Raw genomic sequence first — 144179 nt, forward strand, 5'->3', positions numbered from 1 at the left:
TCTGAGCTACATAACCAAGTCACACTGCTCCAGTCTGTGTGTCTGACACTGCTAGGGCTGAGGTAAGAGCATATTTTCATTCTTTGTTAATCATGCCTGCCTTCATCTTTCAACTTCAGTTTTTGTGATTATGTTTTCTTTCTCTTTGTTTCTCTCAAATTCATTTGTAGCCACATTCTCTGCCACTTTTGCTTCTTTTCATTTTTTTGGCTTTTTCAGGTTCTCTCTCATGAGACATGTTATTTGTTGCAGCAGAGATTGCTGCTGAAACAAAACTCTACTACTACAATTACTTACTTTATAAAATGTTAAAAACAAGGCAAGTAAGGCAAGGTAAAAAATTTACACATAAAGTAGCAGGCGATGATGGTCATATAAGAAATGCTGTTTGAATGTGGTGATTTGATCAAAGCTTGTGTTGATGTAGTTTTTAAAAAAAAGTAAAGCAGATGTGTCAGTGAGACAGTCACACACACACAAACACACAGCCTGAAGTGCTTTATCCTTTGTTAGCGTCATAAGGTCCACTCATGAATAATGGATCATGAATGTACGCGTGTGTGTGTGTGTGTGTGTGTGTGTGTGTGTGTGTGTGTGTGTGTGTGTGTGTGTGTGTGTTATGTGATCTGTGTAGAAAGCCCAGAGGGCCTCAGAGATGACGACTGGCTGTATGAGGTCGACCCTGGAGCCTGAACCTCGACTGACGACACAGGAGAGCAAACACTGTAAGCAAAGAGCTCTGCCCTTTATCTTCCTACAGTCCAATATGGAATAATTTCACAAAACAATTTTAAATAATGATGATAGTAATACTTCACCTTAATTAAAACAGAGCTTACATTGTGCTTCAGATAAAGAAAAAATGCACTAAATAGCACAGTAAAGAATAATAAAATAAGGCTATTGAAAAAAAATATTTAAGATTGTTTGTGTCAGTTTCTATTGAAAGATAGAAAGGTTATTTAAAGAGGGCCTATTATTCTCATTTCAGCTCTAAATTTCTATTTTTGGACTCCACTAGATTAGCTCTGCATGATTCACAGTTCAAAAAACTTCTTATTTATGATACTGGCCCTTTATGTAGCCCCTCAATATACAGTTTTTTTTACACTCCGTTTTAGCTCCTGTCTCTTTAAGGCCCTCCTCCCGATGAGCCCACTCTGTTCTGATTGGCCAGCTTTACGTATCAGAGTTGTGTAACTTTACCGTCATTGCAAACCAAACATTTCCTGCTTTACTGCTTCATATTAACAGCTAAATGAATAACTAATGGGAGACTTTTATTGTGAAGAATTTACAGGAGGTAAAAACATTTCCTCACTGAATTAGCGGAGCTTCATTAGAAAACTGGTCGAAACAACAACATATGGAGCTATTTGAGCTAGTTGTTCAGTGGATCAGTTAGAAATAATGCAGGGAGGAACAGTATAAGCAGAAACAGCCACAGTGAGATGTTTTATAAAGAGCTGCAGATGACCAGCACAGCTCCAACAGGTAAAATACTTATTTTACTTTACTGTGCTGTGCAATGGCATCGTGGCTTGGCATAACTACTCCTGGAGCAGAGCAGCAAACTCGCACGCTGTGCACCTAGCAGATCCATATCAAGAAATCCATCACGAACTGACATCAGCTCGGGCTGAAAGTAGAAAAAACCGTTGGAAACAGAGTGTTGAGAGCAGTCTGAAGCTGCTGCTTTTTGCTCACAGGGATTACTGCTACATACATTTATCTTGTTATTTGACAGGTCGGCCACTTTTAACATGAATATCTGACATTGTGACATTATTATATATGTCTGAAAATATGGAAAAGCATAATACGTCCCTTTAAGGAGCACATCAGTTTACATTTATTTATAGCGATGATCATTACTTTGATCAGTTTATTGTTAACAAAATCCTTTGTGTCCTTATGATTTGACAAAGCTATGATTAAGTTCTAGTTAGTAGGGATGTGCAGAGAGCCCAGTATTTGTATTTGTATCTATATTTGTTAAGGCAGCAAAATTATTTGTATTTGTATTCGAATAAAAATGGAAATAGGCTTAAAGTCTTGTTTTTGTTTTTATTATGCCTTTAATTTTAGATAATTAAAGTGTTACAATAAGTGTTCATGAATTAACTATCTTATGAAGGAGGTCCCCACACCGGGTCTCAAACTGGAGTTTCCCAGATCGTAGACGACTGTGCTGACTACTGAGCTAAAACTTAGCTCATTGCCTTGGTGCAGGCAGACCTCTACCTATTTATACACCCATAACACAGAGACAGCATACCGTGTAACATGTAGGGGAGAACTTCAAAGGTGAATTCTAGCTTTGCACTTTTCATTTATCGCCTATTTTTTACCACCTAACTTTGTGGAAAGGAGAAGGGGAACAACAGTTTATGGAGAGTCCCTTAGGAACACTTTGTGTGAGTTGTTCAGCTTTACCTCAACTCCAACTCCAGGAGTGATGTCCAAATTAGGAAATGTGCATCATGTAGCAGGTGGACGTAACTTCACTCATTGAGACCTTCTGATAGGAGGTCTCAATGCCTAACCCTACTGGTTAGGTTAATGCAACTGTCACTGTCACTGTCACTTGTCATGTGTTGTTTTGGGGCACTTGCTGACCTAGCCACAGGGTGCTGACACTCCCCCCACTGCTACAATTCCATGAGCCGTGCCACTCACACCCAGTTCTTTTCCCTGCTCCGCTGTCTTTAAGCACCTGGACCTGTGTTTTAGAACAGCAAAAGAGCAGAAATGCCAGCTCAGTAAATGAAACAGCTTTAGTTGTTCTAGGTCAGGTCATGCCCATATCAAGCCTTCACATGCATCTTCTATGATGACAGTTATGGTGAATTAGGTCAAGAATGTAACAGTTTGTCTGGCTGTATGACAGACCAGGAGGCGCTGGAGAGCCTGGTGGACAGGAAGTCAGAGATGAGGGATGATGAGGAGGAGGAGGGTCTCTGCGCTGAGCACCAGGAGGACAACCAGCTGAAGAAACCTCGGAGGAAGGACACACCTGTCCTCAACTCCCCTCCACATATACCAGGTCAGCATACACATACACACACACAGGGTACAAGGGTAATCACTGTGTTATTATTTGTTAAAATGAGTAGAACTTAAGAATATAAATGTTCTAAGGCTGTCAGAGTCAAATGGTGTGTATTTAAGAATGATAAGTTCATTTTGAATTGTAGATTCAGGTTTTCATGTTTATATTCTAACAGGCATCTGTCCTGGAACTTTGTGGCAAAGGTTATATATTGTCTCCAGGACTGTTTATTCCTCTATGGCAACACTTAAGGTTGTTTTAGTTCACAGTCACAGTGATACTAGATCTAAGCTATTGTGAGTTTATGTTATTATATGTGTTGGAACTCATTGAAGCTATGAAAATAAACCCAAATTGTATAAAACTGTCCTCAGATGTCTTCTGCTACATTCACCTGTAAGATAAGACACCCTTCCAACCCAACATCACTGGGGAATAGTTTCTTGATTTTAAAGCTGACAATCTGTGTTTTCCTTGTCTTTAGGAGTGAGACTGATGAAGACAGAGAAGCAGATGGTCTACTTAGAGGATGAAGAGAAGGATGTGACGGATTAGAAGCCTTAAAACCTTTATTTGACTTTTATTTTAAATTGTTAACAGTTTTCTATTTAATTTTCCCATTTAGCTTGGTGATGATACAGGGACATAACACAAATGAGGATGGATGCACTCATTACAGAGAACATAGACTTCATAATTGAATACTTGCATACAATGTCATAAACAATGCAAACAAGATGTAACAACATCTCCATCCCTGGTCTTTACAATATTGAAATAACAACACAAACAAACAAAAAGCAAACATTGTAACCCAACTTGTTCATGAAGAGGTCTCCATCTCATAACCAGATTTTTTTAGCTGCTATTCCTGCAAACAAGACTCTTTTTGAGTACAAATGGGTTTAGTGTTGATTAATCATTTAGTAACATGATTTGTGGAAGACAGGGTATAGTCCTGTCCAGTATGTCCTTTTCTTGGTGTTTGGGAAAACTTTGAATTGACTTACTGTGCAGTAATTGATTATTATAATTGTGGGAAACATTAATCCATGCTCTCTGACAATCTATATTCTGATTATAATATATAAAATATAAATCAGCATTCCATACAGCAACAGAACCTACAGGTCTTTTCAATTTGTTTTGTAAGTTTTTATAAGGGCAAAATATAAAACAAACAAAACCAAGTTTAGAATTTTCAGTTGTTAAAGAGGACCTATTATTCCAGCTCCGACGCGGTTTTGCTCCATACACTGCACTGGGTCAGAGCGTTTCAGAAGTGAGGTGTCTTGATTGCGGGGAAGCCATTCGCCTTTTAAATTCAGTTGCACTCCTACTATAGCAATCACGGCACCCTAGTCAAAGCTGAAAAAGCGCCTTTAGGCTACTGTATATACTGCAGTAGCAGTGCAACCAAACTGTCCAATTTTGTTAACTTGCTCAGATTTTGTTGATTTGGTAAATTTCTTTGATTTTTGTTCTTCTACAATGGTTAAGTAGGCTATGTAGTTAAATGGTTTCTTTATTTATCTGGGAGTTTGCACAGGGTATTTTATTTTGAAAATTGACCAGATGCTTCATGCTGTTTCTGCATCTGACTTCCTGGCCAGCTCGATCTGCTCTGTGCAGCTTGACGCGGCCTCCATCAAAAATAGAAGGGACGAGTATCTTTAGAGCAGCAGAGCGGAGAGCCACATCTGGGACGCTTCTGAAACGCGCTGCGGCGCACCCGGTGGGATCCCAAGCATTGACTAGAGTGGCTGCGATCAGCTCCAGCAGCCGTGCCCAAGCCGGAACGTGGCACACACACGCTCAGTGGGATCCCAATGTGTTCAGAGCAGTCTAACACCGGTGGTTTTGGTGCACAGGGATTGCTTCTACATATGTTTACCTCGTTGTTTGACACGGTTGCCACTTTTAACATGAACATCCTGTGACATCATATATATGTCTGAAAATAAGGAAAAGCATAATACGTCCCCTTATGCAACAAAGGTCGAAGTGACAGAGGACACCATAGTTACTCATGGTTGTACGTTGTAACATTTTATTCATTTGATTCACAGCTTTCCTCTTGCCAGCTCCGCTTGCTTTCTACATTCACTCTCCAGCTCGCTCGACCACCACTGCAGTCTCTCTTGTCTCTCTCTTTCTTACTAGTTGAGCTGGGGAGGGGGGGCCAACATTAAATGGTGTGTGTTTACAAACACCAACCACCAAATCCTGCATAGTATACCTTTAAAAATGTCAGAAAGAGTGTGGAGTTTGTTTTTGCCACTGATTTGCCACCAATAAGTTGATTGTTCATTTGACTTTTCTTGTCAGTAAATGTTTTATGTGCACAGCCTCATTAAATGTTGCTTTTACCAAACATTTCATTTTCACAGTGTCCCTGCTCATTTTCTACTCTCCTAACAGTGAGAGAAAAAGAAAGAAAACAGGCTATTTTTATGACAACAGCAGGTACTTTAGTTCACTGGTCACACATAATTTACAATTAGCTGCAAAAAACTGAGCCTGTATACTGTGTAGACTGCTTAAAAGGCCGTATGATACCTAGAACATATTTAAGGCATTGTATGACTATAGGCCATACACAAAAATGACATGGATGGATTCACAAAGTTTTAAACACAGGATTTGGTCAGTGCTGTCTATGAAAGTAGTCCATTCTAGACATTGACATGGTAGCAATAATTGACTTGTACCACACTCAACAGTTGTAAACTAAAAAGTGCCCCTGTCCACATCCTTTCGTGTCTTTTTGGTCTGGGTCTGTTTTTCCTGATTTGGGTCCCATGCTCCAGCATACAGTGATATTTTAGACAATAGTGTTCTTCCAACTTTGTGTCAACAGTTTGTGTTATGGTTTAGGCCCCTTTTCTGTTTCAACATGACAATGCCCCTGTGCACAAATCCAGGTCCACAAAGAAATTCTCCTCCTAGTTTGGTGTGGAGGACCTTGACTGGGCTGCTTATAGCCCTGGCCACATCCCCATCCAACACCTTTAGGATGAACTGGAATACCGACCCTGAGCCAGTCCACATCACCCAACATCAGTGTTGGACCTCACTGATCCTCCTGGGAGCAAAAATTTAATGAAAATAACTAACACTGTCTGTGTATGTCCATCTCCTTTTGACTTAGAGAAGTGGACGACAGACAGGAGTACCATTGGGTGCCAGCCTCCTCCACATCAAGTGACCTCTACTTTCTTGTTTCTTCTCTACTATTTTGTGATCTTTAATTAGGGATGGATATCAAAACGTTTTGACATTCGTGCTGATATGATACCTGAGTTTCAGTACAGATACTAAAACTTTTTTTTACTTCAAGAAATATAAACATGCTTTCTTCAAAATCCCTCTTACACTTAACAAAAGAAGCCAAACTTCTGAAACGTTAAGCCACAGAAGTATTTAAATTCCATACCAGCCCTAAATATAACAAATAGGCAAAAACAGACCAGAGAATCAACTGTAAAATAATGAATGCAACTACATGTAAATGGCTGGCCATGAGAGAAGGAGGTCAAGCAGTTGAGGGAATGGGGAGGCCAACAGGCACAATAAAGTATACAACCATAAAATTGCTAAACACTTTTATCAATGTACTTTTACATATTAAACAAATAAGACAATTAAGAAATTATTGATAAAAATGTATTTTTCTAAAAGTTTAAGAGGAGGTTTAAAAGAAGAGTTACCATACAAAGGAAGGTTTGGCAGTGGAACAAGAGGAGTGACATCACCAGTATAGGGTAATGATAATGCAGCAACACTGACATATACAAATTTAACATGAAGCAGAACAAACAAAGACTGGTTACCAAGTAATAGTACATCACACGGATGTCGCATTCTGTACTATGAAGTCACTTCCTGCGACGCAGGGAGATACGCTGCAGTCTCCTGGCTTTCCCCCTAGCGTCAATGGGCCGCATCTCTGTGACCTTTGACCTGACCAGCCGGTAGGAGCTGGCACAGTAACTAGGTCTCTTGCAGTAATGAATTCGAGGGCAGTCAGGCTGAGGGTCTGCAGAGAAAGTAAAATCTGAATTAGCATGGAATCACAATCTCTTAACTGACAGCTTCTTGCAATCTGGTATTAAATTGTGAGACACCTTATTTTCCTCACATGATTCTTGAAAGTTTCTTCTCTTTTGATCGAGCTTGGCTGTTTGAGTATCAGTAGTGGAAAATGTATTCAGATCCTTCACTTATGTAAAAATACCAAGCAGAAGTCTTGCATGAAAAATCCTACTTATGTATTAGTTGTTATCAGCTTGATGTAGTTAAAGTATTGCAGAAAAGTAGTGGTTTATTCACTATGACTGATATATTATTATATATGACATCATTAGATTATTAATATGAAGCATCACTGTGTAAGCAGCATGTTACTGGTTCCCAACATAGGAGTTGGGCCCCTCCGAAGGGTCACCAGATAAATCTGAGGGGTGGTGAGATGATTAATGGGAGAGGAAAGAAGAAAAAACAAAGTTCTGATACACAAATGTTTTTTCAGTTTTTGGACTTTTTTCTCTAATCTCTGATTTTTGGTGAAATATTATGGAGTTACTTTTGTGTCTTTATTATGCAATCAAACAGAAGGCAAACAGGTTTGCAATCAAAAAATAGATGTGAGAGCAAAACTATTGACACTGCAATCAAAAAATGTTTTATTGCGAGCACAATAAATTTGTGATTAAAATGCACATCAAAAACTTTTGTTTGCAAATTCAAAAGTCTTCAAATCTTATTAATGGAGCAATAATTTCCAAAATTACCACCAGCAATGTTTCAATGTTTCAATGTTTGAAACTATAATGACTCATTGAAAAAACTGCCTTAGTATTTCTGGAGAGAAGATGAGACTTTTTGAATAGGAGTCAGTTGGAGCAGCTAGTGGCTGTCACTTTAAGATACTTCCACCATGGCTTCAGTAGTGGTAGTTGCTGCTTGGTTTCAACCATTGACTGTATATAAAGATGGATGACGTGCCTGCACTTCCTACCACTATGCAAAAGTGAAGCCAAAATATCTTGTTTCTGGGAGCTGCCATCTTGCTTGTGTGATATCATTTGGAGCCAGAGTCTGCACAGTAGAGTCAGGAGGCAAGATGACGGCCCAAAGGACATGCCCCCTGAGCCATCCCACCATCAGACGCAGGTTTGAGAGCGACTGTCACAGCTTTCAATCATGACATTACACCCCCTTTTTATATAGTCAATAAGTAATTAATAAAAAAAATTAAATTTTAAAAAAATCAGAAAAATGAGCACTTGGACATACATCAGCGTGATAAAAGCAACCTAAAATGACAGAAAACATCTTTTTGAAAAATTTTATTTGACATGTACTTTAGTATTTTAGTTTGGCGCATGTGCCATCCACTAACATGGAGGGGGCGGAATTTATGTCCTATACTGCAGCCAGCCACCAGGGAGCGATCAAGATGTTTTGGCTTCACTTTTGGGGAGCTGTCACGACGTCCATTTTTATATACAGTGAATGGTTTCAACTGAGGAAAGTGACTGTGAGTATTGATTTATTGTTGCTAATGCTAACTGGTTAGTAACAACTAGTGAAGAATGGAAGAGATCTGGACAACTCGTAAAAGATTTGTACATTACTGTTATTTATGAATTAAGCATTAGAAAGAGCATTTGTGAACTTTTTGTCATCTGCTCCTCTCACATCAAGGCAAACTGGTGAGACTGTTTTAATTTATTAAGTAGGGTTGTGTTTTTAATGGTAGTTTATATGGTAAAATACTTTTGATATATTAAGCAGCTGCTTGCTGATTCATTGTGATTGTTAAAAGGGTTTGTTTCATCAGTGGGCAGAGGTTCAAAAATCTTGTCTGTGTGTGTGATGTTGGCTGATAAATGCTTGATGTCAACTTGTAACATTTAGTTGGTACGAGTTACTGAGCTGCTATCCAGGACTTAACAGATATGGAACAGGGCTACTTACTTACTTACTTGATAGATCAGTCCATATAACGTTAGCAAGAGTCATGTCTTTGTTGCACTGCAAGGACTTCTATCACAGCATTTATGTGGTGTGTGTGTGATATAAAGTTATCATATTATCATTATCTTTATTCATATTATCAGTATGTTTTCTGCTGGCATATATTGGTAATCAGTCACTACTTGGCCTGATTGTGGACTCAATCCTTAAGATAAAGATTAGTTGTTAAATAAGGGTACCCGGTGCACCCCAATCAGCCCATTAAGTTGAAAGGTCACCGAGCTCCACCTCTTCCTGTCAGCTAAGGCAAACCCCACAAAAACTACAAGTAGCTGCAGAGTCTTCAATCACAAAAAGTGATTTAGAAATGAATGACGTCTGTAGCAGTAGTTTCCTCGACCTGGGGCTTGCCATGTTTGTTGACAAGTCTGCCAGGTCAGCCTAGCTAATTTTCATGTTGAGATCCGATCACAATTGAGAAAACAACAATGCATTTTAGTACCAGGTGTAGGGCTGTCACTGTATCAGATTTTCACAACGTGATTATCATGGTAAAAAGGATTCACGATAACTATATTATCGCGATATCTATAGAACATTTTTGAAAAAAGGTTATCAGTCAAATCATCTTTAACTTTGTTTATAGTGTGTTTTGCCTCTTTTCTGGCAAATGAATTACACTCAAAATACGAGTGTAGGGAGGTGGAGAGAGAGTCGGTAACCATAACTGTACAAAGTTTGAAAGAAATTTGAACACAGAAGTATAAAGTTTTTATTTCCGCCTGAATATTTTTTTCAAACAGTTACCTATAGCTGTAACTTATTAGCTGGAAAACACAATCGGACCACAGCATGGAGCCTTACCTAGTCCAAGTTTAAATTAAATAACAATACTACAGAAAATTAATATTATATATGTTCTTCTGAGGGTATGTCTAGGCATTCCAAAAAAAGCCATTTAGAGACACCAATGTGATCCGATGTGTAGACACCGACACTGATCTGAAATCCCTGCTTCAGAGTAACTGAGGCATAAACACATTTTAGTGCTTTGTTCCCCCATTGACACTAAACTTTCTGCATATAAAGCTGTTCGTGGATATTTATTGATGTAATGATGTGTTTTGGAATAAATATTTTACTGGACTGGATCAAATTGACCTTTGCCAGTGTAACAAGACACTTTTGTCACAGTTGTGTCAGTCAGTGGAGTAATATGAGGCTTCATGGGTGAGTAGTGTGAATTTGTAATTGTTTGTTCATTTGTTGGTGGTCTGACAGAGGCATTGATTGAACCTGCTGTTGTGATTGTATCTTGAAATGGTTTGCATCAACGGAATCACAAGAATCTTAGCTTTCCAAAGATGTGTCGCAGGAGTACCCACTTAAAGACAGGAGTTGTGTACATAGCATAGTTGTGCACTTAACAGTGTGATGGCCCACGGATGGGCCATTGGATGTTAAAGGGTTTTAAGAGGCGCTGGATTATTTACACAATATTAACATATGTCTTTTATTGACATGATATCAATATTTCATTTTTTAAATAACATGGTTATTGTCAATACTGGTATATTGCATACCCCCATATAGGGGGTATGACACCATTGACAGGCAGCCAAATGAAACGGACCATATCTTTAATTAAAATTACCGATTTCTTTGAGTTTGCAAATGTTGGAAACATTTGGGATAATGTAAATGCACAACTCAACAAAATATATATCGGTCTAGTTGTTTTTGGACATTTTAATGCAGAATACTTCTACTTATACTCATACTATGGCTTTAACTGCATTTTTCCACAAAATGACTGTGTGGACACAATATGGATTTTGGCCCCCATCACTTACATCTAAAGCACATTTGAAGGGGCTCTTTGAAAAGCTAGTATGAAAAGGAGGAATGATTACAGTGAGGAAAACCTCTTTCAGTGTTCATATGGACACCTGACTGTTGTTTTAAAACAGATTTGAAAAATTGTGAACCTATCCTTTAAAGTTGTTGGGCTGCATACCATTCTGATGCTGCTGCTGCTGTTGTTCATCTGTGTGGTTCTCAGGCTTCTTATTATCAATGAAATTTGGGCCTGAGCCTGCAGCCCCTCCTGGATTATTGTCTCCTTCTTCCTTTTTAGGCTGTTGCTCCACCTGTTGCTGCCTGTTCTCTACCTCCTCCTGTCCCTCCACATCTGTTTTTATCTCCTCCTGTCCTGTGTTGGGGTGGTCATCAGTTCTCCCAGACTCTTTCTTCTCTTTCGCCTCCTTCTCTTCCTGGCCACCCTCCTCTGCCTCTGTCTTGGCCTTTTCCTTAAGGTCTACCAGCACACACACGCCATTTAGAAATACATACAGTGCATTAATAATGCAAATTTACATGGACAATACAACAGTAAAATTCTTTTTAATATTACTTCATTTGACATTTATGACTTGACATAGTACACATTAATGTGTGGGAGAGAATGAATGTGATAAGGGGCTGCTTTTCTGGAAAATAGGTCAGCGATATATCCTGATGCTTTATCCTGATGCTGCCACATGGTGGGCTGAATTTGCCATAGCTAGCCTCAAAGGGCTAATGGCAGCTATGGAGATACCCCAAGAACTGCTTGGTTTAGTTTACATGATTCTGATGCCGGTGGAGAATGTTGATAGTGGTTAATGTGTAACTGTCAGCACCCGCAAGAAAATCAATGATTTTTCTCCGACCGGTCACTTATCCTTTTGTATGCTTGACATGCTTATTTGCAACATCAACATCTTTTCAACTGCTAGCGTCACACTGTAACTATGTTCAACGTACCTCTATGTGTGTGTGAGGCTGGCAACTGTAAGCTCAACATTAAGAATCTATTATGATGCCATAAACAGACTTTTAAAGGTTGACTTATGTGAGTGACATATAGTCAGAGGTCTGTATACCTTTGGCTGCCTGGGCCTTCCACATCTCCCGGTTGTGATGAATCTCTTGGTTCCATGAGACCCTGAAGGTCTTGAAGTCCACTGTGGTCAGAGAGTAGCTGCCCTCTGAACCTGTACTCTTCATACTGGAATGCTTTCCATCACTGCCACTAATACTGTTGACACTGTGTAGACATGCATGTGTACAACACCCCCCCCCCCCCCACCCACACACACACACACACACACACCACACACACACACACACACAAACACACACACACACACACAAATCAGTCATATACATGTACATCAGCTGTTAAACAATTTTGATGATCAAATCCTTGTTTAAGCTATTTTCTTTAAGCAAACTTCACTGGTTCCAATGTACTGAATGTGAATATTTTTTGTTTTCATAGTCCTCATTTTGAGAACCAAATGGATAAATGTTGATAACCATGATGGACATTTTCACAGTTTGCTGGTGTAATAGACCACACAAATAATCTGTAGAGAACAATGCATTGATTTGTTATATTTAATATCTTAATCTGAAAAGTAACCAGTAACTGTGTCAAATAAACATAGTGAAATTAAAAGTACAATATTTCCCCCCAAATAAAGTAGCATGAAATGTAAATAATTAAGTATGACTACAGTAATATACAGTTGTATGCAAAAGTTTGGGCACCCCTTGACATATTTCGGTGACTTTTTAATTGAAAAGATGTAAACACAGCCTCTCTAGGATATGGAAAAATACACAATATTTTCTGCAAACATTAATGCATAGTTACTTTTTACGTCATAAATTGAACCAAAATAAAAAAAATAAAAACATCATTGTGGTATGTGCAAAAGTCTAAGATTCTTTTTACAAGGTCTCAGACCTTAATCAGCCTGTTGGGCCTGAGGCATGTCTACACAATGACGATGAGTCAATAAGTCAGCTCTGGGCCCCAGTGCAAGGTGGTCAGAGTGGGCCATGCCCATCACAATGCATCATAATGTTCTGCTTGCTATTCAGTCTGTGGTCTGCCTTCCTTCTGCCTCTTCTAATCCCCTTTCCCTTCCGTACAGATTGATCCAATACAAAAGCAGCCTCGTTCCTGTATTAAGATTTAGTTAGAATAATTTTGAAAGAATTTCATAAATATGCATCACTTGTGGTCCACAGTGGCAGTTATAGTGTCTGTGTTTCAGATACCTGTGTCTGCACTTTCATAACTTCAGCACCTTGGACAGCACCTGAAGACTCCACTCAGGTGTTTCTACAGGAAAGCAGAGTCCCTAAGCACCTTCCCTCTCAAAAAAGTGAAAGCTTGCAGCTTTAAAACAGCCAGCAACAGCAAAATGCATTGCACAGTTGATGCCTAAATGAAATGCACCATAACAGATGAACCATAACAGATGAAAACATAACTGGTGATGGCGCACCTTGACACAGATGAAAACATAATCGGTGGCGATGCACCTTGACACAGATGAAGACATTATCGGTGATGGCGCACCTTGACGCAGATGAAGACAGTATCGGTGACAGCGCACCCACACATTGACAACATTATTCATGTCTGCACATTGGCCTTACAAACACAAAACACAAGTGTGTCAGTTGATTATTAGTCAAATAAATAATAAATAAGTTCTACTTACATCATAGGCACACTCTCCGGGCTTTCACTGTACAAAGTTGTCTATTAAATCCTTTAGGTCCAGCTGGCAGGCACATACATTTTTGATTGATAGCATGACAAGTCCAGATAAACAGGTCTGTCCATTGAGCTCCTCAAGTAAGATTTAATAGGCTTCAGTTTGGAAAAGGAACGTTCGGCAGATGCTACAGTCACTGGGATTAAGAAAAGCAATGAAATGGTACAGACTTCCCCAAAGCTGGCAGTGATGTAGTTGTTGTCTACAATGAACATCTTGGTTAGTTCTTGGATTGTTTTCACTTTTGAGATACTTTCTCTTAAACACCCATGGAATGACAGGAGTTGCATCGTAAATGCCAAGGTTATGTCATCTTTCTAAATCTGACATAACTTGTGTGCTTGCTCAAAAAGTTCATCTGGTGCAGTGCACAGTATTTCAGGCTGTATAAGTTTGAATGTGTCCACTGTTGTCCTAAAACCTATGAATCTCTGTGTCAGCTGGAAGATCACTATGTCAACACAGTCACGTGAAAATAGGACTCTGCGTTTGCTAAACGTTCATAAGCTCACATGTCTCGAAATATGCTACATCTAGCTTGGGCAAGTAGCATAGCCATGTCCGTGGTATCTCCAATCCAGATTTGGTTTTGCTGGTGTGGTAGGCAGTGGAAAAGCAGCAGTTGCCCTGTGTTGGATCCCGTTGGAAAGAGCCCAGGGGTATGCATAGCCCCTTAGACACAATATAATATTTGACATTTGCGTCTACATTCTCAGGAAAATGTCCCCTGTCCATGGGATACTCATGCAGAGATGAGATGGCGGCAGATGTAGCAATAGGCTCTGGCAGCTCCAGCGGCTGTAGTGGCTCCAGCGGCTCCGACATGTCCTCTTCCACCTTGTTTTCACCATCTCTAGATGGCATGCTGGTGCTAGCATTAGTACTAGAGGTGTCTTCTTCGGCTCTATGCTGCTGTTACTGCTTGATGCTGCAGTTATCTGGTTGTCGTCCTTCTTTCTAAAAAATTGACTATTTTTGGCAGTTTTGCCTTGTCTCTTTTGGCTGCTTCTTTCAGTTTTCTCTTCTTAAACCTGCTTTTCTGTTTGTACTGCACCGTTTCTCAGTTACCGTCTTGCTGTCTTTCTTATTTGTGGATTTTGCCACGCAGTTATATGCATGTCCATGACCCAGAATTCCGTGCGGGCACATTTACACATTTTTGAACTTCAAATCATCCATTAATCCTTAGTTAAACTTAATTTAGATACTCTTGATATGATAGTGGCAAGATAAAATTAACTGATAAACAAGGGCTCATCCGTTACGGGCCCCAATGCAGCTGTATTATATGCATTTATGGTCAGCCTGGTCGCCAGAATAAAACATTGGCACTGTACATTTCTGCAAACCACAGACACGTTGAACATCTACATTTCAACACGTGAAATACGAAGCATATTAACATTTCAACAAAATGTATCATATCAACATTTCTACAAAACGTAGCATATTAACATTTAAACAATACGTATCATCAAAATGTCAACAAAACATATCATCTCAACATTTCAACAAAACGTATTATATCAACATTTCCAAAATACGTATCATCTCAACATTTCTAAAGTGACGTAATTCACATGTGATCTATATGAGTTGATCTTTCCTATATAGGAGAAGGAGGGGTAGGTGGATGGTTAGTAAGTTTCTTGGAAATCAGCAGAGAACGCGGTTCAAGACCACCTTGCAACCGCAACTAATGTCCGCTTCCCATTTCAACCGACAAAAGCAGGTGTTTTTAGCGAGACGTCAGGACATTTGCAGCCGTTTTCTGATGAGAAAACCGGCTTTTTTTAGTGAGACATCGGCAATCATCGTTTTTATTTTTATTTTTATTTTTATTTTAACCCAAACCCTGGTCTTTCCCTAACCCTAACCAAGTGGTCTTTGTGCCTAAACCTAACCAGACCTAAACCACACCATTGTCACACCATAAAACATCATTATTCAATGGGTAGAAATGTTAATACACTACGTAGAAATGTTGATATGATATGTAATTCACGTGTTGAAACGTATATATTCAACATTTCTGTGGTTTGCAGAAATGTTCAATGCCAATGTTTTCCTCTGGCGACTGGGTTGTTATGGTAGTTACACCACTGGTTCTTACATCATTTACAAATCAATGTCTTTGTTGCTGCCTTCAGAAGTTTGGCATGCTTGACATACACTTGCTTTGTCCACCTATGAGTCACAGCTGTTTTTTCAGTCTCTGCTATGCCGATTTTAAGATTATTTGTTCTTGTTCCAGCATATCTCACACTCTCATCTCCTTTAGTATCTGCCATAGTTCTCCTACAATGCTTTGTTTCTTATCAGCACTTAACACTGACTATGAATGTTAAAGGAACCCTTGAGACACACCAGGTCTAAAGGATGCTCACCCCCGATCCACCAGCTTTTATTGTAGGCTGCTTCCTCCTTTATTGTAGGCTACTTCCTGTTCGCCATAAATGAATGATATATCAATGTTCACAACTTGTTTCCACTGTCCCCAAGTGGCCAAAAAAATGTGTTATTGCCGGTTTAAGCATGACAGTTACTATTACACAGAGTAAATATTAAGGTGGCATGTAGGCAACCTACTGATATATTTTACATACAAACACTGAGACATTAATCTGTTGTAGAATGTGTTCTTATGGTTTTCTTAGCGACAGAATGCATTGAGGATTCACTCTGGCCAGTTCAGAGCAAGGAAACTATAAAAGAAGGAAGGGTCATTATGTCATAATACCAACATTCTAATGCTCTGCTTTGTGCCAGACTTTGGTGCCAGTTCTATTGAAGCCTATGGGAGATGCATGGAGAAGCACACCAAAACCCAAAGTATTTACGTTGTATGACCTTTGATGAAGAAACGCCTCTACCAAATGAAAGAGCACACTTCAGAGAATACTTGTGCGCATTCGTTTATTTGCTGTTGGTCTCCAAATAGTATCCAAAGATAATATTTCTTTATCCTAAACATCATTATTTGCCATGGTGAGCATGTTAATTTGACTCACCATGAGCTCTGTAAAGTATGCCTGTGATCATTAACAAAATCTGTACTCTTCATTCATTTTCATTCATTCATTTGGTGTTCCACCAAAATGGAAGAAGAAGAAGTCTGGCAAGATAGTCTTAAAACATATAGGAAGGCCCTCTGTAATGCCAGAGCCGCCTATTACTCAGCATTAATAGAGGAGAATAAAAACAGCCCTAGGCTCCTTTTCAGCACTTTGGCCAGGCTGGCAAAGAGTCATAACTCTATTGATCCATGTATTCCTATAACTCTCAGTAGTAATGACTTGATGAGCTTCTTTAATGACACAATTCTAACTATTAGAGACAAAATTAACCACCTCCTGCCCTCAACAGGCACCGTTCTCTCCCCAAACACAGGCACCTTAGAAACAGCTGTAAATCCTGACATATATTTGGACTGTTTTTCTCCAGTCAACTTTTCTGAACTAACTTCAATGATTTGTTCAGCTAAACCATCAACCTGTCTCTTAGACCCCATCCCAACTAGGTTGCTTAAGGAAGCTTTACCCTTAGTTAGCACTTCTTTACTAGATATGATCAATCTGTCTTCAGTAACAGGCTATGTACCACAGTCCTTTAAAGTAGCTGTAATTAAACCTCTTCTTAAGAAGCCTACTCTTGATTCAGGCATTTTAGCCAAATATAGACCTATATCTAACCTTCCATTTCTCTCTAAGATCCTTCAGAAAGCAGTCTCTAATCAGTTATGTGACTTTCTACAGAACAATAGTTTATTTGAGGATTTTTAGTCAGGATTTAGAGCGCATCATAGCACAGAGACAGCACTGGTGAAAGTCACAAATGACCTCCTTATTGCATCGGACAAAGGATTTGTCTCTATACTTCTTAGTGCCGCATTCGACACAATTGACCATCAAATCCTTTTGCAGAGACTGGAACATTTAATTGGCATTAAAGGAACTGCATTAAGCTGGTTTAAGTCCTATTTATCAGACCAATTTCAGTTTGTACATGTTAATGATGAATCCTCCGTGAAGGCAAGGGTTAGACACGGAGTTCCACAAGGTTCTGTACTTGGACCAATTCTATTCACCTTGTATATGCTTCCTTTAGGTAATATTATTTGGAAATACTCCATAAATTTTCATTGTTATGCAGATGATACCCAATTATATTTATCAATGAAGCCAGATGAAACCAATCACTTAAACAAACTCCAAGCATGCTTTAACGACATAAAGACCTGGATGACCTGCAATTTTCTTCTACTAAACTCAGATAAAACTGAAATTATTGTGCTTGGCCCTAAACACCTTAGAAACACATTATCTAATGATATAGCTACTCTGGATGGCATTACCCTGGCCTCCAGCACCACCATAAGGAGTTATCTTTGATCAGGATAAAGGATCCTTTAACTCCCACATAAATCAAATCTCAAGGACTGCCTTTTTTCACTTATGTAATATCGAAAAAATCAGGCACATCCTGTCCCAAAAAGATGCAGAAAAACTAGTCCACGCATTTGTTACTTCTAGGCTGGATTATTGCAATTCCTTATTATCAGACTCTCCAGCTGGTCCAGAATGCAGCTGCACGTGTACTGACTAAAACTAGAAAAAGAGATCACATTGCTCCCATTTTAGCTTCGCTACATTGGCTGCCTGTAAAATCTAGAATAGAATTTAAAATCCTTCTCCTAACTTACAAAGCCCCTAATGGTCACGCACCATCATATCTTGAAGAGCTCATAGTACCGTATTATCCCACTAGAACACTGCGCTCCCAGAATGCAGGCTTACTGGTGGTTCCTACAGTCTTTAAAAGTAGAATGGGAGGCAGAGCCTTCAGCTATCAGGCTCCTCTCCTGTGGAACCATCTTCCAGATTCGGTCCGGGGTGCAGACACCCTCTCTATGTTTAAGAGTAGGCTTAAAACTTTCCTTTTTGATCAAGCTTATAGTTAGGGCTGACCAGGCTCACCTTGGATCAGCTATTAGTTATGCTGCTATAGGCCTAGACTGCTGGGGGACTTCCCATGATGCACTGAGCTCCTCTCTCCTCCTCCTCCTCTCCATCTGTATGCATTCATGTAACATCAATGCATGTCACTAACTTTGCTTCTTCCCCAAAGTTTTTTTGTGCTTTCTTATCTCACAGGAAACCGCCTTCGTGGTCCTTCACTGTCCTGTTGGCATCCTTCCCTGGCTGCTGCTCTGTCATTGTCATTATTGTTATGATTGTTGTTATGATTGTTGTTATTCTGCCCCCCCCCCCCCCCCCCCCCCCTTACCGCTGTCGCCAAGTGCTTGCTCATGGGGGAATTGTTGGGTCTCTGTAAATCAAGAGTACGGTCTTGACCTGCTGTATGTGAAAAGTGCCCTGAGATGACTTTTGTTTTGATTTGGCGCTATATAAATAAAAATTGATTGATTGATTGATTGATTCCTTCTTTCTTCCTTTTATTTCGATCCGGAGGCTGCTTTGTGGTGGCTGTGGCTCAGGAGGTAGAGCGGGTCGTCCACTAATCGGAAGATCTGTGGTTTGATTCCTGGCTCCTCCAGTCTGCATGTCGATGTGTCCTTGGGCAAGATACTTAACCCCGAATTGCTCCATGAGTGTGTGAATTTGCATGAATGATTATTGATTGCTATGCTGTTGTATGTTTTGATTGTAATGGACTACAGATGCAAATTAGCTTCAAGCTAACTCTGGTGCACTGCATCATTTATGCTTAATACTGCACACTATCCTGTTCAATAAATCAAATCAGTCTTATTAGATTTCCTTTTTGGTTGGGCAGGTTGGGACCTTGCATGGTAGCCCCTGTACCATTCAGCGTATGAATGTGTGTGAATGGGTGAATGTGATTCGTAGTGTAAAAGCTTTGAGTGGTCGGAAGACTGGAAAGGCGCAATACAAGTACAGTCCATTTACCATTCCATTTACCATATTTGGCTGAGTGGCCCAGAGAGTCGCACCGGCCATCTCCACAGAGCACAACTTCCACTTCTCGTGATTTCATGATTGTTAACACTGCACTCTCCTCTTTGGCCCATGTTTTTTCAATAATAGGACACACAAACTTCTTCCTCAGTGCTGTGTATGTGTCTTCGCTTATTGTTTTGAGGTTCATGTTAATACAGAACTGTTCAAATTTAGCAAAATGGATGCCACTGAAGAAAACTGATGCTGCCAAAAGTAACACCTGAGACACCCAGCCTGCGTGAACCTCAGCAGTGCGTGTGCATTGCTGATCTGCTGCGTCTCACAAGCTTGCAGCGTCCACACAGACAGCGTTGCTGCTGAGGTGCTTCTGCTGCCAGCTCTATCTTTCTACATAGAGTTTGGCTTTGATAATGGCCATCAACAATAGCATGTTTCATATCATATAATTATAAATTTCATTTCTATTTAGTTCAGTCAGAAAAAGATTAAGAAGTGTGTGCTCAATTGTTAAAATAAATAAATAATATGTAAGGTGATGTCGGCTTTCTTTCTGACAGGCATGGTGGGGTCTGATTGGGGCTACTTCTGTGTCAGCCATATACACTCCTCACACAAAATGTGTTTTTTCTATTCATTACATTAATCATTTCGCCAGTTTAACCCTGCTGTTACCGCTCCAAGTGAGGCTGACCCACAGTGGTGACACTTCATGTCTGTGACATATTCTACAGATATAGACATTGAAACTACAGTGAAAGGTGTGATGTTGCTGGTGTGATGTCAATATGACTGTCAACTGATCATTTTCTCTGTCTATTTTTGCTAAGAAACGCGCACATCACGCCAAAAAAATAGGTGAGACCTTGAATCTCTAGATGACACGCTGCAGATCTGTCTGATCTAATCTGTTAACATGGGCATCAAAATGAAAAGCAAGAGGTTCCGCGATGCACACAGGCTCCTCATGCAGGCTGTGTGTCCCAGGCGTAAGTTTCCTGCCCCTTTGGTCCCACTCAGAATAGGCTGAGACTGCCATCTGTAACTACAGCCGTTAGCACATGTGAGCTCTAGTGTCAACTGTGATACCTCATTTTGCAGCTCCCTCATATCTTCCATGACAATCATGGAACCACACTTTAAACAATGCTAAAGTAATTGTTTTAACTGTTCCTCAAACACTAGAAAAAAGCCTATGTTTAGGGGTTCAGTTGTTGCTTGTGACTCCTGGGTGCTTTGAGAGAGCTCAGATGAACTTACATTGTATTCCGGATCAGATTGTCTCTACTGTGGCTGACTTTCCTCGCTAAGTTCATCATCAGAGAGGAACAGATCCTGGGACTGACTGCCTCCTCTACTTGTTCATCCAACACAATTTCATATTTACCTGCATAAATATGGACTGTATTCACTGGATAGTGCACATCCACTGGCCACTGTACCACTGCATCAGACATGACTATATCTGTCTGAGTTGCTGTATTGGTCTTACTTGGAGAACACTGTACACTTATGGATTGGTGAGTCAACAGGTGGACTGTCAGGTTCCTCCTTGATGATCAGGGTCGTGTCCGTTGGCTCACCTTCAGAGCCTGTAACTGCAGGAGCGGGTTGTTTAACATTAACGTTACATCCTAACAGGAAAGCATCCAGTGTCTCCTGTCTTTGATGTTTCTTACAGCGGCTTTCACTCGCTATCAGAGGGCATTTAACATAAGACTCCTTGCGGAAGAAAATGGTAGGCACGGCATTTGGCTTTAGTCTTCAGTTCACACCTGCAGCACCTGTTAGCTCTTTTAGCAGCTGTGGTCGACTAAATACAAATCCTCACAGTTGGGGTTCCTTTTAAGCTTTAAGTCCTTTAAAGCAGCAATATGCTTGAAAGTTTCAACAAGCTTCAAGGGAGCAGTGCAGCAGAAACTTTTTGCCATTTATGATTTAGTGTGGACTTACTACTAAAAGTGTTCACATTTTACAAATAAACACTTCTTATTGTTCTTAATTTTGGCCTAGACAGCTTCTCATATTTCAGGCAATTACCATACTAAAGATTCAATTTCCAAACAATGTTTCCATTTGAATGGCAGCCATGCACACACTTCTACATTTATAGAAAAATTAATGTATGTATTACCATGTTGTTACACTTAAGTGTTGCATTCAGTGCCTTTACATGCACTTTAATAGTCTGTTTAAATCCCACAATTTCTGAAATGCCATGTAAATAAGAAATATGATTTCCATTACCAGGTTAAGGGACTAAGATAAAACCAGTTTTGTATGCAAGTGTGTGCAGAAAAAGAGAATGGATAAGGAAACTGACAAAAAAGCACATTTAATGTTTGGGAGAATAAAAACTTAACTAACTGTTCTAAATATTGAAGGATGCTTAATAACTTTACACCAAATTACTGTTGATGAAAAAAAAAAATGCCAGCAATTCAATGAGTGTCCAAATACACAGTGGCTGAAAAACCTTTTCTGCTGCTCACCAAGCTGTCCAACCCAGTTCCGTCGAGAGTGGAAACTCCAGGAAGCTGCCACAAAAGGCTGGTTATTCCATGAGTTTCTCCACTCAAAGGATATGGCTTGGTTTGGTTCCAAGCCGTTTGCTGCATGTCATCCCCTCTGTCTTACCTGCCTTTCCTGTCTCTCTCTGCTATCATTATCAAATAAAGCAGAAATGCCAAAATAATAATTTTTTAAAACACAACTTTTTCAAAACTATTGAAGCATTTAATAAGTCCAGATTTATCCTCACATCACATAAGCCATTACACTCTTGAAACATAACCAGTCTCAGGTTATTGTAAATTTGGCCTGATTTGAAGCTGAGTTAAATTTCCAGCTAAACAGAACCAGCAGTGATTTCCCCACTTTCCTGCTCAAAATGGACAGAAAATTCTTAGGGTGTTTCTAGGGTGTATCAGATGGTTGCCAAGGCATTTCTATGTGGTTGCTAAGGTGTTTGTATGTGATTGCTGGCTGTAGTCAGTGGTTGCTAGGGTGTTCCTAAGTGGTTGCTAGGGTCTACTAAACAGTGGCTGTGGTGAACTAGGTGGTTTCTCGTGTGTATTAGGTGACTACTTCAAAATACAGGTGCTGACTTGGGTTTTCATAAGTAGGTGATAGGGCTGGGCAATTAATCAAATTTTATTTTCAATTACGATTTTGGCTTCCAACAATTATGAAAACAAGATAAACGAGATAAAACAATTATTGTGTCCGTTTCACAATGATGATCTTGTTTTGTCTTGTGTTATAAATCCAGCACACCCCTTTCCTTTACAGCTCCTTGAGCCTTCATCATTCAGTGTTTACTGTTAATAGTTCAAAACACATACAGTGGAATATTGTGTGATTTAAACAGCTGTCTGTGCAGATTACTTCACTAGCTTCACTAAATGCGACAGAAATTGACTGGGAGCTTAAAAAACATGGGAGGTCTCTGTGAGATGCATGTCACTTGCATGTGTCTCAGAGTCTGTGTGGATTGATACATTTAATAAAATGGAAGCATTTCTGTTTCATGAGTCAATGAGTAATTGTGTTAAATAATCATGATATTAATATTGACCAAAATTATTGTGATTATGATTTTTGCCATAATCTCGCAGCCCTAGCAGGTGATGGGTGTTTATTAGGTAATTGCCAAAGTGTCAACATTTGGTAACCACTGTTTCTAGATGGTTGCTACAATGTTTATTTGTGGCTGGAAAACAGCCAGGAATATTAAGTTCAATGTCCATAACAACCACAGTACATCCCATTAAAAAAGTCAGTATCCCACAACAGTGTGTCCTGTGAAGATGTTTACTGTTTTACTGCATTTCTATAGCCTGTTCAGACACAGATGACAGTGCAAAGCAAATCATCACAATAGGAGAAAAAATTAACAGTCAATAACTTCAGAATCAAGAATCAGAATTCAAATCTGCACCTTGGTTTGCTATTGTTTCCAAAACTAACACAGGACACAGGAGCCAGTTTGGGACTGAATGATATATTGATTTATTGCTTGACCGATGACTGCGATCGTTTGGTGGGGGAGTGATCTTACCCTATACTCTTTCCACTCAAAATTGGCAATTTTGGGAATGAGGCTTTAGCGTCTTTTTGTGTGACTTTGGTCCCTTGACCTGGGTTGATTCTGAAGATGCATCGGTTGGAAAAAGAATTGTCCTTTAAGCATAAGATATTCAGAGTGATAACTAATCCTAACATTAAGAAGCCAGTGAAACACTATCTTTAGATACCAAAGTTAACAATTTAAATTTTCTTAAAGTTGCATTAAGTGATTTCTGACCACTAGAGGGTGTTGAGAGCTCAGATTCTGTAAACAAACAGTTGAAAATGTGTTTTTGGGATGGAAATGAGGAATGCATTTCACTTTCACAAGGCTCTTGAATTTTTTGGATTATTTTGTCTTTCAGCTCCAATTTGAAAATGTGGTGAGGCTGCAGACTTTCAGCTAGAAGGTAAGCTGCTTTGAATTAACTTTTTCTGTCACAGCGCCAGGAACTTGCACCACTGATCTGAAATTTGGATACATTGATCTGCAGAATGTAATGTTTCAGAGACACTGAAGTTGAGGTGGCAAAGGAGTGAAGAGGAGGGCAGCGGAGGAACTTGTTTGGGCCCATACAGAAATTTAGAAATCTAAAACCAGGAAATAACAAGGTGGCTGTAAATTGTATGGTGGAAAGAAAACCCACAGTGATGACTCTCACATTGCAAGGGGTCATTTTACTACAACAAAATGCTTTTAATATTGCTTAATGTAGCTTTAAGGAATAAATGTTTTAGAGCTTAACAAGGAAACACAGTGCACACTTTCACAGTAATGTTGCTGTATAATCCTTAATCAGAGTAAAAAAAAATGACACCTGACTTCAGATTGTCATGACTTCAAAAGATAGGAAAACTTATGAAAATAAACTAATGATTAAATATTTGTGACACACACATATCACTCAAGTTGAAAAAATTGGTAAATTAAATAAATCAGAGTCATGTGTGAAAATGAAGAAATAGCTTTGTGGAAAGAAAAAAAAATTGTTTATAACTCCCAAATAAATTAGATACGGCTCATGGCCTCCCCTAGGATGAAAATGATGCAAATATAAAAACAAGATCAAGTTTAACTTTGAGATAAATGAAACAGTTTACTGCCATTCTTAGAGCACCCTTCATAAGCAGTGACCTTAAACTCTGCCATCTCTAAAGCAATGTGTAATGCACATTGAATACATATGTAAAAGGTACATATATTGTGTCTATACTGCAAAACAAAAACTGTGCCATGTAAAAATAAATGTAAAAAGGCCAGCAAAAAATTCTGTTACATAATTTCTTCAGCTCTAAGCATGTTTGTTTTTACAGTGTATGGTGCACTCCTCCTGACCCATTACTTGAGTAAACATAAAAATGTTAAAATAAGTAATTCAGCTGACAGATGAAAATTATATTTAGGCACAACCTACCACAGACCACAATGCAAGGTGTCCATGGTAGCTTGGTTGTGTCAACATCAGTTGCAATGGAAGTGTCATAGAGAGGGACATCTTGTCGTGCTGCTCTTTGAAATGGGCAAAAAGCATCAGTACAGCTTCCATTTTCATCACCTCCCGCCAGGGTTTGGCTCAGAATAGTGCCTGTTCTGCTGGATGGCTCAATTTGAACAAAGTGAAAGCATGCAGGATTCTTCTGAACTTGGTGGCTGTGGACTCTTCAAAGCTGTCATCAAGTTGGACACCAGTTAGTTCCCTAAAATGAAGTCTCATTCCAGTTTCCTGGAAGAGGAAATTAAACTCCTTAAGGATCTTTTCAGTCCTGACAATATGTCTCTTCCCTGTGAGGGAAATGTCTCCACCATCAATCTTTCTATTTATTGACATCTTCATTAGCTCATCTTGTTTTTGCTTTTGCAGTTGTTTTGTTTCACCAGCAGGAAGCTCTGGCTGAGGGTTAATGCAGCCATATGCTTTCTTTGCATTGTCAGTATTTCAGCAACCACAATCCTAATAGCCTCCCCTCTCTCTGCTACAGAAGGGCTCTTCTCAGTATTCAATAACTTTCTTGTACTTGAGGGCATCTCGTCCTAGGGCGTTAATGGTATCGGCTTCAAACTTGAATACATGACTTATGACATCGTGCTGAACAAAAGTTGTTAAAAACTTTGTAATAACCCAAATGGTTTAGATATTGTAAGCCCTGAAAGTTGTAGTGCCACATCACACCTTACAATGTAAACCAGTGGGGAGGCAATCTCTCGGCATGGACTTTGTGTCAAACAAATAATTCTGATGTCTAAAGTATAAGTCTGACCACTTTGAAACCTGTGTCAATGGATTCGTGGCAAAATTTCCTACGACTGAGAGGGAGAGAGAGAGAGAATAGGAGGGTGTGGGGGTTGAATGGAATTGAATTGAGTGAGAGTGACAGTTTAGTGATAAAGTGCTGCAGAAAAATAAAATCAAAACTAAAATTTGTAGCTCTGTACTGCAGTTTTTCCTTTATTAGGGCCCAAGCACCTAGCGGTTCGCTCACACTCTCCGTTCAAATATATGAGTATTTTTCTGTATCCAGCTGCAGTTACTTATTGTCTCTACACACCTGACCGCACACATTTCAATCAAACTTTGACCAGGTCATGTGGGTTAAAAGTCTTTACTTTTCTAAAAATAAACTGATGAAAATTAGGAAATTCGTTTGTTTTACACACAAACTCATCAAGAGTTTGGTTTACTAATTGAAATTCAAGTGAATGGGCCCAAAACTTTCATAATTTTGATGCCACAGGTGTGAGCAAGACAGACATGTCTCACCCTGCAGAAAATTCTCATCCTCGCACCATTGAGATTTGATGCTTCGCCATGACAGAGGAAGTTGCTATAACTTTATTGTACATGCTCCAGTCTGCACCAAACTTTACATGTTTGATAAGAGTTCTGGCCTGAACACGTCTACATGACAATATTCCATCGGTGATGCAAACTGGCTGAATAGCGCCCCCTATGAAATTTCAGTGAAGCAGCCCCAGCAACAGGCAAAACAGTGGACAAAGGAAGTGATGTTTATCTTCTTCTTGCATTGTCTGAAAACAGCCCTGGTCTGAAGACATCTACATGCCCGTGACAGAAGACCTTTGATTGCGTCGTGGCCCGACATGCATGGAGGTGCGAGGGCATTTTGTTTTTAATTTTGTTTTTTTTTTTGTTTGTTTTGTTTTTGGGGGGGGGATTGTTTTGTTTTGTGTTTTTTTTTTTTTGTGGGGGGGGGGTTTGCTTTGTACTGTTTGTTGCTATGCTGTCATAGGTTTTGATTGTGGGGGACTACGGATGCAAATTAGCTTCGAGCTAACTCCGGTGCAGTGCATCTTTAATGTTTAAAACTGCACACTGTCCCAATCAATAAATCAAATGAAATGTGAAAAATGAAATAGTTCAGGTTCTCAGCTGAACAGATTCCAGATTTGATCACCTCCACTACTCACTGTATAAAATCCTTTTGGCTGAACACAGAACTGAAGGATGACGTTAGGTCACTCACCCATCCATCCAAAGGGGCAAATGATGAGTTATTGTTTAGTGGATATCAGATTGTGGATTACACATTACACCATAATTACCATATGTTACCTTGGCTTATATACTTCATTTCTACACTGAAATTCAACTAGTACAAAAATTAATTGTGAACCTCAGCACTGAACAACATTATGCTTTAGATGCATATCCTCAGCTGCTTGTTTGACTTCATTGAGTCTATACTTTGACAAATACTATGAAGTGTGCGTTGTCACCAGAAAGCACACCTCTTTGTCATCTTTAATCGAAACACTCAATCTGACCAAACTTGATCGGATCATCAGACACACATTTTAGGCAGAAAAAAGACAGCTTTTGTAAAGGTTACCCTTAAAGTTTACCTTAGTGGACACAGAATCTGGTTCTGTAAACATGTTTGCTTCAACTACATTGCGCACTTCATCACTGTACAGATGAGCATGATATGGAGTTCAGATTTTTGAACTCAGCACAGGTGCAAAAAAGGAGTTCAAGCTGTTTGTTTGGAGAAGTCGGTGCTGGTTTGCGAGATATTCTTAAAGTTTTGTATCCTTCTCAAAGTAGGAGTGTTAACCTTCACATCTCATTGTCCATAGCCGTATTAGGTGGTCCAGTTTGAGGATCAGTGATTTGAAATGGAGAATACAGTGGTGCTTGGGTTTTAGATGATCAGAAGAAAACACTGCTTTCCTTGTTTCTAGATATTCAACCACAACAATGTTGAGGTAAGCAACCTGGGCAGTGGTGATCGTGAGTGCACACACTAGTTCCACAAGTTCTTTCAAAGTGATCACTAGTTGCCACGCTAGGTCATAAGGACGAAAACTATCACCAGCAATGACAGGCAGGAGTCTAAGGAGACACCAGTTCTCGGCTACTTGTCTACTGATTGTGTTGGCCTTTTTGCTTATTTGACAGGGAGATGAGCTGGAATCTGAGTCCTTGTAGGCAAATTGTGTGATTCGTCTGTTCAGCTGAGAGTATGTGAACCAATGCTCAATCTTTATAAAATAGCACATGTAAATGACTAAGTCATAAGCTACAACTCCCTCAAACCAGTCATGATCAATGCATGGAGGAAGGCCTGAGTGACATACATGGAAATAATTCGGAGAGTTAGAGATTGAGTCACAATATATGCCTTTGACATCATCCACACCACTCTCCTGCAGTAACTGCACTGCTTCTTTGTAGGTATCAACTGTTTGTACAGGACAAGTGCTGACTCACATTCTCAAGTTAACTCTTTGTACCTCAAAATACCTGCCCAAGTACTTGGAAGTGCTGAAATTCTGTGTGTAGCCACCAATGCAGTGTGACCCCAAATTGTCATTTACAATTGATATTATTTTTGCTCAAACCACATGACCAGAAGTGATCACAAGTCCGTGTTCTTCAAGCTGTCTGACAACATTCTAAATAACACGGTGTCCTAACCAAAGCATTTAAAGTCTGTCTCTTTGCACATCAGTACTGCATATTGTCAATACTGGAACAATGGAATGGCTCAGAATCACCAAGTGTGAAGTTTACTCCCACAAGCTTATGTTTTTTTCCTGGCTGACCCAATTGGATTGACGACTTCAAATGCATCCTAATACAAGATTAGTTTTAAAATGATGTCACCTGCTTGCAGAAGCAGCTCATTTTATTTAAAGACTGAGCCATCACAAATATAACTTAAGATGCCATCAGAAACAAGATGATTTTGAGACTTTACATACTCTTGCCACACAACAGGATCTTTTAGAATAGGTCTTCAGGTGTGTTATGTGTGTAGGTTATGTATTGTGCATAACTGATTCTTCTATGTTCATTGGTGCCCATTTTCTTGTCTTCTTTCATGTACATAGGCAAAGTTCTTCTGAAAATACTGTCTTCTGGTATATTCAGTGAGAGACGAGAGCTACATGCAGCATGCAAATCAGTTTCCTGAGGACTCTGAAATTCTCTGGACTCTGGGTATCGGACATGTTAGTATTAATTCTGTCTCTTTAATTTTGTCTTTTGTGTACTGATGACAATGTCATTCAAACCATTGATCTCTTCATCATTTGAATAGTCGATGACAGAACAAGATACTTTACCTGGAGTTGGATGTAAAACAGGCATAGATTTCTCATGTACAAAGACCTAATAATATCTTCTGTAACCTGAGACTGATTTTCACATTCTAGTTTCAGTTTCACTTGGCTTAATCTGAGAGGACACAGATGGCTCAGAGTATGTGACTAGTATTTATGTCAGTCTCATGTTGATGTGATCTTGAAACATGGGATGTAAATGATTACTTCACTTTAAATGCCTTGTTACAGTTGTTGAATGAGCAATATACTAATTCATGCTTACTCAAATGTACCTTGACGTGTGCAAGAGGATCCCTCAGATCTATGCATTGCCTCTTACAATTAACGTCATCACAGACAAATGACCTTTGTGTGTCATCCAACTGTGAAACAGGACTGTTGTGGGAACGATAGATGTGAGCTTTTAAGGCAGTGTACTTAGTAAATTTTTGTTTGCAGTCTGAAAAGCAGCATGGGTAGTAACTATTTGCCTCATGTCTATGCAGGATCTGATGATCAACATAGCTTTTAATACTTTTCAGGATTACACACGAGCAACATGTATACTTTGGCATAACATATGCTATTTTAGCCCACTGTTGGAAAATCTCTCAACCACTCTACCCAGCACAAAACGAAAATACAAGCTTAAATTAAAGCTGCAAGCAGCGATGATCGGGCCCTCACACCCTTGGGCACATCGGGGCTTGGTGAAGTCAAAGGGCTTTTATTGGAGGCATGCAGATGTGTTCAGGACTGGACTCTTATCGAACATTGCACAAAGGAGTTAAATATAATTTCCTGTGTCCACTATGTGGTGCTAGAGAACACTCATTAAGTAAACATCGTGTTGCTGTATATGAACTGTAGACCACACCTTGAGAATTTGAATCAGATGATGTTTGTCATATAAGGCTAACTTTCTGTTGTCAGTAGGTGGCGTAATGTCCGGTCTGGCCTTCTTCGCGTCAACGACGTCACCACATCAGGCCCCGTCGCCATCTTGTTGCCCCCCCCCCCACACACACACACACACACACACACACACACGCATTCCCCTGCATGGGTCCAACCCTGTACATAGCTGTTTGTGTTTTGTTTGGTAGGATTAGATTTTAGGATAGTTGTTTATTGAATGAAGCATTTGTTAACCTTGTTAATTTTGCTAAGTTTAATAAACACTGTTATATCTTTAAAGAGAAGTTCTTTTGTCATTATTGTGTGTAATATTGTGAAAAGTGGCTGATTGAAGGAGTCAGAGCTCGAATTCACCCTTCTTTGTTCACCCTTGAATGTTGTTATCTCTCAGATATTAACATTTTAGGTGAACTCCTTTTATGAGACTACCTGGTTTGGTTATTGGTCCCGGTTTCCGTATTTGTTAATTCATATTAATAATTCTATTAATTGTCATAATTAGTTAATTATCCTTGATAATTGATAATTATTGCAAATAATCAACTGTGTTCCTCATAGATCCAACTGTTGGTGCCCGAATTATTGATTAAGGTTAACAATATCTTATTTTCATAATTCATAATTATCTATGATAATTATGAATTATTGCTAATAACCAAACGCACTACTGCCCGTCCCAACACTGCTGTTTGTTTGCTTTGTCTTAAATGAAACATTAAATTTTGCAGTTAATCCACGGTTCACATGCATGCTGAACCGTGGGGGGTGATCCGTACGGATCACAGATCAACTACGATCCGTTACACCACTATCATTAGCTAATTTTTTCAAACAGCTCAATATACATCCAAATATATCTCTAAAATTAAAAAAAACTGTTTTATGCATTTTTTTGCTGTTTTATTCTAACTGAAGTATCATGAATAGAGAGATGATCATGCACTGGTATAAATTCACTATTGTTAACTCTGTTTTGAAAAAAAAAACTTTACATTTAAATCATTTAAAAATAAAAACAATGGGGATCAGTGAATCAGTGGATCCATTGAACGTGCTGCTGCTTTCTCCCACCCACTGAACAGTCAATCCAGAGAGCCAAATTAACACTCATTCACCGAGAAATACTGGCAACTCCCTTCAAGGAGAGGAGTTAAGGTAGTGTCCAAAAAGTCGCTAGATATGTCACTAGCCACCTTTATGAAAAAAAGTTGCTAAAGGGGTCTGAAAAGTCACTAAATCTAGCAACAGAGTCGCTAAGTTGGCAACACTGCAAGTAAGTCCAATTTATCTAGATTAAAGGGTAGATTTGGCTCTTTCTTTTTCTCAGCTGACCCCAGATGGGCTCCGTAGAATTCTGAACTCTGTAAGTAAAAGCTCCACAGATCCACAGACACACACTCATAAACAGCCTCAAGCTAAGGTTGCATGCGTGAGATGTGACATACCAAAGCATGTGGTCAACCAACTCCCTTGGTCATCGAAAGCAAGACATGTTCTGAAGAGTGGCCCACTGTGTAGTTTATATCATCACCTGTAGCAAATGGGAGAAAAAAACAGCACCTGCAGTTGTAGTCATCTGTATGAACTTGAAATGCAGCAACACAACAAGAAATGCCTAATTATTATGTGAAAAAGTTGTTGATAAACCATAAACTAAGATGTTTACTTTAAACTACTAACACTTAGTGCACATGGTCAAAATGTGCTGATTCCCGATAGTTTACTTAGCTGGTGAGCTAGCTTTCTTAAGCCATTATCGATAAACATTTCTAGTCTTATATGCACTGTAGTTAGACCTATTTCTTACCTTCTTCTTCTTCTCTTGGGGAAGTATCAAAGAATGTGAAAGTAGCGAAAAAGTCTAGGCTGTCGACGGAAAGACAGCGTCCGCCATGTCAGTGACTGTAGCGTAAGCGTAGCCAGTGGAGGGGAACAGCGCAGCAGCAGATTCAATTCCTATTGGTCTGCTTGTTGATGGGTAAAACTTGATTACCAGTGAGCCAATTTAGGATTTGGATGATGCTGAAAAAAAGTTAAGTGGGTTAACATTTATAAACTCCAATGTAGATTAAAATTAATTTATATTTATTGTGTTACATTAAACCTGGAATAGGCCTTTATCTGCTGTTCAGAAAAGTGCTATGAAAAACCATATGATTTCCACATTCCGGAAATTGTTCGAATAAGAAATATAGTTGATACTTTTGATATTTTGCTTAAATCAAGTTGTCAACTTTATTTATATAGTGCTTTAAACACAACACAGTTGATCTAAAGTGCTTTACAGAAAAAACAGTGAACAGAGATGAGAAAAGCACATATCCTTACACACTCAAACTCATCCACATTCACAAACACACTCATATGGCATAACAAAGCCATCTGATCCCCTCACTGTATGGGTCAAGCATTCAGACCTGTACCAGTTTTTCCTTACAAATGTGGCACCATTTAAAAAGGAAATAAACAGGCTTTCAAACGGTATAAGATTTATTGCCAAGAAGCATTGTTACGACAAAGAAAGTATCAACCAAACACAAATTTCCTTACTTTTTGTGCTAAGTTTATATTGTACCGCTTGTGTGTGTAAGCCTATAGGCATTAATAAAACTTTACCACACATTATTAAATTTTTATACACTGCAATGAAAACACCATTTAATCAGTTAATTAAATAAAACAACCTACAAATAAAACAAAATACACATTTGTTTTCGTTCTTTTGAAACAAGTGATCTTTTCCTATAGTTGCTATGTTACCATGCTGAAACAATTGCTGTTGGCTGTCTCACTGTGTTGCTTTGCTGGGCATCCGCACTTCTTTTCAGTCGGTCCACTAGTAATGGCTGTTGCCTGGATTATTACCTGGATTATTTTGCCAGCCAAATTCTTATTTTAAGCAAATTTTAGTTGTGGAATGTCAATGGAGAACAAAAAACTGGAATATGGAATGGACCTAAGTAAAGTTAAAGGTTAAAGGTATGCTATGCAAGATTTTCCTAAAAAACAAAGTATAGACATTTAAGCAATATTACATGAGAGGGTGTGCTTTACCGTCATAGTTGGCATGACGGCATGCGGTCAGGAACGAGGTGCTTGCTTACAGAACTCGGCGCAAGCACCTCGTTCCTGACCGCATCACTGTTGTGCCAACAATGACGGTAAAGCACACCCTCTAGTGTAATATTGCTTAAATCAAACATCGGAATTTGACATGATGGAATAACAACAGTAAGATTCATATGGCTTACATATAGGTTTTCCGGAGGAGTGGCTGCACTGGGAGTGAGCTCCTGATTACATCTCAAACTTGGACCAAAAAAGTGGAACATTTTGCAAATTAACACTCAAAAATCTTCAGAAAGGACACTATAGAAAAAGTAATAGCATTGATCAGCAAGAACAGAAGAGAAAACATCATCTTTGGATATATTTTTCAAATCAAAAAAACTAGCTAACTGTCAACTGCTAACTGCTACCTGCTGTTACCAATATTCCAAAGGAGATACAGCACTAAAGAAGCTAACAGAAGAGTTTGGTTTTTTTTTGAAAACAAGAAGAAAACTTAAAAGATCCTTGCTGGCCACGCATGCTGGAGCCTCTCTATGCACCCTGGACTCAAGAAGTCAGCTCACCCCCCTGCCGACTCTGCTACCAAGCCAGTCCAGGTTTTCAAATGTAAACATCAGACTAAACATCAAGTAAGACCATCTGTACATCTTTCTCAACATCGAAGGGAACGGTTCCGGCCAAATGGATTTTCTGGGGTTCCTAACTGCCTGGATGGCGGCCATTTTCTCCCTGCTGAGGTTGAGAGGAGGTTCTGGGTGCACTGTGCCGGTGCTGATGGGCTTAAGAGGAGCTTCTACCCTCTGGCCACCTTGATCCTGGATGGGATTGCTACATGGGACTGTTGGGACTGTCATCCAAGGCCGTTTATTGTACAACAGAGCATGCCTGTCAAAAACTGTGCAAAGTACAAAGCGTTTCATCGGCAAAAACACCTAGGCTGTGTTTCATGGAGTGCTTTTTGGACTACTGTTGGTACTCATTGCTGTATTGCTGTATGTGTCTGTCTGGCCAAAGCAATCAACACTGATGGAAAACAACTGGGACACCAAGTGATTGAGCTTAGGATAAATGCTAGCTCATGGCCAGTTGACGCTCTTACAGTGAGTTTTCATCACAACTTACTGGGATATTTTGCACTCTATTCCTCTGTCCTGCGGCACGGACGAGCCCAGGTACCAGAGCGAATCACCGATCCAGTGGACCAGTCATCTGCCACCCCATTTCAGAGAATAGCAGGTCTCTTCTTCATGCTGATCCTGCTCTCCGGAGATGTTCAGCTAAATCCTGGACCAGTGACCCCTGGAGTGCTGCAGAACTTCGATGCTGATTTGTGCCCGAGTGTGTCTGCGTCTCCTCTGGTGCCAGTGATGAATGAGCAGCAACTTTCTGAGCCGGGCTTCTCCCTTAGCAGACTAAACTTTGTTAACAGAAGGCATGATGTCTCAATGAATAACTTTTCGCTACTGGGCTGTGGAAACCTTGATAGGTCCAGTGTCTCTCTCACAAAACCAGCTGCTGACACCACTGTGTCAAAACCCTGCAGTGAGGGGGCAGAGGTTATTCAAAACCTTCCAAACTGTCAATCATGCTTCGGGACCCGAAGCTGAAACCGAGGGGGCTATTCAGTGGACATTTTAACATCAGAAGCATTACTGCAAAGAGCAATCAGCTAAGTCATCTTGTGTCTGACTCAAATCTGGACTTTCTCTGTCTGACTGACACATGGTTGAAACAAACAACTCCTGCAAGTGTGTTCATGGTGCGCGGATACCAATGTTTCAGAAGAGACAGACCTAATGGAAGAGGAGGAGAGGTGCTTTTTTATGTGAGAGACAACATCAAATGTGAATGTGTGGTTTATAATGTGGGTAACACGTTAAAATATGTTGGGATAAAAATAATGTTATCCCAGCAAATGTCTTTTAACATCATAAGTATCTATAGGCCCCCTTCTGCAGATGACACTTTCTATGATCAACTCACAGAAGTCTTGAAAGAGTGCAATCTTAACAAAGAATTATTACTTATGGGTGATTTTAATGTGAACTGGGAGGATAAAACTAAGAGGAAAAAACTAAAAATGATCACAGAGAAATTCCAACTAGAAACTAGTAAAAGACCCAACTAGGATTGCAAAATGCTCCAGTACACAAATTGATCTGATATTTACTAACAAACCAGAAAAAATGACTAAAAGTTATAATTTAATCACTGGCTTATCAGATCATAACCTAACACGTGTGCGAGAAAACTGACTAAAAGTAGATTTAAGACCACGGAAACTAAGACAATGATCCTTCAATGCATACCCAGAGCTAAGCAAGAAGAATTTATCAATGAAATTAACAGCTTGAACTGGGATGATGTACTGTCCTCTGATGATCTGGACTATGGCTGTGATACTTTTACTCACAGAATCAACTCTGTGAGAGAAAGATTTAATGTGAGAATACAGATAAAATCTAAAAATAAAAACAATTTACCGTGGTTTAATGAAAATTTGTGTAAACTAATGAAATCTAGAGATGCTGCACTAAAGAAGGCCATTAAAACTAGAAGAAACACTGACATGCTGATTTATAAAGGTTTAAGGAACAAAGTGATCCAAGAGCTAAGGGAAGCTAAATCTCGTTTTTATCTCAATATTTTGAATGAGGCAAAAGGCAACAGTAAATTGATCTGGAAAAACATTGATAATCTCACAAGGAGGGACCAAAAATTTTAAGATTTTAAACTCAAAGTACAGGGAGAGTTAACTGAAGATCATTTTATTGTTGCTTCTGTCTTTAATAATTTTTTTCTTGAGTCTGTATATGAGTTAGGAAAAAAATTTACGAAAATGAATATGGATATTGTTCCTATAGATGCTACAGGTCAGGTTTTTTAACTGGTAGAGACTAATGAGTTACAAGTAAACAAAATCATCAGCTCTTTAAAAAGCTCCAAAAGTAGAGATGCTTTCTTTTTTTACAATATGTTTGTCAAATCACACAAAGATATTTTAACTTCCCCTATTGCTCATTTAATTAACTTGTCTTTTAAACACAGCTCTTTCCCTGATGACTGGAAATGTACCATTGTCACGCCTATTTTTAAATCTGGAGATTGCCTTGAAGCCAGTAACTACAGACCAATAAGTATACTGCCAGTACTCTCAGAGGTTCAAGCGCTCCAGGCGTCTTACCATGTAGCCCACCGTATTGCGAAGGCCAAGAAACCCCACACAACAGCCAAAGAGCTCATTTTACCCGCTGCCATGGACATGGTAAGAGAGGTGCTGGATCAATCAGCAGCAGACAAGCTTAAAACCATACCAATGATACTATAGCTCGGCATATTGAAGACATGTCTGGTAACATAAAACAACAGACCACAGCTCGTGTCCAGGCAAGCCCTTACTACGCATTACAGATGGATTACAGATCCACGGATATAGCTCACCACGCCATTTTACTGGTTTATGTGAGACGTGTGGGACGGCGATTTGCAGGAACAATTTCTCTGCAGCAGAGAACTTCCTACCACTGCCAAAGCAGAGGACATTTTCAACTCTGTGGACTTGTATTTGAGCTCAGTGGGCTGGGAATACTGCGTTGGAATCCCAACTGACGGCGCTGCCTCCGTGACCGGGAAACATTCAGGTGTGGTGAAACAAATTCTGATGAGGGCACCTAATGCGACTTGGATCCACTGCTTTTTGCATCGAGAGGCACTGGCAGCTAAGAATATGGTTCCTGTGCTTGATGAAGCTTTGAAAGATGTCATCAAAGTGGTGAACCACATAAAACGGAGTGCGAAGAACAGCCGCTGCTTTTCAAATCTATGTAAAGATTTGGGCTCTGAACATATGCAGGTGTTGTATCACTCCGAAGTGTGCTGGCTGTTGAGGGATAAGGTCTTGTCACGCTTTTACGAGCTGAAAACAGAAATCGCCACCTTCCTCTCAGAGAATAACTCCTCATATCCTGAACTGTTTGACAATGACACCTGGCTTGCATTTGTTGCATATCTTGCTGATATTTTTGAGCACCTCAACACGTTAAATGTGTCTATGCAGGGGAAAGGACACAGCATTTTTGAACAGTCAGACAAAATTGTTGCGTTCAAGAAAAAGATCACACTGTGGGTAAGTCATTTATCCAAAGACAGACTGGACATCAATCAATCAATCAATCTTTATTTATATAGCGCCATATCACAACAGAAGTCATCTCAAGGCACTTTTCACATAGAGCAGGTCAAGACCGTACTCTTTAATTTACAGAGACATGTTTCCAAACGCTTGCCAGGAAGCACAGCAGCTGAGCACCACAGCCAAAAATGACTTGAAAAAAACGATCAAGGTGCATCTCAATAAAATTTAAGCTCGGTTTGACGACTACTTCCCAGAGAGACACGGAGATAACGTTAATGCCTGGATACGCGACCCTTTCAACGTCAACATGGAAAGCGTCATGTTGCCAAGCAATGAAGAACATCAGCTGGTGGAGCTGTCATGTGACCAGATGCTGAAAAAGAGATTCAGCGACGTAAGCCTTTCCCACTTCTGGTGCAGCGAAGTGATGGCTGAGTATCCATCTCTCGCCACTCTTGCAGTTAAAACGATCCTACCATTCAGCACGACCTATCTTTGTGAAAGTAGCTTTTCTACCTTGGTCCAGCTCAAGTCAAAGCAGAGAAACTGGTTGAACACTGAGCATGATCTGAGAGTAACTCTGTCTACTGTCACCCCAGATTTTGAAACTCTGATCAAAAGTAAAGTACATGCCCAACTGTCTCACTGACTTCCACAAAAGACAGGTTGGGTGAAAGCATCTTGTTTTGTAGCCTTATTTATTTTATGCATTTTATTGATATTTAAATTTATTGTAGTAACTTTTATACATGCAGTTGGCATGGTCCTCCTCAGTTTCTTACTAATGTACTCTGAACAGAGATATGCAGGGAAGTGAAATATCTAATTTTGTGGCCTTATTTATTTTGTGCAGTTTTGATATTTAATTTTATTGCAGTAACTTTTATACATGTAGTTGTCATGTTCCTCATCAATTTCTTAAATTATTGCTCTTAAATTCACTTTGCATGCATATGTATGTTTAAATGTGTTTTTGAAGGTTATTTTTCAAAAATAAATTTGTTTGGTTTGTATTCTATAAAAGTGGGTCGCGACTTAATGACCATGGGAAAATGTGGGTCCCAGGCTGAGACCAGTTGAGAAACCCTGATTTAGCCTATATATTAATGATCTCCCTAAACAGTGTCATGATGTAGAACTAGAAATGTATGCAGATGACACTGTCGTGTACACACATGCAAAAACAGCTGAGTTAGCTGCTGCTAAGCTAACAATTGCATTGGAAAGGAACACACATTGGCTTGATCAATCATGTCTGAGTCTAAATGTAAACAAGACAAAAGGTATGTTTTTCTCTGAAACTATAGTACAACCTCCTAATGCTGATGTTTTCATCAAAGATGAAAAAATTGACATAGTTACTAATTTTAAATATCTTGGTGTGACACTGGATCCAAATTTGAACTTTAAGAAACATGTTAAAAAAAAACGGTTAAAACCATAAAGTACAACTTAGCTAATTTTAGACATATTAGAAACTGTCTCTCTTTGGACGCAGCCAAGATATTTATGCATGCTATGATTCTTTCCCATATGTCTTATTGCATCACATGTTGGGGGCAGGCTGGCAAAACAGCCATAAAACCTCAAGTCCTTATACAAACAAACTCTAAACACTCTGGACGAAAGGCCAATGCATTTGCATCACTGTAGGGTACTGGAGAAATACAATTTTAGATTATTCTCAAATTTGTGCCTAGTTTATAAAATTTTAAATGGTTTGGCCTCTCCTCCACTATGTGACTTTGTGTACACTCGCTCAGTAAGTTCTATTAAATCCTCCAGAATATCCTCTATACAAGATTGTACCATACCATTTCATTGCACTGCATTTGTGCAGTCAGCTTTCTCTGTGAAAGCCACAACTCAGTGGAATGTCCTACCTGATGATATGAAGAACTGTAGTTCTATCAATACATTCAAGGGCAAATTAAAACATCAACTAAAGATGAAATAGCTGTGTGACCACTGAGTGTAGTTTACAATATTATTTTTTAATTGACATTGTGGGTGTATGTGATGTGCTGTTATGTGTAGCTTTGTATTTTGTATGGTGTGGGGTTTTTTTTGGTTTTGTTTTTGTTTGTTTTTTTTGTTATTGTTTTTTTTGCTTTGTACTGTTTGTTGTTGCGCTGTTGTATGTTATGATCATGGGAGACTACGGATGCAAATTAGCTTCAAGCTTTAACTCTGGTGCAGTGCATCTTTAATGTTTAAAACTGCACACTGCCCCAATCAATAAATCAAATCAAATAATCAAATTATTGTTGTTGAAAGTTCAATCAATGAAAATGAGTCAGTGATAGTGAAAACATGATGATGAACAATGGACAGATAAATGAACTAAACAGTTTGCTACAGATGGTAGTTGGCCAGCTAACATTAGCCTTACACTGGGAAAGTTCACATTTAGCCTACAAATTGCAAGTAAATTACACATTATTAAAATAAAATAACATGCAGATAGATGTTTAATTGTGTCCCGTAGGCTGTAGATGTAACTGTTGGCCCGTGCACCCGGCGGATGTATGAACGGGCTATATATACTGTACATAACTACCTACTATATGTATATAAAGTAACAGTTGCCTGTTGTCACACACTCACAGGTGTGTGACAACAAAGTGTGCATGTCACCACAGCTCAAGTCACTCAACAGTGTGAATGACAACAGGAGGATTATCAGGTGTGTGTGTGTGTGTGTGTTTGTTTGTGAAGGTCCTGTGTATGTCACCTAGAACGTCTGAAGCCAGCCAATCCAGAGTGAGATGCCTCCTCAATAAGCGGTGTCACAATCTTCTCGATCATTTCTGTCAGCACTGTGAATGTTGGCTCCACAATGAAGTCAATGAATCCTGCAGGAAACATTAACCCAACCAGATTAACCCTAATTTTGTACCAGGACATCATTAGATGTATTCAGGCTACATTGGTAGTTTGAGAAGAGAGCAAAACAATCTCAGACATCCCATCAACATGCACATCATTCCAGTATTTGTTTTTCATTCCTATGTTAACCTAAGAACTCTAAACATGTATTTTATTACCTTTTAGCTGTTTTAATAAACTAGCTGTTTTAATAAACTAATTATTTGTTGGAGCAATTCTCAAACATTTGCTTAATTATGATGTAAAATAGTTAAGAGACAAATATGAATTGAATGGATTTGTGGTGTTGAATATAAGGTCTAAAACCAAGTGAAATCCTAGTGAATTCCATCAACAGAATCAATTGTGTTTGTGCACCTTACCAATCTGGGACTGGGCCACCATGGTGGATTTGCGGTCACAGAGAGGGGAGAAAGGTAGACCCAACTCTGCTTCTTTATCACCCTGAAAACAAATTCAACATCACAAGGTTGTGTCACGTGTAATTTATGTAATATAAATAATTTAATTATCTTCTTTTAGTTTTAAAAAAGACTAGGTTGAAATCTAGTCCCCGGAGTGGGTTGCACCAACTGGTCTTCCCTGCTGTAAAATCCAGGTAGAACCAGCTTCAAACTGGTCATTAGCTGGTCTTGCTGGATTTACCTGGTTGGCCAGCTTGTTCAAGCTGGATTAACTGGTGATCACCTAGTAGACTGGTTTTGTGTAGCTGGTTGAGAAGTGAGCAGTCAGCTGCTGTAAGTTGATGGCAAACCAGCATGGTCATGCTGGTATAACTAGTCAGATGGTTTAAGACCAGATCAGGTGGTGATGAAAGAATTTTTAGGGACCGAGCCCAAAAGGCAGAGGACTACTGTAAAACAGTAGTCAAGGCAAGGACTACTGTAATAGTCCTTGCCTAAGGGTGAGGACCGTATTGTTTTTCGTGTGTTTGTTTGTTTGTTTCTTTCTTTATTATTACGGGACATCACACCTACATTTGACCCCCTAAACATGCTCAAAAACTCACCAAATTTGGCATGCAAATCAGGTCTGGTGAAAAATTTGATAAAATGTAAAAAAAAACCTAAAGTGCCAAAATGTGCTCTCTAGTGCTGCCTATGTAACTAAAATGGCCACCACGGCCTGTAGGAATGTCGTAGAGAGATCAAACCAAAACTCAATTATTCGTCTCATCAAGACTTACAAATCATACACTGACATCTCTGACCTAAATCCAACAGGAAGTCCACAATCAGACTTTCAAAATAAGACTTTGCTCCAATTTTGGACCCCGAACAAACGCTATCTCCTCCGAGGGTGTTGATGGTATCGGCTTCAATCTTTAATACATGACTTATCACACTGTGCTGAAAAAAAGTTGTTAAAAACTTTGTAATAACTCGAACCATTTGGATTTGATAAGCCCTGAAAGTTGCAGTGCCACATCACACCTTACAATGTAAACCAATGGGGAGGCAATCTATGGGCATGAGCTTTGTGTCAAACAGAGGCTGCTGACGTCTAAACTATAAGTCTGACCACTTTCAAACCTGTATCAATGGATTCGCCACGAAATTTCCGACTAAAATATGATTTTTAATGTTTTGGCCAAAGTAATGGGATTTATGAGGAAATTTCACAATAAGTATTCTCTAAAATCCTCCTCTCCAACTGCTCCTGGTGATGTCACTCCTTCAGGGCTGTGAAACATTCTGCAATACACACTCATAAAATCACAGGAGGAGCAAGAAAAGACTTTAAAAGTCAAACTCTAATATCTCAAAAACAGTAAAAGAGAAAAACATGTAAATTCAAAATTTGTAGGTCAAAGTGTCGTGACTCATTTAAAGTTCAAATGAAGTCTGTATCTAAAACTATGTGGAAGCAGTAAATGTTCAAAAAGGTGTGGGTTCACTCACACTCTCCATTCAAATATATGAGTACTTTTCTGGGTCCAGCTGCAGTTACTTATTGTCTCTACACACCTGACAGTACACATGTCAATCAAACTTTCAAAATAAAAGCACACCACACTTATAAGAAATATCCCTCATGTTAAAAAAGCAAAATGATCTGATCCCGACGGGCCAGAGTGCGAGGTCCTGACCAACGCTTCTTGCAGCTTTAATTGGTTGTTGTTGCTTTGGCAGTTTTAAGAGACTACTAACTTAGATGATTTAAAACCAGGTTAAAGTGTCATCAGATTTCTTTTAATCGTCTTTCTGTCATGTTTGGGAAAGAACAAATTTCATTTGAGAGGTCAATTAGTATACACTTGCTTTTTATGGCAGTAGGGTGCATAGCACACAAACCTGTGTTGTCTTTGGAAGCACACATCTTTATGTGAGCAAGAGATATTCTTGAACCTCCATGTTTCAGTTGCGTATCACACAAACCATGCATCATGTTCAGTAATACAAAACAACAATGCTCAACTCCACCAGTTGAAAAGTTGACAATTATTGACACAACTCCAATAGTCCTATCCAAGAGGAGTATAACAGTGCCATTTGTTCTCTTAGGTCTGATATAGTCCACAGAATGACTCATCTCACTATTTACAATTAATACCTGGTAAACACTGAACACAGTCTCAGCAGGGATGTCCATAACTTGTAGTAACAGCAGTAGTTTCCCTTTCACTCAACCCAGAGACAGTAGCAGCTCCTAACAAATAGATTACCAACTGTCTTGGTATGTTTGTTTGCCTCAGTCATTGTACTGCATAGTTGTAAGGTACTCTCTTGGATATAATTGCAATGAATGATAGTTTTGGACATGATAAACTTATCCACTACTTGTAGAGGCACTCCTTTACAGTTTTTTACAAGCTTGGCAAGTTTTCCATTTCCGTTTTCGAAGCAGAGGACAGAATATGCCCAAAGTGGGCCCCAGTTTTTTACACTTTTAGTTAGGTGACTTAACTGATGGACATCGAAAGTCATGCCCTTTTCTCCATATAAAATCTGTACATGAAAGACAAGATCAAGTAACAATAAATCTGCAGTGCACAAGCCCTCTTTGGAAATGCACTCCCCTGAAAGAATGTAAATGGTTTTTACAAGTAAGCTAAAATGGAACAGGTACTTCATGGGCAAGACATCTTTTAAGCATGGAATGGCATAAAAAAGTAGCCATGCTTGCCATTCTGCTGCCTTCCTGGACTGTCTCTTACTAAGAGACTGTGGCAACCTACTTTTTTATGTATGGGGGGGCGGTATTTACTGTGTAGTGGCCCCCCCAGGTTTTGCAAGCTCTTTATACATATCTCCATCAAATATGTCACTAATGTTATCACTGGTTGTTACCCTTGAATACCTATGGTTTAGCCAATCACTATTCTTTTCTAGCAGACACCTCACCTGTTCACCTAATGGCAATGTGACAAAATAGCCATTATTTAGGGGCGGGTGTGGCTCAGGAGGTAAAGTGGGTCATCCACTAATCGGAAGATTGGCGATTTGATTCCCGACTCCTCCAGTCTGCATGTCCATGTGTCCTTGGGCAAGATACTTAACCCCTAATTGCTCCTGATGGCTGTGCCATCAGTGTGTGAATGTGTGTGAATGATTAGATTTCCTCTGATGGGCAGGTTGGGACCTTGCATGGTAGCCCCTGTACCCATTCAGCGTATAAATGTGTGTGAATGGGTGAATGTGATTCGTAGTGTAAAAGCGCTTTGAGTGGTCGGAAGACTAGAAAGGCACTATACAAGTACAGTCCATTTACATTTTACCATATTTTTTAAAAATCTGTAATAGTGTACGGCTGGTTACAAGTACTACATTTTTGATGTTGGGATGGGTCTAGATCATTTCCAGCAGAATTTGCACACATAGTGTTGTACCGCATCAGTGCTCAAGTGTTTGAAAACATTCTAAACAGATGTTTAGTGCCTGTTATCACTATTACAGAAAATATGTTGTTAACAATTTTAAGCAAGTCTGTGAGAGCAGAGGTTGTCAAATTGTGTTTCCTGTAGACAGGACCACCCACCACTAATCCACCACTAAATCTAGACATTTTGTGCTGAGTATGCTAAAATAATTTTAAATTATTGCCATACAGTGTTCACATACAGAAAATTATCACTGAATAATAATGAATGAGGACTTTTGCATTAAAAAAAACAAAACATAGAAGCGAGATACAATGCAGTCTCCTGTACTGTCGAGGCACTTCCTCAGTCGAGATATGTGTCAGTGAAATGAGCCTAGGCATAAACAACTGTCTAAACACATAACTGATAAGATAACTGAAAACCTGCATATTTGGTCAACTTAGTATTTTTAGCTGCAACTTACTTTAGATGCATGTGGGTGTGCTTACCCAACAGGTGTTACACTGTATTTGGTGACCCATGAGACTCTGTGACCTGCAGTGCAAAAAGTACTCAGACCCTTTACTTAAGTAAAAGTATCAATACCACAGTGTTGAAATACTTCTTTACAAGTAAAAATCCTGCATTTAAAATCCTACTTAAGTAAGAGTATTTAAGTATTACCAGCTAAATTTAATTGAAGTACAATAGTAAAAGTGGCCTACTAATTTTGCAGAACATCGGGCTGTGACTGATATATTAAAATTCTGCATAGGCATTGACTCATCAGTATTAATGTATTTACTATAACTGTCACAGCACGATTTTCTGCAAGATGTGTAGTTTTACTTCAGTACTTTGAGTAAATTTAGCTGGTAATACTTCTATACTTTTACTTGAGTGGGATTTTAAATGCAGGATGTTTACTTGGAATTAGGTATTTTTACAATGTAGTATTGATACTTTTACTTAAGTAAAGAATTTGAGTACTCCTGGCACTACAGGTCATGGAATCTGATGGGTCAGCAAAAACACCTGTTTGGTATTAAATTGTATTTGGTGACCCATCAGATTCTGTGACCTGCAGTTTACTTAATTAAAAATATCAATACCACTATGTAAAAATACTTATTTACAAGTAAAAATCCTGCATTTAAAACCTACTTAAGTAAAATATGGAAGTATTACCAGCTACATGTACTTAAAGTACGTCAGGAAAAGTACTAATTTAGCTGAAAATCGGTTTGTGACTGATATACAAATTTAACAAAGTACATTATCAATACTGATGACTCAATGCATAAACAGCATTTTTTTTTTTTACAACAGCATTGTTGTAGCTGCTCGAAGTGGAACAAGTTTGAACTTTTACTTTTGTACTTTAAGTAAATTTAGCTGGTAATACTTGTATACTTTTACTTATGCAGGATCTGAATTACAGGAGTTTTACTTGTAATGGAGTATTTTTATATTGTGGTATTCAAACTTTTACTTAAGTAAGTAAGTGAGTACTACTTCTTCCAACAGTGCAGGTCACAGAATCTGATGGGTCACCAAATACGGTGTAACACCTGCACATGTCCTTTTGCCAACCTGACGTGACTGCATACATTAACGTAGCAGCCCCTCAACAGGAGCCACCCACCACTAAAACATTTCCAGGGCAAACACTGAATTAAATACATTACATTAAATAAAATTAATATTCAATTAAAAATGTTATAGCTAACTGTATAGCTAGCTAACAATCGGAAGACTAGTTATTAGTCCATAACATACCCTTTTGTATTTTGTCCCTTATTCATCCGTTGTTGTTTCTTCTTGTACCTCCTTTGTCCTTCTTTATTGTGTATTCTCTTATTCTTTTTCTCTTTTCTTTAAGCTATAATTGTTCTCTCCTCTCTCCTTTTTTACTTGATGCACAAGCTCACTCCCATAGGCTCTGTTGGTAGCGCTTTCTTCTTCTGTGATTGGCTGGATTGAAAAAAGGCAGCATGTAACCGTGAAACTGAGAGACAAGCAGTGGACATTTCACAGATTTTTCACTGCGGATATTCAAGTATGTATGCTTATGTCCACTTCGTGGATGACGGCTTTAAAGACATTAAAGGCTTAAATACAGTGGCCTTCAATCCTCATGGACTTTATTGGATCTGTTGGAAGAACTCTCATGAATTTTTCAAGGGACAAATTACCTTGTCCTGCTGGTTATTGTTGGGCCTCAAACCATGAGGCACACAGAGAATGCCCACATGTAATCTGTGAGGCCTAACCACGACATGCTTTTTCTTTTGTTTCCCCCGAGACAAAGGAATAGCGCCAAAATGCTGCTTACAGACAATGGGAGTCCATTGCAACCTCCATTTCCAAGGATGCTTTGCGTTTTTCCCACCTCAGCAGGGAATAGTCAACATACAGTCTCTCATTGGTGGAGACGCTCTTGCACAGCAGAGCGTCCTGATGACGCAGCCATGACATCACCACCCCTTTAAAAACTGAGCACGCCCTGAAACACATGCCTTTCCCATGTGGCTGAGCTAGGGGTAACCTCTGTTCCTCTGTGAGTCAGCTTGACTAATTTTTCCCCTCATCGAAGACTCCCCTCGCCGGACGAGACGAGACTTCGCCCGTGTTTACCCAAACACATTCCTGGATCCGAGAGAGACCTCTGCTGCAACCAGCGCCCTCAAATTCCCTCGAGAAGGAAGAAATGAAGTTTCTTCAGGAAGACGTGGAACTTCTCTGCCCCACTCGTCTTCACTGAGTCGACTCTGCTGTTCTCTCCGCCACGCCACTGAGAGCCAGCCGCTGTGATTTTCACCAACCGTGCGAGAACGGCCACCATCTGCATCTGAGCCAAGGACAAAGCCAGACAGAAAGACGGACTACACACACGCCCTGCTCGCTTTCTGAAGCAACCAAGTAGGAGGCATAAGTCTGGGCAGAGGCAGTGTTAGTTGTGTGTTCCTTTCAGCATCAGTGCTGTTGTTTAGCATTTAGCTTTTAGCTTTATTGCTATTGTTTCTTGTTGTGTGAGTTGACGGACCGCCGAGTCCATTTTCTCTGCTTTACTCTTAGGAGTATTTTAAGTTTGCTGCCTGTTTAGTTGTGTTCACCACGCTAGACTGTTTTGTGTTTGTCCCGCTCAGGACTACTGCTGTGTTTGTGCCATCTTGAGTGAAAAAGTAAGTTGCTTTGTCGATCAGGAACCAGACAACATGCGTCACAGACTGGCACCAAGTTGTTTAGCAGGTCACCAGGTACTACTCTCATGGCCTTGATCACAATACCTTCCCTTTCACGGCGTGATAGGAAGTGGTGTCACACCCAGAGAGAGAGTGCATAGCTAGGATGGAGCAACACTGCTCACCCAGATTCTCTACTGTTGAAGTGATGTTGAGAACAGTGCCATCCCATCTCTGCAGGTGATATGATACCCACCTTCCAGCACCAATAGATCATGAGCACAAACACATCAGTGTCATCGCTCAGAATGCGGACAGCTGTAAGCTCTGTACCTGGCTGCATCTAACATGTATGAGATAACGAAGACATCTGCCTCGTCATGAGTGACAGTACTGTCTGCTCTGCCGACCATCTTGATATGATCTATGCTGAGTGTGCACAGGAGCTAGCCCAGTCTATGCTTGTTTGTCTTGTTCTTCACCACTTTGTCACAGCAAGGTGGAGGGGTTGTCAGTGAGAGTTGGTAATCTTTTAAGCTCTCCCTAGCTCTTCTCTGCCTCTCATGGTCTTTGGCAGAGATTTGCTCATACCGGTCAAAGGTGACAAATGTTTGGGTGATGCAGCGCTTAAGCTGGTGCCCCATACTGGCTGCCAGGTCAGCCACAGTGCCTGATGATGGCCACCAACGTGGTAGATGAGCTGCGATGCATCGACAGGTACAACATCTGGGGGGTGGGGATTGGGGACAAGGATTCCAAGACACTGGATGATCGCAGACTTGTTACCCTTTCTGAGGCATCCATACTCATCAATGATGGATGCAGGGACTGGGCAGAGCTCATAGTCAAAGAGGGCAGAAAGCTCCATTCTTCTCTTGCTCCCCACCACCAGCATCCAAGCAAACAATGCCTCAAGGTCACATATTATCTTCCTATTGACCTTCACTCCTTTTGTCTTGAATTTCATTGTCACCACCTGATTTGAGATGGGTGCATGAAATCCCCTAGGAAGTGATGAACAGACAAGTGTGCTCACATTCTGTCCAATCATCAATGCATCTTGCACATTCACCTTTCCATCCACCACCTGGCCATTTATGATATGGTGGAGGGTAGTAGTATCTGTGGTGAGTGGGTTGGAGTTTTCCCATAGCACTCTCAGGATTTTAGCTTGGTCCTCTACACCCAACTCCCGCCATCCTTTACCCTCTTCTTTGTGTCTGTTGGGCTTCATTGTCTTATCCAGTGCGTCAGCATCATCGTAAATCTCATCACACGGCAACCTGCTCAGGATTGGTGGAGATGCCCTTCATGCCTCCTACTCCCTTCCCTTGCTTGATGCATGTCTTCTCCCCAAACATATCTACACTCACTGCAGCTGCACCATCTTAGTGGTGGCACACATGGCTTCTGGAGAAGGTCATCCTTGGCAGTAACAGAAAGATGCTGCATGTCACGCAGATGCCATGTGATCCATCTTGAGTAGTGGTGATGACTGGAAGCAAAGAAATAGGGCAGCATCTTTTCAAGGCAGGGGTGGCAGTCTCTTTCTGCTCGCCATAACCTGTGAGCTATTAGGGTTGGAGTGATGATGATGTTGGAGTCCTCCAAACCAGTTGAATTCATCAGTTCTCCTGCTGAGCCTACTGAGCCTAATGACATGAGAGTGTGTATCATACCAGGTCTGAGCACCATGGATGTCAATTGCTGTGGATCATTCCACTTGATCAGGCAAGTGATTCTGTACAGCTGCATGTCAAAGTTTATATGACTGTGGCTCATGCTGAGCTGCGATGTAGGCGATGGTACTGAGCACTGTATTAGGGCGGGCAGGGGGCAAGTCAAGCAGCGGTCCAAAGCCACTTATGGTTTTCAGCTTAGGAGCACTGTCATCACTATTGCAATCTTGCACAACATTGTATGTTGACCAGTCCAGGGGTAAAGGGGAAGAGTGGAGCTGACAGAGCCAAGCAGTGTCCTTCTTCTGTGCTCTTGAAACACACTGTTTGACGGCATCTTGGGAAGCATCAGTTCTTGGGACTTCTTTTAGAGCTGGTAGAGTCATCTTCCTGGGGCCTGTATGATGTTCAATGACAAAATTGTTCCTATCTGCTAGACAAAGTTTCCCAGCTTCAAGTGTCGTCAGGCGGGGTATTTTCAGTGACATGACCCCACAACCAGGAGTGGCTTCTCCGGTGAAAAGGATACCTGCTGGATTCTGCACAAACTGAGTGGCCATGGCATGAGTTGTGCAGCAACCATTGGGTTTGAGGACCACATGATCAGAATTATCACCCCAACTGTGGATAGGGCCGATGCACCTCTCCATGTCCTCAGAAGCATATTTGGCAGCTGACTTCTGGAACAGTAGGACTTCATTGTGGGTAGTGACAATGCCATGCTCATTTACATTCTGAACCAGTACTGAGCTACCATGCTAATGGTGGAGTTTTACAGCAAGCCCCAGAGTTGTCTGATTCCAGCTCCTATTGATGTGCTGCTGGATGCATTGAGCGAGGGTAAGTGATGGTTTAGTCACTCTCCCTTCTTTGGACATGAGACTGGAGACAAGTTTGAGGAGGGTTGGACTTGTGTCTTGAACAACATTGTCATGTCGGGAGCTGCCAAGCTCCGTCCATACTCTCCTAACAAGCTTGGTGACATCCTCATCACCAGAGGTTTCAGCTTGTTTTACTAGTTTGAGTGATTTACCAATGCACTGTCTAAAGCCAACAGTAGTCTGGCACCCCTCAGTCCTCAGTACACTACAGTATCACCATAATAATCACAGAAGTTGGATAGCATCTGCCTCTTGCAGAGGTCCCTGTAATTAGCTATATATACACTGTGTAACTCTGACACAGTCCAGGTCACCGACTTCTTTGCATTCATGTGCTCAATGACAGCAGCTAAACAGCTATCTAACTGGTTTATGACTAGCACTTGCACTTGAGTAAATAGGCACCTTCCTAAAGTCATTGTAACACTTGGTGCGATACTGGGCATCAGCTGCTGGCAGGTCAACGATGCAATTCACCCATAGCTTCACAACCCCAGCCCAGTCATCCTGGTGCTCATCATATTTAGACATGACATCTTTGAAGGATGGAATACCTGGTCTCTCCACAGTCTGGCATTGTTTAACTGGCATCCACCTTAAAGGGTGTTTGGGATCTTTAGGTTCACAAATGAGACCACAAAACAGACGGTGTATCGAATATTCAAAGGCAGATACTTGAGAGTGCACAATTTGCTTTCCTGGCTGACTAAGACTTGAGTCTGACTTGCGTTTTGTCACATTTCTAGACGTAGAGATATATATGATTTGTGACATGATACGGAGGCTGATAGAGTGCCATGGAAGTAATGATGTTTGACAAAATCTCATGTATAGCTGTATTGCTGAGCTCTTCACTCCTATTAAACAGAGTAGCTATACCCTTGGATCCAGACATTTTGAAGTCATTGTCCTTGCCATTGCACGGCAAAAATAGGCATTTCTTCCCTGACATGCTAACCTGAAATAAAAAAAACAATGATTAATATAAGGATAAATTAAGATTTCATGATGAATGCATGATCAAACCTTCTTTGTATTGGTTGAATTTTAATAAATCTAGACTCAAATCTTCTCTGTATAGTTAGTAAAGTAAATGATGCATTTCAATAGCTTACAGTGCAGCTGTAGCATGCGCCAGTCAGATGTTGAATGAGAGTGTATGCACCTGATTATGAACACCTAAAATTTAAATAAAATGGGATTAAGATAAGAGCTCCTCAAATCATAATAAAAAAAATGAAAGGCTGGGTTTCACCAACAACAAATAAATTAAATTGAGCTAATTTAGGATTTGTTAATCCTGGTTTTAATTCCAGGTGTGTTGCACCACTTAAATTTTTAACCCTGATTAACAAAATTAGGATTATGTAGCTAACCTGTGATTAGTTTGTTAAATAACCCTAGTTACCAAGGTTAGTCTCTAGTGCTGTTATTCCGCCTGCAGCAGTAACCACAGCAGCAATGACACAGGTCAATGACAGTGTTGCACTGCAAAAAAACACGAGCAGAACTGACGAAATTTGAATAAATATTACGTTTCTACATTCACACCAATGACATTGAGCACTCTTGATTCTAAAATACAGTCCAATGTATTAAGCATATAAATTTCTTCAGTTCTTAAGTTGACTCAAAATTAATCAAAATCATTAATCAAAATCGGGCCCGATTTGAAATATGGCTACTTCTGGTTTAAATGGCTATTTTGAATTTTGAAAATGTCAGAAATGGATTCAGCATCCTCAGTAACTAATGCTAATTATGCTAATATAATAATATGCATGTCAGTATCCAACAGTTTCTAAATGCTGGGGACCCATACTGTACATCTATAATATAAAACTTTGGGGTACTCAGCTTTCCAGGTTAACAATAGGGCTCCATAGGCTGTCAAATAGACTATTTTGCATGTTTTGTATTCTCAGGATTGTGATTCTGTTGCACAAGAAATGGTCAACCAAAACCTCAACATTTAGGAAATGCAGACTTCTACCAAAAGTTGTGCAGCATGTGCCATCCCCAAGGGCTGTGCTGGGCTTCTTCAACCTGACTGACTGAAAACAAGCTGGACAGAGATGCCTTAAGAAAGTTTGCATTAAAAACTGCCACTTGTATAGACAATAAAACTGCTACACCCGCACGAGTCGCACGTTTTACCTGCAAGACGCATGTTTTCATGCTTTTGTTCATTGTTTGTGATGTGAAAATGTCAGAGAAATAAAACCTTTGCCTCCTGGTATTAGTTCAGTTATGAAATCCAAGCGCTGTATGGAGCATCTCGCCTGATTGGCTGCTGACAGTGCTGTCAGCTGATAAGTCGATCACACTGGATGGTAGAGAGGGAAACAGTAGAGACGAGTTGGTTTAAACAGGAGTTTAGCCGACTTTGCTGCATTTAACACGAGAGCTGAGAGCGTCACAGCTCAGAGCAGGAAACACAGTCGCTCTGCACACTGTGTCCTCTGCTCCCATCATTTCACGCCAATTCATTTTGAAAGAGGCAATGGCCAATGGGGAAACTCCAACACTCAGTCGGCCAACCAATGGTGTAACTTTATCACTCAGCTATTCAGTCAGTTATGGACAACTGCAGTTATAGGGCTGGTTCGTAGCCAGTCCAGCCAAAAATAAAATGTCAGTAAGTGTTGCTTATGACCAGAGCTGTTTGAATGCTCATACACAAAGTAATGTGATGATTAGTTGCATTTTAACAACGAAACAGGACATAATTGGAGGTCTATTTCTCTAAGAAATCCAGCACCATTAATATGCAACTGTAGATGTTTTGTGTATGGTTAAATGCCTCTTATACCCCTGCAATATTCATCATGAAAAGCAAAAGGATTAAAGGACAGGTTCACAATTTTTCAAGACTGTCTTAAAACAGGAACCTTGATGAACATCGAAACATGTTCTTGCTGTCATCGTTCATCCTGTTCATACTGACTGAAGAAGATCCCTTCAATGCACTTACAATGTAAGTGATGGAGGATAAAACCCACAGTCCTCTTTCTGTGCAAAAATGTTTAAATGTTGATCTGAAGCTAATATGAAACTTCAGCCATCCAAATGAGTCAAATCAAGGAGATATCTGTCAATGTTACAGTCTTTTTAGTGCCAAAGTCCCTCTTTTTGTTAGTATACTTCCACAGTAGCTCAACAGGGAAACACTGTCTGAAGAAACACAAAGAGGGAATTTAATGCTAAAAAGACTATAAATGTCGCAGATATGTGGCAGACTTAAAGTTGGCTCACTGGTGAAAAGTGCTGATACATAATAGAAAACCTAAGTAATGTCCAAAGAAAGTTTGATTGCTAACTCTCTCATTTAGTCCCAGGCCAGTTAAGCAGGAAGCAGGTGGCATTTCTGGTCACTACCTGTCTGAAGAACTCCTCCAGCAGGGATGTGGTCCAGCGGTGGTGGAGGTCCCAGTGTTTGGCTGGGTGGCTGATGTCAGCGGTGTGCAGCAGCAGAGATAAGGCCTTTGGTTTGTCAATCCTGCAAATACAGTGAAGTCAGTCACACATTCTGTATGTCATCATTGAATCGGCACAGAACTCCAGATCAGAGACAATTTTCACTCAGCTCGTGGAAAAAGTCAGTTCAACTCAAATCAGGCTGTATTCAGCTACAGTAACATCACTGCAAAATCATATACTTGTTAAACCACAAAACATTTGGTAATCTAGTAAATTAAAAGCCAGTAAACATAATAATTACCCAGTAATTCCTCAACTATTAAAAATTAAATAAATTAAATTGCAACCAATTACTGCAAAATAATTTGGAAATTTTCATATACTTATCCAGTACTTTGTCCACTATTGAAGTGAAATTGGAACCATTCGATGTGAAAGAAGTCTGAAATTTTAATTACCTGCTAATTTGTAAACTATTGAAAAAATTCAACCAATTACTGTGAAAAAGTCAGAAAACCTTTATTTTAAAAAAAGTCAACTTACAATTACCCATCAATTTCTATGTAACTTCAACAACCAGAGTGAAAAAACAGAGATTTTTTACACCTTTTATTTAGTATGATTCATTAAGTTACAAATAGAGGATGCTATAAAGTTGGGACTTTGATTAGTAGCCAAGGTGGACCTATAGAACCTGAATTTCAGTAGTTTGACTTTATATTTTAAAGAATAATGCCAAATATCCACATGATTATGTAATGATAACAAAAAACTCAATACTCATGATAGTAAATAGCATTTTATTAACCTGTGCATACAGTAATAGACATACAGTATGTTACAGTAGTAATATCCTGAAGATTTACGTGTGGTGTGGTTACGTCATCAATGTTTCCCCTATAGTTGTAGAGGCCTGGTGGGCTGCCAGACCAATGAGAAACCCTGTCAAGCCAGGGCAAAAAAAAAAAGAATGCCAAAAATATTGCCAAGTATCCATTCATTCGGATATCAATAGCGTACGGGAGCCTCTGTGCAGCGCTGTTCCTAAATGAGAGTTAACTTGTGTCATTGCTTAGCTCTTTTTAATGAATAATGCAGTGCATAATATGTGCAGCGGGTAAGTGAGTGGTTGAGTGAGAGAGCGAGAGCCAGAAAAGTGACAGTGAATGCAAGCGGAGCAGAGGAAAAGGTTAGCAGTAAGTTGTCAGTCTGGCAGTAAATGTACAGCACAGGCTACCGTGTGTCAGGTAAAAAATCTTGCAGCTTGTCAAGACCAAGAGAAGTCATGTCTGTTGTTTCCCCAAGCGCTGGAAGAGTGAATGGGGACCGCTCCAAAGTTAGCAACAATGGGTTAGCGTAACCTGAAGACACTAAACAGAGAAATAGAAAACGGAGAAATATGTGACTGCTGAGTCTCCTGACTTTCCGTCTTTTGATCAGCCCTCCCACCTCACAAGTGTACAGGAATTCCCTCCACACAATTGCAAACAGTATAATACTGTGCAAGTATAACTTAATTATCTAGGCATGGCATCTAAATTCTATAAATAAATTAAATGCACAATATGTAATTTCAGCTGCGAGGGGTCTCTCAATCAAAACAATAACAAAAGACGGGGTGTGAAGTAGTGTGAGATCATCGGAGTTGTTGTCTTCATTGTTAAATGACCAGCTTCTTCTGGTTAGGATTACTCCAGTGTTCATCATTCAGGATGTTTTAACCAGGAGCCAAATTATCCGTAGAGGACTCCTCCACTTCAAAACAAACGGACTTGGTGATTAAAACAGATAAAAACACTGAATAAAACAGTTTCACATAAAAGTGTGAGTGTAGTGAGTGAACCTACCTGTCTGCCTCCAGTGCTCACAGACAGACCTGGAGCTGATCAATCAATAAAGATGCGGCAAATAAGTTCAAAACACGCACAGCAGGATACTCAACACCCCACGTGGGCCGTCGCAAGAAACAGCTGTCTGTGCAGATCACGCTTTGTGATTGGTTGATGCTTTTATTCGCTGTGTGAAAACTCAAAAAAATCGACCTGGGTCCGATAAACAATCACGTCGCTTTTTCGCCTCGTAATATTCTCGTTCTGTGTGAAAGTACTCATGACACAAACAACAGTTCGAAAAAATATATTGACGTGCGAATTAATCGCATGAAAAAATCGTGTCCAGTGTGTAAAGGCCTTTAAACCTGAAGTTACCTTGCTAACTCCAAATCCTGCTTCCTAATACAGGCCTCAGGTCTGCAGATTATTTTATATTAAATCAGTCAGACTGAAGTCCATTGTGGGAAACTGGGGTAACCTATTGGAACACTATAATCCCCACTGTACCCAAAAATTTTATACATTGACTGTTTAGTCTAAAATACAACGTGCAATACACTTCACTCACTATTGTATATTTGAACAGACTGTATATACGACACATAACCAGCTACAGTGGTAATGTAATGAACTGCCTGTTCATACACCCGCCAGGCACGCAGGCTAACAGTTAGGCCTACAGCCTACGGGACACAATTAAATTCAATCAGTAGGGTAAACGTGAACTTGCCAAGTACAAGGCTACGTTAGCTGGCCAGCTACCATCTGCAGCAAACTGTGATCCACCTGTCCATTGTTTGTTAACTCTTTTTCACTAATTGAACATTCAACAACAATAATATGAATCTTACCATTATTATTCTATCATGTGGAATTACAATGTTTGATCCATCACTTGGAACTATAAGCTAAAGTTGAGTGATGCTCTGTGTTAAAATATTCTGCGGCGGTCTGGGTCACACACGCAAACACTGTAAACAACTCCATTGGCTCATGAGTGTGACAATTTGCGAAGAATAACATCTGGTTGGATGCAGCTCTAAAAGTTTTTACACCATCACCAAAAACTTATCAGATCAACACGAATCACACAAGTGACCTATTTTGGATTCAAAACAGCGAATTTCACCAAAAGGTGACAAGTTTGCACCGCTGTAAAGACAACAGAATTGCAGAAATATCATGTTTTAATGTTATTTTAGTGTCAAAGTCAAAGACATATATGTATTGTGTTGCAGGGATATCTACTGAAATTAGAATGCTAACCAGCTACTTGTACTGTCTTGTAATACCACTTTGTACCACAGGGACAATAATGAGTCACTGTAGCATCCAGTCTACCCTCGCTCCAACATAAGCGGAAGTAAAAGTAGCACCAGCAGTAATGGCGGAGCCAGGCTGAATGTGGTTGTAATTTTTGCTGTAGGACTGTTAATATGTCACTTTATAAAGTTTTAATATTGTTTTGGATGAGAAAGTAAATATGTGGACCCTCAATATGTGGTCAGTTTATCCAAATAATGCCTATTTGGAAAGTTGCACTGACATTTTCGGAGCAGCCAGCTGCTGCTGCAGATGCTGGCTGGGGAGACATCAGCTGGTTATGTCAGCTGATCCAACTACCTGCAGTGGCTTGCACTAGCAGCTCTCACACAAATAAAGAAACAACGATTTTAGGAAGGATAATATGAATGCTGAATCAGCTTTCACACTAATAAAAATTATAAGAACAAAAGTGTGAATGCTGACTTTTCAGCATCCACATTAATTAAGATTTGAAGAACAAAAGAGTGTGTGTGAGCATTCACACTAATAATAATCCTAACACACAATAGGGTTCCAGCAGCTTTGCTTTGCTTAGCTTTTCATCAACTGAGAAAGGCCTTGCCAAGTTTAAAGGGCCATTACTCAAAAGTCAAGTTCAACCTGTGTGATGGACTTGATATCGAGATAATACTATATCTTTGGTGGTATCTTACATTTTCTTTCCTTTTGGGTCTTGTTATTTTTTATACAAGGGACATATTGTAGTACTATTGCAACCAGGGATTAAGTTGTTATTAATACCTGTCCAAGGTAATGGTTCAGTTGCTTCTAAATTGCTATAAATATTTCTTTGTGTAAACTTCCTTTGAATACATGTACAGCAGTTAACTCAAAGAGGATAGAGGGTAATTGCACTTGCAGTGTCATAAGGACATGTGTGTTTCAAGCCAGCGATTCACATGTTACAGTGTTTCCCCTATATTAATTCAATTGTGAGTGCTGCTGCTAAAATTTCACATGATCATTAATATCAATGGGCTACCAATGATTTTCACTCGCACAATGTGCGAGCACAATAACACCCCATGTTACTATGGAATTGTTTTGAGTCATCCTCCCTCTCTTCATTCTTCAAAGGACATCTATGTGAAAGATACTGTTATAAGAGTAGCGTATCTCCATTAAAGAATAGGGCAGAGCGTGATTTGTGTGTTTGTAGTGAGTGTGTAAATGAGCGTGTGTAGTTGAGCAAGTGCAGGGCGTGAGTGGCAGAAAAGTGACAGTGAATGCGCGCGGAGCAGAGGAAAAGGTTAGCAGTAAATTGTAAGTCTGGTGGTAAATGTACAATATAGGCTCCAGTAGGCTAGTTAATAAATGCTGCAGCTTCTCAAGACCAAGAAAATACTTGTCTATCGAAGGGGGTTAGCCCTGAAGTTAGAAACAATGCGTTAGCCTAACCTGACCAGGCTCACTTAAGGTGAACTAACCTCTAAGGTGGACCAGCAATTCACATTTAAGTGTCAGTCTCAGGCACTCTTTAACAGAGAATGGAGAAATGTCTGGCTGATAAGTGTCTTGAGTTTTTCATATAGTATTAAAAAATTGGCACTTGTTCAGTGGAAATTACTGTATAATTATGAGGTAAGAGCCACTCCATCAATTTAGAGACAATTTTTTTGTAATATGTAAATTTCCTCCACATCAGAAAATTGACGTTTGTTTAGTGAAGATTATTGTGCAATTGTGAGTTAAGAGCAGTTCCATCTATTTACAGGCCATGCTTTGGTAATTAATATGAAATTCCCACAGTATGGGTAACCTGGTAAGAAAGTAACATGGGATGAACTTAACAAGGCAAATTTCTCTGAGCCCGTACAAGTTTGACATGTCTAATTGCGTCAGCACATACAGCACACAACACTTACTACAGCCTCAAAAAATCACGTGGATATGTCATACTTTCGCAGAGTTTTACCTGAAAAGATGTTTTCAACCACAGTAAGTAAATTCACTCAAGCGGTAATTTTTTTGAATGACAAGATGTGTTTATTTTTCATGTGTTGTAGTCATAATCATTTGACATATTATTTAGTACTTCAAAACATCCAGAAGGTTGCCATGTCAGGAGTCGTTGTCAGAATGATAATAACAACTGTTTCTTTTGTCTTGCTGCTAATGCAGTCACACTGTTTGTGTTACAGCAGGCTCTACTCCAATCAAACCACTGCACCTATAGTTTCCCAGGACAAGGATGAGGAATGTCTTCTGTATAGGGAGAGATTCAGCTCATCCATGCCTGTGGGTGTGTGTGGGTGCAGTGTCTCTTTTGTCTGCACTGGTCCAAGGCATGTACTGAGGGCACAGAGCATTGTATCTGTCACAACTGTGACAATGAATAAAAAAAGAGAATTTAAGTTAGTAATACAGCAAATGAAATATGTTATTTTAACAGTTATACTGTTAAATTTTCTTTAAAAGTTGTACTGTTCATACTGTTGTTGTAAAATGTTTGATGAAATTGAAAATTGAAATAAAAAATGAAATTTAATATCTTTGATTAAGATAAAGGACATAATATGTTTGCAATTACATATTAACAAGGATATTGTCAGATATTCTTAATAAAAACAAGAATAATATAAACAATTCAAGTTCGTACCGTTGCCTTACTTTTGAACCACCCATGTGTTGCTTTCGCCCCGACTAACGGAGTTGAAAGTAACAATGCGCAACTTCCTTTCAAAGTCAAATTTTAACAAAGTCTTTCCACATTTTTACCAGATAGTACCTGGTATTGATAGACCACATGTGAGTTTTTGATCACAATGAAAATTAGTTTCTGTCTGTAATGTTATCTTTTAAAATGACATTTATCTGAAAATCGTTATTTTCATACCGGCTCTTCCCTATTAGAAAATTGGTGCTTCTTTGGTGGAAATAATTGTGAATCATGATGTTACCACACCACACCTAAATCTTCAGGATATTACTACTGTAATATACTGTATGTCTATTACTGTATGCACAGGTTAATAAAATGCTATTTCCTATCATGAGTATTGAGGTTTTTGTTATTACATAGTTATGTGAATATTTGGCACCAAAAATCTCTGCAGTACTCAATTTGACAGATAAATGATATTATCATTATTCTTTAAAATATAAAGTCACCAACCAATGAATTTCAGGTTCTACAGGCCCACCTTAGCTACTAACCAAAGTCCCAACTTGATAGCATCTTATGTTTGTAATTCCATAAATACATATTTTAAATAAAAAGTGTTATTCAAGGAAAATCTCTATGTTCTGTCACTTAGTTAGATACAAATTGATGGGTAATTATTCATAAATTACCTTTTTTAATAGAGAATTTCTGAGTTTTTTCACAGCAATTGGTTTCAGTTTTGTTTTAATAGTGTACAAATTAGCAGGTAATTACTTTAAAAATTCAGACTTACTTCACACGGAATGGTTCCCATTTCATTTTAATAGCGGTAGTATATGTATATAGTATATGTATAAAGTAGTATATGTAGTGTATGAAAATTTCCAAATTCCAAAATAAAATTCCAAATTAAATCCCAAATTTTACCTGTAGTAATATAAAACAATAAATCTGCTTAAACCTAACTTTGCCTCATAATTTAATATTGTCCGTATTGTAGTGAGATGTGTGAAGGACGTGAGGCCTGTTTACAACTTGGGCAAATGTCAAAATTGACACCAACTTAGAAATGAAATCCACTACTCACGCCTCAGGCTGCTGCAGGAGGCTCTTCATGGCTTTGATCTGTTGGAAGTGGCAGGACATGTCAGTGGCCAACACCATCTCCACTACCAAAGTCCGCAGTTCCCTAAAAGAAGTGAGAGAATGAAATATCTAAAAAAAACTATTGGATAGATTGCCATGATCCATCAAGTAGGAATTGAAATAACCTAAGTGATTTTTTTAACTTTTCATCTAATGCCAAATTGTCCAGTACTACAAACAAATGCAATGATATTGCCATCAGCGTCAACTGTTCTTTCTTAAGTGTTATTTGGTATGTCAGGAAATGTTAACATTCTAACAGACTAAACTAAAGTGGTGAACGTGGCAAACATTACTCAGGTACCCATCACTGCAAGCTGGAAGTCAGGGCAGTTCTACACGTGTAGTAAAAAATGGCAATAATTTCTCAGATGCTGATGGCTACAGACAGTAGATTAGCAACTTAATGAGTTTGCTGGCAATGTCTAATGTTGCTCGTCATGACTTATTTAGATTAACATTATTTATTTAAACAATTTTTACTCAATCAGCAAGTTATACAGAGAACATACATAAAATGTTACCTAAAACTAGCCAGCAGCTAAGCAAGTTAGTGCTAGTTAGCTACAACAGATGACAGATGATCATGTTTTTTTTAAAACTTTTACTTTAAGACTTTAAGATTTTAAATTTGGTCTACAAGAAGTCCAAAATTATGCTGTGGTGCATAATTTGGTGTGATACCACAGGGTGGCAAACACAGTGATGGTACTTTGAAATTGTACATCTGGTGAGGTAATCTTGGCTTTTATTGTGAAGGCAACTGTGACCACCAGTGTTTTTCTCAGTGGTTCTTGTTAACTTAGAGTTTAACCACAGCATAAAATAAGCCAGCGTTAATTCTGGTGGGACTCTGGCACAACAATCCAACAGAACCTGCATCATTATAACTTTTGTAGTTAGCTAAATAGTGCTAGCTTAACTTAGCTTAGTAAGCTTTAGTTAACATGTCAGGTATTCTCAATAAAACTAGGGGCCTGATCCAACAAGAATGGATTGCTCCCACTAATAGCACCGTGAATTGCACAGCATTTTGCACCCAGAATCTGCCCCATTTTATGGACCTGTTCACAAAATATTTTGTGCCAATGATATGCCAGCGCAAAAACACCCATAAAGTTTTGCAACTGACTGAGTGAGCAGAGCAGTTTCTGGTGTTATAGGCTTTTCTTCACATTTCAGCACACAGATTGGTCCATAGAGAAAACTGCAGAGAGCACAAAAACCTCAAATTCTATGTCTTTAATTAGCAGAGGTGTGCACACACAGAGTTCTCCACAATCACAAACCAACTTTCATGTATTTTGCTTCTTTTTCTTCTCTTGTATTTCGCATCTATAACAATCTACTGAAATGTCCATCAAAATAGGCTACAGCTATTGTGACTCAAGCAGGTCCGAAACATGTTAGATTAATGTCTGAATCTTACAATAACGTTGAGGTGTCACTGAATGTATCCAGGATTTCACAGAAACATCAGTACTGATGTTCTGTTTGGTGCCCACGTGCCCACAGCTGGCTGTGTGTCACAGCTGGCTGCAGCATCACACAGCCGCTGAACGATAAGTGGCTGTACGCATTTATGCACGCGGCATAGCGGCAGGAACTTCATTAACACTGGATCAGTAGGGCTGTTCTGTGTTCTGCAACACATCTACACAGGTCAGCTGTTACACACTGATTCAGGTTTATACAGTGAAATTGTTTGTAATAAAGCAGCCCTTATAGATGAATCCTGAGCTCCATCAGCACTGTCAGGACATTTTTATTTTTAAGTAGCCGAAAGTCTGGGATAAGCCTTCTCTAAACAACTTCTCTAAGTAAATTCATTTAATTTTAACGTTTTTCGACATCAAATCTTGATCACAAAGCCACGTTATGCCTAACTGTTGAGGTGTTTCGTCGTAGTAGAGGCGTCATCTTGTCAGGTCCAGTGCATAGACTGGAGATCCAGCGTCGTCTGATGCAGCATCACCAGCGGTGTTGAAGTGAAAGAGCCCAGATCAGCTGTAGGCTGTGGCTCATCTTCTTAGGTGTAGAGAATCGAGCTGTGTCAGGCTGGTGTGAAAGAGTCTGTACGCCGGCTTATCTTCTAGTTTGCAGTATTGCTCTCAGAGAGCAGGTAGAGGTTCAGTTTCAAGCGCTCTTTTTCTTCTTATTCCTCTTCTTCTCCCTCTTCATCAGGAGTTCGAGTTGAGGATTCAGGCTTTGGTTGGCTTGCAGTAACTTGAGTTGAATACCGAATAAAAATTAGTCTGGCTACGCTCCAATCTTCAGTGGCGTTTACTTCAAAATAAAATACTGTACGTGGTTACCTCAATATTAAATTACTATACGTGGAAATACGAGACTTAATGTTACTAATAAGACAAAACAACTTAACTTTTTGCAATAAAAGATTAAATACGGATATATTTGATTGAAAAACAAATAAGAGAGACGTCTTCAGAATTTTCTTGAGTTCTTGGAGGCCAACTCAAAGAGGAATCTCTTTGAGGCTGTTTTTATACTGTTTTATACTTGCTTCATAATATAAAAGCATTCAATGTGACTATTGTTTAACAATAAAAGAAAACTTTAAACTCAAATCCTTCAAACATTATATCTTTACATTCCTATTACTTCATAAACTTTCAACACAACTATTTGTCTAATTTAACTATTAAAATATGATTGTCTATGAGGTTAATAGATCAAAAGTTAAACACTTGGGTGATTTAGAAATACAAATACATGGTTACCAAACATTCATTAACTCTTCACATAAGGGAATTTAACTTTTGTCAATAGAGGGCAGTATCGTAACCTGTAATATAATGGTTAATAAAATCTAAGTCTTATATCTCTTTAGTAGATAATCATACACCTATGAAAGTTATACTATTCTTCTTGTATTTACATGACAAATAACATGATATAAGTTGCATAATGATTAGACATTTAATTTATATGAATTTCAGGTTTGCCTCAGATTTGCAGGGAGGCTTCACAAAGTCCTCAGGAATGTGGGTTAGAGTTTATGGCTTTGGTGATAAGAGTCTGTGCTCCATCTACGGTGGGAGTTGTTTTTCTCTGGTCCAAGTGGCCTTTAGGGTCAGTTCATGCTTTTAGTTTGTGTCATAATTCAACTTATCGAAATGATTTCTTAGGAGGTCTTTCTAAGTCTGTTTAGCATCGCTGATCAACCCCCACACAGGGTTACAAAAGTCAGTTCTGCAGGCTGGGGGTGTGCTCTTACAAACTTAGGAATTCAGGGAGTCTGTTTCTTATTTTCCTTAAGAATCAAAGATTGGTTAACAGAATAAAAGAACAAGCAGTTGTCCTCCTACATTACATACATGCAAATGGCACAGGCGCACCATGACGCTATTTGCTTGGCAGCACAGTTTGTGGTGCATTTCACCCTTTGCAAGTGCTTTGTGAATTTCACGCTATCTTTTTGTCTCATTTTGACAGGTTTAGTGGCCGCAAATGCCACGCAATCCTTTTGTGGATTTGGCCCTTAGTTGCTGATTGAGTAAATTGTTTAAATAAATGGGCAACACTTTATAATAACAATCAGTAGTAAGTCATTTAACATCAGTTAATGATGAACTAACACTAAGCTCTAATGAAAATAAGGTCTCAATTCTTATCCTCTTAGACCTAAGCGACCAAGATATCCTAATCAATCATCTGGAAAAGTGGGTTGGTCTCTCTGACTGTGTGTTAAACTGGTTCAAAACATCAAAATACAAAAATATACATCAAAGGGAGAAAGTTTTATGTTAGTCTTGGAGATCATGACAACTGCTTTGGGGTTCCACAAGGGAGCTGCCTTGGTCCGTTATTATTCTTACTTTACATGCTGCCACTTGGTGACATCATCAGAGAGCACAATGTATGTTTCCATAGTTACACACAACTGTACATCTCCACTGAACCAAATGAAGCTATAAACTCCATTACTACCCGTCTTCTGGCAATAAATAAATTGATGAGCAATAATTTCTTAAAGTTAAATGAGGACAAAACTGAGATCCTACTAGTCGGCCCAAAAACAAAAAGAGAAATCTGGGGAAATTAACTCCCTGGATTAAATGGTCTAAAACGGTTACAAGTCTTGCTGTTATCTTAAATTCAGATGTAAGCTCCAGAAGGGTGTACTACGAAGCGAGATTAGTGGGTTAGCAAGGTATGTTGAGCCTAAAGCCAGGGTTTTCAATGTCACGAAGGTGGCTCTCTTTTAACCTGGCTAGATCACCATGGTAACTTAACCCGGCTTAAATTGGCAATAAAAAGCGCTACCCTTTCACTAACTACCTGATTTGCTGCCAAGTCCGTTTAACACTGCTGGTAGTGCAGCTATTCGAACACCGATTAGAAAATTAAAATAAAAAAAATAAAAAAATAAAATTGACTAGTCTAGTGGTATTTATCACAGATAATATTCAATCTATAATATTAATTTCACTTTGATTTGGCCAAAACCTAAAGTGATTTCCACTTAGCCTTCAATATGGGACAGAGTCAGACCTAAATGCACAATCTGCAGCATCAAGTTTAAAGTTTAAGAGCTTTGGATGTGGGAGACATGGAGAGAGCATTGAGTGGTAAAATAAGTATATAAACTAATTACGTAATTAATAAATGAATGAATTAGTGTTTCAGTTAACGACTTTACACAATCAGCAATTTTCTGCCAGCATTCATCTCTCACCTTATTGCAGCAACAGCATTGCTTTTTGCTGTGATAATGTATACCTCTCCGTTATAATGACCTGTTCCTCCTGACTGAAGTAGGCAGCACACGATTTGTCCATTTTGTGCGGAAAAAGAGTCAAATGACGCACCAAACACCCCCTTTTATTGGGACGCGCGCAGAGCCTGAAGCAGAAAGCCTGTGTTAACAAAGAAAGTTCATAACCACCGTTGTGACACCACTTATCTCTGATCGTGAGTTTAGGGTTTGTCGAGCCAGCTCACACAAAGAAAGCCTGGGTATGTTGAACTTGCTTCGCAGTACACCCCTAAGGTCCCAAATTAACAAAGTGACGAAAACATCATTTTCCCACCTTAGAAACATAGCTAAAGTACAACCATTTATAAATCAAAAAGATGCAGAAAAACTGATTCATGCCTTCATTCCAAGCTGACTTGATAACTGTAATGCACTTTTTACTGGCCTCCTGAAAAAAAACACTGAGATACTCATTCAGAACCAAGAGGAGAGAGCATATTAGTCCAGTTTTAGCTGCCCTACACTGGCTTCCTGTGACATTTAGAATTGACTTTAAGGTCCCCCTCCTTACATACAAAGCGCTTAATGGGCTAGGACCTAGCTACATTGCTAACTCCCTTGTGAATTATCTGCCTTCAAGAACACTGCAATCTTCTGTTGCTGGTTTCTTGGAGATTCCCAGTAACGTCTGAAAGAAAATCGGGGATGCAGCCTTTGTCAATTACACCTCAAAACTATAGAACACATTACCGATAGATATCAGGGAAGCCAGCTTGCTAGATATTCTGCAAGTGAGGATGTCAGTCAGAGGGCTAAGTAAAAGTTGGGTTAGTTAACATGTGAGGAGAATTTAGTAAAATACACTTAATTTCTTTGCAAGTATCATTAATTAACTGTCATTGTTAGGAATTCCCCGTCTATCATCAGCAGGTGATAGACTACATAAGGTACAGTCTGGGAATTCGGTCAGGCAGTGAGTAACACAACTAAGGGGGCCTTCTAGGGGTCCTTTGTATGTGTTCTGCTCATGGATGTATAAGAGCTGGATAGGGCGCTGCCGCTCAGCTTTGCAGCCAATTTTTCCCAGTGGCCACTCACAGTATTGCAGCAAAAAATCCCCCTGTGGGCCTGTTGACAGGACAACTCCAACTGCAAACGTCAATTATGATTCTTTCTATTATGAACTTTTGATCCATGGAAGTTTTATATTTGTAAACTTTCCTTGAGCCGAGAAAGCAATTTAAAAATCCATGACGTCATCACAACGTAAAGTCTGTAGGCGGAGCAGGAACTCGTGGGTGGGTCCAGCAGGGGAAACATTACTGTGCATATTCAGTGGGCCACACAATGCGGAAGCAAACCTGAAAGCTAGAAACTTTTTCTTTTATGAGCCAGCCGAGCAATTCCTATAGGACTGAATGGGTGCCATTTTTAGGCTGGTATTCGACTCTTATAATACATCCATGGCTTTGCTCCAGTGTTTTCTTTCTGATCCAATCTGGACTGTCAGTGATTGAGCAGCACATCATGTAGCAGTGTTTGAACCAACCTTAGTCATGGGTTTATTTTAAATACATACATTTTAATATCCTTTTAGCAGTGTCACAAAAGTAGTCATTCCATGCATACATTTATTTAATTATTTGCAAAAATCACCTTTTATGAATTTGGGCCCCTGTCCCTCTAAAATCCTCTGCACGTACCTGAAGTGAAACTATTTTACTGAATCGCAGAGTAGCCAAATCTCTCAGTAGACTGAATAGACTGTAATGACCAAACTGAATTGATGTTTTAAGTCATATTAGATGAGTAATGAATGTTTGTCACTAATGTATTAAAAACTATCACTGAGTATGATGTAGAGACTTGTTTACTCAAAGAGAGAACAAGCTATTTCCGGCTAACTTACCTTAAGACAGTGATGCCTATTATCATAGACCACTAACACAACACACGTATGATCAAGGTTTATGCTTTAATTTTAATTTTAATTTAATTTTTTAAGTTTTTGTCATTTGTAATATTACAGTAACTGTGTGTCACTCTTCTTTCAGACGCTACAGCAGCACCCCTGAATGTTAACTACAGAGTGGCAGATTGATGCAACCTCAGCTGCATTTTTTGAATAAAAACAAAAGTAACAGAGCAAAATCAAAAAAAAAAAACCCTAAATTTAATTATAACTCCTTCGAAAGCCTTGTTCTTAATATCTCTCACCCAACCTGGAAAACTTTACAGTCAACTTTATTTGTTATAGTGTACTGTCCTCCTAGCCCGTACTCTGAATTCTTATCTGAGTTTTTATCAAATTTAGTCCTTAGTGCAGATAAAGTAATTATAGTTGGTGATTTCAATATTCATGCAGATGTCGATAATGATAGTCTTAGCACTGCGTTTATCTCATTATTAGACTCCACTGGCGTCTCTCAGAGTGTAAATAAACCCACTCACTGTCTTAACCACACCCTCAATCTTGTGCTGACTTATGGCATAGAAATTGAACATTTGATAGTTTTTCCACAAAATCCTATTTTATCAGGCCATTACTTGATAACTTTTGAACGTAGCCTGGCAAGATAATCTTAAAACATATAGGAAGGCCCTCTGTAATGCCAGGGCTGCTTATTACTCATGATTAATGGATGAGAATAAAAACAGCCCTAGGTTTGTTTTCAGTACTTTGGCCAAGCTGACAAAGAGTCATAACTCTATTGACCCATGTATTCCAATGGCTCTCAGTAGTAACTGTGTGACCTCATGAGCTTCTTTATAGAATTCTTACTATTAGAGACAAAATTCAACACCTTCTGCCCTCAACAGGCACCGATTTATCCACAGACTCAGGAACCTTAAAAGCAGCTGTGAAACTGGACATATATTTGGACTGTTTTTCTGCAATTGACCTTTCTGAAGTAACGTCAATGATTTCTTCATCCAAAGCATCAACCTGTCTCTTAGACCCCATCCTAACTAGGCTGCTTAAGGAAGTCTTACCCTTAATCAGCACTTCTTTACTATTACCCCACTAGAACACTGCGTTCCTAGAATGCAGGCTTACTTGTGGTTCCTACAGTCTCCAAAAGTGGGAGGCAGACCTTTCTGCTATCAGATCCCTCTCCTGTGGAACCATCTTCCAGATTCGGTCTAGGCGGCAGACACCCTCTCTACGTTTAGGAGTAGGCTTAAAACTTTCTGTATAAATAAAATTGAATTGAATAAAATTGAACTTGTTTTGGCAATGTAACCACATGTTTCCCATGCAAATGAAGCCAATAATGCCCCTTTGAATTGAAGATTGAATTGATAGAGAGGGAATACAGAATTGTGCACAAATGTTTGTTTTTTGGTTTCCAACACAGATTTCCTCTCTTTCCCACAAGAGTACCTTGTAGGTTTAAATTGCTGGGGTCAATCTGACCCCAAACATAAAGGATGTCTGCTTATTTTAACATAATAGGTGGGTTAATTTGATTTTGACAACAGAAGGTGCAGTAAAAGTGTTAAGGGTCACTGTCTTTCATCAGTAATTCACAGGGTCTTCCAGTTGGGCACAGCCTATTCATATTGTTTAGTAAATTGTTTTAAAAAATTGTTTAATAAATTTTGACTTAAACATTGCATAAAACATTTAAAAGAACTGATGACTTTTTAAAGACTTATTATTTTTAAATCTGTACTAATTCCAATCTTCTGCATTTAAAATTATGTCAATTGACTTTTAAAATATATTTCTAATGAATAAACTATGTATATATTTTTAATGTGTGCTACTACTACTACTACTACTACTACTAATAATAATAATAATAATAATAATAATAATAATAATAATAATAATAATAATAATAATAACTTTATTTGTATAGTACCTTCCATACAAAAAAAATGCAGCTCAGAGTGCTTTACAACAAAAGATATTACATGCACCAAGTGCTTCACATCAAAAAGGACATAAAAGACCTAAAATTAACATAAAAACATATAAATGTACATAAGATGGAAAATAAAACCCATTTGATAATGTTATAAGATGTAATGTAATAATAACAATGTACTAAGATAAAATAAAGTGAAAATGCAAAACACAGAATGCATACTTCAGTGGTGGTAATTTGAGACTTAATAAGTGAAAACTTATTAAGAAAAAAAAGTATTTCTCAATGTATTACACAATCTGTAGATTGCCACCTAGGTCTCTGAAATCATAAGAATACCGGAACCTCCCTTTTCTCAATGGACACAGAATCACCACCAGTCTTGATTAATGGAAATAAGCCTCTTTCACCTGACTCCAGAATGTCTTCCCACGGGTTTAACCTTACTGTGGGTTTTATCTGTGTCCGGTGCAATCTGCAGCTGCCCCGGAAAAAAAAACACCCTACGTGGTGCTGTAAGGGTTAAAAACACACACCGCAGTCTTTTTTTTCTAACCTACCAACCACTGACCTCAGCACTCATGTAACATAAGATGGAAAATAAACCCAATAATGAAAATAAGATGAAATAAAGTGAAAATAGAGTACATAGAATGCGTACTTCAATGGTGGTTATTTGACACTTAATAAGCGAAAACTCAGAAAGTATTTTGCCATGTGTACACAATCTATAAATCGGCACCTAGGTCTCTGAAGCCATAAGCATGACAGAACCTCCCTTTTCCCTACAGACACAGACTCACCACCAGTCTTAATTAACCAAAATAAGCCTCTTTCAGCTTACCCCACAATGTCTTCCCACAGGTTTAATCTCACTGTCGGTCTTATCTGTATCTATCACGGGGAAAAAACAAGAAGAAGACCATCTTCCACTGCTAAGGTCACGTGATTTCCTGTCAACTACGGAGGTGGAGGTCCAAGGTGTCTGTCTCTGTGTCAGCCATTTGTCTACAACTAGGTACTCTTGGTAAATGCACACATGTGCATTTTAACACTTATCAATGTGGTGTCACCCCACATTACTGTGTATTAACGTGAGCTACAGTATATCAGTAAGATGAAACAGTACATATGATTTCGGTTTATTAAAGTGACTAAGGAGAGGAATGTTTGTGCTCTTTAGACAGACAAGACCATGAAATTTGATATACTTACTTCTGCAAGATGCCAAAGTGGAGAAAATACCAAAAAAAAAAAAAAAAAAACCCTACCATAAAGAATGGGAAAAGGACCCCTTATCTGAAAGCATGGATAATCTTATAGTTCATGAAAGAAAAAGAAAAATTCAGGAAAATCTGTCAATTAAAATTTAAATTAAATGAAATGTATAAGAAAAAGGCAGTATATGCATTATTTAGACTTAAAACCAATTTTTATGAAAATGATGAAAAGACTGGAAGATTATTGGCAAGACAGCTCAATCACAGTAATCAGAAACAACGATAAACTAATTACATCATCCAAAGATATTAATACAGTTTTCAAAAATGTCTATCAAGACATGTATACATCTACATGTACAACTAGCCCTAAAGAAATTAACACCAACACTTTCCCAAAAGGAAAGAAGATAATCTGTAAATTCCTATATCAGAAGCTGAAGTAAGAACTGCTATTATGTGTATGAAAACTGGGAAGTCACCTAGCATAGATGGCTTCCCAGTAGAATATTTTCAGAATTATATAGATATACTGTACTATGCCCAACACTGACAGAAGTTTTTCAAGAAGCATTGCAATATGGATCATTCCCAGAAAGTTTCAATAAAGCTATAATATCACTTATACCAAAAGAAGACAAAAATCATACTGACCCAGCTAACTATAGACCTATAAGCCTACTAAATGTTTACTGCAAAATACTGTCCAAGATATTAGCACTGAGGCTAGATAAGGTTGTTTTACCACAAATCATTCATAAAGATCAGGTGGGGTTTAAAAAAAAAAAAAGGTCATCAACCAATAACATGAGGAGGCTACTACATCTAATGTGGATGAATACAACTAACCCATACCCTTTGTCAGCCATATCACTTGATGCCCAAAAAGCTTTTGAAAGAGTAGAATGGGCTTTCTCATTTGCTGCACTGTCAAAATTTGGGTTTTGTGAGGGTTTTTGTAAATGGATAAAAGTTCTATACTTATGCCCCAGGGCTCCAGTTTTTACTAATGGGATAATATCTCCATTCTTTAATATATCTAGATCAACTCGCCAAGGATGCAGTCTCAGTCCACTTTTGTTCACAGTTTCCTTTAGCCACTAGCCACATTGATTAGAGAGGAGCCAAGAATTAAAGAAGTTACTGGAGGTGGCAGGGAACACAAATTGTTTCTTTACGGCAATGACATGAGTCGAGACCCTTCCAACTCTGTACCAGTGCTGTTAGAAGTTATTGAAGCATATTCCAAAGTATCTGGTTATAAAATTAATTGACTCAAATCAGAGGATATGCTGGTTTCTCAAACTTGTTCCCCTAACCTGCTATCTGCATTTACTTTTAAATGGTTTTCAAAAGGTATGAAATATCTGGGGTTAGAACTAAATCCAGATATAGGAGAAATTATCGCTAATATGGAAACACTGCTAAATAAAATTCAAGTTAATCTGGATAATCGGAGTAAGCTACACTTGATATTATGGGGTAAAGTAAACACTATAAAGATGGTATTAGTTCTATAGATAAATTACATGGAATGATACTAATATGTAACTAAGATACAACAACATGATAAAACATTTTCTTTGGGATCGAAGAAAGCCCAGAATTCACATGGATAAGCTCTGTAAGCCATAAAAGAGAGGAGGTCTATCATTACCAAACATAAAATATTACAGTGTTTCTTTTGAAATGGCTAAGATTGCCAGTCACTGGGACGGAACAAATTCTGAACTGGATTGGATCCTGATTGCACAGGAACTTACTTCTCCTTTTAAACCTACTGAGGCTCTGGCACAATCAACAAAAAAGGAGAAAAACAATATGGCAAACCCAATTCTATCACATTCAAAGATAGTTTGGCAAGAAGTACATAAATATGTAAGATCTCTCATAATTATCAAAAATATGCATCCATATGGCACAACCCCAAAATAAAAATAGGAAAACAAGCAATTTATTGGGCTCAGTGGTTAAGGAAAGGAATCAGTACACTAAATAACCTATTTGAAGAGGGCAATTGTCTTTCGTATAATAGAATGAGCAAAAAATACAATCTGGAGGGACACACTCACCTTTGGAAATATTTACAGGTTAGACACTGTATTAAAGGGAAAGTTCACCTCCATCAAGAGAGAAAAACCCAATATAGCACTACTTACAACTACTTACTGTTTTTGTTATTGTTGTTTCCTTTTTTTATTGATATGTTCTAGAAAATTGAATAAAAAAACTTTAAATGATAAAAGCATGGATAATGGCAGTTACAGACGAGTCCAAGGCACATTGCAAATTTTGCAATACTGATATCAAGGACATTTACAAAGACTTGAAAGATCATGGCGCAACTAATAAACACAAGTCTCATTGCTTGCCTAGTGTCACGACTTTTGCTATGCCACTGCCGAGCCATGAACTGAGGATAGCAACATATGTTGCTTGCCACACTTAAATAAATGCTGCGAAGGACTTATTGGATATACTGCAAGACGAAACCGGAGCATTTAAAATCCATGTGTAGTCGTTACACAGCTGGGATTACTCTCATCTGTGTGTAACTCTAGATTTTCTGAGTCTAGCAGCAACAGATCTGACTGCAGAAAAAGTTTTCCTCTCCACTCTTCAGGATTTTTTTAAGTTTCCTTACAGTCTAACCACGGTGAAAGTCAGCCTCATACATGTAAATTTTTTGCATACCGCCCAGCACTATTCCCACTTGATGCAATCGAAGCCCAGTGGAGAAATGTGGCATTGGCAGAGACGCACACACCTGTCTGGATTAAAATCTTATAATTATTAATTAATCATTCATAATATCATAATTATTCTGTATGTAAATAATTATGTGTGTTTGTGCTTGTGCAAAGAGGAGCATAGATGTGAATGGATTATATTGTCAATAATGTTACTGAACTAAATATTGATCCAATATTTTGGATCAATATTTAGCAGTTGTGGGTGTGATTTGGTGGTTTTTGAACAGTTTTTGGGCAGGAAGCCACCCACTTTGAGCTTCAAAACTGCTCTTCAGAAACCAGTGGGTGACATTATGGTGGCTATGTCCATATTTTTTACAGTCTGTGCCTCAGACTGAACAGCCAGAGCACTGTGTAGGTCTGCTGCAATGTCCAGCCTGAAATCTACCCACAGCCTGTCCATACCATTCCCATCTACTGCCCATGCTTCAGGTAAAATCTCATAACTCCTGAGTACAAACTGATATTGCACGTGCATTTTATTTTGGTAGCGTACACCAGCAGGTGAAGCAAATATGCTTTCATCAAAAATTGTGACAGTGTATTGTTCTAATAATGTGGTTTATTTATGTGTTTTAGAGGGAACAGCAGAGAGTCATATGAATCATCATCGAGGGAACATCAGTGCTGATTGGTCCTGAAAATGTGGCTGGTGAATGCTGTACTGTAATCCTCCTCATCCTGACTAACACCTTTAGTCCAAGTATAATCTTCAAACTTTTCAAACTCCTCAAGGCTTTCAAAGACTCTTTATGAGACTCAAACCACTGAGGCCAAAACCAGCCTATAAGTACATTATCCTAATTCACATAATCAACTCATCAACTCATTTTCCTCTATTTTTCACTTTGGCTTTACTCGGCTTACTTGTTTGTCACTTTAAATTAAAAAGGCAAAAAGGTTTGTAAAAGCCTTGTGTACATGCATAAATCTAAAAGGAAAGAGTAATCTGGAAGTGAGAGGTTAGATGGAAGTTGGAAGTGAGAGGTATGATGAATTGTTTACACTTCAGATTAGGAGGATGCAAATGCACTTGTAAATTATTCATAAATGATTTAGTCATACATTTACACACCATTTATAACTGATGAGGATGATGAAGGTAGTTGTGGTTGGTATAGAGCTGACACATATGGAGTCCCCAGCCCCTGTTCACTTGCATGAGGAGCTGTACTGCTAGGTCACAATGCACTGGTTCACATTATCCCACTCCAACAGACCCACAAACACCTTCACTTGTGTTTTACGAAGCACCTGGCCAATACTGGAAACAGGAAAACTGGGGATTGAAAATCTCTGTGGTAGTGGGTCTGTGAATTTGCCCCGACTATAAATCATTTGTAAATGCTTATCCACATTAAAACAAATTATTTAAGAATTATTTGACAATGCTTTGTTCATAATGTATTTTCTTATAATTGCTTAGAACAGCTCACAAGTGATTCATAATATATCAACAAATCAGTAATTAACCATCTACTAATGATTTGTTCACAAATAGTTAACTAATTATTTATAGATGACTTATGATGTTAACATAGCATTATTTAATCATTTACAAAGGTATATTAATGTTTTGTTCATGAGTAGTTCATCATTAAATGATATCTTATACGTGACTTAATACTGATGAGCATGATAAGTTACCAAAAAATGTTAATCTAAGTAACTGAAAACACATCAAGTTGTGAATCTGCTGCCATAAAGCCATCTGAACGTCAGAGTATTGATGTCATTTCATTGCTGGGACACTATTTATAAACTTTGTGGGTGGTGGGCAGGGCTACACGTGTAGCCCCTCCCCATGTGAACAACTTGTAGCCCCTCCCTGACTTCCAGCTTCCGCATGTTAACATTGTCACTGTGAGCACATTCACATAAGCATTGCAGGACAGCTGAGGGAAAGACATTTGTTTCATTAGTTACATCAGCCTAGTATGACATCCTCACAGAGCTGCCATTATGGCTGTATACTTCTGTCCTATACTAGACCTGGTGCTTTTAGCAAGTAAAAAATCAAATATGGAAACTGTCTCCTCTCACCTCCAGTCATCTTTGGAAAGATTAGATAGGATGTTCATTTCATCATCCTCCTGTAGAAGGCGATAGGCAGCGCTGACATGATGGTTCTCCAGAACAGCTCGGTCATTGTACAACATGGCTGTGTCTGACCTGCAAGTGCCACACAGCTACAATAATCATGAGGCTGAAATTTCCTCCAGACATGTTTTAAGACATACTAACACTCAGAATAATAATTTGTGTCTACTACTAACTACTGGACACTGGACTTTCTTTACTTAAGTCCATTCTCAGTGTATGTGCACTAGAGGCTTCAAGTTGCCACATAACACTTGTGTGAGTCACAGATTAGACCATGAAAGGCTTCCAAATGAATTGTGACATCACATAAATGTGATGTCCTGCTGCCATAATACGAGCCATAAAGGGTGATTTACAGTAAGGTGAGTAAAGAAACTTTCCCCATTTAGCAGGTGAACATATCTTATAGTGTCAAAGTCTGCACATACAGTACATCCAAGTGAACAAACAAGAAGCAAAACATTTTTGAGTGGAGGGAGACTTTAAAAGCTTTTTTGTTGAAAACAGATTTAATAGAAAAAAAAATAATGCCTTCATGATCAGTGATGCAATAAAATTATGAAAAATATCAAACATCCTCCAGTTTCATAATTTTTGTAAATGGGATTTATTACAAAGATGATTACAAAGATGATTTGCAGCTCTTTAATATTTACCCTCCATATGTCTCTTTGTTTTCTAATCATGGAGGCTTATTCCAAGCTGTCCTCAGTGCCCTAAACAACTGCAGTCATTTCAGTGATACTTGGTCTGCTTTTATGCTGGTGGAAATTACCTAGTCTGAATATGGAAGTTATTGGTGGTCCCTGTATGTTCATAGTCATGGATGGCAGCTGCAAAAATGATGGCAAAGATCTCCAACTCAGTTAGCCAGTGCTGAAAGAGAGAGAGAATTAGACATTTTGGAGAAAAAAACACAAAAGCATGATCACGCCATGGATGAAGTCTATGCTGAAATCTCATTTATGTTGCCAACAATGCCTTAACTCTTACCCCTACTTCAACTCTTCTCTGTTCTTGTTTTCTGTCACAAACCCACAGTGTGAAAATCAAGGGCGTAGACTTGGGTATGGACAGTAGGGACATGTCCCTACCAATGTCAAGGTGTTGCTGAATTGTCCCTACCAATGTTTTTACTGATCTTAAACAATCTTGCCAACTCCGCAAATGAAATGTATGCAGAGTTGCCAAGTTTGTGTGTTTTCCACTTTTAAAAACAAAACAAGACAGGATATGGGGATATCCAACCTGATGATCTGGCAACTCTTAACAACTCTCACTTTACACACTGTTGACTAGCTGTAGCCCAGCAGTAGTAGTAGAGTCTGTGATGAATGAACAGTGGTGAATCTGAAGCAGTTATATGTATTTATATCGGTTTTCATAAAGCAGCACATTACCCTACAAGTTTTTATACATTTATTTTCTTTTAACATTTATTGTGACAATCTATCATATATCCATTTTAAATATTAATTTTAGTCTCAGATTTATATAAAAAATATCATGTTTCAGGCAAGTCAGCAAATACATATTCAATAAAATAAACACTTTGCAGAGTCAGGCTCTTTATGTGTGTGTGTGTGTGTGTGTGTGTGTGTGTGTGTGTGTGTGTGTGTGCGTGCGTGTGTGTGTGCTGTGTGTGCATATGAACAAGAAAAGAGAGATAGAGACCATACACAATGGTTTTCAGCTGGATGTGAAGCGGCAGGGATGAGAGTCAGCACCTCCAAATCTGAGGCCATTGTGCACTGCTGGAAAAAGGTGGACTGCTCCCTCTGGTTTGGGGGGTGAGTTGCTGCCTCGAGTGAAGGAGTTCAAGTATCTCAGGGTCTTATTCACAAGTGAGGGTAAGATGGAGCATGAGGTTGACAGGCAGATTGTTGCAGCATCAGCAGTAATGCAGGCGTTGTACAGGACCGTTGTGGTGAAGAAAGAGCTGAGCCAGAGGGCAAAGCTCTCAATTTACCAGCCGACTGAAAAAATTTGATTAAATGAGTTTCCTCCGGAGGGTGTCTAGGCTCAGCCTTAGAAATATGGTGAGGAGCTTGGACATCCGGGGGAGGCTCAAAGTAGAGCCACTGTTCCTTTGCATCAAAAGGAACCAGCTGAGGCAGTTTTTTTAACCTGATTAGGATCCTCCTGGACACCAAATGGTAGGAGACCCCGGGGCAGATCCAGAACATGCTGGAGGGATTACATATCTCTTCTGGCCTGGGGCACCTTGGAAGCTGAAGGGTGTTGCCTGGGAGAAGGATGTCTGGGTTTCTGTACTCAGTCTGATGCCACTGCGACCTAGTCCCAGATAAGCATGCGTGGTTTTAAAGAGGTAGCCTGGGTGACCAGTGCCACCCCTACAATCTGATTGGCCACCCCAGATGTCACCTCACTGGCTTCCACCTTGCTGTGGGGTGAGTGTTTGGCCAGCACATTTGTTTCTACCGAGACGCTGTGCCTGTATGATTGACGGAGGCATGAGAGGGCCCCTGAGGGCTGTCTCAAAATGTGGGAATCCCCCTCAACTGTAACTGTAACAACCAGTATTAAGAAACTCCCCTTAATGGGGGGGCTTCTCATCAGTGTCTGTGAGCAGTGTCACATCCAGGGACCTGCTGGTAACATTACGCATTCTCATTCGGGGTGTGAAAAGAGAAAGAGAAAGGAAGAGGAGGGAGAAAGAAAGCAGGACAATGGTAAATGGAGCTGATAATGACAAATGATGATAAAAGATGATTGATGATAGCAAGTGGTAAGCCAAAAAGTTAGGTGGCAAAGATACATGATGTCATGTAAGATGTAGCCTAGCTAACATTTTAGGAGTTGGCATTTTTAAATCGTATTGTTAAATTCAATAAAGATCTTAAAAATGCAAGAACTTGACTAATGTTATCGAGCAAGCTAAGAGAATTTAGCTTGCTAGCTATTTATTTTGAGATTATATGAGACTAATTAAAATCTAATGTAAACTAAATAAATAGTTTTAGCTTTGGTAAGGTTTGTGAAACCAGCCTGTGAAACTGATTAAAGTTAAGTAAATCAAATGAGATTCAATAAACAAAGATGATAGGATAATATAAATTAATTAGGCCATAAGGGATATTTAAAGATTAATTTCAGGAATTCATATGAACTCACTTTGAATATACTTTGTGAATATTACTGCTTAGTATCATAGAGTAGCTATTTCTTATCTCTCCATGGGAACATTTCAGTCGCCAAATCACTGTACTACAGCTAACACTACCTAAGCAAACAGACATAGAACAAAAACTGTTACCAGTTAAACTCACATGCAGGCGGATGCGTGTGCAAGTATGTGTGTGTGTGTGTGTAGGTGTGTGTGGATGACAATATGGCGGACGTGATCTGGGATGATGACGTCACATGAGAGTCAAGATGACGGACGTGACTATGGGAGGAAGTCACACCACGCTAGGATTAAATGGCAGATGTGACCACAGTTTTTAGTTGGACTCTGTAATCACCCAAACGTGTGTGTTATAAAATATGTGTCTGGTAGTAAGATGGTGAGGGACAGAGTCCCACATGTCCATGTTATCTACCCACCAGAGGTGTGTAGCATATGTGCATAGGTGCTTGAGCAATGGAGAAAGTGGAGCAAATGCATCCCCATTATTCAATTAGGAGGCACAAAGATATGGTTTTGCTACGCCACTTTTTGTCTTTCTAAAAATTAAGTTATCGTACAGTCACTGCTATCTGGTGATCATGTTTGAGCAGCTTATAACATAATCATTTTACTATTTTCAGCAACTGACAAAAAGAAGTAATAAAAAATAACATTTTTAGACCACCCCTTGAGTTGGTTCAGTTGGACCTTTTGCTGATCGACTGGGGCAGACTGACAGCACAGTGAGAGACACACAGACAGACAGAGAGGAGCTTTACCTCACAGCGTTAAAGTGTCTGAATTAACAAACAGCCAAATGTTCAGCGGAGGAAAGTGACTTATTTAGACTTCTACAGACTACTTTGTTTTAGTCAAAGTTTTAGTCAAACTTTGGATGGAATTACTTTTAAATATGAGGACGCATCACTCCGTGCAATGATCTCTCCTTTCATCCAGCCACTCCATGCTGTGCTCAGATTTAACATTGTTTAATCAGGTTTAAATATCCAAATCATATTGTGATGTGTTGTATGACTATTTAATTTATATAATTTGTTTGCCTTGTTTGACCTTGAAGATTGCCCAGTGGTCTGCAACCTACTAACATTTTAGGCTACTTAATGTTTTTTATGAATATAATGTCAAATATGAAATAGCCATTCTTCTAATAATTTCCTGTCTTGATCCACCCAATTATAAACTTGTCTTGATGCAAGACCAAGTTTGCTCCCCATTTCAAAACATAACCAGGTGCCCATGGTTGTGTGTGTGTGTGTGTGTGTGTGTGTGTGTGTGTGTGTGTGTGTGTGTATGTGTTTGTGCATGTGTGCAGGGTTAGTAGCAAGAAAGAGAGAAAGAAAGAAACACCAGCTCACGGCAGAGCTCTGCGACTGTGGGGAGGAGAGCAGCTGTTGCTTTGTCACACAGACAACGCGCGTACGGACAGCAGTCTGTAACACTCGATCCAGCAGCGTCTGGTTTCTCAATGTGCAGTGAACAAACACAGAGGAGTCAACTCAGTCAGAGGGCAGCAGCGGGGCGTAGGAGTTATTGACGTCTCCGTGAAGAAATCCTTTTCTTCCGTCTGCAGGTGACGGGAGAGCAATGGGTTGCACAACAGTCTCTTTCGGATGTTTGTGCTCAGTTGAACATGGGGAGAAGTGTCAGCTCGTCCAGTTAGGGGAGGATCTTCGAATTCGGTGAGGGGAAAGTACACATGCATGGAGTTACCTCCTTTGGTAGACTGGCTCACAAAGAAAGTGATGTTTCCTGCAGCACGGTTACATGGAAAGGCAATGGGTGTTATGTGCAGCCGGTACTTAGGGCTGCGGTGGCGTCACTGTGGCTTTACCTGATGTTGGAGTGTCTCCAATGAGAGTTAAGAGTTTGGGGTTCTCCTGGATTTCCCACCAAGATGTGAACTGCCAGGGCAGGCTGGGAGATGGAGTCTGTGAGAGCAGCATTATGGGGCTGCTCGTTTGTGTCAGAGGTTAAAGGACAAAGGCAGCCTTGAGGCTTCAGAGTTTACAAGTGGGCCTGTCTTTGTCTGACCACATGGTTGAGGCCCAACATTTAAATGGCTTGTTATAGATCCATGACCACAAATACTTGCACAGTTTTAGTTATAGGTCAGAGCATTGTTTATTATAATAAAGGAACCTGAGGATGGCAATACCGTGTTGCTTTGTCCAAAAATCACATTCACACTAACTCTGTAACAATGCATTTTACTTATCCAGTCATCCAACATTAAACTTGGCCAGAATCTGTTCTTTATTCTTCATCCAAAAACATCCAGGCTAATTGTCTTATTCTATTAGTATATGCTATAATGTATACTATATTGTATCATTAAGATTAGTCATTTTGAGTTAATTTACAGGAAGACAGAAATTTGACTACTTAATAGCCTTAACTTATGTAAATGAGCTCAGAAAATGGTCCTATTCATTTGTCATTGTTGATGTTAGCCTACTTGACTATAAAGGTTGTGCAAAATAGGAGACTGGCCATCAATTCTTGCTATTTATGCTTATATGTGTATGCATTCTGTTTTAGCCTTTTATTGGCAGAATATTAATGCATATAAAATTCTGCCCGCTGTGTGTGCACATTAACTACACATTACGGTCACCAAAAATGATGACATCACTATGACATCATTAGTGTTATTTTCTCAAACTTGACAGAGCTCCTCATTATAGAGACATTATAAAACTGTTTTCACAGGCTGAGGACACGTACCATGAAAAGTAAACAAATGACCTTCATGAATAAAGCTTAAACATTAACCCATTAAACACCATGCCACCTCCCAAAATTAACTTTCAAGTATAAGGAGTAACTGAGAATGGAATTGGTGGAAGAATCAGTGCATCCACTGCAATATGTGAAAAATCATCCTTGACTTTGTACTGAGGGAAGGTTTCACCGACCACTGTTGATTGATGTAAGTAATGCACAGCTGGTACTGCGATTCCACACTGAGACACATTATCCTCAGCCACAGCCAAGATGTCAAGGTGTTGAGGGTGCTTAAGCAACCTCACCTACAGATGGCTGAGGTGTACTGTGTCATGGGTATTGTTTTTGCGTGTTGCATTACACCCCACCTCTCCCTGTCCCTGTCACCTGCAAAATATTCTGTTTTAAATCTAGTGAGCAGTGTGAGATTCTTATGATATTTAATATGGTATCTGGTGGTAATTTGTCTATAGGACTATTGATCTGTTATAGCAGGAAGGTTTGGACATGATTCGTAAAGCTTCTCTGAACAAAATACAGTTCAAATGCAACATTTAAAAAATGTGCTTATATCATGGGTGAGACTCTGTGTTGTCAGTGTAGTTGTCTTGATGACTAAAGTATTTCTTAATTTTGCTGTTTTCATACTGTCATGTTGTTCCAATGACATAGGGTACTGTCAACATATTATTTACTTTGTTGCAAGGCCATTATAAAAGGCTTTGCACATGCATGAAAAAATGTGTAACTGTAATGCTGTGGTTTTATTGGCTAAATTACAAATGCATTGCAAGCATCAGCTAAAATCATGATGCAACAGATGAACCAGCCCCTCACAAAAAATTTAAAAAACCTCCTAAATGATTATACAACTTGTAGGATTCATTAAGAATATCATCATACTTTCAGTTCTGAAAAATGGCATTATATCAGATACAACTCTGTGCTGTCCTTAACCATAGACACACTATCAAAAACAGTTCTCCAGTTTGCACTTTGCATTGGTATTAGACACAAGTCTTACCACCATGCCAGTCTTGAAGAGCAGATAGTGAATGGTCTGTGTGACATCAGCAGCATGCATCAGGTTGTGGTAGGGGTTCTTGTGTTTGCTGTAGCCCACCTCCAATGACTCCACAAATGATATAAGAGCAGAAACAGGGACCTGCCAAAGATGCAACACAACAAAGAAGCATGATGACAAATACTTAACGAAAGTTAAATTGGTTACATCATCATAAAGGATAACTCCATATTATTATAAATTGATTAGTATTTTTGTAAAAAAAAAAAAAAAAAAAAAAAAAAAGACAGAAAGAAAGGAAGAAAGAAAGAAAGAAAGAAAGAAAATAAAGAAAATTCTGACCTTTTCTGAACCTATGAAGTGCGACCTAGAATTTTGTCTTTAGTCTCCACAGTAGTTCCACAAAATGAATGACTGTGTAGGTCGACCTCATGTTCTCTAAATTCATAGTGCAAAAGACCTCTTCAATCGCTTCTCTTCTTTGACTCCACTGAAGAGGAGCTTAATTACCATACTCAAGCTTAATTTTTCACAATTAAAACTGTTACCTGTTGGACATTGCCCCCCTCTGCATGAATGGGAGGATTAATTCAATTAAGAAACTTTTTCTTTCTAAGATTCTATATATTTGTCAAAATATTCTTATTTATCTTCCTGTTCCTTGTTTTAAGCTTTACATTCCATAAGTTTACCATTATTTTATATGGGGATATAAAACTCACAGAATATCAAAGGTACATTTCCGAAACCTACATTAGGTTTATCAGTGACTGAATAAAGCTGCCTAAAGTTTGGAATAGTGGCAGCAAGAAGACAAATGCTCATGAACTTTGAGAGATGATTATCTGAAATAGCTACAGCCAGTACCACTGACACTGTTCCGTGGCATAATAAAGTATGTATGTATGTATGTGTGTATGTATGTATGTATGTATGTATGTATCTATCTATCTATCTATCTATCTATCTATCAAGCTATCTATCTATGTATTAGGGATGTGCAGAGATTCCAGTATTTGTATTTATATCTCTATTTGTTGAGGCAGCAAAATTACTTGTATTTGTATTTGTATTCAAATAAAGCGGAAAGAGGCTTTTATAATCCTGTTCTTGTTTTTATTACGCTTTTTATTTTAGAAAATTAAAGTGTTACAATAAGAGTTCATGAATAAACTGTCTTATGAAGGAGGTCCCGACACCGGGTCTCAAACTGGAGTCTCCCAGATCATAGATGACTGTGCTGACTACTGAGCTAAAACTTTACTCATTGCCTCACTGCAGACAGACCTCTACCTATTAATACACCCATAACACAGAGACAGCACACTGTGTAACGTCTAGGGAAGAACTTCAAAGGCCATTGTTGCTTTGCACTTTTCATTTATTGCGTATTTTTTACAACCTAACTTTGTGGAAAGGAGAAGGATGGGAACAATAGGTTATGGAGAATCCCTTGAGAGCACTTTTCATGTATCAGTAGCTCTGAGGAACACCCCCAACTCCGATAGTAATGTCCAAATAAGAAATGTGCATCATGTAGCAAGTGGATGTGACTCCCCTCATCGAGACCTGCTGATAGACATAACAGCAGAGCAGAGGACAGAGACTGAGACAGTGATGTAACCGACCTGTGCGCTCAGATTTGCCCCATTTTTTCCTCCCTGAAAGCAAATAATTTTTAAAATATTTGTATGAAACAAATATTCGTTAAAATCCACTATTTGTGCTTTGCCGAATAACGTGTTTGTACTCGGGCACACCCCTACTATCTATCTATCTCTCTGTCTCTCTGTCTGTGTGTCTGTCTGTCCACCTATCTATCTATACAGGATTGTATAGTAAATAATGTCCAACATATCTGACTTGATCCGATAAATTAAACATACATATGATGACATACCATCACATATCTGAAGTGACTAATAAAGGCAATGGAAGTGGCAGTGGGATTTGTCTCTGTTGGCATACCTTGAAACGATTGATCAAGTCATATCTGGTAAGCAGCTCATAGAAGACAAATTTCAGTGCATGGTCTCCACTGGCATCATTCAGTGCAAACACATCAAAGGACCACATGTCCACGTGCTACAACAGATACATACAAACAACTTTTATTAGCACATGAATATTAACATACCTGTTCATCTGTTCATTGCTGTGGTTATTCTTTAAAATATCATATATAAAAGAACAATGCAAACAGTTAGATTGTTCCCAGTTCTTCTTTAATTCTACATGAACATGACAAGGTTTCTGTTGAAATCTTGTCATGTCCAGGTAGAATTAACTGGAAACAAGTTTGAAACAGGGTTTTATAATTACAACAGACATAACTGATTGCTAGTTGATAGAAACAGTTGATGTCTCGGTAGCACTTGACACTCTACAGTAATAGTATTATTATTAATATTAATAGTATTATATTTATTAATAGTAATAATGAACAAGGTAATGTTTTGATAATATAGAGGTACAATAATTAATTAACAAGTAATAGCTTTGCATTAACAATGGGTATAATCAGGTAATATTAGACTTAAGTTTTTGTAACAGGGCAATAAGGGGCCGAAAACAAAGGGGTAACTATGCAAAAAAAAAAAAAAAACACATCTAAATAATACTAATAACTACATGTTACCACTTAATTTCATCGTGATATTTAATTAAACCAAGAGGTATAGTGATTACCTGGAAACACACACATCAGTCACACATCAGTGCTGCAAAATGCATACCCATCTATTAATGCCAGATATAAAATGGTGTATTTTCTGAAGCATGAAAATACTATAATAAAAAACATGTTCATAAAAAGCTTTGCTTTGAAGATTGATGAGTAAAATATGTACATAGGCAGCATATAATTCTTGAACTTTTCATCAACAGTACCACATGTTGTGTTTAGTTAAAAGTTACCGCCAAGAACTGTCATTTTATTTGCAAGGTATTATGCTGATAATAGCCCATAATATTTTGAAAATATAATCCATATTACCTAATTATCATAAGATTATTACCCCATTAATGTCAAAATATTACCATTTTAAATAAAAATATAATATAACCTTAATATTAGTAGGTTACCCTATTGTTACCAAAATTTTACTCTGCCATTACTAAATTGTTCTACCTCATTGTTATCTTTAGATTTGTTTCTGACAATTAGCCTGTTGTTTTTGGCCCCTTGTTACCCTATTACAAAAAATTAAGTCTAATATGACCTAGTTATACCCATTGTTAATACCAAGCTGTTACTTGTTAATTACCATTATATTACATTATTATTACCTCTTTATTATCAAAATATTACCCCACTATCACCTTGTTATTATTACCAAGCTGGAATGTAAAGTGCAACCAACATTTCTGCACTGATTTGATTGACCTCTATTAAACTGTAAATGTTTAATGATGCTCAGGTTTCTCCTGCTGTGGCAGGCCATTGTGGTTCCTTTAACCAAGTTACACCATGTCTTATTGACATTCCCTTTCCCCCTCCCTCTCAAACCCCTCTCTTCTCCATCACCCCAGCACTCTTTCATAGCACATTCTACTATCTGCCCTCCAACTGTTCTCATAGCTAACCCCACTGCATACAGCAGTGCACCTTAAACTCCGCTATTTCCTATACTATTCTCGCGTCTTTCATCCTCCCTTAGGTAGTAATAATTTCAAGTAATTTATATTTGATATTATATCTCACTCTGCCCATACTGCCTTCCATCTGTGACACCCAGAGTGGCTCCTAACCACCAGGGACCTCACACTGGTGGAATTCTCCTTTTCTCTCTCATTGAAACCAGATGTCATGTGAGCACCTCCCCACCCTGCACCATGCAGGGTGGGGATGCTGCTTTGTTCTTTCAGACCAGTTCATGCACCCCTCACTTGTTCCTCATAGGAAAAAGGTGAAAATAGAGGAAGGAAGAGCAAGCTACGATGCTCCAAATTAACTAGGACACATAAGTGGCTTGGTCTGGTTAGTAAAATGGTAGGAGAAGTTATTGTGATTTAGGTTCCCTGGGGTCAGGGTTACGATATATTCTGGTGTTTTAATGATATTCCTATACAAATCTTTTACATGCTTTTCATTTCACACACACAAACAGACACACACACATTAATACCTTGAGCGCAGTGATGACATGTGGGGGATAACTGAGGCCAGCCATGTTGGAGGTTCGTCTATACATCCTGCCACAGAGATAAAACACACACATACACACATACCAAGACACAATGTCAAAACAAGCCAACACACATTGAATGCTACACTGACTAGTATGGTATGAAAGGAGTGATCCATATTTTCAGCCAATTAGGACTTCTCTTGGTTCTTCTTTTTATCAATTCTATCAAAAAGGTTAAAAGGGTCTATAACTGGGATAATTACTAGAGGATAGAAAGAGACACCTAGGCACTAGAAACATGCAATGTTGTGAAATAGAAAAAATGTTTATTCTGAACTCATGATGTACTTTAGATTAATTTGATGTACAGTGGGTGATGTATTGAAGTTGATAGTTTCATTCAGTGTCACTTCAATGACTGTAGAAGGTGGGACAGATCAGAGTTTGTGTATGAGTTAACTCTCTCAACAAGATTCTTGAAGTGAGTTCAAGCCAGTATTTCCTCTCATCCATTTCACTATTAATGGTAGGTCATACAGTTGGCAGTAAGTCTTGCTATCACCATAACTTAAAGGGAAACTTCTGTATTTTCAATTTGGACCCTATTTTCCCATCTTTTTGTGTCTAAGTGACTAATGGGAACAACAATTTTTTGAAATTGGTCTAGCATTGAGTGAGAATGCTTCAGCTGGCAGCTGTAAAATAGGCTGCAATGTAATTTAATTTACCACGGGCAGGCTCAGATTGTTATCATAAGTGTCTGACAACATTATGGAAAGGACCATGTACAGAAATAAAACATTTTTCTTTACCTTTCGCTTAATCCGGTCTGTGTCTTATTAAGACAGTTTGTATTATTGACTGTTTTGAAATATTTATTGAGAAACCAAGTGACTTATTTAGTTGCCATTTGCCCACAAATTTCCTTTTGTTTAATTTCCAATGGATAAGGAGGCTGCACAAATGATTAAGTTCATCTTAGAACAAAGTTGTTTTTGGGGGGGGGGGGTTTATCTCATTTGCTCCCAGGGGACCTAGTTTTGGCAGAGGTTTCAATGTCAGAGGGTCCATCTGTTCTTATCAAGCTGAATTAAAGATTCCAGCATACACTCATGGCAAGAAAATCCTGTTGACATTGAAAGAGTCATTGGAGTTCTCTATCAAAAATACACTGTTTTGCAAAGCACTGGCCCCATAGATTTCACTGACATTGACAGTACTAAGGCCTAACAGCATGTATTAACATAAACAATCATCTCACAGACCACAGGCTCTTATGTGGTTCAACATTGTTATAAAACAGTTGAGGTTGAGTGGAATTCGTTGTTTGAATCTGAGATTAGCACACAAGCCCAACTGCTAAAACATGCTCATAAATACCTGTTAGCCTCAGTGGTGAAGCTAGGAGACTGTAAGTAGCATGTTTTTCTTATCAGGGACACTAAGGGCTTTCTGATGTCTGTCTTTGTGGCTGCTCTGAAGGTAGATGCTGTTATCCTACTGCTTCTTTAATCAAACCAGATTTTGGACTTAGATTGTGCTTGAGTCTCCTCCTCTACAGTATCACTCTGAAAATGATTCAAGCTGTTACACAATTACATTTTTAAGTCAGCAAATGCACCTCTGATTTTTACACTGACAGCATACACATGTAGTACATGTTTCACTTTAGATTTGACTATTATCAGCTCTTGGTTTTATTTTAAACAACATTAATCCTAAATAATGATTTACCTGTTCTTTGGTTCAGTTATGTGTTCAAACAGTACTTCTGCTCAGTCTTGTAACTAACTGCTAGGTTGACATCTCTTGCCTGCTTGTCATAAAGATTTGTGAAGGGTTCTGGCAGATCTAGCATGACAGCTTTTGGCACATACTGGATCTTGGATCTTGGACATCATGGATCTTTTTAATGTTTTAAGTAGTTGTAGAAAGTCTTCTTATGTCTCTGGACATATTTCCTCACTGGCATGATGAGCAGGGCGTTTCAGCAGAATCCCAAGCCTCCACACTTGGCTCCAGCCTGCCTGCAGAGCCCACAACATAGCTTTTATTTACAATTTGAATCTGTTTTGGGATCGTTTCTCCCTCTTCAGGACTGACAGAGTCCACCCAAACAAACTGGGCTCACGAATGCTAACTGCTAACATACAGCATGCAGTGCAGTCCTTTCCATATGACTGACCTCACACACCTCCTCCGGAACCTACTTCTTTTTCTACAGGTTCATCTCAGGCCACTGTTTCTAGCCCCACATATTGACCTCCCCTAAAAGTAACATCAGTCCATTTCCCTATTCAAACCATTGTTACACATAGGGCCTCCCCCCTGGTGAGACGTTGCACTACTGTGCGTGGCAATCTGCGTCTTCGTGAAGAAAATCCGTTTCTTCCTTCTGCAGGCGGTGAGAGTGCTGGTTGTAGTGGCGGTCTCTCTTGGATCCAGGGATGGTGTTCGGTTGAACATGGGGCGAGGGGAGAGTCTTCCAGTCAATGAGGGAAAAACACGTGCATGGGGTTACCTCCTTTAGTGAAGCTGGCTCACCGAGGGACAGAACTTCCCCCCCAGCTCAGTTCAAAATGTAAAGGTGTGTTTTTCTGTGTGCCTTCAGTTTTTAAAGGGGCAGTGATGTCCCGGCTGTGTCATTATGACTTCCTCTGTGCTGGAGCATCTCATGAGAGACTGTGGTTGAGACCATTTCCGGTTTAGCACCTCGGTGCAAACTGGCAGTGCATGTTGAGATATGGAGTCTATATTTATGACATCACAACTAGTTTTGAGCCACTAGTTGTCCAGTATGTAACTTCAATACGAGTGATGTGGAAACTTGAAACCTCCAGTGCACATACACTGAAAACAGACTTTTAAGTGAAGTAGGAAACATCTTTTGTGATTTAAAATGAAAAAAAAGATTTGGATTTTCCAATGAAGAAGAAGGAGGAGATGTCATTTCAAGAAATTTAACAAGGTGGTTTTTTAGCCAAGTTTGTGTTTTTACTAGACACATAATTTTTCAAAGCATAGTATTTATATCTTTAAGTACATTTAGCTGATAATACTTTCCTACTTAAACTTTCATCTAAGTAGGATTTTAAATGAAGGACTTTTATTTTTTATATAGTATTGGTATTGGTACTTGTGCACTTTAGATTGAGATGTGTTCTGTATTCTGCATTGAGACTCTTGTTCAAATGATTATTTTATACTACTACAGTCACCTCGTGGCAGAAACAAAAAAATGAAAGCTGCAAGCAGCGATGAATGGGCCCTCACACCTTTCACGCATGGGACGGAGTGGCAGCCATGGTATCACTACTGGAGGTCTGTTGACATGGCTCTGAATTGTCAGGATTATCGAACACTCTGTGAATGGGTAAAATATTATTTCCTGTGTGCAGTATGTGGAGATGACTTATTAGAAAGTGTGTATACATTTGATGAATTATGTGTCATTTAGGCCTTACTTCCTGTAGGCAATACGCACATAGGCAATACAACATAAGTGAAATATGAAGGCAGTAATACATTTACCAAAGGGCAACTGACATGGATATACATTTTCATGAATATTGGACATTACATATAGGAGATAACTATCACTTCCTGTGTCCACTATGTGGTGCTAGAGAACACCCACTAATTATACATCATGTTGCTGTATATCATGTGTAAACCACATCATTGCCTCACTGCATTGGCTGCCAGTGAAGCTCAGGATTGACTTCAAGATTCTTTTAATCACTTATAAGGCCTTAGACGGTTTAGCTCCTGCCTACATTTCCGAGCCACTAAGCCCTACCTATACTACCGAGTGGTCACTTAGGTTTTCCAACCAAAACATGTTGGCAATACCACGTGCCAAACTAAAAACCAAAGGCGACTGTGCTTTTGCTGCCCTGGCACCCAGACTTTGGAACAATCTCCCCACTTCCATCAGATCAGCTGAGTCCGTTGACCGTTTCAAAAAATACTTGAAAACCTATTTTTTAGAATGCCTTTACCATAACATTCACTAAATTCAAGTGTGTGCTCTGGGTGATGACTGTATGCTTGCTGTGTTCGTATGTGTGTGATGTCTGTATGTGTTCTTGAATGTGTCCTTTATCGTTTTCTTGTCCTCTTTTCTTTGTGTGCCAATGTCAATGTAAAGCACTTTGTAACCTGCATTAAAAATGGTGCTATATAAATAAAGTTTTACTTACTTACTTACCATGTAAATTTCACGTAAATTGCATGATGTTTGTCACATAAGGCTGACTTCCTGTTGTCAGTAGGTGGTGCTATCACTATGACTCAATATTGACATGTAGATGTGTTCAGGCTTGGACCCTTATCAAACTAATTAAAGCTGCAAGCAGTGATGAACGGGCAGTTGCACCTTGTGCACATTGGAGAGAGTGGCAGCCATGGCATTACTATTGGAGGTCTGTTGACATGGCTCTAAATTGTCAAAATTATGGGACACTGTGTAAATGGGTAAAATATTATTTCCTGTGTGCAGTATGTGGCGCTAGAGGTGAAATATTAGGAATTGTGTAAACATTTGATGAACTATGTGTCATTAAGGCCTCACTTCCTATTGCATGTAGTAAATACTACATAAGTCAAATATTAATGCAGCAATTTATTTACCAGAGGGCAATTGTCATTTCATGATTACTGGACATTACATGTAGGAGATAGCTATCACTTGTTCTGTCCACTATGTGGTGCTAGAGAACACCCAATAATTATATGTCATGTTGCTGTATACCATGTGTAGACCACCATGTAAATTTCATGTGAATTGGATGTTTGTCATATAAGGTTGACTTGCTGTTTTCAGTGTGGTACCATGGCTATGACTAAATATTGACATAGATGTGCTCAGGATTGGACTCTCATCAAACATGAGAAATTTGGGGCAGATTGGACAATGTAAAGTCAAGTTATAACAACTTTCTCTTTCATGGCAAAACATCAAAATTCACCATGTTGCCACAGCATTCAATAAAAATTCACAAGCTTTATTATATAGCATCATCAAAGCATTAAGGCTTTTTTGACCAAATTTGAGGTAAATCTGGTTAACCTACTGGGCAGAAAATAACATAAAACATAAAAGTACAGCACCTGTAACTTCCTGTTGCCAGTAGGTGGCACTATTGACATGTTGGTGTGTTCAGGCCAGGACTCTTATCAGGCATGAGAAATTTGGGGCTGAGTGGACGATGTGCATTTGAATTATAACAACTTCCTCTTTTATGGCGAAACATCGAAATTTGCTGCATTGTCATGACCACGGTGTTCCATAAAAACTCAAAAGCCTCACAATTCAGCATCAAAAAGGTCTTTAGATGTCACAGACCAAATCTGAAGTTGCTCGTATTAATTCTCTAGAAGGAGTTTGTTAAAGTGCCACAAAAATTGCACAGTAAATTCAAAATGGCTGACTTCCTGTTGATATGGCTCCATGAGGCTTTGTTTAAGTCTGGAGATGTTATATCTGCCTACCAAATGTCATTCATCTACATCAAACTTAAAGGTGGGGGCTTTGATAAACTACTCATTTGATTTTGCATTGCTGTGTGGAGTCATACCTCGGCGTCAGTACCCCCAAAACAATGGAAAAATGACACAATTTCAGCTGAGTGGAGCAGTGTACTGGCGGGCTGTGCGTGGAGCACATGACCATATAAAGAAATCCGTCACAAGCCGATGTCGGCTTGGGCTAAAAGTAGAAAAAAACATTGGAAACCGAGCATTCAGAGCAGTCTAAAGCTACTGCTTTTTGCTCACAGGGATTACTTCTACATACGTTTACCTCATTTGTTGACACGTCATCCACTTTTAACATGAACATCCAACATGATTGAAATTAAGGAAAAGCATAATACGTCCCCTTTAAGTATTTATACTTTATGGACAGCTGCACCATGCGGAAATGCTTAACATATCAAAACATGGTACCTATCGTGCCATCATCTGGTCAGTTACATGCTTTACATTTTGGCTAATAATTCATGAACCGTGAGGTGGGGCAAAACAATATCTGCACAGTGTCTTCCTTGGATGAATCTGGTTAGACTGATATAGTCCATGTCCGTTTGCACCTAGAAAATTTTTCTGCCATTTTGGATTTTTTGTTAAACACGTTTTTTACTTTTTTTTTAGCACATCTTTCATCTAATCATAACCAAACTTGGTACATACTATATTTAGATTACTCCTAAAAAAAACTTGTAAGTTTGTTTTTGAGTATCACTTACCATTAGTCTGTAATTTGTTGCCAAACTTTTGAAGGCGTGGCCAGATGCACTTAACAGGCCCCAACTCTTCAGAACTAAATTGGATTGCAACCACATTTTGGAATGTCACAAGTGTGTATCATTTCATACAGTTCTACTTCTTGTAGTAGAACTACTTCTACAGTTCTACAGAAAACGCAAATATTATAGTTGAAAATATTAAACTAATTTTTCATATCTCATTAGGATAAACAGTATTTTGATAGTGATTGAGTAGATAAATATAAAAAGCATATTAACTTATATAACTAATAATAATAATTCATCATTAAATCACTAGTAAGAGCTTAAAAACATTCTCTATATTACCACCAGACCCAGACCATGGCTTCCACACATCAAGTCCATATTTTGAAGTCCCGGGGGACTGACAGATCAAGTAAACTGAACAACACTTGACCCAGCTAAGCCAAACTAAAGTAATTCAAACAAAGCAAACCTCTCCACAAAGATGCCAGCCTGCACTGCATGGACGATGCTGCGGAAGCGTGGTTTATCTTCATTACGACGCAGCATCAGGCCCCTCTGCCGGGTGAATGTGGAAGCCAGCCAATCACGAACCTCCGACGGCACCGAGTCTGACTGGATGTCACTCAGCTCATCCTCTGGGTCCACCAGCCGCCTGCAGGGAGAGACATATGTACAAAAAGCAAAGACTCATGGAATATACATTTTCTGCAGGCTGCTGTGCCTTGAATGAACATTCAAATGATCATCTGATGCGTTGTTGTACTGTTTATGTATCACACTTTCTCTCCACAGCAGTTTGATGTTCAATATCCTGTAACTACCCCTGAGGCCCTAGTTTAATCATAAAAAACTATTAATACACTATAGGTGGACATGGTTGCAATCTGTTGTTTCCAATTCAAAAATACAAATTGATCCTTTAACTATTTCTCTTGGTGTTCTGTCTGTGTATGTTCTGCCACAGTAGCACATCATGAGGAAAATAACTACAGGTGTTCTGGTCAGTCTGATGTCTTCCATCGACTGCAGGACTAATGGAAACATATGTAGTCAAGAAATTAAAGGGGACCTATTATGCTTTTCCTAATGTTCTGTCATATTAATAATGTTAAAATGTTGAACATTCATGTGGCCAACGTTTCAAATAATGAGGGAAAATGTGTGAACAAGAAATCGTGTAATGTGAGCAAAAAGCACAACAGTTTTTTCTACTTTTAAATTGAGCTGACATCAGCTCATGGTGGATTTCTTTTTTTTCACTGATTGACAAAATCTAATTACTATAGTTTGTTATAGAGCTGGAAATGAGCATAATCAGTCCCCTCTAAAAGTTTTGTGAAACCAGTGAACTGTAAAGTCTATTAATAGTGAAAGTAATCTTGTAAAACAAAAGAAGTTTTGGTCTCATAAAGCATTTTACATAAGCCTTGAAAAATCAAAATCAGATAAACAAAGTAAATAAAACCAATTCAGAACTTAGCTGAGCTGAAAGCTCCTTGCCTGGTTTCCTCAATGTACAGGGATTCAAGGACTGTGGCAGCATACTCCAGGTTTTTCTTTAGGTCAACCACAGATGCCTCCCCCCTCTCCAGCTGCTTTACCAGACATCGCAACCTGCAACACACAATCACCACAACAGCATAAGCATGACCACTTCATTCACACAAGGCCACAGGCTTGAATTGTGATGTGAAATCAGAAGTCCAGGTAAGAAGGAAATGCACAAATTATAACAGAGCATGCAGCTTGTTTTTTGTTTTTTTAAATGATAGTAACAGACCTGGACATAATAGGGGACTGTAGTGACAGTGTGAAAGAAGTACATTCTTTGTGAGCTACCATAAAAGGGGCTGTAGCTGTAAACTTTAAATTAAATCATTTTACTCCTCTTCCCACAACTTGATAGTGTCTAGTAATGCACTGCTTATGGTGCAGTCACACCAAAGTTTGCCAGGCAAAATTTACCTGCAAGTTGCAGCCAAAGCACAGGGGACAGGTAGTAGCATAGGTAGGATTGTAAATATGAACTGCGGAAGCTAGCATAGCTAGCCAACACATTCTCACTCCCAACTCATCACATACAGACGCTTGGTCAGGACCCCTTGGCATCACTTTTTAACAAATTGGGAACCCCATCAGCATCATTTTTCAACATGCAGGGCTGTCCATTTACTCTAATATTAACCCTCCCTGGCGTTATATGATGCTGTGAGCATCAGTTCGGTGGGTCGGCCGGACGACCCACCACCTGGAAGTATTTTCCTCACTGTCAATGTTCATGTTAAGCTTTTCTTTTAATGATATATTTAATATTTCTCAACACAAAAACACTAAGGTGTCCTTGATAACTCAATAATGTGATAAGTTAATGTTAAGGCCATCAGTTTTAATTATTTCTCCTTCGAATCTGATAGTATTTTTGTCAGGTTTTGATAATAACAATGATAACTTTCTTTGTATAGCACCTTTTATACAAAAAAATGCAGCTCAAAGTGCTATACAGCAAAAGAAATTCCATGCACCAAGTGCTTCACATCAAGAAAGACATAAAAGGCATAAAATAAACATAAAAATATATAAATGTACATAAGAGGGAAATTAAAATGTTTTGATATAAGATAAAATAAAGAGAACCTAGAATACATAACAAAATAAAATTAAGATGAAATAAAATAAAATAAAAAACAAAGCTAAAATAGAATACATAGAATGTAAAAAATCAAGTAAAATTCAGTAGTGCAGTAGTGCATAAGTACAAAGCAGACTGAGACAAAAGCTAGCTAAAGGCTACGGCGAAGAAATAAGTTTTTAGCTTTCTTTTAAAAAATATTTCGTGAGCTGGCTTCCCTGATATCTATCGGTGATGTGTTCCATAGTTTTGGGGCATAATTGACAAAGGCTGCATCCCCGATATTCTTCTGGCTGTTGCTGGAAATCTCCAATAAACCAGCAGCAGATGGTCACAGTGTTCTTGAAGGCAGATATATAACAAGGGAGTTAGCAATGTAGTTAGATCCTAGCCCATTAAGGGCTCTGTATGTAAGGAGGACCCTAAAGTCAATTGCAAATGTCACAGGAAGCCAGTGTAGGGCAGCTAAAACTGTGCTCTCTTCTCTTGGTTCTGGTTAATAGCCGAGCTGCAGAGTTTTGAATGAGCTGAAGTCTCTCAGTGTTTTTTTTCAGGAGGCCAGTAAAAAGTGCATTACAGTAATCGATTCGGCTTGAAATGAAGTCATGAATCAGTTGTTCGGCATGTTTTTGATTTATAAATGGTCATACTTAAACTATGTTTCTAAGGTGGAAAAATGAATGTTTTTGTTACCTTGTTAATTTGGACCTGGAGTTTAGATCTGAATCTAAAATAGGATTCGTAACCTACAATTTAATCTAGGGAGTTAATTTTACCATATTTCTCTTTTTGTTTTGGGGCCAACTAGATAGACTTCAGTTTTGTCCTCATTTAACTTTAAGAAAGGATCGCTCATCCATTTATATATAGCCAGAAGGCAGGTAGTAATGGAGTTTATAGCTGCAGCATCATTTAGTTCAGCAGAGATGTACAGTTGTGCCTAACTATGGAAATATACATTGTGCTCTCTGATCATGTCACCAAGTGGCAGCATGTAAAGTGAGAATAATAATAGACCAAGTCAGCTCCCTTGTGGGACCCCAAAGCAGTTGTCATGTTCCTCAGACACATGATCCCCAAGACTAACATAAAACTTTCTCCCTTTGATGTATGTTTTGAACCAGTTTAACACTCAGTCAGAAATACCAACCCACTTTCCCAGATGATTGATTAGGATATCATGGTTAATCGTATCAAATGCTGCACTTAGGTCTAAGAGCATAAGAACTGAGACCTTATTTTCATTAGAGTTTAGTCTGAGGTTTCTGATTATTTTAGTAAGAGCAGTTTCAGTGCTATGGCTATGTTGATAACAGTCGGCTAGGGAAGAGCATTGTGTTGTGGGTGAGCTTGGCGCATTCAACTACTGTTTTGAGTTGTCTGCCATTGGTGCACTTCATTCCATTTCAAATCCAAATGCCACTATCTCTGTTAAGAAAGGGCGTTTTATAGCCTGTGATTGTAAAATGTGAAGATGCTCATTTAATTTTATAATTTTAAGAATATGTGGCTGAGGATATTTAATATTAAATCATCTTTCTTAAAACACAGTCTTCCTTTATATTTAGCCATGTCATCCAATAAAGCTGTGTGTGTATGCACGCATGCGTGTGTGCGCGTGTGTTTGTGCATCAAACCTTGTACCATGGCCATATAAACTAAATCAAGACGGTTTATCAAACTGGACTTTATATTTCACATATATTTCATCAAACTGGACATTAGATTTTGCATTGCATTCAACCTCCACTGTTACATAATTTAATTATTTATGCAAATGTAACATTTAATTTTTGCTTGTCACCTTCATACACTTCATTTCTTTGTCCATAGCACAATCCATATTTCCTTTTCTACAGTCTATATTTAATTTCAATTCATCTCCCATTTCAAAAGTATTACTATTCTATTACCTTACTTTTATCTATTTTATTCTTCTGTGTTGTGTTTTTTGGGGAGCAAACACCAAGACACATTCTTTGTATGTTTGCATTGGCTAATAAAACAGATTCTGATTGTGATTGAATGGGCTGTGTCATGTTGACATAAAATTTCAAAACCACAGATCATAAAGACACAAAAAATCTCCAGGGTTGTGTAAATAGTAGCCTAAGCGTGTGAACAACATAAGCTTCATTTTATATACTGGGCTTTCAAAGTGCTCTAGGACTGGGATGACTGTGTCCATGAAATGAGAAAATTATTTTCATATTATTTGTCGTAGAGTTACACTAAACACATGTCATAACTCCTCTGTGACTCCTGCCTGTGACAGCAGCCTGTTGTGTGTGAGTATGCTTTTGTAATTTTCAGCCTTTGGTTTGAGTGAGATGTGTTTGGTGTGTTTTCGTTTGGTCTGTCTGTTTGCTCATTCCTTTCCCCCTTTGCCCCCTCTCGCTGTACATCTGCCTGTTATCTGCAATCAGCACACCTGTCTGCCATCAAGCCTCTCCTCCTCATTACAAGAACCATGCACCAACAGCGAGTCACAGCTGGATCTTTGTGCCGTACACGGTTTGTCTATGTACCACGCTTCCAGCTCTTAGTAGTGTTTGAAAACCTAAATTATACAACAGGTAGTTCCGACCAAGCAATCTGATTGGTCAACTAGACATTTCGAACATGCTCAAATCAGCATTACAGTGCACCTAGTCATGCTCAGATGAAAAATGCCTCATCAGAAATAATACTACTCCGCAATTCATTAGAACTATAGACCGTCACGATGTCACGCTAGCAACAACAGTCACTTCTGGTTAGACAACTTGTAGTTGATTTGAAATGTGTAGATATGTGAACTTGGCAGACTTTTTTATTTCTGTTGACATTTTCAGTCATAACTGTAACGTTTGAATATATATAGTTAAACACGGCGGTCCAACCTATCTGATGTTTCTGCTGTGCTTATTTTAAGTACTGTGTTGCTTTGCTAGAGTCGTTGTTTTGTTTTGTTTTGTGGGGATCAGCAGTAAAACCCAGAGCGGACTTTTGAGTTGTCTTTCTTTTATGTTTGTGAAACTGGATTGAACTGAACTTGTTTGGGGTTGTGGGGAAAACAAAACAGATCCTTTACCGAATGGATTGAACTCTGAGACTGTGGGATGAGTTACACACGCTCACACTCGCACACACTGAAAAACCTGAACCTTTCTCCACTCTTTATCATTACCCGGCACCCCCATACACAACAAGACTTATTCCCTTCAGTTGAGAGTATATCTTAGCTTCCAATCTGGCATCCTCCATCAGCTCCAAATGTCTGTGAAGTTTGCGGACATAGTAGCTACATCTGTCCATGGAAAAATTATTTTGTTCAGCGGATATCTTGGTTACAACAAGACTGAGTTAGCAGAGCAGTTTTCTGTTGGGGCGGCTGTGGCTCAGGAGGTAGAGCGGGTTGTCCACTAATCAGAAGATTGGCGGTTTGATTCCCAGCTCCTCCAGTCCACATGCTGATGTGTCCTTGGGCAAGACACTTAACCCCATTTTTACCATTTTATGTGTGGTATTTATTGAGTTTGGGAAATCCCACGATCTCTAGAAAGCATTAGTTCAAGTTGGCTGGCTGATTCCATAGGGACTAGAAATTTACTTGCTAGAGTAGTAAACTAGGTTTCATTGCATAGGAGTCTACAGGTGTAAGTGATTGTTTTCCAGGTATTAGTCATACCCATCATGCACTAGCAAAAAGTTTTTTATTTTCAGAGCGAAGTGCCTCACAATATAAAGATTTATGAAGATACATTTTGTACATATCTTTTTTGTTGTCGGTAACTGTTGTATAATCGCAATATTATACTTGAGAGTGTGCTTTACCATCATTGTTGGCATGACAGTGATATGGTCAGGAATGTGGCGCTTGCGCCGAGTTCTATAAGTAGTGATGTGTACAGAACTCGGCTTTACAGCAGTAGTAATATTAGTAATATTGCTTGTTTTTAATTATTTATTCGCCTGAAAATGGAACCTACAGAAAAGTGTGCACTGCTTTCTTAACCCTAATCCTACCGACTGGTGGGGATGGGAATTGATAAGATTTTATTGACACCAATGCCATTATTGATTCTGTTTATCAGTCCAATTCTTTATCGATTCCCTTATCGATTTCTGATCAATTTTTTGTGTGGAAAAAAAGTAGGCCTACACAGGTTTTCAGTGTCAACGCAACTATTTTATTATCTCCACTGTTAAATATATGAAACATAACTTGAAGATAAATGGTCGGCAGCCAAAGGTTAACTGCATAAATTAATGAATTAATTAATATGAAAGCATCTGTATGAGTATGACTAACTGTATGAGAATAACAAAATGAGGGGGAGGCGGAGTGCTGAGCTGTGTTGTTATTTTGACAAAGAAGATGTTGGTTATGTGAGCCCAAGCTTAAGACCTCCTATTATAAGAATCCTTAGGTGTAGTCATTTAAATGAATTTACAGTTACCACAGATAGTCCGGTAAGAACTGAAGAACAAGAAGAAGATATCCTCAACTGGTGTTTTATTCACTAGCACATACCTATAATGCAAGCCACTCTGTATAAGATTGTGAATTGACGTGGTTTCTGCAACATAATAAAGTAGGAATAGCATTCATTAATCATCATACTCACTGTGCAATTTACCACAACTACCACTATTCCATGTACATGAAATTACTATATAACTACACTGAACAGAAAATACAAATTCAACTGATATATCGACAACAGCAACATATCAGGCAAACAGAGCTTACTCAGTTATAAAAGCAAAGTTACTGCTGTAGCTGAAGTGATCCACACATACATTAAATGAAATAAATGAGAATTATATACAGAAAACATTAACTTACCAAAGTCATAGATTTAAAAAGGCAGGAAATAACAACAGTAATATTCTTAAACCTCTAAACTAAATTATTTGTTAAGACTTACAGTCTGGACACACAGAATCTCTCAGTCCGCAATAGTCTCTAAACAAAGGAATCCAGGATGGAATCACCAGAAAGGAGATAAATCTTACAAACGAGGCAACTCACTTTTATGTGGTTGAACTGTCAGCAACACACTGACTGCTACAGAGCACAAAGCTAGAAACTACATACAACCGGTATTGGTGTCCTTCCCTTATTGGCTCAGGCTTTAATTGGTATTTAACACTACATGGTAGCGCAGGAAAGAACCCACTGAGACAGGCTATTTTATTTGTCCACAAGGAGGCGCTGAGGGAATATTTAAAGGCCCTACTGCTGACCTTTTGAACAGTTATTAATGTCATGTCTCTGCACTTCCTTTGCAGTTAAGCTCCGCTTTTTTGATCCGTCAACATCACATGCCTGGGCATCGATAAGAGGAATTCTCAGCTGGGAGGCATACGATTCTGATGGATCGGACAATTTGGAACTGGTTCTCAACTGGAACCGCTTGTCGATTCCCATCCCTACTGATTGGGGTACCCACAGAGCCCAGAGGTATACTACTGGTCATATCTCACAAGTGCTTTATTCTATTATTCCCATTTTTAATGACTTTGTCAATCAGTTGGTTCATAATGACTTCATATCATAACTTCATAATCTTTTAATTAGTGCTTCTTAAAAATACCAATATATCAGGATCCTGGGGGACCCCAGTCAAAAGCACCCAATTCTGCCTATGCAGTTTTAATAGATTGAACTATTTATTGAGTTATGTTTGCCATGGATCCTACCTTTAAGTATCACACACTATCAGGGGGGTAGGGACACTCTGTCAGTCATTTTGACGGAGACAGACGCAGATGCAGCAGACACAGATTTTCCCTTTGCGCTCTGACGACAACCCTAAATTTTGGTTTTTGTTTTTATGCAAATTATCTGTAACTTTCCTAAAATAATAATCAGGTTTTTTTTAGATGACTTAATTACATAACTAATAATGTTTTGAGAAGAAATACATTTTTAAATAAATTTTGCTATGTTGTTTCTTACTTTAGTTTATTCTTGGGGTCCCCAGGGTTCCCAGTCAGTTGTCCTTGTATGTTAAATATGTTGGTAGGATGAGGGTTAATACTGATAAATGCTGATCAAATGTCATCTATAGATTACTCGTCTGGACATTGTAGTATATTTTTACTGAGCATGAATGTGCATCTTACTATACTGTACTGTCCTCTGATGATCTGGACTATGGCTGTGATAGAGCTGAGAGAAGCTAAATCTTGTTTTTATCTCAATATATTGAGTAAGGCAAAAGGAAACAATAAATCATCTTGCATCTTGCTTGTTTTTTTCTTGAGTCTGTATATGAGCTAGGGAAAAAAAAATATGAAAAGGAAACTGGATATTGTTCATATAGATGCAACAGGCCAGGTCCTCAAGCTGGTAGAAACTAATGAGTTACAAATACACAAAATCATAAGCTCCTTAAAAGGCTCCAAAAATAGAGATGCTTTCCAATTTGACACCATGTTTCACACAAAGATATTTTAACTCCCACCATTGCTCATTTAATTAACTTGTCTTTTAAATACATGTCCTTTCCTGATTACTGAAAATGTGCCATTGTCACACCTATTTTTAAATCTAGAGACCGTCTTAAGTCAGTAACTACAGACTGTATACTGCCAGTACTCTCATAGGTTGCATAGAGAGTTATCATTGAACAACTGACAACACTTCTTATTACAAGAAATTTTGGTCTACATTGTATGCAATTTGACTTTAGAGGAAATCATTCCACTGAAATTGCTACCTTGCACTTAATTGAGCAATTTAAATAAGACTTGATAAAGGAGGGGTAGATGGTGCTGTATTTATAGATTTGCGTAAAGCATTCAACACGGTTTATCATGACGTATTAATATTGAAACTCCTAAATTTAACTTCTCATCTAGAGCACTGGCATGGATGTCTTCATATTTATCTAAAATGATACAATATGTTAAAGTTTGTGACGCACTGTCCAGTAACAAAGTGCACAATGGGTTTCCCACAAGGGTCAGTGTTAGGTCCCCTATTACTTAGCCTATACATTAATGATCTCCCTCAAGTGTCATGATATAGAACTGCAAATGTGTGCAGATGACACTGTTGTGTACACACATGCAAAAGCAGCTGAGTTAGCTGCTGCTAAGCTAACAGTTGCTTTGGAAAACATCACACATTGTCTTCATCAATCATGTCTGAGTCTAAATGTAAACAAGATAAAAGGTATGTTTTGTTTAGTTGAAAGGATTGACATAGTCACTGATTTTAAATATCTTGGTGTGACACTGGATTAAAATTTGAACTTTAAAAAACCTTAAAAAAAAAACAGTTAAAACCGTAAAGTACAACTTTGCAAATGTTAGACATATTAGAAACGGTCCTTGTTTGGACACAGCCAAGATATTTATGCATGCTATGATTCTTTCCCATTTGTCTTACTGCGTTACATGCTAGGGAAGGCTGGAGAAATAGTCTCTTGAGTCCTTATATAGTCCTTATACTCTAAAAACTCTGGACAAGAAGCCAGTGCATTTCCATCACTTTAGGGTACTGGAGAAATACAATTTACTGAGCTTTGATAATTCTAGATTGTTTTCAAATGTGTGCCTTGTTTATAACATTTTAAATGGTTTGGCCCTTCCTCCACTATGTGACTTCGTGTACACTTGCCCAGTACGGTCTATTAGATCTTCCAGAATATCCTTTATACAAGATTGTACCAGACCGTTTCGTCACAGCGCATACAAGCAGTCAGCATTCTCTGTAAAAGCCACAACTCAGTGGAATGCCCTACCTGATGATATGAAGAGCTGCAGTTCCATCAGTACATTAAAAATCAAATTAAAAAGTCTGCTAAAAGTTACTCAGCTCTGTAACCACTGACTCTACATTTTATCTCATGGTCTTCTCATGAACGCAAATAATCTTGCTTTTAATTTGACAAGCTTATATTATTAATTTCTAGTTGACACTGAGGGTAACTGTAATGTGCTATTGCGTGTAGCTTTGTATTTTGTGTTTTTTGCTTTGTACTGTTTGTTATTGTTCTATGTTTTAATTGTGACCTGCTGAAGGGACTGCAGATGACAATTAGCTATAAGCTAACTCTGGTACAGTACATCAAACGGTAATATTTATGTTTAACACTATACATGGTCCCAATAACTAAATAAGACAACTGAGTGCTCACTAGAACGGAGTATGTCTTCTCATGCTGTTACTATAGTTACTATCACTGGCTGGTCAGGCAGGTCAGGTCATAAAAAATTACATTCTGATTGATAGCGGACAGGTCACGGGTGGTGAAATAATACATAATTTGTGAGGAAAATATTAATAATATTCTCTAACATGTGAACATAGCACAGAGCAGAGCTGCAGTCCACTGCTGCTCAGCTTCATTTTTCATCAGGCACGAATTATTGACTCGCAACTAAGCAACGGAGAATGGCAATGGAGAATACCAAGAAATATGCAGACACTAATAACAATTATTTCTACAATTATACAAGAGAGATTGGTGGAGAAATTGGTGCACTGAGCATACTACAATTTTCCAGACTACATGAGTTATCAGGAGCAGAAACAGGGCTGCAGTAGGCAGCAGATATGCATAAATATAAAACATTACAATTACTGAAAGTAGCATCTCTAATCTCTTCAGTAAATCGTTGAAGAAAACACTTATTACTAAATCTGCCCCTATGTATGTATATGCCCCAGCCAAACTCTGTCTCCAGCCAAAAGTTAGTCTGGAGCCCTGCTTGATGTTATTCATCATACCATTTAATGTAATATCAGACCTATAGCGCCACTACGTTGTCAACCGTATAGACCTATAGGGATGTGTCCACACCCTTCCACTGTTTCAACAGCTATGTTCATATTCAGCCACATCTGTCTTATGTTATTCATTATGCCATTTAATGTAATCTCAAACATATAGTGAGAACAAAAATTTTATTAGCCCCAGACCCAATAGATGTTATATTGGCTATGGTTAGGCTTTTATAGTTTCAAGGGCAAGGCCTACATTGGCATCGTCTTTCCAAATTAGCTGAACATCTTTTGGAAATAATTTAAAATACACCATCATCCCTATTTGCTGTTTAAATGAAAATTTTGATTGTGGAGTTGTAAACAATGCAAACCATTAAGCTTAAATGCAGCACTAGTGGTAGGCTACATGATTTGGAGGTTATGCAGTGTAACTGAAATTGTGCGCCTTGAAATGTTTAGGCAGATTAAAGAGAAAGTGACAAATTCTGTACCAAAGTGTCACATTCGCCCATTCACACACAAATTCATACACTGAATGGGTGCAGAGGCTACCATGCAAGGTCCCTGCTTTGTCTGCCATCCAGATTGTCATTGCTGCTCAATACCTTCATCTTGTCGGGATGCTGGCAGGCAGTAGGCATCAAATCAAAGGGAACCTAACTGAGGAGAATTCTATTTTATTTTTATTTTATCTGAGATCTCAGATTATTTTTTTCCTCTTGGGCCCAAGACAGACTGAAAACTGACTACAAATGATGTCATAAAGAAATTCAAGATTGACAAACAATGTTAAAGGATCTGAAGCGAAGGAACTCAAGACCAAATAAGACTAATAACCTTAAGGGAACTTCAAAGTTTGCAGGGAAAACAAGGACTATCAGGAACTAACAACTGATAATAAGTGCAACAGAGGATACATTTAATTTGTGTATGAAGCACTGTGAGTTGAACATTTTCTAATTTACTGCAGTTTTGGTTGTACATTCATTTGGATTTAATTTTGTTTCTGTGATAGAATTGCATAATTGCATTTGCATCAAACAAAGAAATTTTGTTTTTTCTAAAGAGATGCTTTGAATATATAAAAACAAGCTATCAGGAAAATTAATGACATAATGTCTTTATAAATATATTTTCTATAAATTTTTCAGCGGTCGTGTGTGTTTTGTGTGGGCTGAAGGTCTTACCTCTCTCTTTGTAGAGTCTGCTACCACCAAACTCCTTGCTGAACCGAGTAAATTTAGTGAACCTAGGAAACTGAGTGAACTTGTAATCAGACTGAACTATAAGATCCTGGGTCTAAGATACTTTAGAGAACCCCAGATTTAGATACTGTAGATACTATACCCAGGATCAGCAGAATCGATTCCCTACCACGAGGGGAAGGTTACACATATGTTATATTTACTTCACATCTTTGATTTGGTGATCATTCCATATAAAGCAAGCATATATTCAAACACACGCACAGGTTATTATAGTTTCGTATTTTGAATTAGCCTGATTGTTATTTCTATACTGTTATTGAATACCATGTCCAATTTAGTTTAGCTTCAGTTTGGTTTTCAGTATTTTGTTTTTATTAGTTTTGTTTTTGTCACAGGGTGTTGGAGAGCATATGGTTGCATCTATTATCAACCACAGGCGACACTTTGTGCAACCACAGAAAGGGTCTCATACACAACACATTGAGAGAGCCTGGCGTTCTTATAAGGAGAACATCTACCGCTTCAGATTCATCGAGTGTAACCACTGGTTGGCCTAAAAACAATGTGATGGAGTGGTTGGACGCCTTTTTAAAGACATCAGAGTGTTATTTAAGGTGTAAAAGTTTTAACACGAATGCTGTGTTTTCATTTCAAAAACTTTGTAAAAGTTACTTTTTTTTCCCTGTTTTTAATTCATTTCTTTATTATTATAATCTCGAAATATAAAGTGACTTTTAACTTGAGTGGTGTGAAGACATTATTATCATATCTGACCTAAATAAGTAGGCAAGGAATGAGACTTTGAAAATGGGCAATTAGTGACTTGATTCTTAATCATTATATTTCTCTGTAATTAGCAATTTATGGCAGCTACAATAAAAAAAATGACATTCATGGAATTTGTTACAAAGTTGGACTGATCTGCTGAAATTATACAGTAATTAGTGAAAATGTAAATGGTTAAAACATGTACTTCAATTTACTGGCCTGCTTAAGTTGGGCATAAACTACTTGAAAATTAAGCTGCAACAGCTCACTTCAATTTGGTGGCCTGCTCAGTAGAAATTAGAAACTACTTGGAAATTAAGCTGCAACAATTCACTTCAGTTTAGTGGCCTGCTCAGCAGAAGTTAGAAACTAGTTGGAAGTTAAACTGGCATGATCCACAGAAGTTAGGCAGAAATTAGTTGGAAATTACTTAATAACTTACTTATAAGTATCACCTACTTTCCATGAAATTACCATGAAATTTACAGACCAGTAAAATGAGGTGTTACCAACTACTGAAGATATATGATTACAGTATCAAACTGTCAGTAACTGTTTACCCACCAGTGGTGAATGCTTCAAAAGAGGAGTCGTTAATAAACACTGAAAAACGTTGTGTGTAGTGTGTGTTATACTGTGCTATGAACCATTTGATAATTGTCTATATACTGCTTACAAATGCTAAATACCCCTTGCATCAAGTATAAATCCAGCTTAAAGAATGCCTGTTTTAGTCAGTGAAGGCTTGTTTTATATGAGAAAGTTCACAGGGGGAAATTGTGTGGAGATGAGCCTTTTCTGTACGCCCTTTTGTGTTTTTATTCCTTTGATTATTTTGATTAGGCTGCAAAATATTTTCCAACTGCGGATGATACATTTACATAGCAGATATAATAAATAATGATATGGAGAAACCATGGGTTGTATTTGTAACTTTGTGTTTCTTTGTTTCTGTGTGTATATGAGTGACCTGACAACAGTCTTCTCCATGGCATCGGGGGCATCAGGGATCGGCAGCTCATCAGCCAGGATCTCCTCGGCGCTGCGCTGATCGATCAGAATTCCTTTCTGTTCAGTGATGCCGACGCTGGCTATGACAGCACTGCACAGTGCATTCTGGGACCGTGAGCCTGAACAGTTTTCATACAAACAAACATCCTTTGCTTGCTTTTACATATCTCTTCGACCACATCACGACATCAAATCTATCTCCATCACACATCTCAGGAGACTTAAACTTAATAATAGAAAACAAGTGAACTTTGGTGAACATACGTGCAAAGCGGGCCAGTGGACGGCGATTGCTTTCCCCCGCCTCATTGGCAACTGTAAAGAAAAGAATTAGAAAATGATTTGAGAAATTCATTCTACTTTATCATTGCTAGTAAAAGTCAGAGACCATTCATAGCCATGGTTCATCTCTAATCTAATCGAATCATCCTATATAAGTGTTTTCACTTAATTAGGAAGATTAGACCTCTTCTCAGGGCATATGAAGTGACATCGCCCACATTCACTAAAAAAACCTGTGTGGGTGTTCAAGGCTGTGTGAGACTGAATGCACAAATTAAAGCTGCAATCTGCAATTTTACAGTTACCGGAAATCATTCACAGTTATAGGTTAATTTGTGATCCTTAGCAGTCTGTGATACTTCACACAAAGGATACCATAGCTCCAACCACCACTGAACCAATTAAGAAACTAAAATCATGTTTTACATGCATACAAAAGATGCAATAAATGTGTTCTATAACAGGACAGAAATTGGAGAATCTATAACTCAGGAAGGCACCTGACACATACAGTACCAGTCGAAGTTTGGACATATTTTCTCAATCGAGGGAATTAGCGTGTGTGTGTGTTTATGTGTGTGTTTGTGTGCGTGCATGCTTGTATCTTTGATAGGAGTAATTGTCATTTGAAAACATCGTAGTGAGGACACATCTGCTTTATGAGGACATTTTGGCTGGTCCTCACCTCCTCAAAAGGAATGTTTGAGAGTTAAGACTTGGTTTTAATGTTAAGGTTAGGGTTAGTGTAGGGAGAGGTATTTAATTATGATGGTTATGGTAGGGTTAGGGGCTAGGAAATGCTATTATTTCAAATGTGTGTGTGTGTGTGTGTGTATAAATAAAACTGATTGGGGGATGAGGAGTACAGGTTGAAGATCTTGAGATATCCCACTATAAAAGAAATCAGGAGAAGGAGTAGATGAAGATTACGCTCAGAGACAGAGGCCACTTAATTAGTGACAATGAGCACTCTAACAACTGACAACACACATACACACACACAATTATTTGCACCAGTCACAATGATGTCACAGTCATTTCCCATCTCTTCAGGTTCCCATAGAGACAGCAGTCAGTAAACATAGACACACACACAGTACAGTTACATGGCCTCCTGTTCTGCTAATGTGAATACAGGCATGTACCTGATTCATGATAATAATTTTGAATATTGTTATCATTATTTCAGCTGTTATAAATTGTACATAAATGTATTCATATGAGACAATAAGCATAGAACAGCTGTCAATCCAAAGGTGTGTAATGAGTGCACCACTACATGATTGCTGCATGAAGGAACACCATGATGACATCATTTGTTGTATGCAGGCACCTTTTTGATCACATATGATCACCATAAGAATTTACTAGCATTGGAGTCACATGTTAATACTAATAGTGGCAGTGCATCAGATTAAAAAATGCTCATGTGGCTCATTTTGGACGGTTACGACAAAGACCCATTTTGTCATTTAGATATGGGGTCATGTTTCATATGTACTAAAGGTTAGTGGCCTTTTCCAAGCTCTAAACAGGCAAATAGCAATGACAACATAACCCAGAGGAAAATGTGTCTGATTTAACATCTGGGAAAAGCAGATTCAAAACTTACAGACTGTTCTGTAGGGCACATGCAGAGGGAGAGAGACAAGCCAGAGAGAAAAAGAGAGATAGACCAGATTTAAATCTATTAGTAACATGCAATTAGCATTTAGATCTGATTATGAAATCTGATCACAGGCCTTTGAATTTAAACCTATCTTAATTCTCCCCTGCACTACGATCAGATCCGGCCAACACAAGATGGCAGTGCTCTGCTGGCAACATGGAAGAGGTATTGTCCAGCAGAACCACGGAACTAAAAGGCCGTGGAGCTTCTGATGGGTTCCAATGCAGACGAGAACTAAAAAACAAGGGGTAAAGAAATTTGTTCTGATTTTAACGACAATAGGTACTGTAATTTGGCCAGTCTTTAAAAGATATATCTGGTTTATTTCAACCTCATGCAATATGCATAAATGTGGCCATTGTGGCTCTATGGGTCAAGCTAAATCTTTACTCATCAGCTCCAATATATAGATTCAGGGAAACGATGTATATCGGGGCAAGCTGCTGAGCCTCCTACAGCTTTCCATATAAACAGGATTTTTACCTGAATCATTTTAACATTTGTTTATGAGTCTGACTAAAAGTAAACTCAGAAAGTAGCCACCTGTAGCAGCCATCATGACTAACTGCATAGAGATATACATCCAGGCAACCTAACCACCCAGCATATTCACACACATGCTGTTTGTTTACTTGACATGCCGATTCACTGAGGTTAGACTGTATTCTCAGGAAACTCAAATAGCTAAATGCAATGACGGATTATCCCTTGGACTATTATGAGATCACAAATCAGTTCACTTTGTTGGCCAACTGTAAGTATTCTAACTGGAGTACACAATGAGGAGCTCAATCAAATGGAAGAAGAAAGACAAAGAATGGAGGCAGAGGCAGAAAGACAACAGGACTATCCTGAGAGACAACGTGCAGTATCTCAGTGAAACTCTTGTCATCAGGGACTGTTAAGTATTTCCAACTGGTCAGCTTCTCCAAAATACTGTACTGCCTCATCAAACTATTGCATCAACAGAAACTGACCAAAACAAGTCTGTTGGAACATCTCCATTGTCAAAACTCCTTGAACAGACATTATTCAACTTGATCTCTCTCTGGTGATCTCCTCCCAGCCCAGCCTGAGAACTGGAGCACTGAAATATGTTAATCAAGTTGCACTTCCTGCTCTAGCAACCATCCTGGAACAGGGCTGTCATCCAGAATCCAACCCTCCAACCCGAAGTGCCACTGGTAGGCCTCCAGCTGAGCTATGCTTGTGTTACATGTACTAATTTAATTACATGGTCAAAAATAAATGGACATGGATAGATTGACCCAGATAATGACAAATTAGACTGAATGCAGCAGAAACATTACTAGGCATAGTCATGTCATGGGCAGCTGTGGCTCAGGAGGTGGAGAGGGTTGTCCACAGGGTTGGTGGTTCAATCCCCACCTCCTCCTGCCTGCATAATGAAGTGTCCCTGGGCAAGAACCCCAAATTGCTTGCTGCTATTGGTGTGTGAGTGTGTGTGTGAATGGGTACATGAGTAGCAAAAACACTGTAAACTGCTTTGGACAAAAGCATTATATAAATGCAGCCATTTACCATGTTAAAGCTGTCAGAATAGAACACAGCAATTCTGTAACATATTGTCAGTTAGGTTTTTTTCTGTTGAAGCAAAGAAGAAGGATATGCTACTGATGGAGGAGAATGTACCAGAAGAGTCAGCATCTACAATGCAAATATAATAAACCTTAAGTAAAGAACACCATCTGGACAGCAACACAATAGCACTAAGCAAAGCCTCTTTCTCTCTCTCACACACACACACACATACACAGTATTACACTGTTACAGTCTCTTACCGATGGTGAAGCTAAAGCCATCAATGCTGAAAGTTGCACTCAAACACTTTTTAAATCCCTGCTTTTTAGACGTTGGTTCTGTCATTGTGCCTCTTGATGTACACTCCTCTGTTCTCTGTCTGTCAGTGGATGGGTGGAGATCAGAGCACTTTTTCCAAGGAGAGGAGTGAACCTAGAGGCTGTTTCCCCCTGAGTGGTTGTAACCCTGGCAGTGCTTGTAGTCCCACTGGAGGTTGGAGGTGCAACAAAGCTTTCAGAAGTCGTGTTCAGGAGGAATACTGATCTCCTCCCCCCTCCTCTCTGCTCTTCATCCTTCAAGGCCACTGTGATCCTGCAAGAGCACTCACAATAACCGCTGTCTCACTCTGTTTCTCTGCTAGTTCTCTATTACCTCCAGTATTCACAGATGTGTCTTTCTCCACTGTGGTCTGCTAAGTGAGGCCCTCCTCACTTCTATGCTAAAGCCAGTTGATTAGTCTCCTCCCCTGCATCCTCCCAGCTCATTCCTCCTGTCTGCCTGCCTCCCCCCCTCTCTTAATCTCTCCATAGAAGTCACCATATTTCCACCTATCTGTCTGCTTTCATTCCCAACACATATCTTTAGAAATGTGTTTCCATGTAGACAGCTCTGGACTGCGTTAATGTTTATGTTCAAAGATCTGATTACAATTCTGATAAGTTTAATATACAATTACATGCATAAATTAATCTGTATATTTAAGTGTCCATCGTGATGTTATCATGTAATGTAACTGGTCATCCACCGGTCTGTATCACATCACTCTCAATCCCTGGTAAATACATCATCGATCTCTATACATTCAGATGGTATTAATATTATATTTCTCTTTGCAATTGAGAGTGACTACACTGTCTGCCCCAGACACCTTCCAACAAGGTAGAGTTTATGGCATTACACTAAATTTCCTGTAGAAAAAACTGTTGGCAAATATGTTTAAAAATATGTGAAATCCTACATTTTGTTGGATTTTTTCGCTCATTGACATCAAAGGAAGTTAATAAGGTTAAGCAGGCTTAGATAATGAATAGATGGATATATGGATGGATGGACAGAAGATGAATGGATGGCCATAATTTAAGGACTACAACAGTCTTCAAGACACACACAACACTGTGTCAATCAAACACAAATGACACACCAGACCATTTTTTGTCCTTTTGATGATTGGAAGAAAATATTCACAATACACTGGCATCAGCTATTACCCATATGCTTCACTGGCTCATTCACAGCTGTGTGGCTAGTAACAGCCAGTCATATTTGTACAGGTGTACAGTATGGACTTCATAATCTCACTGTTTACTCTGATGTTTGCGCTCATGTTAGTGCTGTTTGCTGCCGCAGCTGACCTGTCACAGTCTGTGCTTCTCGTTTGGAGGACCTTATTAAGGAGTAAATAATTGTACAGCATGTGCACAATCAGCATGCTTTGGCTCAGCACAGGCTCATTGGTGTGATGCCCATTGAACTTAAGGGGGGGGGCAGTTAAGGGGGGCCCTTAATTGTGATAAGCATGAATTATTGCCATTTGTGATTTCCCTTGCGTACAGGTGATGTTGTACTGCTGGCTGCTCAGTTTGCTATTGTGCTTTTGAATCTCTGTGTGTTCTTTTGCAGTCTCTGCAAATTCTTTTGCAATATGTATATTCATTTGCAGTGTATGTGTATCCATTTGCATTGGTATTAATGAAAAAATTAGTTTGTGTAGCATTTTAGCTAATTTCTTGCTGTGATTCTTGCTGTGTTGTTGTTAAATAAATAAATAAAACATATGAATAAAATAAATAAATCTGAATACTCCTGTGTTGGCTGAACTGGTTTTGATGACATTTTTTCCTCACAGTTTGGAGTTGTTTTATTCTATTCTATTCTATTTTATTTATATAGTGCCAAATCATAACAAAAGTCATCTCAGGGCATTTTTCACATACAGCAGGTGTAGACCGTACTCTTTAATTTACAGAGACCCAACTATACCCTCCTGAGCAAGCACATGGCAACAGCAGTAAGGAAAAACTACCCTTTAACGGGAGGAAACCTCAAGCAAAATCCAGCTCTAGATGGGCGGCCAACTGCCTTGACAGGTTGGGTTGAGAGAGAAAGAAAGAAGGGGGGGACGGGGGGGGACAGAGAAGCAGATTAACAACAATAATAACAATAGCAATAACAATAATAGATATATGACTAGCAATAACAAGATGGAAGATGGTTCCACAGGAGAGGAGCCTAATAGCTGAAGGCTTTGCCTCCCAGTCTACTTTTGGAGACTGTAGGAACCACAAGTAAGCCTGCATTGTGGTAGTGCATTGTTCTAGTGGGGTAATAGGGTACTATGAGCTCTTTAAGATATGATGGTGCCTGGCCATTAAGAGCTTTGCAGGTGAGGAGAGGGATTTTAAATTCAATTCTTTATTTTATAGGAAGCCAATGCTGCGAAACTAAAATGGGAGAAATATCTCTTTTTTTGTCAGTATATGTGCAGCTACATTCTGGACCAGCTGGAGAGTCTTTAGAGACTTGTTACTGCAGCCTGATAATAAGGAATTGCAATAATCTAGCCTATTATAGTCTATAATCTAGACTATTTTTTCTGCATCTTTTTGAGACAGGATGTGCCTGATTTTTGCAACATTAGTAAGTGAAAAGGCTGTCCTTGAAATTTGTATTACATGGGAGTTAAAGGACATATTCTGATCAAAGATAACTCCCAGATTCCTTACAGTGGTGCTGGAGGCCAGGGTAATGCCATCTAGAGTAACTATATCATTAGATAATGTGTTTCTAAGGTGTTTAGGGCCAAACGCAATAACTTAAATTTTTTCTGAGTGTGGCGGAAAAATTGAAGGTCATCCAGGTCTTTATGTCCTTAAGGCATGCTTGGAGTTGAGTTGACTGATTGGTTTCATCTGGCTTCATTGATAAATATAATTGGGTATCATCTGCATAGCAATGTAAATTTATGGAGTGTTTCCGAATAATATTGCCCAAAGGAAGCATATACAAGGTGAATAGTACTGTTCCAAGCACAGAACCTTATGGAACTTTGTGTCTAACTTTTGCATGCTCAATATGATAAATAACACTTTAACCAGCTTAATGCAGTTCCTGTAATGCCAATTAAATGGTCCAGTCTTCGTAATAGGATGTGATGATCAATTGTGTCAAATGCGGCACTAAGATATAACAAGAAAAGTACAGAGAGAAGTCCTTTGTCTGATGCAGTTAGGAGATTTGTGACTTTCACTAATGCTGTCTCTGTGCTATGATGCACTCTAAATCTAAATGTAAATTATGTAGAAAGTCACACAACTGATTGGCGATTGCTTTCTCAAGGATCTTAGAGAGGAATGGAAGATAAGATATAGGTCTATAGTTGGCTAAAACACCTGAATCAAGAGTAGGCTTCTTAAGAAGAGGTTTAATTACAGCTACTTTAAAGGACTGTGGTACATAGCCTGTTACTAAAGACGGATCGATCATATCTAAAGAAGTGCTAACTAAGTGTAAGACTTCCTTAAGCAGCCTAGTTGGGATGGGGTCTAAGAGACAGGTTGATGGTTTGGATGAAGAAATCACTTAAGTTAATTCAGGAAGGTCAATTGGAGAAAAATGGTCTAAATATATATCAGGTTTTACAGCTATTTCTAACGTCCCCGTGTTTAAGGATAAATCGGTGCCTGTTGAGGGCAGGAGGTGTTGAATTTTGTCTCTAATAGTTAGAATTTTATCATTAAAGAAGCTCATGAAGAGTGTGAGAGAGTGACAATTTAGCTGATCACTAGAGTATACTTTAATGAAATTTAGTCTATGGTCATTGATATCATAAAGGAATCTTTAACTAAACATTGCTTATTTGGTTAGCTTTAAAACTTCTTAAACTCCCCAAGGCTGCTGGTGTCTTTGGCTGACATTACTGTCTTTCAGAGGCTGTAGCGGGCTCAGTTGTGAACCTATAGTGATGATTCTTATGAAACTAAAAGATGTAAGGCATCCATTGGTACCAACCATGTCATGATAGCTTGTCGGAAAGGGGCTTAAATAACACTCCAAAGTTAGGCTAAATTTTGACAAAGGAAAAACTGGCATGGCCATTTTTGAAGGGGTCCCTTAACCTCTCACTGCCTTTTGTTCCAAATAGGTGCAACAAATGGTATCAACCCCAAAATTCCTGCAACAACTCTCTGAGACATAATTGAGCATGGGAATGGCCATCATATACTTTGAAAGCCCTTATACAGACATGACATTCAAAGTTTGAATAGGCGTCTCACCAAAACACAATGTTTATTACAGATTTATTACTAGAGAACCTTGACACACAGTGCTGAGCTGCATCTCAAATTAATCTCAACATATCCAGCTTTCAGATGATGTATATCACTTCTATGTGGTACAGACAGATGACAAATTAAAGGAAAAACCATCATAAAGTGTCTTAGTAAGGTGTAAGCTTCAATACGCCTTGGCATTGATCCCACAAGTCTATGAAACCTCACTGGAGGGATGGAACAACATTCTTCCAAAAGGCATTCCCTCATTTGGTGTTTTGATAATGGTGATGTAGAGCAGCGTTCAATACCTTGGTCCAAAATGTCCCATAGATCTAAATGCAGATGTCACTTTAGTTAGTGCTTTTATTGAAACACCAGCCACTTGAGCAGTCTTTGTGACTGAAGCTCCTGCTATCCGTATCCCAACACTAAACCCTCTGTCAAAGTCGATATTTTCCTCCTCCCATCTTGATACAAAATCAAAATCAACCGGGCCTGCTCAATATTTTTATACATGCCTCAGAGCATGATTGGATGTTAACTGCTTAGCAGTCAAGGAGTATAACTTTTGCACACTTTTGTGCTTTGTGCAAGGGTTTGAGTGAAGAGCCACTTCTCAATGTGATGTTATGAGGTGGGATTTTTTTGATATACTGTCTATTTTAGACTCATATTGAATATATTATTTATTCTAAGACATTTTTGTCATCATTTCCTTACTGGTGTCTTCATATATATGTATATTTTTTTTCTCTAATTGTCTCTTCACCTTTCTTGTCTAGGGACAGATCCTAGGAGAGTTTTTTTTAGCTCTAATCAGATTATTTCTAGCTCCATCCAGATTTTAATTAGACATTGACAGTACTGTGGATGTTTATCCTTTGAATGGCAGCTTTTGTTTGTCGTGACTGTTGGCATTTTAAGCTATGTATAATGTGCATTTTGTATTACTTTGCCTATTTATACTGTCGGCACAGAGAGCCAGGCTATGATTTTGTATGATGCTTAACCATATGAGTGATGTCATTCTGTTGTGAAGACATTTTTGTGGTCTTCATTTCCTTATTGGTGTCTCCATACAGTATATAATATTACAGTTTTTCTCTAATCCTGTCTCTTATCCTTTCATGTCTTGGGACAGATACTAAGAGACAGTTTTTTCCAAGCTGCAATCAGATTTTAATTTGTTGTTAAAAATAATGGGTATGTTTATCTTTTGAATGGTAGCTTTTCTATGTCGTGACTATGTGCACTTTAGGCTATGTATAATGTGCATTTTGTATTTCTTGGTCTATTTATACTGCCGGCATAGAGAGCCATAAGGTGATTTTGTATGATGATTGATTAGATTGATTGGAACAAGGTGGTAAAGAAAATAAGAAAAGCTAAGGTGGATTTTTTCTTGACCATAATAGAAAAGGCAAGAGGTAATTCTAAAATGATCTGGAACCAGTTAAAAAAAACTAACAGGACATCATAATAAAGAAAGGAAACTGCTTGAACTTAAATTCAATGTAATGCTTACAAACAATCCAGGGGAAGTAGCAGAGGCTCTTAGCCACTACTTTATTGATACTGTAGCTACCATTGCACAATGTTTTTCACCTGAGTACACAAATGTTTGTCCAGTTAATACAATGGAACCAGCTTTCAGCATATGGCATGTCACTGAATCAGAGGTTGCCAAAATGATTACATCTCTTAAGCCATCCAGAGCAAAGGATATATTTGGTAAGAATGCAGTTATGCTTAAAGAGCTAAGTACAACACTAACTAATCCTATTACCAAAATTATTAACCTCTCAATTTCTCAGGGAATGTTTCGAAGTGTTTGGAAGTTGGCTGTTGTGGTTCCTATATTTAAAGGGGGGATCCCCTCTCTATCTGCAATTAAGGCCTATCAGCATCCTACCTACAGTATCAAAGGCTGCAGAGAAAGTGGTAGCTGAACAAATCATCTACCATCTGAACACTAGCTCATTTTCTCGGCACCCAATGCAATTTGGCTGAAGAGCCAATTATTCAACTGAAACAGCCAACTGTTTTTTCACAGAAAAAATCAAATCTCTATCGGATAAAGGTGGTGCTGTTGGAGCTGTGTTTCTTGACGTCAAGAAGGCATTTGATACTGTTAATCATAGAATCCTCATGTCTAAGTTATCTAACTTCATTTTTTGTTCAGATACACTTAAATAGATAGAATCATATTTGTTAAATCGATCTCAGTCTGTCCAAGTACAGAATCATCAATCAGCTGCCCTTCCACAAGTGTCCACAGGTGTCCCCCAAGGATCTATCCTGGGCCCATTGCTATTTACATTATATATCAATGATTTCCCATCTGTATGCCCTGATACCAACATCCAAATGTATGCTGATGACACTGTAATTTATGGACATGGTGGCAGCATAACACAAGTTGCTAATAAACTCACAAACTCCATGGCTCATGTGACAGCATGGTTAAAGCAATGCTGTTTGCAACTAAATGTGTCTAAAACAGTATGCATGTTTTTCACCAAGACAAACAGTTCTAGTGTAGTGCTGGATGTACCTTGGTGTTTTGATTGATTCCAAACTTTCATTCAAGGCTCAGTTGAAAAAGGTCTGTAACCGGGTCAAATTCAGTCTTTCAAATTTCAGGTTCACTGGAGATTATATGTCAACAGATGCGGCTAAGATGTACATGCATTCCATGGTCATTTCACATATCATTTACTGTTTAACAACCTGGTCTCAGGCTAGCAACACTACTCTAAAACCAATAGAGTCTTTGTATAAACAAACACTTAAAATCCTGGACAAGAAACCGGTAAATTTGCGTCATTGCCCAATATTGAAAAAATATAACTTGTTGAGTTGGGAAAACATGATTAAATATGTAGATGTTTGTCAAATGTACAAGATTATATATGGTTTGACCTCTCCTCTGCTCAGACAGTTTGTCAACATAAGAACAACTGCACATGGCTTCACAAGAGGTGCAGCAAGAGGGGAATGCATCATCCCACTCAGAAAAAGTACTTTCAGTCAGTCTGCATTCTCTGTTAAAGCTGCACTAGAGTGGAACTCCATCCCAGCAACTATTAGAGAACTGGACAAATACAGTTCATTTAGAACTCATTTAAAGAAATGGTTAATTAGTACTCAGCTCTGTCAGCACGAAAACTTAATTGCACCTTACTGTCCTCAGTCTGCCTGTGCTGAACTTCCCTTGCTGTCTGCTGTCATCTGTCACTATCTTGCTATCTCGCTACTGCCAGTCTGCCTTCATGTACCTGCATGCATATCTTATTGTGGTTTTGCTTTTATTGTGTCAGACTGATTTATGTATTTTACATACTGTGCATGCTTTGTGTGTCTGTGCTTTTGCTTTGCATGTTTTAGTTAGTGTCTAACAATGCAGCTCAATGTGGTCTTATTCAATCTACATTTCTATTAACATTAACATCTTAATGTATTTATTGTCTTGCATATCTTGTATTATGAGCCTCTGTGTTGGATGTTTAATATATTATTTTTTCTTAATTTTATCATTTGTTCTGCTTGATCTTAGTAACTTTGTAATTTCAATCTCATTTTCATATTCTGTTTTTAGGAAGACTCTGTAACATCTGTCCAGGGACTACAGATGAAAAATAGCCTCTTGGCTAACTCTGGCGCATTTACAGCAATGTTTATTAATGTGCACTGTCCCTGTTAAATAAACAAACAAATACAAATTGGTCCACATGGGTCATTCAACCTATTTAAGATGGTCTCTCCTTTTGTCTTGTAAAATAACCTGATGAAGGTCTGCATACTGATATGTTGCTCCCAATAAATCTCGTATTGCAAGCACAGAAGCCAGTGTGCTGGAGTTCTTTGTTCTACCATTGCTTAATTTCACCATGTAGTACCCCTGTGTGGAAACAGCTGCATTCGTTATGTTTCTCCACTCATTTATTCATTTATTCATTGCATTAGAGCAACATGCATATCTCTGCAAACAGTAGTCTAGGTAACATCAATTGAGGTCATAGGACTTGGTTTTACAATCCTGTATTATAATCAGCAATCATTCCTTGAGTAGGGGAAAATGCTTCACTGGGGTCATCAGGCGGGCACCCTCCTTCCATGGTGTTTCATTGATAGGCCCATGCAGCAACAGAACTTCAAGTGGATCAGTAAAGTCCAGGTTTCTTCTGTCAGTGATTCAATCCTGTTTATGCAGACTGTAAATCATAATCAACAGCAACAGAACTTTAGGTGGATTAGTCAGATCCAGGTTTCTTCTGTCAATAATTCAGTCCTGTTTATGTAAACTTTATACTATAACCATCAGTGGGGATAGTGGTAGAAGCTTCACTGGGTGATCAAGTGGGCACCTCCCTTCCTTGGTGTTTTGTTGATAGGTCCATGACACCTCCAGAGGGCTCAACGGTGACACTTGGCATCCCAGGTGCACTCACCTATGCTTTTACCCCTCCTGGTGGCTGATGGTCATCTTGCTGCCCAGTTCTTGTAGTTTTATATTCAGCCAGAGCCAGTTGCTGCTTCTCTTGGCAGCCTTTACCAGTGACTTGATAGCCTTTTGAGGGGCCTGTCCTTGGACTCCCATCTCTTTCAGCAGCCTGGTGGTTGACATGGCCACAAAATCCCTTTTGTTCTGCTTCAGTTGCTAGATCAAAGTGCTTCAGCTTTTTGCGTTTGTACGCTTCACCAACTGCATCCTCCTGTTGCAGTTGTAGGTAGTATGAAGAACAGAGCCTTTTGTGAGGCTGACCAGAGGATCTGATCCAACCTGACACTGGTTATAATGATCTCCGGTGAGAAGGTGAGCTTCTGGTCTAAATCGACCTTCATCTTCCAATCCCAGGCTGTATCCAGTAGGCTTGATTCTTTTCTTGCAGCTGACTTTCCAGCTGGTACAAAGGCCATGGTGTTTAAGAAGCCAAGGGTTGCAGGAGAGAGTTGTTAGTCCTCCTTTCTTCCAGCACTAGTGCCAGTTTCCAGTGACCTGGTTTTTGCCTCCAGGTGTACCGTCCTTGTGTGAGGCTGGTCTTGCAAACGGTGAATATGTGCCATAGGGTTGCCAGTGTTTGGCAAGGGGGTCTTGATGGGTCTTCCCCAAGTTACTGGTTCAGGTTCCTGGGACTGGGAAGAACAACATAAATGGCTCCGATGATGAAGCTAAGACAGCCTCCTTCCATTTCCCAAAGATCCTTCCAGGCAAGTTATCCAGTGTTCAAGGTTTTCCCATCTTGTCCATTGGCCTTGTTTTGCCTGTGAGACTGCCCTTGCACATCGTTTTGCCTCCTCCTGCTGCCCTATTTCCTTTCCCAACAGTCTTCTGATCTGGGCAGGTGTTACTCTGCGCCATATGGGTCTATTTGTGCCTAGCCCAAAGCCACCTCTTCCATGCTGCACTTGGCCCGCAATATCTCCATGCCTGAAAGCGGATTTCGCCTGCTGCACTGCCTCAGATGGGTTCCACTTTCTACCTGTTGTCACTCTGGGAGCTGCCGCCCATATTATTGCATGCTAAGTTTCTGTCAGGGTCATGTCCAGCCTTATCTATTTGTATTCTTCAGTAAGGCTTGTAATAGGCAGTTCCAGAGCCCTGTTCCTATACAAGCCAATATTGCTGAGGCATCATGGGAGTCCGAGCCATTTCTTGATGTATGCACTGATTGTTCTCACCAGCTTTTTGACTTTGGTAATGGGAACCTCATAGAACGTCAGAGGCCACATCAGATGGGGGAGCAAGTTTCACCTTACCTGGAAGTTGCTACACATTTCAAGGGTCATACCATCGTACTTTCTTTTGGTCTCTGTCCAGAGAATCTAGAGGTAGTGGACTTCCTTGTATCTGAACACAAAGCTGTTATTTTTAAAGAACCTCTAACCTCTCCTGTTTTAAAACCCCAACCCATCACATGGTCTTGCATTTTTACTGCAGACTCTGTAGCCAAATTCAGTAATGCTTTTTCCAATTGGTCTTTTCCTGTTACAACAACTCCACACAATCCAGATGAACTATTAATGATTTCATCACATATGAGCTCGATTTCACTCTCATTGCAGCAAAGCATCACGTCGTAACGCAGGAAATGATCTCACCGCTGCTGGCATCTTATCTTGGGCAGCTCTCGGCAGTCTGTACAGGATGGTGGCTGCTGAACACCTCTCTCCACATGGTCTCATCCGAGGCACTCAAAGCAGAATTCATGACAGTCTGTGCTGGCTGTGAGGCTGGGACATGACAAATGATGAGCTTCATGAAGCAGCAACTCCATCCTAGGGGAAAGCACACCACTGGGCAAACCTCCCTGTCACTGAACAGAAAAGGATGGCACACAGCGGTCTCGCTTCCTTATATACTGTGGGCTCCACACATATTCAAGTAGGCGTGTCCTGATTGGCCAGCTATGTTTATGCAAATTTCAGTGGGTGAATACGTGCGTGTGATTGGAGGAGAGTATTACCCATAGAGTCCAGTGGAGGGTGGAGCCTGTGTGAGATAGAACATTAGTTTCTACCATCCAGCTTACCACTGCATACCTACATAAATTAATAAATGGCAGCATCTAGCCAGAAGTAAGAGTATGCACATGGTTTACAAGTAATGCCATGTCATTAACACTTTATGAGAGCAATAACTTACTTATAACTTATTTTTAAAATAACTTTGATTAGATAGTTTTTGCCATGGCATTGTTACATTGTTACATACATTGATACATTGTTAAAATGCAAGCTGTAAGAGGAAAGAAGATACTATAGCATAGAGGACCCATACAGATTGATATGAAATTATACATTTTATGTCTGTGCTCACCCATGAGTGAACGACAGCAGTCTTCCTGAGCTGACAGGGTAGAGGAGGTTAACTGTGTGATCGTTCTGCTTCATTATTTCTGCTTTACGTCTTCCAATTGCTGAGGAATAAATATGAGATGAGCTGTGACATATCATGTTTTGTCGAGACACAACTGTCAAAAGTGCTGAGCGACCAAGCAGAAATGAGGGTTTATGCTGTCTTGGGAGCAGAGCAGGTGGAACAGGCTAAATGAGTGATGCAGTAAATGGTTCTTTATCCCTTAAAAGTTATTTGACCAAAAAGGATCTCTTTGTTTAAAAGTTATCACACTGTAAATGGAGGCAGAAACAGTGTTTAGATTATACCAGATTTAAATTGTTTGTTGTGGTGTTTTCAATCAAACCTTACAGGCCGTTAAAATGCACTCATAATTGAAGTAATTTATTTGGGACTAACATCTAACAACAGAATTTGAAGTCATACCTGTACTCCACCGAGGCTAGTGTAATGAACATGTGTCTATTGCACATCTGTGAACCTATCATATCTAACATGGCATGTTACATTAACACAATTATTTGTATTCTTTGTGTTATTACACTCATTACATTATTTTTCAAACTCAACTATTTTAACATATTAATATATTTTCACTTATTTTTTATTGAAAAATTTAATTTATATATTTATATCACCTGTCTTTTGTGGTAGTGTATTTTTCTTACTTTGTACAGGTATTTGTATTTTCTCTTACCTTCTGTTTTATATTGTTATGCTGTTATGCACCACAACATCAAAGAAAATTCCTGGGAAGCCATGTTTGGGCATTAATATCTTGATAAGTATTGTTCCTAGCCTCACCAAACTTTGTAGGATGGAAGACAAACATGTATGTACATTTTGTATGCCAAAACGATTAAAAGCCTGTACTGCATGCCATTTTATTAAAGCCCTAGATTTGGAAAAAAAAGTGCAAAATTCCTAAATGAGAGTGATATTGAGGGTACTACAAACCCACATCTTTGCACCAATATGATATCAATCATTGTTTTTGTTGTTTTTGCAAATACAATCTTTTATTAATTTTGTGCCAATATTTCAGGTCTCTACTACCAATGGACATGAAGATATTATAAATAAAACAAGGTGTGGCATATATTGGTCATTTTCATAGGACCAAAACGGTAGTAGCTAGTAGGAACATAAAAATGTACATGGAAATTGCTTGAAGTATAGTTATTAAGAGTACAAAGTGCCAATGTCCTTCTGTTTTTCCTTCATACAAAAATAGACACAGATTTGAAAGATATTTTACCTATGGCAGAAAAATGTCAATTTCAGTTACTTTTTTTGCCTCAGTATCTCCACTATTATTGAATTCCTGTGTCATAGGAAATGTAAGAAATAAAGGATAAACATGTTTTCAGTATGTTCATTGGAATAGAGGGCATTTGAGATGGGAATTGTGTTTTCGGTAAGGTCCTGGATATTGAAAATAAGTGAAATATTTTGATAAAACCTCTGGTATAAGGAGGTGGTATCCTAAATGGCCCTCTCAAGCTCCAGTGGGAGTATCTTAATGTGTTTCCACATTAAAGATTGGATATTTTTAAACATGTAATTTTATAATGTGCATGTTAGAAAATTATATGCCCTGATAGTAAAGAACATAGCTTGCATAAATGACCTATAGTAAAATGAGCCTTCAGAAAACATGTATTTCTTTAACTCCAATCAATATTTCAGAGGCTGGGACACACATGAGTACAGATCATAAGGGAAGACATTGCTTCTTCATTATGGATGTTTTTTCTTAGAGTTAAAACAATTCCTGTAACTGTGTATTTAGCTACTGTATAAACAAACCCTCAATGTACCCTCAATATCGCTCTCGTTTAGGAATTTTTTTTCAAATCTAGGGCTTTACAGAAAATCAATGGGCATGCAGTACAAACTTTTAATCATTCAGTTATAATGAGAACATGTTTGTCTTCCATCTCACAAAGTTTGGTAAGGCTAGGAATAATGCTTTTCAAGATATCAATGCGAAAATATGGCTTCCCAGATAAGGCATTTTTGAGAGTGTAAAAATTAAAATATATCAAGGGCCACAAAAATATAAAAACATTGGAATTGAACAAAAAATATTTTGTAGGCCTTAGTTTTGGGACTCAAACATTATATAGACAAACTCTGAATAAAATCTGAGATGGTGCTGCACCCACTTTCCTGGATTCTGTCTGATTTGACACAGAATGACTCACTTGGCAATAAACCTGATTCTGATTCTAATTCTGCTTGGATAAGATACCACTATCTTTAATCATTGTGACTTCTTAAAGTAACAGGATTGAAGGTGTATCCACCTTAGAACACTGCTTTATGATAAGCACATTTATGATAAGAAAGATACAGGTCAAATTCTTATAGAAATGGTCATGAAATCTAATAGGGTTTTACAAAAGAAAAACCCATGATCTCTTTAGTCTTGACCTGGACCCATCTGGACATGCTGCCAACAGGTCCCTTTGGTCGCAGTGGTGGGACAGTCAGAGCAGAGAAAACATACACTACTGTCTGCATCTATCTCAGACTGCCCCTAGGTGTCTCTGTAAATCAAATATCTCAGCAGCCATTCCTTATTATCTATTCCTCTGAAGTAAATTGAATTGAGTCTGTTTCCTTTTCAGAAAAGCACATGATCATCCTGTGACTCTTTGCCCTTTTTATGTCTCACAGAAACTGGACCTGTTGTCAGTGTGAGTATTAAGCTCAGACTGAACTTTGTTGACACAGTTTGGAGCATGACGCATGCCTGGTTCCTTGCAGTGATACTGGCAGTTGGTATATCTGAGCTTTGTTGTGCTGGACCTCTCCATGCCCAGTGCAAAGTAGAATGGTATGTATGGTTTATATCTTTTGTACATGCTTTGATAGATACTTTCCGATATATTTGATTTTCATAACAAAAGTTCAAGATTTCTTTCCTTGCCATCAGGGCAATATCACTATCTAGGAAAAGCTTAGAACTAACCATAGTCAAAGTAAAACAATTATATATTAAATGTACTGAAGTAACACAAATGACATGTTTAGTACTATCTTTATATTTCAGTTTGAAAAGATACTGCCAGGTTGTTCAATTTATATTTACAGGAAGCCATTGTAAGGCATTCTTGTTACATTAACAGGAATACCTGTCTAGTAAATTATATCTTTGTCAAGCTGAAAATGTTGAGTATTTGATGAGTGTCAGAGGTGTTAGTTCAGGTTGTAGTGATCAAATATTCTGTTATGCATCATTCCTTCAGTGTTGATGAGGGTCTGCATGTTTCACTGTATTCGGTAGACACTGTCATTATTTTTGATGTTGATGCTTTAGACATGTGGACAATAACTGTGCTCTTTTTATGCTCATTAAATTACCTGAATTCCCATAGAATTATCAACTACATTGCTGCCTTTGTAATTGTTGTCACAATTACAATAACAGAAACACAATATGCAAAAGAGTAAAGCCCAGTGAGAAGCCATCACACTACAAATACCAAAGTGATGACCAGACCGAATCGCAGTCTGACTATTGCTGCATGCTGCTATACTTACAGCCTTGCCAAATGTGGGGATAAAAATGTGAGGTCTGTCCAGTAGATGGCACTATAGGAAAGGCCATGAGTTCATCTGAGGTAAGGAAGTATAGTATGACAGCAAATGTCATGGCACTAGAGGAAAGGGGCCCATGACCATGAATATGGTGAGTAAATCTTATCAATAGAGCAACTGACCTGAGGCTTGAGATAGTTGCTAGCTGAGCAAAAAACCCTAGCAACTTTGTAATAATCACTTATGTAGGTGGACACACACAAATGGATTACATGAAATGTCCATAATTCATGATTAAACACACTGTGCCAGGCAAGCAAGCAGCCAAACCTCATCAGTGCTGAGAAAGAGAACCTAACAGGATACTGCCTGACAATATTTCCGCCAGAGCATTCCAAACTTAATTTTTTGTTGTTGTTTGTTTCTTTGTTTGTTTTTTTGCAGTGCTAATGTATTTGACTGCATTATATGTTACTCATGTACTTGTTTTTTTCATATTTTTCATATAATCAAAACAACTCTATGTGGATTTGGAAGTATTTTTGGTAAACAACGTGTAGTCATATGACCACCTCATTAGCTGTAATCTATTTAACTGGCAGTCAAATCAGAGAGCAGGCTACTGACACGCCATTTCTACAGTGGATTAAAAGCTCCCCTTCAACTGAGCTAAAGCTGACCCTGAACATGGACTGGCTTGAGACAATATTCCTTTCACTACATTTTATTTGGCTTAGGCCATCTTGACATGATCTTTTCAAATTCCCAATCTCATTCTGTCTCTGTTCTCCTCTAGCTGAATTCACCTAAACCTAAACAGTCAGTTGAACACTTCTGACCACCATTTTCTTGGCTGTTTTACATGATACTGCTGACATTAAATAAGAAAATAACATTCACACATGCACCAAAAGGCTTCCCATGGTTTGAAGTACGGTTTCATGCTGTAAGGACTGTGGGAAACTGGATTTGATATGGAAGAATAGTCCACTTGTTTTTCATTAACACATACAGAAATCTCATTTAGGCCTGTAGGGGCAAATATCAACAAAACATTTTAAAAATGTTAGGGTGCTAGAACTTAAATCATCACTTTCATTTTTTTATTTTCTCAATTTAGGGGTCTGGCATACCCTTACTATATATTTGATTAGATTTTTTTTTTTCTTGTATTCAGTAAGACCCTCTATATGGCCAGAGTGAAAACCTAAACTGTTTATCAGAGGCAGGGCCTCCATGACTCCATGCTTTAGTGAGAAAAACACAGACCAAGCTCTTATGAGAGATAAAAATGTTCTTCTTGAATTTGATCTTCATCTTATTCTTTGAGTTCCATACAATTAGCTATTAAAAAAAATAAAATTAACAATGAAAAAAATGTATTTAGCTCAAAACATGTAAGTTATTATGCCACTAAAATACTGCTGTAATAAAAGCAGTAATATAAAGTCAGCTTTTCAAAGCCTCCATCATAAAGAAAACAGGAAACTGTCATGTAGTCAAAGAATAGCAGTCACAGCTAATGTCCAGTAGATAGCACCATTTTATTGAAAATGGCCACTCGAGTCCTTTCCAACCCTCTTGTAAATGTAAGTGTTTTTGGGCATCCTGTGCACTCACATAGACCTTGTGAACTCACATGGACCTAAAAGCATATTGAGTGGTTGTTTTTCTCATGCAGGTACTTTGGGATACCCTGTCAAGTGGTTTATGAATCGCTGGTTTCACAGATTAAGAAGTGGGGAACCATGGCTGGCTGCACAATGGGAGGACAGAAGTGCCTGTACAAGGTGTGTGCGTGCCCCACCCACATTATAAAACTGTCACACTTGTGACTGAGGTACAGTTGACAAACTGCTGATAACAATGTTTTTAATCACTAGAAGTTAAACAGGTTTTTGTTTTGTTCAAGACTGGTTTACCAACTGGGCAATTGTTGCAACTGCCCACAGGCTCTGAAAGCCCCACATTGCCTATGTAGCAATTACTCTGTGGTAATTTGGTTCATTGTAAATGAGTTTGGTATTATGCACTAAGACACCATAACAACTGAAATGATGAGGGCCTAAAATTTCGGTCTGCATTTTTACATAATCTTGAGGCTTGTGTTGTCGAAGGGCCCTGTGTCAAAATATTGTGGTTTGTTCCATTTCATGATACACCACAAGTCTATGTTTAAGATAAAATCCAGTTATGGCATTCCTGTTCATAAATTCCACCAGCAAAGTTGGGATGCTCGTAGTTGGAGGTTTTATGTCAATGGCTTTTAATCAAACATGGTTTGGTGTCTTTGCAGCTGCAGTCTGCCTCTGTCCACTTTATAGCTGCCAAACACACCACTCCCTTTAAGAGTTATGTGGATGACATCAACTTCCGACTGGTCTCCCATCATTTCTTCACTTGCTGTCATGTTTCGGTAGGTTTTCACGCTCCTCTAAAATTCTTATCTGAAAGTTTCTGGAAAACCAAACTCATTCAACCTCTAACCTCTCAGTCTGAGTCCTTGTCCTCCACATCTCAATCCCTCCTTTCTCTCTGTGTTTCCTCTCTATCTCAATCTCTCACTGTAAAATGTTTTCTTTAATGGTCTCTGTCTTACTTCCAATTACTGTCTCTCTTTGTCTGCCTCTGATTCTGTGCAGTCTGTATATTGTGTAAGACATGCGTAACTCTGTCTCTAGGCCATGTCCATCTCCGAGACCTGGTATGCCATCAAAGACCACGGCACCAACTACTGCAACCTCTACAACCTCATGGAAGGTAAGATTGCAGTATGGTGAGTTTCCTCTTCTAACATTCACAATTCACAGTCATATTCAATCTTCAGTCTAAATCACTATGATCCATGTTTTATTGGATATATTTGGTAGTGAAGAGGAAATTTCCCTTTTACTTTATTACTAACACAGTATTTACCTCTATTTAAACATATGATGCCATTCTTGTACAGTTCTTCCTGTTCTTGTCTTCTGTGGACAGACACTCATCATACCCGTTTCTCTTGTCATTTGTTCAACAGGAAGTGGTCTAACTGAAGCTAGAGGTTATAAAGAGGTCACTAGTGACTTCCTGTGTACCCAGCGCTCCTCTGCTAACTGCACTGTCTACTGACCTGACTACTGACTGAGGATGACCAGAGATCATAATCAATCAATCAATAAATAGACAATTCATAAGTTTTCCTTCTTTTTTAATGACCATATGCTCTTTCAGGTTGTATAAAACCAAATAGCATGACATTTGCAATTAATTCAGAATGAATACATTGAAACATTGTTCAATTTAGTCTGAACAGTTGTGTATCCTCACATTCAGTTCATACAAAAAGTGCATATTTTCATATCAAATTCTATGAAAAGCGATATTTTTACACCAATATCCCAAATTTCCTTTTTCATCAAATGGCAAAAATACTTCCACCACACCTATTATGTCAAGTTTTGGATAACAGAGTAATGTTGTAAAGGCTTACCTGAAAACAAGATCAGATCAGAGTACTAATCTGGATGTTCTTGTGGCATTCTTACTTTTTTACTGCAGCTGTTGTAGTTAGTAAGTAGTTGTAGTCTCAAGCTAAGGAACCAATCTTCCTTAAATGAATTTCCTATAATTTAAGAAACTGACTCATATATAGCTGATAGTGATTTCACTGTTTTGTTTCAATATCAAATGTACAGTTTATACTATACACAAGTACATTTACAAGTATATGGTTGCTGGTCCCATTACTTTGATAACAGTCCAAAACATAATAAATTGATCTCTTTTGCTTATAGTTTAAATCCTGTTTTATCATGTATTGGTACTATATTTAATTTTTCTTACATAAAATAAATTTTGATAATTAAATCAAAACAGCTTGTTGATTTATCCATAACTTTCTTAACTAAAGGCATAACTATATCAACATTTTTTCAAATTCCTGTCTAAGGAAAAATGTCATTCATACTTGAAAATTACTTTGTGTATGGGGTGTTGCACCTTTGCAGGTATGAGTTAAAAGATTTGTTGCTATGACAACCACCCCAGATAAATTTTAAACCAGCCATTAAGAAGTGAAAAATCCAGGCTAATGTCAGATCATCAACAATCAAATCAAACTATTACTCACATATCCACAATCTAAAGAACAGGACCCAGTTTCTGTGTTCATAAATGATTATGAATATCCCTAACTCATAACCATCAACTCATCATGTATTTATTATTTCACAGTTAGTGCTGTGGCTCTGTCTGTCTACTAACAGACAAAAACAGGCTGAAACATAATGTGGGGTCTGAAATCACCATGTGAAGGTTTGATGGTGTGTTCTGTCTTCTTGTTGTTCTGGGCCCTTGGTAAAAACAAGAACAGACAGGAAAACAGCGCACACCAACAGAGAGACAGTTGGTGTGAATATAGCTGTGGGCACCACTCAGAGGTGAGTCATAGTCTGACGAGGGGCATCATTCTTTCTGACACCTAAACCAGTTTTCACTCTTAAAAATGATGGTGGAGTGAAGAGGGAGGAGGGAGCAACAAAGAGAAAATACATCCTTAGCTACATGTGGATTGCAGGGCAGCTTTTATTGAGGGAGCAATATGCTCAGCTGGGCTTTGCTATCCATCACTAAGTCCTGCCCCACTTCACACTATAGCTGGTGCATGGTGGACTGTGGTGTCTCTTTTTCTGGGCTGAGCAAATGACTGGCAGGCACCTGTAACATCCTGAGCATCCCCCACTGTATTTTTGGGACTCAATAGGAGCAGGTTTAGTTATTGGCAATAATTAATAATTATTGGAGATAATAATCAATTATTAAAAATCAACAATTATTAAACATTATTACTGTGAATTAATAATAACGGGGCACCACCCTGAGGTCAGGGATCAATAACCAAACAGTGAAAGCAGTCTCAAAAAGGGGTGTTCACTTTAAAAATATCAATATCTGAGAGACATTAACATTTATAAAGGTGACCAGTGAAGGTTTGAATTCGAGCACTAACCCGGTCACCAAGCTGTTATCACAGTATATATCCAAACAATCACAGGAAACTTCTCTTTAAATGTGAAACACAGTTATTAACTTTAGTAATACCGATCGTAAATCAATAATGCTACAATTAATAAACATCTATCATACAACTACAAATTATCAAACAAAAGCAACAATGTGTTTGTGTGTGTGTGTGTATGTGTGTTGTGTGTGTGTGTGTGTGTGTGTGTGTGTGTGGGGGGGGGGGGGGGGGGGGGGGATCAAGATGGCAGATGTGACTGTGAGATTTGAACAGAGGCTGTGACAGAAATGTGGCGTGTGAATGCTGTTATTCACTGGCTGTGGTCTGATTTCAACAAATAAAGTGCAACCCATGGTCTCACTCATGATGTCGAGCTAACACAAAACAATCCAAACACAAACCAGTTTAGTGTGATAAACACAACCAAAGCAGGAAATAGTAATAATACCTTCAGTATTATCAGCAGCAAAGACTCACTGTCCGTTAACATCACAACAAACACTTGGATATCCTAACTCTGCCCGGAGTTAAGCCTCTTACTTGTGTCTCTAAAGGAAGTGAGTAGGGTGTGTTTTAGTACATCTTTCGGGTCCAGCTCAGTTCCTCAGGCTCAGATGCTGATGGGGCTGTCCTCACACTCTGTTTGGCAGCTGATCCTTGGTGAAGTTGCTGAGAAACAGCAGAGTCCACTCAGTTAAAGACGAGTTATCCTTCGCCCTCCTCTGCAGGAAAGGCAGAAGAGTGCTGGATTGCACAGCGGTCTTCTAGTGTGCCTAGTAACAGTCATACTTCCTTATGTTAGCTGGAGAGCAGCTGAGAAGTGTTTTTCAAGAGGCGAGTGTGGTGTTTATACCCTTGGTGACGTCACAGCCGGGAAGTGGGAATCCCCAGGCATTTCTGGCAGGTCTCATCAAATGGGAGCCGAGAGTCTGACTCTGCCGGATTTCACACCTAGAAATGAGTTGAGCAGAGCATGATGGGAGTTGAAGTCTATTTGGAGTCCTTTTGTTTGACTTGGTGCATTTCTTTCTTATCAGGCTTTGTGACTGCATGCAGGCCTGCCTTTGTCTCATGCACATGGCGTATGAGGCCCACTAGTATCATAGCAGAATGGCTACAAGGCCACAATGAAGGCCTGTGAATGTAATGGAGGAACAGTCTGTCATCAGACCCGAAGACAACCAGTTTTCAGATTTACATACCAGCATTACAAGACCAGTTGGGTTATGAGACCATTTTTGATGGTCTCATAATTTGGGGGATTTAAATTGTTATAATTATTGAATAATAATCATTTAAAGCATTATTAATACATATATGATTACTGCCTCACTGGTATTATTAATTAATATTGCTATTTGACTGTTATAACCCTCCCCATGCTTTTTATGACCCTTACAAATATGGACCTTACAAACCAGAATGTCTATGTGTGAACCTCAAACAGTGCCCCCAGTAGTTGGGAATTGGTATTGCAAGATATACACAATTGTGCCTAATTATACACATTTGCCCACCATATTATACACAAATTGGCAGTAAACATTAGCTGTGTGCCTAGTACATCATATGAGTGTGTCAAGAAGATTTGCTGCACTTGCAGCAGTGTGAATTTTGACCTTGGAGCTGCTTTTCTGGATCATGGAATGAATGAAGATTGAAAAGTATAACACCGGCCACATGCTCTGGATCATGCATCTACATGTGTCATTCACCTGGCCCATTTGTATTCATCTTTTGTGTTTTGATGTGTGTGACTGACCACGTAAGTTATGACTGTTGTAAGAAGGATGTTATTAGTAGTTATTTCAATTTGTTTCTAGTTATGGGAAACTGAGAAGCTAACTTTAACTGTTTGTCTGGTAAACATGCTTTGGGCCGTTGGACGTTATCACCATGTCAGGAATGTTATTTAAAAAGCAGTGAAGTGAAGCCTCCTGGAGAATTTTTACTCCCGAATTGTTGTGAGTAAAATTAACCAAGCAGTTCTAGTCTGTTTAGCTGGCCAATATTAGCTTTGTGCTGCTGGACACATGTTTGGGTATATAACTACCAAGGCAAAGAGGAAAAAGGTTTAATGGATGAAGTTAAACTGCAAGATGAATGTGTAAGGCTTATATTTCTCCCTGCTGGTCCTGCATAATGTCCTGAGAAAAATATTTCTTTGTTGGTTTTGGTGCTAACTCCATGCTCAGTGTTGTTGTAGTGAGGGCCTTGGTAGCTTTCAATGCAGGAGCTGGCGAGGACATATTAACTGTCAGCTTTATTGTAATTGCCATAACAGCCCAAGTCAAAGGGTGTAGATGCTAAATGACTTTATTTTGTTGTCAGTTGTCAATACTTGCCTGGGAATTCACATCAAAACTATTTACACCAGCAGCAATACAAATTTGTGACAGAAACACGAATTTGCGACAGCTCATTCTGCTGTCAGTCAGCCTGGTGAAGGCAGTTTGTCTGGCTGCTGTCCTCTCAGCTCTCCATTCAGTGTCTCTATTCACAGATGCAGCCATCTGTCAGCAGCAACTCCTGGGGAGCTGAGAGGACAGCAGCTGGACAAACTGCCTTCACCAGGCTGACTGACAGCAGAAATTTTCTTAACTGAAATAGTTTGCATGTGTGATATGACTAGTTTGATTTGATTTTGATTTCTCAAGAAAGTCTCGAGTGCTTTGTTTTTTTGTCATTTCAGTTTTATTGTCTTGAGGTATTAAAAGAAACTTTTTTTTAATCAAGTCTTGCTTTGATAATAGCAGTAATTCTTGAAGGCTGGGTACAAGAAAAGTTCAGAATTTAACAAATGTCAGATTTAATGTGTTTTAATTTCAGGCACCAAGGTTATAAAAACATCTGAAACATGTGATGAACGTGTGTTTAGAGACATGAAACCCACAGTTGGCGCTGCTGTTAATATTATGTACTTTCATGATACAGCAGTGTTAGTTTTATTTTACTTGCTGTCTAAATATTTTAACGGTTGTCCACATTTTCCTAATACAATCTAAATTATTTGTGCCTTCTTAGTGATCCATGTGACTTTGTTCAACGCAAGCCCACATGTTTTGAGTCAATTTGCACCTGGGTTATAATGAAATGTGGAACTGATCTGTCCAAGTATTGTCTAGCTAACTACTGTTATCATTACATCTTCTTCCCTTAATAAAGACATTAAAACACAATTGGGGCGGCTGTGGCTCAGGAGGTAGAGCGGGTTGTCCACTAATCGGAAGATCGGCGGTTCGATTCCCAGCTCCTCTAGTCCACATGCTGATGTGTCCTTGGGCAAGACACTTAACCCCAAATTGCTCCTGATGGCTGTGCCATCAGTGTATGAATGTGTGTGAATGGTTAGTTTCCTCTGATGGGCAGGTTGGGACCTTGCATGGTAGCCCCCGTACCCATTCAGCGTATGAATGTGTGTGAATGGGTGAATGTGATTCGTAGTGTAAAAGAGCTTTGAGTGGTCAGAAGACTAGAAAGGCGCTATACAAGTACAGTCCATTTACCATTTACAATTGATAGCCTACGATGAGGCAAGATGACATATAAGGCTATGTTACCAAACAGTGCAAAATGCACTTTTGAAAGAATTGGCATGTAAAATCTGAACACCACTTACATCTAAATGAAGATATTAGACAGTATTATGTAACAAAATATCGATAGAAAATTAGCATAGAAGTGATTCATTTAAAATGCACTTTAACGGACATAACAGACGTGGAGATAAAATATAAAATCTTGCATAGGCTTTACATGGTTCCTGTAAATGTTCACAGAATATCCCCGCTCATCTCTCCCATTTGCAATGAATGTAAAACAGATCTTGGAACTCAATTTCACTATTTTTGGGAGTGTAGATTTATTGGTAGATACTGGAGCAACAGAAAAAACCCAGGGCTATTTATTCTAAGCTTACTCTCACACTCCCTCAACTTCTAGACAAACTTCTTATTGCTCATAAATGTATTCTGTTGTACTGGATTAAGGATACACCACCAAACATCACAATCAGGTACAGGGAAATTTTCAGTGTTCTGCCTCATGAAAGAATAAGTGCTGTGCTTAAAAATAATGACCGTTCCATAAGATATAGAAGCCAGTTGGATTATCTACCATCAGAACTCAGACACCCTCTTCTGAAAGGCCAATGCCCATCGAAGTGGAAGGAAGCTATACCAGGAGCTCTAGGTGAAGGCTGCTGTATCAAATTTATAATATGAGTGTAATACAGAATAAGATATCAACATGTTCAATTCTGAGTTCAGCAGGGTGATAGCTGAAGGGAAAAAGCTGTTCCTTAGCCTACTAGTATGGGAGCAGAGGCTCCTGTATAGCCTCCTAGATGATGGCAGCAGACAGTCTAAGACTGGGGCGTGAGGGGTCCTCACAGCTCACAGACATTGCTTATGATAGAGGTCCAGACCCCTATGGTTAGTGAGCAGCTGCTATACCACACTTGGATGCAACTGGACAATATGCTTTCGATGGTAGAGTGCTACAAGTTTACCATGATCTGTGGTGACAGGTGGACTGTCTTCAGGCACCTTAGGAAATAGTGGTGTTGTTGTGCCTTCTTGACCAGAGTGAACGTCGGGTTCAGGAAAGGTCCTCAGAGATGTGGAAAAACAGGAATTTAAAGCTGGAGACACAAAAGCCTTTAGTCTGCCTGTAGTCCACAAGGAGTTGTCTTTTTGGTGTTGGGGACTGTTGGGCCTTATAATCCAGTGCATGAGACAAAGGCAGGCCTCCATGCAAGTCACAAAGCCTGATAACAGGAAAGGGTGCTAAAGAGACAATGGGAGTCCAAACGGACTCCATATTCCAACATGCACTGTTCAGTTCACACGTTGGTGCTAAACCAGAAACAGTCTCAACTGTAGTCTCTCATTGGCAGAGATGCCCTAGCACAGAGGAAGTCCCGGTGACACAGCCCTGACGTCACCGCCTCTTTAAAAACTGGGGGCACCCAGAAAAACACGCATTCCATTGTGACTGAGATGGGGGAAGGTTCGCTGCCTCCGTGAGCCAGTTTCCTGAAGGAGGTAACCCTATGCACATGCTTTTCCCCCACCGACTAGAAGACTTTCTCCTCACCCTCGACGAGACGAGACTTCGCAATGTGTTCAATTGAACACAATTACCAGAGCCGAGAGAGACCACTGCTGCAACAAGCACTCTCACTGCCTGCAGGAGGAAGAAAGGGATTTCTTCAGGAAGACATGGATAACTTCTCTGCCCCGCTATTCTTCAACTGAGTCGACTCTGTTGTTTTCTCCGCCACACTGCTGAGGATCAGCTGCCGTGAAACCCGCCGACAGTGCGAGAACAGCCCCGAAAGACTGACTTAACACACACACCTTGTTCACTTTCACACGGAACTGGGTGAGTGCAAGACGCCGACCACCAGGTGGCGCCATCTTGCTGTTGTATAACCAAGACTCTGCCAGCACTTCCACCATTTGGTTCTCGCGTGACGTGATTTCCTCCCATAGTCATGTCCGCATCCAAACCCTCAATTTCATCACGTCAGATCACGTCGCCATCTTGAGACATACACACACACACACACACACACACAAACACACAAGCATCCACCTGCATGTGTTCAACACTGTATATGGCTGTTGTCTGTGTTTGCTTAGGTAGAACTAGATTTTAGAAGTTATTTAGTGATCAGAGCATTTATTGACTTTTTTAATTCTGAAAGTTTAATAAACACTGTTATATCTTTAAAGAGAAGTCTTTTGTCATTATTGTGTTTAATATATTGTGAAAAGTGGCTGATTGAGGGAGTCAGAGCTTGAATTCATACCTTCTGTTTTCACCTGTGAATATTGATATCCCTCAGATATCAATATTCTAGGTGAACTCTTTTATGAGACTACCTTGTTTGGTTAGTGGTTTCCGAGTGGTGCCCTGTAATAATGAATTCATAATTAATAATTATCTCTGATAATTATTAATTATTACTAATAACCAACCATGCTCCTCACAGAATTGACAGTTGTGTCCCCGGTTCTTTAACAGTTGGTGCCCGAATTATTAATTAATATTAATATCTCTTGATATCTTAATTCAGAACTGTCTATGATAATTAGGAATTATTACTAATACACACTCCTACCAGTACCAACAGGACCAAGTTGTTAACAGTACATCACTCTGACAGGCACTGAAGCTCCTCCCTGTAGGCTGTCTGGATTGGACAAGGATTTCCACCAGTCTTTTGCGAGGCCAGTGGCCCGCTGGGCCTGATTTGAGCCCCCTGCCAGGCCTTAGCATCAGGGAATTTAAAAAAAAAACAAAATGTATTTTTAAGTTTTCTAACCTAAAATGTTAAGAAGTAGTGTAGCTACTTTAAGGAATAGCTCAGTGCGTAGTGAGTGTGTGGTTGAGAGAGTAGGCTAATGAGTGTATACTTGAACAGGTATGTATTTATATATTACTTATATTTACATATATATTTAATATATGTATGTTCTGAAAGTGAAATTATGTTTTTGAAGTGAGATTTGTTTCTTCAGATCAAACAAACATTTTTGACATGACTTTTACGTTGATTGGGTGGTGGGAAACGTGGGTCCCTGTAAACCACTGAAAAAACACATTGACCTCATAAATCACATAATCCTCTGTGTGAGTGTGTGTGTGTGTGTGTGTGTGTGGTATGTACTTATGCTTCATCCTAAATCATAAATTCATAAAACTATGTGTGTGTGTGTGTGTGGTGTGTACTTTTGCTTTATCTTAAATTCATTAAACTTTATTAGGAACCCTGTTTCTGACCATCTTCGACTCACTCAGACAACCAGCATATTGCATTACCATAACAATGACCTAGCCGTGGGACGGGGGTGTACTCACAACCCATCTTTCCCAGCAGACAGCTGTTTTCATTTTGCCACTGCCATACACTCACCATTTATTGACATTAATTCAATGTAGGTATGGAATTATACCTCATGAATTAACTTCCTATCTTGGATCTTACTTCCTAACTTGGCCTATCCTTTCAACAGGAATGCAGGAAACAGAATGATCTCATTGGATGAGGATGGGGTTACCCCAGTTCATTTAGAAGGAGGGTTGATGGTGTCAGGGGTTGCTGGGTTCATGTGGGGGGTGGGACTTTGTGATGGCGTCAAGCATCTAAATTGGGTCAGAGGTTATTCGAGTTCATTCTAAACAATAGACCTGTCAAGTTGATGGAATGTGTTGCAATTAACTCTCATAGGAGTATTTGCAGAAACGTTTTAACTGTTGTAGTACCACTCACTGATTTTCTTAGGGATAAGGAAAACATTTTGTTGTCCCCTGTCTATCAAAAAGTATATGAAAAGGTTAAAGGAACCATATTATGTTTTTCCTTATTTTCTAACATATAAATAGTGTTACAATGTTGGATATTCGTGTTAAACGAGGCCAAAGTGTTGAATAATGAGGTAAACCTATGTAGCAGCATTCCCTGTGAGCAAAAAGCACCAGTTTCAGACTGCTCTGAATGCTAGGTTCCCAACAGTTTTTTCTACTCTCAGCTTGAACTGACGTCAGATCGTGACGGATATCTCCATATGGTCACCCGCTCCATAAACAGCGACACCCCCGCCCGCCCGGTCTCTCGCGGAAGTTAGACCGCTCTGCTGTGCCTTGCTGCTCAAGACTACTCTCCAGGTTTTTGACATTGTTCAGTATGTCTCCCAGTGATTTTTGGTTGCGTAGGAAAGCTATATTTGTATGCCCTTGCTAAAGAAGAAAGCACCAGACAGCAGTGGATACAGTTTTCGGGACAACAGACAAATACCTCTGTGTATGTTTGTTCACACCAGTTGACAGAGGACTGTTTTCTCAACCAAGCCAAGTGTGAAGCTGGATTTTCGGCTAGGCTGCTGCTGAAAGACTGGGCTGTTCCATCTATAAAAGCCCTTGTTGAAGAGTCAGAAGCGCAAGCTGTTAGTAACATTATATCAATATGTCTTGCCTGTGTTTGTCTTGTTTCAATATTCCGACCAAATGGCTTATGAATGCGGTGTCAATGCAGACAGTGGGCATATACACGTAGCTAAAGTTTTCTATCTAGCTAACGGTGATTTGCACATAACAATACAGACGTGCACCAAGCAGTCAGATATGTAATATACCATTATTTCAGCCATGTTCGCTCAAAAATGGAGCGTTATTTTCCTTACCATCAAGGATAAATGTCACCATCCCCCACATGTTACCTGGCTGATTGCAAATTACAAGCAATCCAGGTAACTGTAATAACTTGCTAACAGAAAACAATGAGGGAGAGGGAGGAAGAAGACTTTTAGATGAGGAGTCAGAAGCACAAGCTGTGAGTAACATTGTGTCACTGAAATGTTTGTTGTATGTTGATATTCAGACCACATGGCTTATGAATAGGTGTCAGTGTGGATAGTGGGCATATAAAGGTAGCTAAAGTTTTCTATCTAGCTAACCGTAATTTGCACATAACAATACAGACGTGCACCGAGCAGTCAGATATGTAATATGCCATTATTTCAACCATGTCCGCTCAAAAACGTATCATTATTTTCCTAACCACTGAGGATAAGTGTCACCATCCCCCATGTTACTTGGCTGATTGCAAAATACAAGCAATCCAGGTAACTGTGTTAACTTGCTAACAGAAAACAATGGGGGAGAGGGAGGAAACCTCCAAATGTCTGCAGCTGTTTATTTTACCAGTGGATCCTTCACTCAGGTGGAAAAGATATTGGAGAGACTGTTGCATGTACATAAAAGTATGAAATTTGTTTAATACTAAAATATTTATAACATTTGATCTGCTATGTTTTTCGTACTCAAAGCCATGAATGTCCAGGTGTTCAAATATAACATTTTCAGGAGGCATGCCAGGAATCTTCTGGAACCAGCAATAAACCATAAATGGAAGAAGGATCAGCAGATACTGTTTCGGCATCTGACACAGAAGGGAAAAATCGCATTGGGTGGAGATATGAGGGCAGACTCACCAGGTGAGGACATAATTGAATCACTTCATCTCATTTTCAGTATTATGCTTGATAATTGGTGATTATGAGAAAGTAGAATGTATGTCTAAAAAGTGTAGTATAGAGTTCTTTATAATTTTCTCATATATTAAAGGACACTTCAGCAGCTACACCCTCACGCACCTTGAGAGCAACAACATTGACATTCAGCTTGTACAGGTAAACTTCCATTGACATGGACAGAAAGTCAGTAAGATTTGTGGACATTTAAATATTTTTGATTTATATATGATTTAGTAAATCACTAGAGCAACAAGGTTGGTGGCAGTGCACACATGGAAAAAGAAGGACTCAAAAGAGACCTAGATCTTCCGGAGGCAATCCATCGAATGGATTACATTGTGACTGACTGCCATACACAGGTTCAGAAATTTCTGAGGGAGCATAAGGTCATCCAATACTACGACGTTTGGCACTTTGAGAAGGGTAATTACTATAATTTTTTGTATGATTTTATCACTTTATGATCTAAGCATATTCAAAGTTGTGCATATTTTTTAAATATATTTCACAAAATTTATATTTTGTCAGGTTTGTCCAAAAAGTTGGTAAAACTGGCCAAGAACAAGGAGTGTGTGGTGTTGTGCAAGTGGTTGCCTAGCATCAAAAACCACATTTATTGTACAGCCACATCTTCTAAGTCTGGACCAGAGAAGGTTGCAAAATGAAAGTCCCTTATAAACCACATTCAGAATGTCCACACACATGAAGATCCGCTCTTCCCCAAGTGTGCTCATCCTGACAGAGTCTAAATGGACCCCAGCAAGTGGTTTCAATCAGGTTCGTATGAAGTATTTTTCATCTAATAATAACTGCTTCTATGAAGACATGATTGTAAAAATAATATTAATATGGAATATCTATAAAATAAATGTATCTGTTAAAAAACAAATTCAGTATGCACTTACACCATTTCAATTTTATCTGTCTGTCATTCCAGGTTCAGTGGCCCTATACAAAGTGGAGAAACTCCTATTGAACAAACAAGTTCTCCGTGATGTGGAAAAACATGGAGTCATGACCACCAAACTTCATCACTGGAGGCCCTCCACAGTGTCATTTTACGTTTCGTGCTGGAAAATGTGGTTTTCCCTTACATTGGAATGCTGTGCAGGTAATAATTGTTTGGATAAATAGCATTAAAATATTGTATGGCATCTGCTAGCTGACATATGCAACATGATATTGCGACTCAGCCTTTAAGAAATGTACTTTTAAAAATAGTTTGTTTTGATATACAGACTCAGGCTTTTCCTTTTTTTTCCCAAGGCTGTACCTGGCTGACATGCATTTCAACGAGAATGCAGAGCGAGGACAAGCAGCCACTTCTGAGGGCAAAGCTGTCTACAAGATTATGTTCCCAAAGTCCAAGAAGGGAGAATGCACAGCAAAGCCTGTTGAGACGAAGCCAACATTCAGTAAGTAAAAAACAGAACTTTTATTATAAATAATTAAATATACAAATATAAAACAATCACTGTAACATTTGGCAAACAACTCTTGGCACAGTCATTCTATTTTATATACAAAAAGGAGGAATTGCACACTTATCATTTAACATAATTTAAACTTCTCTTATATTCAAAATTTAGCGTCAATAGTCATAAATAACAGTAAAACGTTCTATTCACAGTGTAAACATCATATTTTGCAGAATATGTGAGTAACCCGATATAGTTTCTCTTTGAGGAAGTTTTGGAAGACCCCACCAGATACACTGGGGAACTCAAACAAATCCCCATCCCAGAGGACCTCTGTACACAGTTTGAGAGACCTTCAAAGGGGGACATCATCGCCAGACATGTCTCACGTTTCAGTCGAGGGGTGGCTGGAACCCAACACAGTGGCCATCAGGATCAGGAAACTCCTGGCGTATACGGCACACACGACGGGATGACAACCCTGACCTGTCTCAAGGTATCCCCAACACCAGCTAACAAAACTGCGGTATGCAAGATACCTGTAACATCTGAAAGACAGAGAGGAAGACATCCTCATCACAGGAAATGGTGACTGTATGGCTTGTTAGCTGTGTTATATAGATTTGCTGATTCCAGTGAAGGACATTTATAAATGCTGGAAATTATGACCTATGAGTCCCAGGGAACAGGATACTGATATTGACCACATTTGTTTGTATTTTTTTTTTATATAGTATGATGAACACAGTGTGCACTTTATGTCTTGTAAATAAACCACTTTATTTTTCTTGTGTTAAGTGATTTATTGTGTTGAAATTTGGGATCATGTGTTTGTACATGTGGAGGAAGAAAATTGATTGCATGTTATAACAACTTTTATAATGAGATGAAAAACTTACTCTTCCTCTCTTTTCCTCCTGAGATGTCCATAGTCTGCTCTGTAGATATTGTGGATGTTTTGTAGGGTGTATGCATTTAAGCAGTTTGGTTGTAGGCCTGGCTGAATGAATAATAAATGAATAAATGAAAAACGTTTCTAACATGGATTGGTAACATCCACAAAGACTGTGGGAAAGATGATGCATGCTCGTCTGTACAATGAACATTTTTCAAATAAAAAGCAATCAACTACGATTTTTATAATACAAAGGGCAGTCATGCTCAAGTGAAGATATTCCAAACCAAAAGCCTGTCAAACTACAGTCTTCTTGGTAAATGTATGTACACATTCTCACAAAACAGTCTACTTGAGTAGCCATTTAATGTACCTCAGCATTATAATAAACGGCGGTGCAGGGACATACTATATAGTCCTTTGGCGACAGCAGGATAACATTTTATTAGCTACGTTACCTTTGGTACTTCGTTACAGCAGACATTTTCCAGTTCAGTCAGCATTTTAGTGCATTTCCCACATATGCACCTAGTAATGGGAATATATTGGAAAATTAGTATATGCAGCTTGTGATAAAAAGATGAAATCCACTGTTATGTAACACAGGAAGCAGGTAATGAGCATAATATTTATCAATCAGAGACGTCCTGCAGTAATCTCTGTTGCTGCAGATGTTCGCGCTGTCCACTCTCATTTTCCGGATCGGATTCGGGCTCTAACATGCACAGTTGGATTTGAGAAGTTGACATTTCCAACAAAGTACGAGAAATTATGTTACTTGTTATGTTTACTGTTTGTTTACTGCACTTCCACAACAGCAAGGGGAAAGGGTGGTGCTCAGCAGCACCGGGTGCTGCTCCTTGGAAGGCTTCCGGAAGGTGACTAATCAGAAACGAGTGGGCTCATCGGGAGGGGGGCAAGGGGCAGGAGGGAGCCAAGACAGACCGTGTCAGAAGGAGTGTGAAATGAAGGGATACATGAAGGGCCAGTAAAAGATAAATAAGGAGTTTTTTGAATGGTGAATCATTTAAGGATGCTTCAGTGGAGCCCGAGATCAACAATAAAGAGCTGGAAATGAGTATGATAGGGCCTCTTTAAAATACTCCTCCACTCTGGTCCTGTCCTGGTTGTTCCATGCTTTGACTGGTCATTTGCACTTTATGTAGATTCCAGCCATGTTGGTAAGGGGGCCCTTTTAGCTTTTGCTAAAAAAAAAATAAAATATGTTAAATTATTCAGTTATTGAAAAAGATGTGTTGGCTTTAGTATTGCCTTTGAAACATTTTGATGTGTATGGTGGTTGCAGTACACCTGTAGTCATCTGTAGTGACCACATTCCACTGACCTTTTTGAACTCATTGCAGTGTCCCAACCAAAGATTAAATGGGTGATTGCAGTTTTTACAGTCCTGTTGTCTAGATATTTGTCATGTCAAGGGGACAGACAACATGGTGGTTGAAGGTGCTGTTCAAGTCTTCTCGTGGTGATAACGGTTAACTGTGTTCCTCTATGTTTCTCTCCTCTTTTCTCCTCCTCTCCTCTTAATCTGATGCTGAGGGATTAGAAATCTTACAAGGAGATAACTTGTTATGGCACCTTAGAATTGCCCCTCAAAGTCATCAGGAATTACACTGAAGACTCTCAAGAATGAGAGCTGGCCTTGCAGATGTCATTGGGAAGGTAGGTCTATATAAAACAAAATTTTATCTAGGATCTCGATCCTACATAAGAGGGAGAATAGTTTAGGTCTACAGTAAATTAATAAAAGGGAGGGATTTCTTGCTACCTTGTGACTACGTGTTGCTGGGAGTGAGGCTCTGGCTGTTGTTTGTGTGTATACACTGAATGGCAGTTCAGTATATTTGGCCCTCGTGGAGTCTCTGGGTGGGGCCCTGGGTGGAGTGCAGCCTGGTGACTCCATACAGTTACAGCCACACAGAACTGCTGCTCTCAGCCAGCTGCCAGCCAGATATATCCATTCATTCCATTCAGATAAGCAAGGGTCTGTCATGGACCTGTCATGGACCAGCTGGGAATTGTAGGCAGCTGCATCTGTCGTTCTGCTGGAGGACATTAATGCTCATGTGGACAACAACCAAGAAACCTTGAGGGGGTGATTGGATATTGTGGTCAGAGGGTCATCAGTGCCTGTCGGGGCAGCAACCTGAGAACCTGCTGGTGGACACCGATGGTGAAGGAGGCTATCAAGCTGAAAAAGGAGGCCTTTCTGACTTGGCTGGCCCTGGGATCTCCTGAAGCAGCAGAGGGGTACTGACAGGTGCAAAAGGGTAGCAGCTTCAGTGGTTGTTGAGAAAAGTACTTTCGGTTGGACTCAAGAAAGTTCTGATAAACCTCAGGGGGGGAAACCGGGCTTAGCCCAGGCTGTTTTTTCAGCAGGGGAGGAGAACTGCTGACCTTGACTGGGGACATTGTCAGGCAATGGACGAAACAATTTGAAGAAAGACTAAACCCAATGAGCATGCCCTCTGTGGAGGAGGCAGAGTTTGATGACTCGGGGGTAGCCTTACCCATATCTCTGGCAGAGGGCTCGGAGGTAGTCAAGGAGCTCTGCACTGGCAAAGCACTGGTTGTGGATGAGATTTACCCTTAGATGCAGAACGCTGTGGGCATTGTTGGACTGTCTAGGCTGATACACCTCTTCAGCATTGCATGAAGTGTTCCTTTTTTTAAAAAAAAAAGGGGAACTGGAGGGTGTGCTCCTGTTTTCAGGGGATCACACTGTTTTAAGAGTTCAAGTATCTTGGTGTGTTGTACACAAGTGAAGGTAAGATGGAATGTGAGGTTGACAGGTGGATTGGTGCTCTATCAGTGGTAATGTGGACATTGCACAGGACTGTTGTGGTGAAGAAGGAGCTGAGCCAGAAGGCAAAACTCTCAATTTACTAGACAGTCTATGTTCCAACCCCCACCTATGGTAAGCTTTGAGTAGTGACTGAAAGA

General features: G+C 39.0%; 3 protein-coding genes and 2 long non-coding RNA genes across 6 annotated transcripts; 3 read left to right on the top strand and 2 right to left on the bottom strand.

Moving 5' to 3' along the window:
- Window positions 1-638: 638 nt before the first annotated feature.
- On the top strand, window positions 639-6505 carry ppp1r17 (protein phosphatase 1 regulatory subunit 17). Its single transcript, XM_067578393.1, has 3 exons — window positions 639-725; window positions 2891-3046; window positions 3537-6505. The coding sequence occupies exons 1-3, from the start codon at window positions 656-658 to the stop codon at window positions 3605-3607; spliced, it is 297 nt and encodes a 98-aa protein (XP_067434494.1). The 5' UTR covers window positions 639-655; the 3' UTR covers window positions 3608-6505.
- A 135-nt stretch (window positions 6506-6640) lies between these two features.
- On the bottom strand, window positions 6641-110249 carry pde1ca (phosphodiesterase 1C, calmodulin-dependent a). Its single transcript, XM_067578392.1, has 17 exons — window positions 110165-110249; window positions 106676-106726; window positions 106371-106530; window positions 93571-93684; window positions 92540-92722; window positions 85811-85877; window positions 83652-83768; window positions 81684-81824; window positions 75560-75660; window positions 74725-74853; window positions 60055-60156; window positions 53163-53283; window positions 40600-40681; window positions 40083-40203; window positions 11959-12122; window positions 11052-11351; window positions 6641-7091 (listed from the first exon to the last, which is right to left on the bottom strand). The coding sequence occupies exons 1-17, from the start codon at window positions 110247-110249 to the stop codon at window positions 6931-6933; spliced, it is 2199 nt and encodes a 732-aa protein (XP_067434493.1). The 3' UTR covers window positions 6641-6930.
- Window positions 24321-31668, bottom strand: LOC137173579 (uncharacterized). The gene is made up of 2 exons (XR_010925213.1): window positions 31587-31668; window positions 24321-25381 (listed from the first exon to the last, which is right to left on the bottom strand). It is a non-coding gene; the product is annotated as an uncharacterized lncRNA (long non-coding RNA).
- A 13787-nt stretch (window positions 110250-124036) lies between the features above and the next one.
- On the top strand, window positions 124037-128141 carry LOC137173675 (uncharacterized). 2 transcript variants are annotated; one of them, XM_067578628.1, is made up of 5 exons: window positions 124037-124158; window positions 126544-126652; window positions 127159-127278; window positions 127544-127622; window positions 127882-128141. In XM_067578628.1, exons 1-5 carry the CDS (start codon window positions 124064-124066, stop codon window positions 127971-127973), a joined length of 495 nt encoding a protein of 164 aa, XP_067434729.1. In that variant the 5' UTR covers window positions 124037-124063; the 3' UTR covers window positions 127974-128141. The 2 variants fall into 2 exon arrangements, with proteins under 2 accessions (XP_067434729.1, XP_067434730.1); XM_067578629.1 differs by lacking the exon at window positions 124037-124158 and adding an exon at window positions 124973-125013 and having other exon boundaries at window positions 127882-128136.
- A 9054-nt stretch (window positions 128142-137195) lies between these two features.
- LOC137173182 (uncharacterized) lies at window positions 137196-141779 on the top strand. Its single transcript, XR_010925123.1, has 7 exons — window positions 137196-138866; window positions 138997-139061; window positions 139140-139328; window positions 139434-139682; window positions 139843-140016; window positions 140172-140320; window positions 140596-141779. It is a non-coding gene; the product is annotated as an uncharacterized lncRNA (long non-coding RNA).
- Window positions 141780-144179: the final 2400 nt, after the last annotated feature.

This window comes from Thunnus thynnus, chromosome 21 (genome assembly GCF_963924715.1).
Source record: "Thunnus thynnus chromosome 21, fThuThy2.1, whole genome shotgun sequence".
Lineage (NCBI taxonomy): Eukaryota > Metazoa > Chordata > Actinopteri > Scombriformes > Scombridae > Thunnus > Thunnus thynnus.

Bases quoted from the DNA above. Each gene is read 5' to 3' on its own strand.
- LOC137173675 (XM_067578628.1), top strand. From the start codon at position 124,064: ATGACGCATGCCTGGTTCCTTGCAGTGATACTGGCAGTTGGTATATCT. The intron at 126,653-127,158 runs GTGTGTGCGTGC...GTGTCTTTGCAG, and splicing joins GACAGAAGTGCCTGTACAAG to CTGCAGTCTGCCTCTGTCCA. The intron at 127,279-127,543 runs GTAGGTTTTCAC...CTCTGTCTCTAG, and splicing joins TCACTTGCTGTCATGTTTCG to GCCATGTCCATCTCCGAGAC.
- pde1ca (XM_067578392.1), bottom strand. From the start codon at position 110,249: ATGACAGAACCAACGTCTAAAAAGCAGGGATTTAAAAAGTGTTTGAGT. The intron at 106,727-110,164 runs GTAAGAGACTGT...TTTTCTTTACAG, and splicing joins TGGCTTTAGCTTCACCATCG to TTGCCAATGAGGCGGGGGAA. The intron at 40,204-40,599 runs GTAAGGTGCACA...TGTTTCCTGCAG, and splicing joins GGTGGCCCAGTCCCAGATTG to GATTCATTGACTTCATTGTG.
- ppp1r17 (XM_067578393.1), top strand. From the start codon at position 656: ATGACGACTGGCTGTATGAGGTCGACCCTGGAGCCTGAACCTCGACTG. The intron at 726-2,890 runs GTAAGCAAAGAG...GCTGTATGACAG, and splicing joins GACACAGGAGAGCAAACACT to ACCAGGAGGCGCTGGAGAGC. The intron at 3,047-3,536 runs GTCAGCATACAC...CCTTGTCTTTAG, and splicing joins CTCCCCTCCACATATACCAG to GAGTGAGACTGATGAAGACA.